At 48.0% G+C, this 143,596-nt stretch overlaps 2 protein-coding genes across 9 annotated transcripts; both read right to left on the minus strand.

The window, feature by feature from the left end:
• Window positions 1–3,214: 3,214 nt before the first annotated feature.
• Window positions 3,215–15,731, minus strand: MMP17 (matrix metallopeptidase 17). The gene is made up of 9 exons (XM_040251577.1): window positions 15,538–15,731; window positions 14,613–14,742; window positions 13,641–13,924; window positions 12,546–12,722; window positions 10,940–11,039; window positions 8,606–8,688; window positions 8,364–8,516; window positions 5,226–5,483; window positions 3,215–4,176 (listed from the first exon to the last, which is right to left on the minus strand). The coding sequence occupies exons 1-9, from the start codon at window positions 15,581–15,583 to the stop codon at window positions 3,863–3,865; spliced, it is 1,545 nt and encodes a 514-aa protein (XP_040107511.1). The 5' UTR covers window positions 15,584–15,731; the 3' UTR covers window positions 3,215–3,862.
• Window positions 15,732–40,258: 24,527 nt separating this feature from the next.
• On the minus strand, window positions 40,259–120,328 carry LOC120871550 (splicing factor SWAP). 8 transcript variants are annotated; one of them, XM_040251579.1, is made up of 19 exons: window positions 119,964–120,328; window positions 117,250–117,419; window positions 116,535–116,666; window positions 112,234–112,319; window positions 103,702–103,927; window positions 102,676–102,788; window positions 101,657–101,792; window positions 82,865–83,105; window positions 81,756–81,887; window positions 81,091–81,184; window positions 80,182–80,353; window positions 73,199–73,429; window positions 71,932–72,122; window positions 59,492–59,757; window positions 54,680–54,835; window positions 53,347–53,472; window positions 42,129–42,284; window positions 40,891–40,963; window positions 40,259–40,567 (listed from the first exon to the last, which is right to left on the minus strand). In XM_040251579.1, exons 1-19 carry the CDS (start codon window positions 120,179–120,181, stop codon window positions 40,502–40,504), a joined length of 2,985 nt encoding a protein of 994 aa, XP_040107513.1. In that variant the 5' UTR covers window positions 120,182–120,328; the 3' UTR covers window positions 40,259–40,501. The 8 variants fall into 8 exon arrangements, with proteins under 8 accessions (XP_040107513.1, XP_040107512.1, XP_040107518.1 ...); XM_040251578.1 differs by having other exon boundaries at window positions 54,680–54,901; XM_040251584.1 differs by having other exon boundaries at window positions 54,680–54,901; window positions 117,297–117,419; window positions 119,964–120,294.
• Between the last annotated feature and the right edge of the window lie 23,268 nt (window positions 120,329–143,596).

The following is a 143,596-nucleotide window of genomic DNA, read 5'->3' on the forward strand; positions in this document are numbered from 1 at the left end:
AAGACCAGAGCTCAATTTCCCCACTTGTAAAGTGGGAGCGAGAGTATAGATGTTCTGGCCCCCAGGGTCGCCCATGTAGATGTGTTTTGTAAACTTTTTTGACACTCACGCACACGGGGATATGAGTGTTTGCTCGTAAGACCCAGTCATGCCGAGGTCAGCCAGCACCTGGGACTCCACGGCTGAGGTCTCCTCAGGTCAATGCCCTCAGTGACTTCCTTCTGAGGGGTTTCCTTGGGTCTGTCACCATGGCAGCAGACTGCCCCAGGGGGGTCCACAGCTCCTTCAAGTAAGCTAGCACAGCGTGGGGTCAAAATCAAGACTTTGACTGAAAATTCATGATTTTACATGAAAGCCCCAGGTGTTTAAATAGTGACTCACCTAAAACTGAAAATTTTTTGTGAGCCTAATATCATTCGGGGCTTCTCAAGTGGCACTGGTGGTAAAAGAACTGACCTGCCAATGCAGGAGACGTAAGGAACATGGGTTCGATCCCTGGGTTGGGAAGATCCCCTGGAGAAGGAAATGGCAGCTCACTCCAGTATTCATGCCTGGAGAAGCCCATGGACAGAGGGGCCTGGCGGGCTACAGTCCACGGGGTCACCAAGAGCTGGACACGACTGAAGCAACAGCACGTATAATAGCATTCTGTGACATTCCCACCAGAGCTGCAGAGTTGGAACTGAACCATGGGGACACTTGAGGCTGCTGGCATTGGGGGCAGTCTACAGAACAGCCAACCCGTGACCTTCACAGGGGCCAAGGTCATGGAGTTCAAAGGAAAACCAAGGCTCAGAGAAAATAAAACCTCAGGACAGTGGAGTGTGATGCTGGGTTGGGTCCTGTCAGTAAAGGATGTGGAAACCAACGCAGAGACCAAGTGGGGTCAGATATGTCCTGTTATTTCCTGATTTTACAGAGACTTGAAAGTCCTGGTTGGCAGGAAATACACAGAAAAGTGTCCGAGGTTGTTGGTGTGCTCCCAAATAATTTAAGTTAAAAAAAAAAAAAGAAAAAGAAAAAGTCTGGTACTCTACCAGCATCTTCTTTGTAAACATGAGACAATTTCAAAATTTAAAAAATATGGATGTTTTATAAAAAGGTAGGATCAAGCCAAGTATTTCCATGGGTTTGTTTGATGCCCAGGCTCCCGGTTTTCAGCTCCTGGTGGAAGCAGCTGCTGCTGCTACTACTTCTCCTATGAATTTGTCCCTTAGGACTGAACACAGAGATGCACCACTTACGTGTCTGCTATATACTTCATGTGAGACAGAGTTACAGGGAAAGTTTTATAAAATGATCTTTGGCTTTAACACTAGAGTAAAACTATCACCCACCAAGAGAGAATCTGGCTTCTTGCAGACCTGGTCCACAGCTGGCTCTGGCCCATGGGCTGTGTGCCCAGGGGACCCTCTCTGGGCCATTTCCCCAACTGCACAAGGGCCTAGGACTGGCTCCCCTTACAGGCTGCTAGAGAATGCAAAGGAGTGGGACCGTGTGGGGAGAGGTGCCCTTGTTGAGCAAAGGCAGCGTCTTCCACCCACGAAGGATCTTTAGTCCATCTGGTCTGATCTGACGGGCAAAGAGCCCTTCCGGGTCCAGAGACCAGATGGCGGACAGATGGATGTGGGTTGTGGCCTGGCTTGGCTCAGCGAACACAGAGCCAGGCCTGGAGACTGCCTGCCTGCCTGTGGCGTCATGCCTGCCCATGTGTCCCGGGATGGCCCTGAGCTGACCTCTGCTACCTGGGCGGCAGGTAGGGGAGGAGCTGAGTAGCTGCAGGAGCCTGCGCTCTCTTCTGAAAATGGGAACATTTCTGCCTCTCCCTAGAGCTGGGGCTGGCAACTTCCCATGACATGGGGAGTGGATCCCAACGCCTTACAGCAGCCTGCAAGCCCCCGACAAAGACTGCCCCTGCCCTCCTGGGCTCCCACTCTCCTCTGGAAAATCTCTGGCCAAAGGATGGAGTATCTTCTGTTGGAGCATGCCCATCTTACCCCCAGATGTATGCACCTACCCCCCACTTCCCCCACACCCCGGCCGGACTCTGGACTCTTCTCTCTCATCTCAGCACAACCAACTCCTCCTCCTCCCTCCTTCCTTGGTTTCTGCTCATCCCCCTGCTCTGGGAGGCCTTTCTGGAGGCCCCTGGAAAGCAGCAGTTCACACTTAGAGAATGGGGGTAGGGTAACACATGGCTAGCCCTGCCCCCCGGCTGGAGAATCTGGGTTTCTGCTGGTTCCAGGTAATGATGATGCTTCCAGCTAGGCACCCGGCCTGGAGATCCCTGCTCTAAAGCAATCCCTGCGGGGTCTCTTCAGGCCATCTTATGTCCTGATGCTCACCCCCACCTACTTATCCTCTTCCTGACCAACCCCGTTTTTGCCAAAGGTGTTTGCCTCTCCCCAGTCCCAGGGAAGAGATGTTAGGGATTCTTCTAGGCCAGAGGTTCTCAGGCCAAGTGCCCTACCCTGGGGCATCTATGGCTGCTGCAGGGATGGGCAAAGAACATCCTGCTCCCACAGCTATGCACCCCCAGGAGAAGTCACTCCCTGCCAGTGAGAGCAGGCAGGCAGGCAGCCAGGGCTTCAGGGAAAGGTCCCCTGCAGGGCGGAGGGTACAGCTCGCACTCTCTGCCTCTGGGTGGGACTCGCGGCTGCCTTCCTGAATATGGAGCCATGGGGCAGAGGAGCAATGGGATGGAGCGGAGTCCCTGGATTGGCCAGCCAAGCCATCTACCCACACTTCCTGTTGGGCCACGCCCTGGGGTACACAGGGTGGCATATGACATCCTAGATGCCTCACCCAAGAACCTGTCTCGTTCTGCACGTCCCATACTGACAGCAGTACTTGCACGTGCAAGTAGGCACTAAATCTGTCAGGGAGGTCTGGGCCAACGTGCCAGAACCTCAGTGTCTGAGACCTGATCCAGCCTGACCTCTGCCTGCTGGCAGGAGGTGCGTTTCCCTGAACCGGGCCTCAACTTGTCCATCTGTGAAATGGATGTAACCACCTGGGATGGTCATGGAGGAGTCAAGGAGGAACTGGGCAGGAAGGTGTTGGTGACCACTACACAGGCATTCCTGGAGCCTCCCCCCCACCACCTCCAGAGTGCTGGCGGTCTGGGGTCAGGGCTGCAAGAGTCCTTCCAGGCCCAGAGGCTGCCCACTCTCCACCCGCCTGGGCGCACCAGGGAGCTGAGTCTGAGCCGTTACCAAGCAGGAAGAGGTCGTGTTTGTGTGAAATGCGTCACAAGACCACCACGGCCCCAGCTTGGGGACGCGCCTGTATGTGGGGAGGCTGCCCTCATCAAGGCAACCAGCAGGCCCACAGGGACCAGGAGAGGAAGCCCCACGGGTGGGCGGAAGCACCAGGGGCGGCAGTGCGGTCGGTGATGGGGAGGGGGTGGCCGTGGACCCCCGGGCTGCCCTTCCCAGGGCCTGCGGAGCTGGGGGCCCAGAGGCCTGATGTAACGCCCCCCCCCCCCCGCCCATTCCTGTCAATCTCCGTCAGATATTAATTTTCAGTTAATTTCCATGAGACGCCGTCACTCACAGGCTGAAAAAGACAGCTCCGGCCCCCAAAGGGCCGTGAAGAAGTCTTCCCAGCTCACAGCCGGCAGTCAAGGCCAGGCGGGCGCTACCCCAGCATCCACGGCCCGAGGAGCAGCGCCCTCTGCTGGCCTCTGCCAGAGCTAGGGAGGTTGCAGCTGGTGGCCTCAGCCTGGGAATAGGGGGCGCCCGTCCCCAACCTCAAGGCGGGGTCTGCTCTGCTGCCACGCTTGCCTAGGGTGCTGGAGGGGCGGGCACCAGTCCTTGCACTTCGTAGCTCCGGGCCCTGGCCAGAAGGCCAGCACCGAATGTCACAGCGTCAGGGCCTGGGCCGCTGTCCACAGGAAGCTTAGCAGCACGGCGAGCGGTGGGCCCGCGACCCGCGGGGCGGGGGCGGCGAGGGAGGTGCAGGAGCAGACCTCGTAGGCGTCCTCTGAGCGGCTATGGTCGCGCTGTCCCGGCCGCGCGTGGGCCCCGGCCTCTCCATCCATGCCCTCGGGGTCGGCGGGTAGGTCTCGGCAGACCAGCCAGTCCCGGGCGGTGGACTGTGGGTACCCGGGCGCCACCTCCAGCTCGCCGTCCAGCACCTTCCAGTACTCCTTGCCGCGGAAGAAATAGGCGGCACCTAGGGAGAAGAGAGCGGGCACCTGAGCTCCGGCTGCTGCAGCACGCGGGATTCAGGCTAGACAGCCGGAGGACCGGGAGCGGAGAGCTGCGGGGCCAGTAGAGAAGATGCAAAATGTCTTAGGTGAGAGTCAGAGTCTTGCTCTCAGCCCCCGGCTAGCTCATCGGTGGGCATTCAGAACTTTAAGGGGCCTGGGAAAGCTCACGGAGCCGCCTGCAGCCAGGGTCATGAATGAAGTAACCCTGTTTTGTTTTTTTTCCTTCCCCTACTGGATATTTACTGAGAGCCTAGTATGTGCCAGACTCTTCTAGATGCTGGGGACATGCTTTGAAAATAGAACACAAGCTGCCCTTGTAGGGCTGATGCTGAAGCTGAAACTCCAATACTTTGGCCACCTGATTTGAAAAGACCCTGATGCTGGGAAAAGATTAAAGGCAGGAGGAAAAGGGTATGACAGAGGATGATATGGTTGGATGGCATCACCGGCTCAATGGACATGAGTTTGAGTAAACTCCGGGAGTTGGCAATGAACAGGGAGGTCTGGCGTGCTGCAGTCCATGGGGTTGCAGAGTCCGACACAACTAAGCGACTGAACTGAACTACCCTTGTAGGAAGGTGGTGTACTTCTCACTGCCGGCAGGGGGCGCTGCAAGGACGTTTGAGAGAAGGACTGAGGTGGGTAGGGGAGGAGCCGCGTGGGTATGCAGGGGTGGGGTGGGGTGGGGTGGGGTGGGGTGGGGTGGGGGGGTGGGGGGGGAGTGTTCCAGGAGGAAGTGCCGCAGGTGCAAAGGCCTTGGGGTGTGTGCCTGTGCTCATGTGCGCACGCGTGTCTGTGTGGCAGCAAGAGGTGAGGATGCTACAGCTGGAAGGGTGACGGGGGCAAGAAAGGGGTGAGGGGAGAGGTGAACAAGCGCCAGAGGAGTAGGCCAGGGGGGTCCCGGGGAGGTCTGGGCCAAGGAGGCGGGGCAGGCGCACCCCTGTGCCCCTGAATCCCCACTCCCCAAGTGGGGAGGCTGAGGCTGCCAGGGATTCACCCTTGCCCGGCTCACCATCGGACCAGCGCATGGCGTCGTCGAGCGTGCTGGGGACACCCCTCCACGGGGGGCTCTGGGCCGGGTGGCCGGGGTCCATACGGCGTGTGTGCTCATCGTAGCGCCAGTACAGCTGGTCCTTAAAGAAATAAGTCTTGTCATTGTGGGCCCAGGAGAAGGCGGCATCGACGCCGCCCGACGGGAGGCCGAAGTCCGAGACAGGCCGCGGGTATCCTTCCTCTACGTTATTGTCCTTAAACACCCAGTATCTGTCTCCTGGGGGGGCGAGAGAAAGAGCCGTGGGCTGGGGCTCACCCAGCCCGCCAGGTGGGGGGCCCCAGCCCTTGCTCCTCCCGCGGGCAGACACCCCGATGTGCGCACGCCCCTGGGATTCACCGAGCACCTGCTGTGAGCTGGGATGGGGTCCCACACCGCAGCAGCCAGCGGACGTGGGGTCTGATAAGGCGGCCACATCACAGATGGGGGTCCCCATCCCCACCCGGAGAAGCCATGTGGGTCCGCGGGGCCTAGTTCAGTCAGATCTGCGGTGAGGTGGGTGAATTTGTTCATGGGCAGGAGGGCCCTGGGTCAAGGCCCAACTGGACCTGGTTGGGTGCAGCCTTGTCTGACTACACAGAAGCAGAGAAATCACCAAGAACTTCAAATCTGTTTGTACAACTTTCCAAAAATAGTGTGATTAAGATGCTTGTTGGGTATGTCTTGGGCTTTGAGCTCTAGAAATATCCTTAGCTATTCTGCCACAGAAGGGTAGGAATGTGAGAAATAAGTTTGAGTAGGTGTTGTCAGGCCCCCTACCCCAACTCAGGTTTAGCAAAAATTAGCCCAGTTATTTAGAAAACAGTTGGGAAAAAAAAAGCGAAACATAAAAAAATCCTTGGCCGGATAAAGGCCTAGAATAGACAGTTCTCTAAAGAAGATAATCAGATGGTCAGTAAGCAGCACAGGAAAAGATGTGCTTCTGACATCACTAATCACCAGGGACATGCATGTCAAAACATGATGAGATACCGCCTCACACTCACTAGCATGGCCATTATCAACCTCCCCCCCTCCACACCTAGAAAATAAGTGTAGCTGAGGATGTGGGGAAATTGGGCACTGCTGGTGGGAATGTAAAATGGTGCAGCTGCTGTGGAAAAGTCTGGCAGTTCCTCAAAGAATTAAACATGGAATTAGTACAGGATCCAGTAACCCCACCCCTGGGAATATACACAAAAGAACTGAAAGCGGGTTCTCCAAGAGCTGTCTGTACACTCATGGTTATTCACAATAGCTAAGAGGTGAGAGCAACCGAAGTGTCCATCAACAGATGATAAACAAAACGTGGTCCATCCATACAACGGAACATTCATTCAGTCCTGTCCAATCTGCGACCCCATGGACTGGAGCCCATCAGGCCCCTCTGTCCATGGGATTTCCCAGGCAAGCATACAGGAGTGGGTTGCCATTTCCTCCTCCAGGACAATGTAATTTTACTCAGCCTTAAAAAAAAAGAAGGGCGTTTCTGACACATGCTACAACGTGGATGAACCTTGGAGCTTTATGCTCAGTGAAATGAGCCGATCACAGAAGGACAAGGCCTGTATGGTTCCACTGTGTGAAGTCCCTAGAGTGATCAAATCCATGGAGACAGAAAGTCAGGTGGTGGGTGCCAGGGGCTGGGAGAGGGGGATGGGGGGTAGTGTTTATGGGGGACAGAGTTTCAGCTAGCTTTGCAAGATGATGAAGCTGTAGAGACGGATGGTGGTGACGGCTGGACACAGGATGAATGTATTTAATGCTCCTGAACTGTACATTTAAAAGTGGTTAAGATAGTAAATTTTACATTATGTGTTTTTTTTTTTTAACCACAATTAAAAATAATTTCTAAAAAGTCCTCTGTCAGAGACTGAAAGCCACTTAAGGAAAGGATGGCACAGCTGCAGAAAGGGACCCATACAAACAATGAAAAGGGCTGTGAGGTTTTCCTCCAAGTGGGCACCTGGCGTGGGTGACCCGGACAGGGCAGCCCGACCTGCTGCAGCTGACTCTGCCAGGCAAATGCACAGGCCCCAAGTGCCCACACTGTCTTACATTTCAGGACAGAGCTATGGTTTCTCACGGGGATCTCCTGAGTTTTAAATGCTGAGAAATAATCCAAACTATGTAGAAGATGCCAGGCAGGTCCCACCACCATGACTGTAGCTCGCCTTAGGCATCCAGGTTGGGAGACAGTGATTCCACTATCGGGGGTGGTGGTGGCGCCAGGGTGGGTGTGAAGCAGGTGAACTCGGGCCCCGTTCAAGGGAGGCCAGGCTGAAGAGGCTTGATACGGGCAGCAGGATAGCTTCACTCTGGGGAGCTACAGATCCCCAAAACACATCTGTATGTGTGCACATCCGTGCATATGAGAGCCCCGAGTGCCCACAGAATTGGCAGGGTTTGGTCTCCTGCTGCAGGCGGGCACCCTGCCTTTGCCCCCCAAAGACAGCCTGCTCCCCAGGAACAGAAACTGCCTCCCCAGCCCAGCCCAGGAGAGGGGGTGTTAAAGGGTGAAGTGACGCCCCTCCTCCAGTGGACCTGTCACCCTGGACTGAGACTGGGGAGCTGGGCCTGGGCCAGGGAGGTCCTCAGTTTCCTCTCTGCACTTAGAATAAATCCAGCCTGACACCCACGGCTCCTCGAGTGTCACCCTGACCTGCATCGCCTCCCCTGAACTTTCATCCTTCACTCTGCTCCAGCCTCACCACTCTTTTAAGGTCTTTCAATCAGCAAGACTGTTCCTGCCTCAGGGCTTGTGCACTGGCAGTTCCCTCTGCCTGGAATGCTGTTCCCTCAGGTCTATCGGAAATTAACTTCCTTGTTACTTGTGGGTGCTTACTGTGTCCCCCTCCTCCCCAGAATGAGGGCAGGGATATATCTGTGTTTTGCCCACTGCATGCCTGCAGTGCCTACCTAGGTGCAGGATACACAGCAGGTGCTCAATAAATACAAACTGGCTGAGTGCACAAAAGAATGAGCTGCTCTCTGCGCCGAGCTCTAGATCCACAGGACCAGTGCTCCTGGGCGGAGGCAAGCTTGGGGGTCCTGGAGAGTGAGGGCTTCGGTCCCCCGGTCAGCGATGCCCGGCAGGCACCTGGGGAGGGGCCCGCCCACCTTTGAAGAAGACGATCTTGTGGTCACTGGTGCGCTCGTACACGGCGTCCACGCTGTCCAGGTGCAGCGGCAGGCCCCGCCAGAAACGGTGCACCTGTGCCGGCTGCAGCGACACCAGGTGGCGGTCCCGGGTCAGCCGCCAGAAGTACTTGCCTGGGGGACATGGGGTGGGGCTGCAGGTGGCCGGTCTGGGGTGGGACCCGCTCTTCCGTCCACCGGCTGCTGGACCCCGCGGGGGTTACCTTTGAAGAAGAAGGCCTCGCCGCGGATCTGGGCCACCGCGTCAAAGTGGGCGCTGCATCTGTGGGGCACGTCCTTCCTGGGCCTGGGGGCAGAGAGAGAGGGCAGGGCAGGGAGGCAGCCCCACTCTGAGCTGAGCCGCCCTGGGGAACTGGGCTGCACAAGGCCACCAGGACGAGCCTCCTCTGAGGACCCCCTCATCCCACATCACTGCCTGCAGGCTCACCGACCGCAGCAGTTTAGTCAAGGGAGAAAAGTGGGTGAAAACAAGACTTATTCTGGCCCTTCAGGTTGGTGAAGATGGATCACTGGGTGAGCGAGCGTCAGGGAGCACAAGCAGGCACCTTCAGTGCTGCCAGAGAAGCATCGAGAAGCCAGCTGGGCGCTTTCTATGGAAACACTGAGCATACTTGCTGGGTCCCCTCGTTCTGAGTCTGCAGCTCTGCCCACTGACAGCACTCACAGCAACATCATTTGTGAGGGCAAAAGATCAGGAACTTAAATGCCCACAGATCCAGAACTTAAAAAACAGGGCAGGGCAGGGGACTTCCCTGGCAGTCCAGTGGTTAGGAATCCGTGCTTCCTAACTGCAAGGGCTCTGGGTTCAATCCATGGTTGGGGAACTAAGATCCCACATGCCGTGCGGTGTGGCCAAGAAAATAAATAAATAATAAAACAGGCACAGGAGCACCGTCAAGCAGCTCAAGCTCAGAGAATCAGGTGTCTTCACAGACACAGAGGCCTCCACGGGCCCTGGGGCCAGAAGCATGGTGCAGACCAGCACTCGAGCATCCCACTGGGTTCGCATGTGTATATCTACATGCTTAACGTTCTTATACGCGTGTAGAATCTCTCTGGAAGGACACTCACATCAACAATTCCCTGCCCTGGGCAGTGGGCTGGTCCATCAGCGGTGAGGGTTAACTTTTCACCGCGGGTACTTTTTTGTGCCTCTGGAGCTGTGTACACTAAGTGTTACTTATTCAATAAGTAAGTGCAATGAAGAACAATAACAACACAAGATAAAGCAACAGCTGTTGACCTCAGTGGAAATTCACCACGGACAGCTGAGTGAGAAAAGCATAAAAACATTCCACTCTTGGAAAACCAAACTGAACTGTGGAAGCCTAAATACATAGATTTCTGTTTGTGTGTTTCATGTGAGTTGTGAAGCGGGCAGGGAGGCTGTGAGGGTGGAGGTGGGGGCGGATGAGGATGGCCCCTGCAGATTCGGTGGCACTTGTTCCATCGGGGTGGGGGTGGGGTGGGGGGGGTGAGTGGAGGTGGGCTCTGGCTGCTGCTTTTGCTACTGAGCGAGATGAATCCGAGGCTGGGCCTTAAAAGACAGGCAGCTGTTGCCTGGCCTCTGGCACTGCCAACCCTCCAGACGCTCCCTTGGGACACCCACTCTAGGAGTCCAGCCTCCAGCACAGGCCACAGAGGAGTGCCCAGCTGAGTCAGCCCGGCCCAGGCACCAGACCCGAGTCAAGATGCCCCCAGAGGATTCTAGTCCCCAGTAGGTGTTCCCAACACTGTGGAGCTAACTAGCCCCCTGTTCCCTGTCCAACTTCCTGACCCACAGAATCCATGAGCCTACCGACATGGTGGTTTGATGTCACAAGTCAGGGCTGTTTGTTATACAGTGACAGATGACTGAGACAAAGGGGGAGAGGAAATCGTGGGTTTGAAAGTAATGCCTCTGCACAGTTCTGGGCTGGGGGTTAGTTGTCCCTTCTGTTAGGGGGAGCACACTGACCAGGCACCACAGTAACCATCTTTGTGAGTTAGTTTATGATAGGAGGTCCCTGTAAGGAACACGGAACTAATGAGCCACCACCAACAGGAAGAGTTCGGAAAAGGTCAAAAGGTGATCCCATGTGTCCTACCACCTCCCAAGACCCTTCTCACTGGCATCCATTATGGCTGAGCAATGCATGCGCCACCAGAAAGGACTCTGAGTCAGAATGATTGACCAAAGACAAGCTGGAAACTAACCCCAGGACCATAAAACCCGAGACTGGGAGCCACGTGGCAGAGGAGTCCTCCTGGGTTCCCTGGCCCTCCTGCTCTCTGCCCAGGCTCCCCTTCCCAATACAGTCTCTTGCTCTGCCAGCATGTGTGTCTCCTCAGACAGTTCATTTCCAGGTGTTAGACACGAGCCCACTCTTGGGCCCTGGAAGGGGTCCCCCTTCCTGCAACACCTCCAGTTCTGTCCATAAGAAAAGAAACCGTTTCTCAGGGTTCAGCAGACCCAGATGACCCTGGAGCTCAGGACTCTAAGCCACTGCTGAGAGTGGTGCTGGCTGCAGAGTGGAGAACAGGGGCCCACGGCTTACGGGGTGCTGGGCCGATTGTCAGGGGGCTCTGGCAGGAGGGGTGGCTCCTCAGGCTCTGGGGTGCCCGGCTGAGCCGTGGGGGACACCGACTCCCGCACGCCTGTGGAGACAAGGAGGCTGCATTGAGCCTGGCATGCCCGCCTCCCTGTAGACCCCACCACCCTTTCTGGAGATGCCAGGATGGAAGCAAGGCCACCGGGTGGGCAGGCGCTGTGCCTGCACTGAGTCAGGAGCTGGACTGTGGTGGTGAGCAGGACAGGGGAGATGCCCCCCCCCCAAGCCTGAGCATTGAGATGCATGAGCAGAAGGCATGGGTGCCTTGATGACTTAAACAAGTGTTTCAGAAAACAAGTATTTAAACAAAAACTTGCATATGAATGTGCATAGCAACATTATTCATCATGGCCAAAAGGTGGAAACAACCCCAATGTCCATCACCGGAAGAATGGATAAATAAAATTATTCAGCCGTAAAAAGGAGGGAATTACTGATGCATGCTATGACGGGGATGACCCTTGAAAACACACGCTAAGTGAAAGCAGCCAGACACAAAAGGCCACACTTTGAAGGATTCCATTTATATGAACTGTCCAGAGAGGCAAATCCATGGAGACAGAAAGGAGCTGAGTATTTGCCAGGGGCTGGGCAGAGACTGCTAATGGGGAAAGCAGGAGCGGGAGGTGGGGTGGGGGGATGAAAAAGTTCTAGAAGTGGATAGAAATGATGCTTGAACAACACTGTTCATGTGCCGAATGTCACTGAATGGTTTGCTCTGAAGTGGTAAAAATGGTAAATTTTACTACAGTTAGGGAGGGAGGTTCAAGAGGGAGGGGACAGAGGTGCACCCATGGCTAATCCATGTTGATCTATGGCAGAAATGAAACCAATATCGCAAAGCAATTATCCTGCAATTAAAAAATAAATGAATTCAAGGGAAAAAAGTCCACAGATGTCAAAGGCAACAGTGAAGCAGGGCAGGGGCTGCAATGGGCATAAAGTGAGGCTGACCTCCCCCCACTCAGGTGAGAGGCTCTGCCCCAGGCTTTAAGGGAATTGCTTTGGCTGCTGTGGGTGGGGGTGAGGGGGCCCAGTGTGAAGATGGGGAGGTATATGGGGGAGGGTCCATCACTGCCCCACCCCCAGGCTCCTGTCAGCTCCCAGGACCGGCTTCCTTCTGCCACATTTCCTGAGGTGACCCCTGGCTCTGGGCCGGTCTTGGCTTAGCTCTCCCATCCCTAAGTAGGGGTGCAGTATGGACTTCACAGCTTGTAAAGACTGGATGACTTTGTACATGTAAGTGCTTTGCGGGGGCCCTGGGTCACCATCAATATTAGCTGTCACAACCTGAAATCCCTTGGGGGTTGAACGTGGGATCTTGCCCAGGGGCTCTGAGACAAGCTCTGTGAAAAGCCCCCAGTGACAGAAATCACCTGTTTATTCATTCCACACATACTGAGGGGCAGCCAGCATGTGCAGGTCCTGGATGCTGGGCTCACAGGGAAGATAGAACCAGCCCTCCTCCATGGGGTTCCAGGCTCTGGGGGTCCCCAGCATTGCTGTCCCCATCCCTGGGTGACCAGTGCTGGCTCTCGGGGGGAGGGCTCACCGTACAGCTGCCAGACGCGCACCCTGTCCTCGTAGGGGAGCCCATAGCGCAGCGGGTCACCCACCGGGCCCTGGTAGTATGGCTGCATGATGGAGCGTGTGGCTGCCACGTGGCTCAGCCCGATGGCGTGGCCAAACTCGTGGACAGCCACCGCAAACAGGTCCATGCCGTGGGCATCTGGGGACACAGGAGCCGGTGAGTCAGGGGAGGGGCTGCCAGCTCCTGCTGGGCCACCGGGACGGGACCTGTGGGGTGGGATGTGATAGGCCCACCAGGATGGTTGTGGAGGAGGCCCCAGTCCTGGACAGAGGGGTTCTGTGGAGTCACTCAGGTTCTTAAGAGGCCCAATGGGATCTTCAGGGGCGTCTTAGGCCCTGAGGTCTCTTGGTCTCTCCACCCAACGTGTGCCACTCACAGTAAGGCTGGCAAACTGTAAAGGCTACATGTTAAATACTTCAGGCTTTGCAGGCCACCAGGAGACAAGTTATAGGGGTCACTATAAGCTCCTTGAACCCCACAGAGCTGAACAGATTCCCTAGGTCCCATCATGGCATAGAACCTGCAGCTTCCATGGGGTCCCTGCTGGTTCCTCCAACTAGGATGGGCTCCTCAGCCTGATATAGAGACCACCCTCTCAAAGGTCCCTACCTCCCCTGTCTGTAGTCATGCCCTGTGCCAGTTGGCTCTGATCCTCCTCCCACCTCGAACCTGGGGGCCTGCAACTTCTTTGGCCAGTGGGACTCAGCAGAAGTGATGACGTGCCCAGGCCTGCCAAGGCCTTGCAAGTTCCCATTCCATCTTGGAAGTGGAGACCAGGATGAGGACAAGCTGGGCTCACATAGTCACATCCCAGCCAGGGTTGGCCAGGCGGGCTGCCTGTGCCAGAGACAGCTGGTGAGATCAGCCTGGATGAGGACCACAGCGCAGTCCTGAGTTGGACAGGTGCCCACGGCTTTAGGCTGGGGGCGGGGCCGGGCTCAGGGGGAGGTCATGGCGGCTTCCAGTGCTAGGGCACTGGTGTGACTCCCTACACCATCATGGGTTAATCGGGGGTCGGGGAGTGATGCAGGGTCCCCGGGGCTGCCCTGGACACACCTGAGGAGCGGAACGTCCAAGCCTCATCGTCGTCAAAGTGGGCGTCCCCTGCGGTGTGGTGGTCGCCCGGGAAGAAGGCATGGGCCACCGTGCCGCCTGGGCCGTCAAAGGGGTAGCGGTCGTTATGGTCGGCCGTGGAGAAGTCGATCTGGATGTCGGCGGCGCTGCCGGCCACCTCGTGGAAATTCAGGGGTGTGATGTCGCTCCAGACTTTGAGTGCGTAATGCATGAGCGCCCGCACTGTGTCGCGGCCCAGGGGCGAATCCCGCGGGAACGTTCGGACCCTGAGGTGGGCGGAGTCAGAGACCGGGGTCAGGCTGCAGGGACAGGCCCAGCGCCCCTGCCCAGGCTGCAGTGCACTCCTGGGAACATTCTGCCTCAAGTAGGGCACTGGGGACCTGATTTGGAAATGGGATTTGCAGATGTCATCGGGGCAAGGAAGAAGATGAGGTCATCCAGGATTAGGGTGGCCGGGTGGCTCAGACGGTAAAGAATCTGCCTGCAATATGGGAGACCCAGGTTTGATCCCTGGATTAGGAAGAACTCCTGGAGAAGGGCATGGCAACCCACTCCAGTATTCTTGCCTGGAGAATCCCATGGACAGAGGAGCCTGGTGGGCTACAGTCCGTGAGGTTGCAAGGAGTCGGACATGACTGAGCGACTAATACCTTCGCTTTCTGTATCCAGTGAGTGTCCTTATAAGGGACAGAAGAGGACACAGACATCAAAGGAGGCCGTGTGGAGTCGAAAGCAGGGATTGGAGCCAGGGACCCAGAGCTGCCCGCAGCATCTGGATAGAGGCCAGGCCAGACTCTCTCTCACAGCCTCCAAGGGACCACCCTGCCACCCCTGGATCTCGGGTTTCTGATCTCCAGAAGCAAGAGGACAAAATCCTGTCTCTTCAGCCTTGGTTTGCAAGTGTTCATTTTGGCTGCCCTTGTGATACCCAGACCCCAGGAGAGTCCTGCCCACCTCCATGACAGGTTCCTCTTGTTCCACTTGGTCAGGGCTGGAGCCTGGCGTCTCTTTCTAGCCGGGGCTGCGGCCGGGAGGTCAGGGAGGGAACATCGAGGGGTTTTCATCAGTGCCAGGGTGGCCTCATCTGCGGGGTGGGCGGACAGGCAGAGGTCAGGAGTCCGGCCCCAACCGGGCATTCCCAGCAGCTCCCTGAGAAAGGGCTCCAAGCCCCAGTCCGGTCCCCTTGGCTCCCCGCCCCAGGTCTTGGGGGATGAGGCCTGGGTCTCCAGCTGCATTAGGCCCCACTGCCAGGGGTGTGTCCACGAACAGGGTGGGGGCTGCCCAAGCATTTACTAATGTATGGCAGGGGCCCCGAGCAATCCGAGGGGGCACGACCCCAACTGAGACTGTTGCCAACGCTTCTTGCCTCTCACAGGACACACAGCCCAATGGCTCTGTGTGTGACACATGTGTCTGGGGACAGACATGTTTCCATCAGCCAGCCCTGCTGAGAGTCTTTACAAAATTGGAATTTGTTGTCAAAATGTAAAAAGTGGGATATTGCATAAACACCCCAGATTTTTGGTTCCCTTGGAAAGTGGGGAGTTTTGACAGCACAGGGCTGCCCCCCATCCCTGATGGGACAAGGCTTAACTGGGGCCTGGGTGGCCACAACTCACTCCCATACCTGGTCTGCCTGACCCATGGCGTGGAGTTTGAGATCCTGCTGTAAGTGTGGAAATGGGGTCTGGGTGCAGCTGGCACACTCACCCACCGGCGTGCGCACACTGGGGATGGTGATGAGGAGGAGAGGGGGATGATGGAGGGCCCCCAGGCAGTGAGAATCCTCCCCCCTGTCCCTGAACAGCAAGGTGGGCTACAGGGGTACTTGGGAGAAGCCAGGTTGGCACCCATCTCCCACTGAACCTCAAGGACTGACCTAGGACACCAGTGGCCTCCAGGCCTCCGAACCGCTGCATGGCCATGATGGCCTTGGATAGCTCCTCTGGTGTCTGCAGCTGTCCTGTTTCGGGGTCCGCTGGGGGCAGATAGCCAAACCTGCTCAGCCACTCCTATGGGCAGAGAGCAGAGTGAGGGATGCTAGAGGTGGGGATTCAGCCACCTGAAGGGCCATGGCCCGGGGCCCCATTGCTGTAAGGGGAAGGCCTTTCCCAGCTCAGCTCAACACTCCAGCCCCTGCCCACTAGCCCACAGGGTGTCTCTTGCTCCTTCCTTAAATTTCTTTACAGGAGGCTGCAGAAGTGTCTTGATAAACTTGATGCCCCTTAGATGGGATGGGCTTCAGCAGTGCACAACTTGTACAACTGTTCATGGCAGCCTGCCCCACCTCTCTCCTCCTGCAACAGCAAAATGCCCAAGGGACACTTACAAAATTGAAAATTTTAAAAGGTTATTTAACACCATGAGTGTCAAATTCAGGCCTTGAGCTGGCAGTGAGGCAGCAGTTCTGAAACCCACGCTGAGAAGGGCAGTGGGCTCAGAAACCGGTTTTAAGAATCTGGTCATGTGCTGCACACGCACAGGAGTTAAGAGCCAGGCTGCCTGGGTTCAGATCCTACATAGCCCCTCCTCACCATGCAACTGAGGCAAGTCAGTGCCCTCTCTAGGCCGTTTCCTCACCTGGGGAAGTGAGGATGAGTTGGAACGTGAAAACCCTCAGGTCAGCATCTGACACAGGCACCCTCCACGTAAAGCACGTGTGATGCTGGTTGTCAGGGGACAGGTCTCTGCAAAGCAGCCTGGGGGAGCCCCCGAGCCAAGCAGGAAGCAGGAACAGGCGCAACCCTTTACACCACGGACACACATAGAGCCCCCTTCCCTGGCCCAGTCACCTTTACCATCTGGGGGGACAGAGAGGCACCGATGCCATCCACGGGGACCCCCTGGGGGCCTGCTGTTTCTTCAAAGGCAAATGGTGCAGGCGCCCACTTCCTAAGCTGGGTGACAACCCCGTGAAAAGCATTCAGCCACGTGGACACAGTGCCAGGGGGCAGGCTCACCAGCCAGTCTGGGGAAGACCCATGGGTGGCTGGAAGGCAGGGCTCTGGCGATTCTCTGAGCTCCACTCCCTTCCAGATCAGGCTTCAAGAGAGGTACTGACTCTCAGGTCTCCTTTTTCTTTTTCTGCTCTATTCATTTATACCACTTATAGGGCCCCCAGGAAGCTGGTGAGTATATAGCTCCTGCCTATCGACTCCTTGCCCCGGGGATTTATGCCCCCTTCCTCCAGGGGCCTGGCAGGTGCTTAGTGGGAGGGGGTCCATCCTCTGGGAATGCCTAGGAGCCTCAACTGACCAGGAGTGTCCTCAACGATTTGCATATAATTTGCATACACCTGCAGAGAACCAGCTGGATTCCCCCCTCGCTCCCCACCCCTGCTTTCTAGGAAACACTGAGTCCTTGCTGGGGTTCTCCCTGTTCCTTGACTTCCTCCCTAACTTCTGGGGGCCTCCCAGAATGTGCCCAACTGGGGGACACAGGAGACCCCTCTCAGGTCTGGGAGCCCCTATTAGGCTGTCGGGCAGGACAGCGAACAGCAACCACAGAGTGCTCCCAGTGGACACAGCCAAGTGACATCCTGTGCTCAGACGAGCAGGAAGAAAGGCTCAATCTCCACTCTGGGCTCTGCCCTCTGCAGTGCTGGCGCCTCCGCACCCCTGAGCACCCTTCTTTTGGGAGGACCTCCCTTCACATCACTTCAAACACATTAAAATGCAGCCCAGGGGCTTTCCTGGTAGCTCAGTGGTAAAGAGTCCGCCTGCCAACGCAGCAGACTCGGGTTTGATCCCTGATCTGGGAGGATCCCACATGCTGTGGAGCAACGAAGCCTGTGTGCCACTACTGCTGAGCCCACATGGCACAAGTACCGAAGCCCACGCACCTCAGAGCCCCGGCTCTGCAACAAGAGGTGGCACCGCAATGAGAAGCCCGTGGATGGCAACTAGAGAGAAGCCCCCACTCAGCTCTCCTAGAGGAAAACTCGCACAGCAACGAAGACCCAGTACAGCCAAAAGTAAATAAATAAATAACAAAATTATTTTAAAAAGGCATCCCATCAGTTATCAACAAGGCCTACTGAGCAAATCTCAGGGCTAATCACTGGGCCCTGGAAACGCCCAAGAGAGCATTTCATGTTTCAGATGTGAATTTTTATTCACACAGCAATACAACCGAAACTAACACAACACTGTCAGTCAACTACGGGCATGTGTGCATGCTAAGTTGCTTCAGCTGTGTCCAACTCTGTGCGACCCTATGGACTGTAGCCCGCCAGGCTCCTCCGTCTATGGGATTCTCTAGGCAAAATACTGGAGTGGGCTGCCATGCCCTCCTCCGGGAGATCTTCCCAACCCAGGGATCGAACCTGCCTCTCTCATATCTCCTGTGTTGGCAGGCAGGTTCTTTACCACTAGTACCATCTGGGAAGCCCAAATCAACTATACTCCAATAAAAATTATAAAAAAAGACAGGCGTGTATTTGTGGCTACACATTTTTGGGGACAATTTTTAAAGATACTTAAAAATCTTGATTCTGCCATTTTCCTTCTGAAAGTCAGAAAACACACATACATTTTGCAGCTCTTTGTTAACACTGCAGGCCTGAGCTAAAGAGCTGGGGGCTGTTCAGCACCATGAGGCTGCCTCCTCCAGGAAGTCCTCCAGAGTTTCCTTAGATAGTACATGATGCTAGGTGAGGATGCTGGCCCCATTTCCCCTATCAGGTAATGATCTACTCAAGTGAGAGCCTTTCCCCACCCAGGCCAGTTGCTTTGGGTAGGCTGGGGCTGAGACACCCTGGGAGGACCACCCTCCTCCCAACTGTCACACTATAGGTTGGGATAACAGCTGGGTGTCTGACCCAAGCAGCCCCCTGCTCCCAGCCCTCCCAGGGCTCCACGGGGGTTACAAAGGAGTGGCTTCCTCTGGTCTTGCCAGCCTTGCTGGGAGGCCATGCACATTTTTAGACTTCAGGCCTCAAGAGTTCTTCAAGTGGTTTGGAATTGTTTGCGAACGTTGCAGAGCAGGAGATTTTAGCTGCAGGTCCAAGTGGCTGGTCTCTGTGCCCACTTGCAGATCAAGGGCAGGACTGGGGCATGTGCTGCCCTGGGCCAGGATCAGCAGCTGCTGGTACCTGCCCAGGCTCCGGAGCACTGCCGTTTGCGGCCCCTGCTGGCTGCGCAAGAGCATGAGAGCATGCTGATGGGATCTGGGGGGCCCCACCCTCCCCCTCCCCACAGGCTTGGGCTCAGCTGTCCCACCTGCCCCCAGTGCAGCCACTCCCCCATCACAAAGCCTGTCCCCTCTCTTCACACCCTCACCTCACCTCCTCCCCTTGGCCCCCACAGAGCTGGTGGGCTTCTGCATTAATTCCTGGACTAGCTGGAATGGGGGCTGGGAACAACCCTCAGCTCAAGGGGGTTGGCGGGTTGGTGGGGGCCATTGGAGGGGGTGGAGGGCACTGGGGGTGAAATCCTCAGGAGATGTGTGACAACAGGACAAATCTCTGGTGGGTTTAGGGGGAGGCTGCTGGTCCTGAAGAGCCCATGGGAACCCCAGCTCAGCCCTGAGCCATCCTGTTCTCCCCTGTTCGGTGGAAACATGTGTCCACACAAGAAGCCCCCATCGCTGATGGAAAGGAACAGCTCTGGAGCCCAGGGAGGGAGGGGATGTCTAAAAACTCCTTTCTCTGTCTCTCTCCCTCTCAACTTGCCAGCTCATCCTGATCTTCTGGGGAGACAAAAATTCCCGAATGGCCAGGGTTTAATTTTTTTCCTGGTAGTTAGTACAGGCTGGAACATCAGAGGGGAACCAGGCTGAGAACTCAACCTCAGAGCTGAGGTCCCTGCACAGGGCAAAGGCTGCCAAACGCCTTGCCTAGGCCTCCCCTGGAGCCACTGCAGCCCCTCTTCCTGCCCCCTTCCACGGTAGTGCCCCTGGAACATCAGCCCCTGGGGTGGGGGCCCAGACCTCCTGTCCAGCCAGCTGTCTCCAGTCCTGCCCCTTGTCCTCTAATACCTATAGAGCCCATGGGTCGCCTGGGCCGGCCCCTTCCTGTGCTCACCCACTGGTCCTCCCTCTGTCACCACGGCGACTGTGTCTCCAGGGCAACCAGGCGGTGTGGGCAGAGGGTGAACTTTCCAGAAGGCCAAGAGGAGGGGGGGAGGGGTAGCCCCAAACTTGCAGGGGCCGCCTCATCATGGGTAATCCCTAATAGCCAAGGACGTGCTCTCTTTCTCCTCCCTGCCAGGACCCCCGTGAGTTGAGCCATTACTGCAGATGGGGAAACTGAGGCCCAGAGATGTCGGTGCTCTACTCAAGGCACTGGCAGGGGGTGGGGTGTTGGCCCCTCCCACAAACCAGACGAAGTCACCTATCTCCCTTCCCATGGCTTTCCCAACCCCCCCAGCCCCCGCCTGCTTGGTTTTATTTTTCTCTGTATTGTTTATCACTGGTTGACACAATGTGTATCTGTTCACAGTGCTAATGATGTTTCACGCACACACCACAAAACTCCCTCCTGACCTCATCAGAGTCACAGGCAAGTGGGCCACGGCCCCCACAAAGAGGCCTCGTGTTTGAGCCTCATGTCCTGAGCAGTCCCTCCACCCAGCGGGTCAGCCTTCAACCCACGGCCCTAGCGCCAGCTCCCAGGGGACTCGGTAAACCAACCTGCCACGTGGCTGGACTGGAGGGTGAGGGAAGGCCTTGCTGTAATGCATGTGGATGGTGCCAGTAAACAAGAGGCACTTACTGTGTGCAGTTCCTCCTTAGGTCCTCCCCCAGCCCTGGCCTGGCCACTGTTGCCCCATTTTCAGGTGGGAAAATGGAGGCGCAGAAGGGTTTGCCCTGCGTGACGGCAGTGGGACAGGAGTGAAGCAAGCTGACCCCAGGACACCCGTCTCATGGGCTGTGAGGGGCCTGGGGCCAGTGGGGACCGTGGGGACAGACGGCTGAACTGTCCGCCACCCACTTTATACTCCGTCACTGACGGGACTCCACTGGCCTCGTGGGGGTATGCAGAGTGGGTGTCATTGGTCCCAGGGCACCGATGAGGAAACAGGCCAGGGCAGTGCAGACACCGCTACAGCATCAGGGACAATGGATGCGGGTGGGCAGCAGCTTTAGAGCACCCGCCCCCAGACCCAAATAATAACAGACCCTTAGCACCCACTGAGGGCTGCCACCTCTGACCTTCATGCACTCATCTGCCACCCACACACCGCCTGCCTAGGTGCAGCTGCAGAAATGGCCTGTGGTCACATGGTGTGGCTCTGGCTCGAGTCTGTGTGTGGACCCCCTTGGATGTCCAGCCAATAAAGACCCAGAGAGAAAGGACCTGGGGGCCCCCCAGAAGGGTGGGAATTCTTCCGGGGGCTGCTTGTGGTTGGGATAATCCCTCATCCCAGCATCTTCCCCAGGGAGATGCTCCCAGCCCCACCCCCGGACAGTCCATCCATCCATTGGACACCCTCATTGAGGGCTCCCTGTGCCAGGTGCTGGGGGCATGGTGAAGACCTGGGGAGATCCCACCCTGCTGTCCACCCAGGAGGGACAGTCTCGTAGGAAAGACCAGCACTAACCATGTGAAAAATAGGTGTCACGGTGATAACTATGATAAGTGATCCTAATGGCCAATGATTATTGAGTTATGTTCACAGCAGCTAGAGGGGGAAACTGTGAGGACAGGGGTGTGTGGTCCGTGGGGTTCAATCCACGTTTGGCACACAGCAGGTGCTTAATAAAGAATTGCTGCAATGATTTTATAGGTAGGGGCTATTATTATTATGCCCATTTTACAGATGAGGAAACCGAGGGGGCAGAGAGGTCAGGACACTTGCTCACAGTCACACAGCACAGGACAGAGCTGGGATGGGGACCCAGGCTCTCTAGCTTCAGGGCCTATTTCCAGGAACCCTGTGCTGATAGAAGTGAGACAGCGTGGAGGGGCTCCTTAAATGGCTGATTGGTGGGGTGGCGTTGGGCAGAGCCCTGAAAGATGAGAAGGAGCTGGCTAGGTGATGAGCCAAGATAAAAACTCATGGCAGTAGGAACAGCCAGTGCAAAGGCCCCGTGGTTGGAACCAGTGTGGGAAGTTCAGGAAACAGAAAGGAGCTGGTGGAACAGGTACAGAGAGAAGAAGGTGGAGAAGTGGAGAAGTGGGCCAGGTAAGGAGGGGAAGTGGGGTTGGCATCCTGCCCAGACCACTGTCCTTCCCTCCTGAGAGCAGGATGGTGTCTGGAAGGGACCCAGAGGACTGTGAGCTAGTGTGTGACAGATGCATCTGTCACCCTTCACGTGCACAGCACAGACTCTGCACCTGGAGTGTCTCATTGGAAGCTATGAGCCACCGTTAACCAAGAAGCAAAAACCACGTGGTGTGCTCAGAGCACCCTCGGAAACCCTCAGGAAGGTACCGCATTGGTGAGCACCCCAGTGAGCCCCTAACTGCTCCCCAGCCTTCCCCATTTCCACACTCTCCCTCAGTGTGTGAAGGCAGCTTATTTTCCCTGAGCGATTCAGGGGCATCAGTCAGGTAATATCCCAACTATTCTGTTCTCATGGCCCCATTTTACAGATAAGGAGACTGAGGCACAGCACAGATTCCCCCGAGACTGGTAGGCAGCAGCCTGGGACCCTTGCCCAGAGGCTGGTTCCAGAGCTCTTGAAAGAGCAATGACATTTCCTCAGTGGCCAGGCTGGTCACCGGCCTATTTAGTGAGTCCACACTCTCAGGGCTCAGACCACAGGCGTCCAGCGTGGCTGTGCCCACACCACATGGGCCCCTACGAAAGTGCCACAAAGACTTCTCAGTCATTCAGATGCCCAGGGCAATGAGTGTCTGGAAATGAACTCAGTTGTTGACAACATGCCTGCAGGGTGGGAATGGGGAGGGGCGTTGGGGAGGGGACCAGCTGGGTCCCAAGACCTTCACATTTAAATTCAAGCTCTGAAGGGGTGGGTGGGAGACCTGGGAGCTGAGGCTCTCCCCCTGCAGCTCAGGGAGACTGCTCCTGTTCCCTTGGGTTGGGTTCCCTGACTGCACCAAGAGGAATATTCCTGGCTCCAAACCAGATCTGACGCGGATTTTGAGCACGCCAAGCGCCCACAGGCTTGCCTGGGTGCTGGTACTGAGACGCAGGGACCCAGAGGCCACTGGCTGAGGCCAGGGTGATGGCCACCCCTGTCACCCCTCCCCACCCCTGCAGGGGTACAGGTGCTCACAGGTGTTCCAGCCCCTGCCCAGCCCCCTGGGCCACCGAGGGAGGGCCCTGGTGATTCTCGGCCACCCTCACACGTTCTCAGCCACAAACCATAGAGAACCAAAAGAGCTGCTAACACTCATGGTATGAGGCACAAGAGCTCAAAGACTTTGTTGCTGGGATAGAAACCTGAGAACAAACTTTAGAGGTGTGTGCTCAGTTGCTAAGTCATGTCTGACTCTGCAACCCCGTGGACTGTAGCCTGCCAGCCTCCTCCTTTGTCCATGAGATTTTCCAGGCAAGGATACTGGAGTGGATTGTCATTTCCTTCTCTGGGGGATCTTCCCAACCCAGGGATCAAAACTGCGTTGGCTGCATTGGCAGCCAGATTCTTTACCACTGAAAGAAGCCACCAGGGAAGCCCAAACTTTAGAGGACTGGTCGGCAAATCTGTCAGCTCGCGACATGTTCCGTGCATGCCTGTTACCAGGCTCCCGCAGGGCTGAGCCCCTCACATACTCACGCTGCAGTGACTGGGCGTTCTGGCCGCTCCTGACTACGGTGAAATATTAGGAACAGCCTGCACGTCCGGGCCGGGGTCTGGCTAACGGATGTCAGTCACATCCTTGCAGTGAAATGCGATGGGTGGACAGAAAGAACCAGGCAGATAAAGATGTTCCAATACCGACCGTTCCCCAAGACAGACTGGGAAGTGAAAACAGCAGGGCACACAGCAGTGGACAGCAGGTTGTCATCCATAGAAATAAGGGGCTGAGGCCCCATGCCCTTTTATGCGCCCAGACAACCTCTGGAAGAATCCTTAGGAAACGAGGGAGACGATCGCCCCTGCAGACCCTTCTGTATGGCCTGAACATTTTGCCATGGATATTACTTACTCAGAAACAAAATAATGAAAACGGGCCCAGAAGGACTTGCGGCTCAGCCGACAACCCCAGGAAGGCATGGGGCTCTTTTGTCCTGCTCCACCAAGGCCTGAAAGCCTGCTGTTGGGCCGGCGCAGCGGGCCTCAATCCGGTGCTTTGTTTTCCTCTGATGCTCCAGCGGCGGCTGGGCCAAGGAGCCCCTCCCGGGGGCAGCCAGCGTTTGAGAGACCCGCTGGGCACGGCTCTGTCTGGCAGAAGCTGGGTCACACTTACAAAGGGGCCCTTCTCTTCACTGGCAGCCCTAGACCTGAATATCCAGAGTCAGTGGGCCCCTGGGGGCAGTCTGCAGAGGGTGGGTAGAAAGGAGTTCCCCCCTCCTCCTTGCAAATCCCTGCTGGTCTTCCTGCACCTCTGGGTCTGATGCACTGAGGTGTCATTCCCCGGAAGACCACCAGAGACCGCCCTCTGCCCGCAAATTGGGGGCAGGATGCAGGTTTCTCCCACACCAGTCTAGAAGAGATCTGGCCTTCCCCTGGTGGGGGTCTCTCCTGGCAGGGGCAGCAACCTCTGCTCTTTATCAGCTGGGTCATATGCCAAGGCCCTGCAGTCTCTGGGGCTCCAGACTAAGGAGCCACATCCCCTGCCTAGTGCCTCCCACAGGGTGTGGGGCCGGGGGACCCCCTGGTGTCGGGAAGGCAGAGGAGCAGACAGAGGGGGAGGCATGGAGGTGCAAACCGGGAGGAATGTACCTGACCCGCTCCCTCCGGGTGGGCATCGAGAAACTTCACAACAGCACTGGGTCTAATAAATGAACTTGACTGGGCCAGGAGCTCCATGTCCTGATGGTGGGGGCCTGAAGAGCCTGGTTCTACTGCCACCCAGTCCAGACCTAGAGATTTGATGCCCTCAGAGCCTGCACCCCAAGAGGGGATTCAGGACACCCCAAGCCCCAGAGGTGGGTAAAGGCACCCGAATTTCAGAGCAGTTTGGCTGGGAGGAAGCGGCTCTGAGGGTCCCTCGAGTGCAGCCAGCACAGACTATGGCTGTGCCCTCCCAGATGGCTGCAGGGGGGCCAGGGCAGCTGGGGCGGGGGGCGGCCAGGATCTGTGGCCAAGTCCTGCCAACCACGGGGCTGTGGATGCCCCCCAAATGCTTGCACTGGCCTGAAATCCACCTGGAGCTCGAGAATGCTAATAGCTTGGGAGCGGAGCCCTGCCAGCACCCTTCTAGGAGACTGCCGAGGGCCAGGTGCAGAGGCAGGGAGCCCAAGTGAGGGCAACTGCAGGGCGGAAGCCTCAGAAGAAATCTGCTTAATCCATCAGCCCCCATGTGCCCACACCTGGCCTCCCCGGGCCTGGGGGTGGAGACTCATAAAGTGTGATCTAAATCTTCCAAGTCCCAAGGAGGAGACTCCAAGCCTGGCGGACAGAACCGGGGAGGGGACGTGAGAAGAGGCCACTGAGCAGCCCCTCGGTATGGTTTCCAAGCCAGTGGGACACAGCTGATACTGGGCGGCGGGAAGCGCAGGATAAGGTGGTGGGGCTACATCCGAGCCTGCGAATTGTGGGGGGCACCTCATCAGGTTCAGGACAGGCACAAGGGTGGCAAGGCAAGGCTGGCCGTCTTGCGGGTGGAAGGGAACAGGAAATAGGGCCAAGGTCCATGCCTAGTGGAGGGTTGGGGGGTCGGTTCCCTTGTTCCTCAACATCCTCAACGGAGCAAACTCGAAACCACCAGCTTTCCGGGGCGCCCACACTCCGCAGCTCCGTCCTTTTCTCTGCTGTGGGTGCGCACCTCCCACCCCCGCCACTCCCACTGGGAACGCACGCGGGATGCCCAGCTCTGGGCGGCTGCGACTGCTGTCCCATCCGCCTCAGGGGCCTCTTTGGGGCTGCACGTAGTCGGGGACAGGGCTCCGGCCAGGTAAGCCGCCAACCTCCGCGGGTTCCTGCGACTGCGGCGGGCTCCCGGCGCACGCAGCCTAGGAGGGACCCAGCGGGCCTCTCCCAGATCCGGGTGGGCGCGCGTCAGACACTCAGCCTACGACCCAGCCTCAGCTTTCCCGCCCAGGAAATGGGTCCAGGGCGTCCGGGTTCATGCAGGCGCCAAGGCGCCCTGATGAGGTCTCCCCGGGCCGCGGGAGCCCGCCTCCCGGCCGCACACTCACCACTCCCAGGCTGAGGTCCTCCGCGTGGGGCGCGGGCGCCGCGCAGCCCCCACGGGTGGCCAGCGCGAGCAGCAGCAGCGGCAGCGGCGGGACCCCGGCCCGGGGGAACGGCGGGCCGGGTCCCCGGGCGGCGCGGCGCCGCATCGCGCTCAAAGGGCGGGCGGCGCAGCGGTGGCAGTCCCCCCGCGCCCGTGCGCCCCGCGCCCGCGCCCGGCTCCCGGCCCGACTGAGCCCAGCGCCGCCTCCCAGCGGCGGGGCGGGACATGCTAATATATGCTAATGACCGCCGGCGGTGCTCGCCCCGCCCCTCCTTAAAGGGTCCGCGTCCCGCTCCAGCCAGAGTCCCGCGCCCCCCAGAGGATGCTCAGATTCCGCACACGCCCCCGCCCCGCGAATCCACACGGGGACCTTGGCTGTGGCGGCCCGAAGGAAGGCACTTCTCAAGTGTCCCCAGACGGCCCCGGGGGAAGCGGAGGCCTGCGGGTGGGAGCACAGAGTCCGGAGCTCGGGGCCGCCCCCCAGGGGACGGACCCGTCCTCTCCCTTCAGACCGCGCGAACGCGGACCTCGAGCTGAGCACAGATTCGCAGTCACTGGTGGGGACCCGGAGCGGCAGCCGCAGCGCGCCCGGCGGACGCTTGGGGGAGCCTTTGCACCGTGATAGAAAGGAGGTGGGGGCTGGGTGGGCGTGAGCGGTGGGGGTCGGGTGAGGGGCGAGGTGCGAGAGTGGGAGGGGTCGGCGTAGGGGTGGGCACCAAGAGGGGGTCGGGTGGTGGGCGAGGGGGAGGAGCCGGGGTGCGGTGAAGCTAGGGCTGGGGGATCTTGGGAGCGGCTGGGATGAGAGAATAAGAGACGCTGGGGCGGTGGGACCGACTCTGGTGGGGTCTGGGCGCTACTGGGGGTCAGAGAAGACCCAGGATTGCGCTTATTGAGGATGTGGGGAGGGCAATGTTAATAGCTGAAGTCTGCTGGGAGGTTAGTGTGTGCCGTGCACTAGTTAATCGCCTACCGTATATACCCGTTTACTTCTCACATCTTTCGAGATAGAAACTATTATTCCATTTTTCAAATGAGGAAACTGAGGCCTCAGAGGAATAAACTAACTTGTGGGAGGTCACAGAGCCAAAGGATCAAAGGATCCCCAGGGCATGTGGGGGCCAAGGTTCCAATGCAAATATTCCTACACCTCAGTTACAATTCCTACAACCTTTCCCCTCCCACGCCCCACCCCCACTCTCAGCTCCTGCTGTCGATTGTGGTCCAGTTCTAGAGGCCCAGGCACTTCTGAACCCACGTCCCCCAGTCTGAGGGGAGCGGTGGCCCCTCCACTGAAGTGTGGTCTGGGTTTCAGGGTAGAGCCCCTCCCTACTGGCTCCCCTCTGGGGAGGTCTTGCTTATCCTACTCCCCCTCAACCCTCACCCTTACTCTCAGAGCCTCAGTGGCCTGTTCTGGAGCATGGAGACTCTGCACCTGCTCAGAAGACCATTATATTGATCTGCTGAGATCAGGTTCAGCAAGGACCCTTCCCTGACCATTCACAGGCATACCCCGCAACTTTGCTCAAGTGCTAGTGGCAAAAACCTAGCTCACACTGCCTCTGGTCAGGGAAAGGAAATCTATAGGCTCAGTAAACTGGGGCATTTCAGAGCACACTGACGTCAGGCAGGGCTGGATCAAGTTGCACAAAGACGTGATCAGAATACGGTTTCTTTCCCCATCTCTGTGTTGGCTTCATCCTCAGGCAACGTTTCTCCAAATGGCAGCAAAGGCAGTTTAGCAAACCCAGCAGACTGACTCTCAAGCCACAGTCCTGGGGCCATCTCTCATTGGATGCTGTGGACCACGTGCCCAGCCCTGAACCAACCTTGTGGTCAGGAGATGGAAGTGAGCAGAACCGCCTGCCCTGGTGGTGGGGAGGAAGGGGAAATTGCCATCTAAAGGAGACTTGAGATGCTGACATCACAGCAGAGGAGGGTGGGTAGCAGGAAGGGCTGGATCAAGGGGCGCCAAAGAGATGCTAGAGCAATCAACCCCATGGTGTAACAGAGTTCTTCCTGCATTGGAGAACTTTGAGAGGGATGCTGACTGAAGGGCTCTAGGAGGCACTGAGAATGGTGAAGAGTGAGGGCTTGTGGCAGTGGCTTAGGGTCACAAGCATAAGCAGAGCCTGCAGGCAGACATGGTTCTCCTCACATAGGTCCAGATGGTGGCTGGGGAATGGTGCAGGACACGTGGGGGGGCGTGTCCCTTCGTGGTGGGGCTGTGTGGCTCACCATGGCTGCTGCTTTCTCTTCAAGCCTGCCAGTGAATTCTGGCATTTGAATGTGACCTATATCCAAGCAATGATGAGAGGCCACTTTCACCCATCAGATGGGCAACGTTGAGAAAGTCATCTATCATTATGTGCCAAGGAGGGAAGAGGGGACTTCGGTGCTCCTGGAAGGGGTGCCAGTTGGTGCAGCCTCGCTGGGAGCCCATCAGGGAGCAGCTATTAAAATTTAAAAAGTACATTTTCTATGGCCCAGCATTCTTGGTTTCTGCCCTAGAAAAACATCTTTGCACAAGAAGGCTGATGCAAGATGTAATATAAAAAAAGAAAAAAATCAGAAATCACCTAAATGTGTGTGCTGATGCTGGCTGGCTATGGTCAAGGATGAAGATGAGGGCAGGAGTGGGGCTATGTCTCACTGCAGAAAGGGGCGCCTTTTGTAAGACCCACAGGTGCTGTATAAGGTTGTGGCTTCCCTGGGATGACCACACTGGAACGTACCCCAGAGATGGAGCACTGCGCCGAGTGAGAAAGAATGGACTAGATCCAGGTGTACCAACTTGATAAGTTGTTGAGTAAAAAAAAAAAAAAATTATGATAATGGTTTTTCCAGTAGTCATGTATGGATGTGAGAGTGGGACCATAAAGAAAGCTGAGCTCCAAAGAATTGATGCTTTCGAACTGTGGTGTTGGAGAAGACTCGTGTGAGTCCCTTGGACTGCAAGATCAAGCAATCAATCCTAAAGGAAATTAACCCTGAAATTCATTGGAAGGACTGCTGCTGAAGCTGAAGCTCCAATACTTTGGCCACCTGATTCAAAGAGCTGACTCATTGTAAAACACCCTGATGGCTGGGAAAGGTTGAGGACAGGAGGAGAAGGGGATGACAGAGGATGAGATGTTGGATGGCATCACTGACTCAATGGACATGAGTTTGAGCAAACTCCTGGAGCTAGTGAAGGACAGGAAAGCCTGGTGTGCTGCAATCCACAGGTCACAAATTGTTGTATCTGACTTAGCTACTGAATAACAACAGCAATGATTTTTTAAAAAAACAGCAGGGAGTGGTAAACCTTCCCAAAACAACTGTATATTTACATTTACCAGTTGTACCATATGCAAACACACATTATTTCTTCTGAGCTCCTTGATCCAGCCTTCCCTGCCGACCATGCTTCTTTTCTCTGACTTCAGCATCTCCCTTAGAAAAATCCCCCTCTGAATCTGTCAGCCCAGGGGGTTTAGTGATGTTGACCCCACCCCAGCCCAGGTTGGGTCAGTTGCTGACTTCCATTCCCCTGGCCATCTGCTTGTTTCAGGGATGGACTCACGACCTACATCCTCCACTGAGAGACAGCACTGGGGCTGTGGTTTTAGCTATTAGTTTCTCTGTAGGCCAGGCTGGCTAAGCTGGAAGGATGTGGGCTACAGCTTTCCTGGCCCTGTGTGTGCACATGTGTAAAAGCAGAGGAAAAAATCTGGAGGAAGTGTGTGAAAGGAAAGGGTGATGACCTCAGGCGAGGGGACGACCCAAGCTCCACCTGCATCCCTGAGAGCTCAGACAAAGTCCAGGTGTGATGCTACCTCCTGCCGCCTGCACTGCGGCTCTTGGTTCTAAGGGCCTCAGGCTTCAGTCCATCCCCGGTAACTCTGAGCTCATGACTAACTGTGGGGAGATGCCTCTGGCCCTTGGACATGACCTACACTGTCCACAGACACTGGTCCTCATGCCTCCTGCCCTTCCTAATCCCTCTGCCCGGCCAGGTTCTTGGGGGGATCTTCCTCCAAGTTACTGGGTCTGCTCAGGGGACGGGGCATGGACCAACGGGTACCAGGACACAGAGGGGACCAAGGCCTTCAGCGTCTCAGCACAGATTTACATTCTTTCCAGGAACAGCTGTTCCTAGTTTGCTTGTGTAACTGAAGGTCAGTGGGAAGAGCTGGGTAAATGTGTGTGTTGGATATGAAGTGTCGACCTGCTCAAGGACATCCCTTCTCTGAGCTGGGCCCCGAGGGGAGGTGGGGGCCCTTAGACCAGGCCTGAGACCTTCACTCTAGCAGAGCGATGGGGCCCGGGCCACATGCCTGACCTCCTGCCTTGTGGAGATGACACTCGAGGGGCCCTGGGGGCACGGTGTGGATGAATCAAGGGTGCAGAGTGGAACAGTGGTTCCCAGAGACACCCAGGCCCCATCCCTGGAACCCATGGATGTTCCCTTATGTGGCAAAGGGGGCCTCGTAGATGTGATTAGGTTACAGATCTTGAGATGGGGGTGCTCACAGTGGGTCCTTATTAGAGGGAGGCTGGGGACTGGTGGTCCAGTGGCTAAGACTCCAGTCTCTCAATGCAGGAGGCCCTGGTTCCATCCCTAGTCAGGAAACTAGATCCTGTGTGCTACATCTAAGATCCGGTGCAGCTGAATAAATAAATGTTCAAAAGGAAAAAGAGGGAGGTGGGAGGCTCAGAGTCAGGGGACAAGTCCACGTGGTGATGAAAGCGGTGGTTGGAATGATGCAGCCTGGAGCCAAGGGGACACAGGTGCCTTTAGAGGCTGGACACGGTGAGGGCAGAGCCTCCCCGGGAGACCTCGAAGGAGCCAGCCCTGCTTACACCTTGCTTTCACCCCCACAAAACTGTCTCCAGACCCTCCAGCCTCCAGACTGTGAGAGAGTAAATGCTTCTTGCTTTGCACCACTGGGTTTCATGGTCACAGATACTGCAGCCACAGGAAACACAGGAAACCTCTGTGCAGCTTATAGCAGGTGGTGAGATGGGCGGAGTTGGGGAATCAGGAGGGAAGGCAACATTAAATGGGGTGTCAGCTTCTCAGAGGCCTGAGGAAAGAGCAGTCTGGTGGGGGGGCAGCCTGTGCAAAGGCCCTGGGGCAGCCGCTGTGCATCAGAGGTCCAGGCGTGGGGCTGAAGTGCCGAGAGAGGAGGGGTAGTTTAAAACTTGTCCTTGCACTCTGAGCTGTGTTCCTAAGGGGACCACACCCCTCCCTCTCGAACCTGGGTAAGCCTCGTGTCTTCCTGCATCAACAGGTGAGCCTGAAGGATTCATGTGGTGACTTCCAAGGCTGCCTTAGAAAAGGCCATGGGCTTCCTTGGGCCCCCATGCACTCACTGCAAGACACAATCTCAGTGGGGTGGAGAGAGGGAGAGGGAGGTGAGAAGGACAGAGAGACACATGGAAAGTCCCAGATGTTACAGTTGGGTCTCTGTGTCTTCCTAGCTCAGGGGCCAGCCTGTGGGTGGAGAAGCCTTTGCGTGGTCTGCGGTGGCTGTGGGAAGACTCTGAGGCGCACCCCTGGGAGACAGTCAGGATGGGTGGGAGGTGTGCAGTGTTGCCACATTTGGGATCTTTTGCTGGCATGTAGATGCTGTCTTGGTTCGTTAGAGACGCTGTAACAAGCATCACAGACATTTATTTTCCCATGTAGGCTGGAAATCCAAGGTCGAGGTGCTACAGGGCTGGTTCTCTCTGAGGCCTCGCTCCTTCGTGTGTAGCTGGCCGTGTCCCCACATGGCCCTCCCTGTGTGTGTCTGAGTCCTCATCTCCTCTTCCTATAAGAGTACCAGTCCTATGGGATGAGCCCCAGTCAATGGCCTCACTTTACCTTAATTACCTCTAAGACCCTGACTCAATACAGTCACATATTGAGGTGCTGGGGTTAGGACCGCAGTGTCCGTGTTGGAGGAACACAATTCTGCCTGCGGTTGGCTCCAGATGGAGGGTGAGGGGACAATAGTCAAAGGTGAGAGGTCGTCGGGGCGGGGACCGAACGTGCAGGGTGTTGGGTAGGCAGAGTGTCTGTGGGGGTCGGGCTGCAGCGCTGCTGGTGTCTCTGGGCCCCACCCTGATCAACCTCCCAAGGGCAACTCTTGGACCTAGAGCTGGACCCTCCGCCCAGCTTGTCCAGGCTGTGCCCCCAGGAGCACCCCAGCCCCTCCCTCGCCCGAGAGGAGCTGACGTCCCTGAACCACAGTCTCCAGAGAAGGAATTACAAGAGAGATCAGTTCTGGTTCAGAAGACTTGTGTTCACCTCTTGGTATTTGAAGAGAAGACATTCTGGCTGCTGGGATTGTCTGTCGGACGTGCTTGGAGGCACTCGGGCTGAGCCTTGTCTCACCCTCCTCTTCCATCAGAGCAAGTTTAGCCCCTCGGCCCTGTTGGTCTGTGTGAGAGAGGAACAGTTTCAGGCTCCTCAGAGAGGCCTAGCTGAAGCCCAGGGAAAATTAGAGAGCTGGTTTCAGGCATGGCTGGTCCCAGTGGCTCTGGACACAGACTCTCACAAGGCTGACCTCTCATGCTTCCCCACCCTTGCCCAGAAGAGGAGGCCTTTCCTAAGGTTTCAGGGAAGGTCCTGGATTGTCTCACTTGGGTCTTGTCGTCTCCTTTGGGAGCTGGGCCAAGCAGATGTGAGTGCTGATTGGCTGGCCTGGGTCTTGGGCGGAGGGTCAACCTGTCAGCCCCACCCCCACCACGTGGGCCCGGTGGAGAAGCAAGTGTTGGCAGGAAACAGGCCAGAGGATGCAAATTCCTGCACCCCTGCCAGGCTTGCCATCCAGTCACTGTGCTCCTGGTGCTAATTTAAGGGCGTACAGACCCAACTCAGTGAATTCTTCTGGCCTCCCTACCCAGGGGCGCCATAGCTACTCCCAATGTAAAAAGAACCTAAGCTGAAAACCAGTGTCCACACAAAAACTTGCACAAGAGTGTCCATTCCAGCATTATTCATAATGGCCCCAAGTGGAAGCTGCCTAAATATCCATCGAATGATGATGGACGGATAAACAAATGTGGCGGTTCCACAATGGAATGTTATTCACCGTCCCTCCCAAAAGCTATGAAGTTGTGATGCATGCTGCAGCACGGAGGAGCCTGGAAAACACTATGTAAGCAGGAAAAACAAAGAAAAGGCCACGGAGTGTATGATTATAGGAAATGTCCAGAACCATGAAATCTAGAGAGGCAGGAACCAGAGACAGCCAGGGCTGGGGGAAGGGAAGGGTGCAGTTGGTAATGAGTAGGTGGTTTATTCTGGGTTGATGGGGATTTTCTGGAATCGGATGGTGGTTGATGGTTGCATAGCGCTACGGATGTACTTAAAAGTCACTCAGCTTTAAAGGGGTAAATGGTGTGCTGTGAGTCACCACTTAAGAGAAGGAAATGCGGGGATGAAGGGTCAGGGGCTCTGTTCCAGGCCCCCCAAGTGAAGGGCTGGCAGGTTTGACCCGCCTCCCCATCTGTGCTGTGTGGCCGCCACTCTTCTTGCTCCCAGCCCCACACAGTGAATAGCTGATCAAAGCAGCCGGCACTTTGTAAAGCTGACAAAAAGCCAAGTTACTGTGCCTCACTGAATCTGAGTTGTGCCATGATTTCAGAGAGCGCTCAGAAGGGAAACTGCCGCCAAGCACACGACGACGATGGACTGCTTTGTCACATGCAGTAGGTTTCCAACTTATTGAATGAGCTTTCTAGACTTAGCAAAACACAGCTCTTCACCATGCATCTCTATTAAACATGCATTAAAGGAATAAGTTAGGAACCTCCCTGGTGGTCCTGTGGTTAAGCCTCTGCCCTTCCACTGCAGGGGGTGCGGGTTTGATCCCTGGATGGGAAACTAAGATCCTGCGTGGCACAGCCAGAAAAAAAAAATTTTTTTTTTTAAAAGGAGCAACATAAGTAAAGCAGGCTGTGCTCTGTCTGGTGGGCTTTGTCCTTTTCGGGGGAGGGGAAGGGGGAGGAAGGATGCGCCTTCTGAAATAGTCCACGGAGGAGCCTAGCCATCTTGGAATGCAGCTGAGAGGCGGAGGGTCTGATGCTTCCACGGCTCTTGACCCAGCCCTGCGTTCCTCAGAGCTAAAGCCTGCTCTTCCACAGCATTTGGGGTTTCCTTCCAAGGCCGTGCGTCGGGGTGAGTGGTGTCCCCCCAGATGCATATCCACCCAGAACCTGCGAATGTGAGCTTATTTGAAAAGTGGTTGTTACAGATGGAATCAAAGTTAAGGCTCTGGAGATGACCATCCTGGATTATTCATCGTGCTGCTTGCGCGCGCGCTCAGTCATGTCTGACTCTTTGTGACCCTGTGGACTGTAGCCCGCCAGGCTCCTCTGTCCGTGGGATTCTCCAGGCAAGAACACTGGAGTGGATTGCCATTCCCGACCCAGGGATCGAATCCATGCCTCCTGTGTCTCCTGGGTTGGCAGGCAGATTCTTTACCGCTGAGCTACCTGGTGCCCAAATCCAGTGATGGGAATCCTCAGAGGAGGTGAGAAGGGGGCAAACGCACAAAGGGGAGGAGGCAGAGATGGGAGTGATGATGCAGCCACAAGCCAAGGACTTGAGGATGCCAGCAGCGCCGGGAGCGTGAGGAGCCCCTGGAGGAACCAGCCCCGAGACACCCGGGACTCAGACTTCTGGCCTCCAGAGCCGAGAAGCAGCCCCTTGTTAGTGGTAGCCCAGGGGTAAGGAATCCGCCTGCCAAGGAGGAGGTGTGGGTTCAGTCCCTGGGTTGGGAAGATCCCCTGAAGAAGGGCATGGCAACCCACTGCAGTAATCTTGCCTAAAGAATCCCATGGACAGAGGGGTCTGGTGGGCTACCGTCCACGGGGTCTCAGAGAGTCGGACACGCCTGAGTCACTAAACACCAACAACAGCAAAACGGTGGTTTGGGCAGCTGCCCAGGACCCTGACATGGCTGCTGACTGTCCTCTGTGCCCACCCTGCCTGCCTGCTGTTCCCTAAACTGGAGCCAGGGCCACCTTCCCGCTCAGGGAGGGCTGGTGCTGCCTGTCTCACCGTCAGGGGCTTCCTTGTCCCACCCTGGCCTGCCGGTCCTGTCCGCTCTGCCCTGCCCAGTCCCCTCTCCCCTCACACTCTCCTAATTCAGCCGACCCATCGCCTGTCCCTCCAGGCGCATTTCTGCCACAGGACCTTTGCACCCGCTCTTTGCAGCACCCCCAGCCCCCGTGTCCCTCCTGCACCTCATTACTTCCCGTAGGTCTCTGTCCTGTGGCACCTCCTTAGAGGTGCCTCCGTGCTGCAGCCTCTGCGAAGCAGCCCTTGCCCTTGCCCCTCTCCCTGTTTGGTTTTTCCTCCATGCAGTTTTTACCACCTGCCCTCTGGCCCATTCTCATCTCTTTACTCTGGGCTCCCCCAAGGCCAGGCACTGCCGTCCTGCCCTCACGGTCTCCCAGCAGCACCACGATGGCCTCAGAAAGGGTCCTCCACTTGGAGGGGGGCTGCCCCAGCCCACCGTCAGGAGGCTGAGGGGACCAACCACTGTCGGGGTTCCGGATGTCCAGCGTCTCCTGGTCTCCTGGTCCCTCAGTGTGGGGTCCCCAGTGACTGATCCTGGGTCCCTCTCTCCTGTTCAGCTGACCCTGGAGACTTCCGTGACCGGCCACGCCCTGTGCGCACGAGGGTGTGGCCTGTTTGACTCCTGAGGCTCTTGTTTGACAGCCTCCTTGGACATTCCTATGGGTGAGCCATGGCAGGCACCCCCGTGTGTCCCCAAACTCGGCGCCTCACCTTCCCCCACCCTGCACCCCCGACTCTGTGGAGGGTGCAGCCATGAACCTGGGCATGGTTTTTATTTCTATAGACGACCTTACTGTCTCTTTATGTATTCACTTTGGCTGTGCTGGGTCTTTGTTGCTGCTCAGGCTTTCCCTAGTTGCAGTGAGCAGGGGTTCTCTGTCAAGGATCATGGGCTCTAGGTGTTTGGGCTTCAAGACTTGCAGCTCACTGGCTCAGTGGCTGCAACACGAAGGCTCAGTACTTGTGGCCTGTGGGCTTCATTGCTCTGTGGCCTGTGGAATCTTCCCAGACCAGGGATCAAACCCAGGTCCTCTGTATTGGCGGGCGGATTCTTTCCCACTGTACCACCAGGGAAGTCCTTACTTTATCTTTAACCGAAAGTGCCCATTCTGAAGGCTTCCCCAGTGGCTCAGCAGTAAAGAATCTGCCTGCAATGCAGGAGCTGCAGGAGAGGTGGGTTCGATCCCTGGGTCAGGAAGGTCCCCTGGAGGAGGGCGTGGCAACCCACTCCAGTATTCTTGCCTGGAGAATCCCATGGACAGAGGAGCCTGGCAGGCTACAGTCCATGGGGTTGCAGAGTCAGACACGACTGAACTGACTTAGCACACGCACGCATGCTCATTCTGAACAAGTCTGTGACAGATAATGCCTGAGAACAGGCAATGCGTCTCTAAGCCTTGACTTTATTGAAGTCAACAAATATTCCTTTGTTAGTGTTCAGTCCCCTGGTTCCAGTGCTCTGTGGTGGAGGGAATAATCTCCTATCAGTTTCCACGATGGTGTGGAAGATTAGCTCTGGAGCCCAGTCGTGGGGCACCTGTGTTTGGTGGCAGCCTCGGCAGTGGGAGACGGTCCCGCCTGTGACTGAGGTCACTCCTCCTGAGTGATGCCCTGTCTTCTCCCTGCTGGACTTCAGGGCCCAGGGTTCCCCATGAGCCCCGTGAGTAGGTTCCACAGCTCATGTGCACTCATCCTTAAAGCTGACACGCTTTCGAAACGCAGGCATTCCTACTCCCAGCTTTAGAAGGCAGAGTTTTTGTGTTTGAGTTTCTCTTTTCTTCTTGTCTTTTAAATAAACCTTGGGAATTCCCTGGTGGTTCAGTGGTTAGGATCTGTGCTTCATTGCAGGGGGCATGGGTTCGATCCCTGGTTGGGGAACTAAGATGTTTCAATGCTCAAAACAAACAAACAAACAAACAAAACACCCAAACAAATGATACTTTAAAATTTGGAACAGTTTACATGTATAGAAAAACTGTGAAGATCATACAGGAGTGCCGACGACCCTCGTACCCGCTTCCCTCTGTTAACACCGCATGTGCTGTGGTGTCTTGTCACCACCTGTTGCTGCTAAGTCGCTCGGTCGTGTCTGACTCTGTATGACCCCATAGACGGCAGCCCACCAGGCTCCCCTGTCCCTGGGATTCTCCAGGCAAGAACACTGGAGTGGGTTGCCATTTCCTTCTCCAATGGGTGAAAGTGAAAAGTGAAAGTGAAGTCGCTCAGTCGTGTCCGACTCTTTGCGACCTCATGGACTGCAGCCCACCAGGCTCCTCCGTCCATGGGATTCTCCAGGCAAGAATACTGGAGTGGGTAGCCATTACCTTCTCCAGGGGGTCTTCCTGACCCAGGGATGTCCATTGCAGGCGGATTCTTTATAGCTGAGCCACCAGGGAGGCCCATTTAACCATATGAATGATCACTTAATTCAACACAAATGAAACCGCAAACTCTGCTGAAAACCACCTGCTGGATTGAGATGTTTGGCCGTTGGGTTGAGTTTCCACCTCTTCTCGGCAGCAGCCTGGCTTCCTTGCCCCACCCCCCGCCCCTGCTGCCCCCTTGGCCCCCTCCCCCCTCCCCCCCACCGCCTCCATGCTCTCTGCCATTGCAGTCTTGTCCTGGATGAAGCGCCTTCCCCAGCAGCCTTGTCTCTTTCTGGGAATGTGGCAGAGCGGCTGGGCCCTGAGCTCTCGCTGGGTCAGGGGAGTGGAATGGTCTGGCTGGGGCTGGGGGCTGGGGGCTGGAGGGCAGGGCTTTCGGACCTGAGCCACACCCACCTCTGGGCTGTAGGGATGTTGAGATAAAGCATTACTGACAACAGGTGGGAGTGTGTTTTGTGCAATGTTACTGCATATTAAGAGCCTTAGAGATGATCCGGATCCATCCTGCACATGCATGATGAGGAGAGAAAGGGTTTTTTGGCTTGATATCCTGGCATTTTCAGTTGTAGGATGTGGGAGCGTGCTGTTCACCGAGCGGGTGGGGTGGGGGGCTACCGCAGCTGCCTGGTCATCCCCCCCGGGGAGGTGAGCCGGTGAGGGAGACCAAAGCCGGGGTTCCCGCCCAGACCCATGCTGGACCGGGGGCTCTCCTCCTGTTCCCGCTGTGGTGATGGTGGTTGCCAGTCTCGTGGAGCCCAGACACAGAGTCCACGACAGGTGTCGTCTGGGGGACGTCTGTGTAAAGACCGTATTTCCTCACCATACCACGATGCTCCCCTGACAGCTCGATGCCACCTGCCATGTTCCTGGAGCCTCTAGACAAGGCTGCGTGCCATCACCCAGAGCACTTGGTTGTAAACAGAAATGTCCAGCGTGTTAGATGGGGCCTGACAGATGCCTGGACGAAGCCCCCAGCCCCAGCCCCGACATCCTCTGCCAGTGCTTTCCTGCAGCTGCCCTCACGGATGACTCGGGACATCAGAGGACGCGGGCCCATGACGGACACCCCACCCCACATTGCTCGGTCAGTGGGTGTCCTGCTGGCGTTGGTCCAAGTCATCCTTTTCCTGCCAAGAATCTTTGCCTGGCTCATGCTCCCAGTTACTTCACAGTGGAACAGCTCAACAGTGGCCCTGCACCAAGCAACAAGAGGTGTAAAAATAGCAGAGAGAATGGAAGTCACGGTTGGTGCCCACAGGTCTAAGGACACAGAACCCAGACCTCGTGAGGAAAATGAAGGACCATGTAAAAAAAACAATTTTTGCAGGCTCAAAAAAACCTATAAAGTTAAGAGAGAGGTGACAAATTGGGAGAAAATTACTTACAAAGTAAATAATACAGAATGGGATGCTTACTGTGCAATAAGCAACTCAATAGTAATAAAGAGCCGAAGCACAGGGCTGGTTTGCAGAGGAGAAATACAAAGGGATTTATTTATAAATACAAGAGAAGTTGCTCAATCTTGCTCATAATTAAACGAAATGAAAATGTGAGAACTTTTCATCTCTCTGATTCAGCCAAGGTGACATGTGAGTCACACTGCTTTGATGAGGATGCTGAAAAGACACTCATGTTTGATTGGCAAAGAGCCCTTTCTGGAGGACAATTATTTGCATCAAAATCAAAGGGATACGTACCCTGGGACTTCCACTGCAGACTCCGTGGTACCTGTGTGCTTAGGTGACGTCTGTTCCAGGATGTCCGGTGTGGCTGTCACGCGGGGACAGCAGGAAAAAAAGGATGCCCCTGACAGGCAAGCTCTGGGTCTGTGCGCCAGGCTTGTGTCTGTTGGATGGTGGTGGCCAGGGTGGGGCCTTAGCTGCTGACAGGGCACCATCTCAAGGCAAGCCTGCAGGATAAAAAGCACAGAACTCCACAAAGCACAGCAGCCACCGCTGTGTGAAGGGACAGGTGTGCGAGACACTGGCGTGCGTACGCGCCCACCGGGCAGCAGGACCACAGCCGCAGCAAGAAGTGGCTCTGCGCCCTCAGCTCTGCACGCACCCGGGCACGGCGCCCTGGCCCTGTCCTCCTCCAGCTCGGCCTTGGACAGTCGGTTCCCAGGGGTGTGTGGTTTTCTTCCTGACTGTCCTCAGCAAGAGCTCTGGGAAGGTGTCTGCTTTCTGAGAAGGAACATCTCAAGGATCCATTTTCTGGTTCTGGAAAATTGGCAGAACCAGGATGAATTCTGACTTTGGCACAAGGGGAGGGTGTGTGAGTGAGCAGTGCAGAAACTTCTTACTGGGAGGATGAACTTCAAACCATGGACAAGAGATGGCAGGCCCTCACTGCTGGTGCTTTACATAAGGCACAGGTGTCTGTGCACTTCCGGGGGCCTCAGGTACTCTCCAAAGGCCCCGTGACACAAGCAAGCTGCCCTCTCATGGCTGTGGCCGAAGCCTACAGTAGGGTGAAAATCGGTGCAAATACAAGGTATGGGGGCCAAGCGAGCAGGGTTCAGTGAAAGGACAGCTGTGTTCAGCACCAACCATCCGAGTGAACGGGGAGGACACAGGTGCTAAAGGTAGGAACCCACCCATGTAGTGATGCCCTGCCCGGCGGAGGGGGGCTCCAGGCCGCCTGCCTCTCCTGCTCTGGGGGGAGCGGAGACGGCAGTGGCCCTGCACCCTGGTGCGGGGAGTGCTGAGCTCTGACCACAGTTGGGGGCGCAGGAGCCAGGGATGGGGGGTAGTGGTGGTTGTATGCCTGGGTTGGGGTACTGTCAGACTGGCAAAACCAACAGCCATCCCCACGTCCCCAAATGCCCACATAACAAGTGTGAGAGGCCACTGATAGATGACAAACAGTAAAAAAAAACTCACAAGCCAGACAAGGAAGAAACTGCCCACAGTTACTAGCTAAAAAAGGTGTTTTCCTCCCATTTTATTTGATAATACATTTTCACAGAAACATGATATTATTTACAAATATACAGGTAAGAGACTGCTGGTCAAAAATCTTAAACTGAAAATGTCATCAAAAAGTAATTTACAAAACCCGCCAACTGTCCAGGAGCCCCGGAGGGGATGGTCTGTGCAGGTCGGGGCTCCCTGCTCTGCCGGCTTTGGGAGCCTGGTCACCCGAGGCCCGTGTCTCAGGAGGCGCTGGTCTGCATGTTTTTGGAAGCTGCTAGCATTGCTCTTACTTTGGCCATGAGGTCCTGTGTGAGGAGAGATGAGATGAGGTGAAGACAGAGGAGACTGGGGGCAATGTGCTGGGGGCCATGGGTGTGCTCAGGGCAGGGTTCCGTCCCAGCCCTGCTGCTGGGACCCGAGGTGGGGCTCACGGCCCAGGAGTCGACCACACAGGTCACCAGGGAAGGAGGACACGGCTGCCCGGAGAGGGAAGCTCAGGGCTCAGCCACCCCGGGACCTCCAGGCAAGCAGCCCAGGACCCCCGTCAGCACCCATGAGAGGAGAAGGAAGTGAAGGCTAGCCCCGTCACAAAATGACAGGAGGGAAGACAGACCCACTCCCACCTTACCTGAGTGATTTTGCTCTGCACAGAAGAAACGATGGCTGAGGAGATCTGACCGTCCTTTTCCTGAGAAACTCCCCTAATGCAAAGAGAAAGAGAAATCGGGGGCTTAAAAATACTTAAAATATTTAAAAATAGCCATTTTGTTTCTAGTATCTTTCGAAAATAAAGCAACCTTATAAAGGCATGTATTTTGTCTATTTTATGTAACAGAAATTTGAAAGATTTCATAAAATGTAATCTAACTCAAAAGGTATTTTCATATAAACATCATGTAAGGCACATTTACAGAACGATGAAGAAAAGGAGGGCAGCACAGAGAGCTGGCATGCGTTCAGAACCTGACCATAACCTGAGTGGGCCCCTATGGCCCGTGTTTTGGACTTCTGGGGGCAGGGATGTGACACACAAGCGATGATGGAGCCTGTGCTCAGTTTCGCTGTTGAAGAAGCCACAGCCTAGTTTTTGATTCACCCCAAGTGAGCTACGGTCTCTATGGTCTCTGCCACTCACCCGCCAGGTCTGGGGGAGATGGGCCAACATTCACACTCATGAAACCAGTGGGTGTACAAGCAGGAGGGGACACGATCCCAGCGCCCCTCTGGGTGGATGGGTGGGGGCGGCTTTATGAAATGGTATTGTCTGGCAGATACCTCCCAACAACCAGGGCAGCCAGTCCTTGGGGAGCCACCTCGTGGGCATGGGGAGACTGTGATGGTCAGTGTGGACTCCCACGGCCCTGCAGCCGGTGTGCTCGGGAAGTTTCACCCCCGTCTACTCCGGCTTAGAGTAAGCAGTGGGTTGACAGGGGTTCTGGGGCTCAGTCACCGTGCACTCCTGTGCCTGCTCCCTTCCCATGGTCACATGGGGCTCCGCAGAGGGGGCGACTCCCACCCAACATGGCCCGTGTGAGGACAGAGGCACCATCATCAGGGAACAGCTGCTGCCACGTTACATCTGAGGCAGGCGCTTCCCCAGGACTCGCGCCCAGGTCTGGGAAGGGAGGCCCCCCACCTGCTCCCAGGTTCCCTCCACCTCACGGCAGGGGTGGGGGCAGCCCAGGGCGCGGGTGCAGGAGGTGGCCTAGGTTCTCTGACCTCTGTGTCCGCCTTCAGCTCACTCTGAGCCTGAGTGACACACAGAGGAGGGTGCAGGAGGAGGGGTCTGAGGGTTTGCCAGCACGCCCGCCCCCTCTTAGCTCCCCTGCGTGGCCCAGAGGTCGGGGTGGGTCAGGGAGGGGCTACCTGGAGCGCTCCTGGCTGGAGCCCCGGCTCTCCACAGGAGAGATGCTGGCCGAGTGGCGGCGCGTGGGCTGCTTGCTCGGGGAGGCTGGCTGAGATCCGGCCTTGGACTTGGTCCGTGACCGTGAGCGTCTCTTCTTCTTCTTCTCGTGGGGGCTCCTGGAAGGAAAGCAGTGTTAGACAAAGGCACCGCGCTGGCTCTGAAGGAGTGCTGGGTGTGTTCCAGGAGAATTCGGCAACTTCCCCCTTCTATACACATAAACTCTTTTTAAGAACTATGTACATTTAACTTGAAACAGGGATGGGTGTAACAATATAAAAGCCATGCAAGAAGTGAAATGTAGACCACCTTTGAGACAGAAGTCCTGAAGTCAGACGCCTGTGGGTTTACAACATGCTCAGCACTTTATCTGCATTTAAACACCCAAGATAAGCAACTGAGTGCTGTTTATGCTTCCTGTTCATTTATGCTGACTTAACGGGAATTTCCAGCCAGAAATGGAAAATTATTAAAACCAAGCACTGCGAACACAAAAGCTCAGTGTGTCCTTGTGGCCTAAGGCGGACATTCCCCGGGGCTGCCTGCGCTCCCGCTGGTCCCCACAGCCATGTCTCGCTGACTGTAGCCCACATGCTCCGAGTCACCAAGGCCTGCAATTCCACGTCAGAAATGTGCCCCCAGCTCTGTCTCCCCTTTCCAGACCCTTCCCCTGCCCAGAGAAGATGATCCCTGAGCTTCCTGAGGTCTCATGCTACGTCCTGCCCTGTGACCCTCCTTCCCATGCCCCGAAAACACCTTAAGAAAGAGGGAACGTGTGTAGATGGTGAAAGCGTGGAAGTGCAGATGGGCACTGAGCCCCTCCTCCGGGCTTCTTCTGAAAGACTACCTGTTGCCAGTCCTTGAGAAGCCCACCCCAGCACACAGCACAGGGGCCTCTGCAGCCTGCCCTCTTGCTGTGACTGAGCATTTCTGGGAGATTCTTTGAAGACATAGGTCACCGTGAATTTTATGAGCCTGATGCCCAAACTGTGCAGGGTGCCAGCTGGTGGGTGGATGACAGGCTCCCAATGCTATAGTGACCCCTGCAAATATTTATTGCTCTAAATACGGATACCCCAGGTTACTGCCTGCACAGCTCAGACTCCTCTTGGCTCCTCAGGACTCAGGCAGCTTGCAGGCCCTCCCTAATCTGCAGACACCTCAGGGTCTGTCCTCATGTCCTCTCACCATTTCACCTGCCACCTGACCTGTCACTCACCAGGGCATTTCCAGGCACCTGAGGGGGCTCATACTTGAGTCTCATGGTTCAGCTCCTGTGGGCCCCTGGCGTAGCAGACTGCTGAGCCAGAGAAGCAAGCTGATCCTCCCGTCTGGTAGGGCACAGCTTTCTGGCTCTGCCTCAACCACAGCACCAGAGCCTGGCCCCGGGTGGTGATAGCCTGACGACTTCAGCTGCAGGCAGTGTCCCCCAGTGAGCTGGGCTGTGGGCAGGTGGCCTCTGTGCAGGCCTGGATGAACAGAAGTGGTCGAGAAAGAAGAGGCTGTTCCTGGGGCTGGACATACAGAGGTGGAGTGCATAACACCACAGGCCTACTTCCTATACTGCAGAGGTTTTGTGAATTTTTGTCTGTAAACACATGCCTAGGATTTCAAAGGAAGCAGGGTAAAAAAAAAAAAGTGACTTAACCCCAAATCTAGCTAAGCTCCTGTGGCTGCCGATATGAAATAAAGGTAGGTTAGCAATCCTGACCTGTAAATCACTACAACTTGATATCATAACAAAACTAAGTGTTTGCTTAAGGAATTAAGGAATCTAATTATTAATGGACCCATTGCTCTGATTTCTAGCACGGATTAGGTTGGTGCAAAAGTAAGTGCGGTTTCGCACTGCTGAACTTTGCTGTTTGACACTGGAATACATTCTTAAAAACATGCGGTTTTGTTACATACATTTTAACACACATTTCTTGCTTTATGGTTTTTTTTTTGCTAGTGACTTATTACTTGCTGTTTATATTTATTTTAGAAATGATGTGAGATAAAAGAGCAAATTTGAGCGATTTTCTTATTAGAGTTCAAAATGGGTCATAAAGCATCAGAGACAGCTCACAACATCAACAATGCATTTAGCCCAGGAGCTGCTAACCAAAGCACAGTGCAGCTGAAGAAGTTTTGCAAAGGAGATGAGAGCCTTGAAGATGAGGAGTGCCAGCGGGTGGCCACTGGACGCTGGCAACGACCAACTGAGAGGATCACTGAAGCTGATCCTCTTACAACTACCCGAGAAGCTGCCAAGGAATTCAGTGTCGACCATTCTACAGTCTTCTGGCATTTGAAGCAGATTGGAAAGGTGAAAAAGCTTGTTAAATGGGTGTCTCATGAACTGACTGCAAGTCAAAAAATTGTCCTTATGAAGTGCCATCTTCCCTTACTGTACACAACAACAATGAACCGTTTCTCGATCGCACTGTGACATGCCACAAAATGTGGCTTTTATACAACAAGTGGCGACAACCAGCTCAGTGGCTGGACGAAGAAGCTCCAAAGCACTTCTCAAAGCCAAACTTGCACCAAAAAAAAGGTCATAGTCACTGTTTGGTGGTCTGCTGCTAGTCTGATCCACTACAGCTTTTCAAATCCTGGTGAAAACCATTACCTCTGAGACGTATGCTCAGCAAATGGGTGAGATGCACTGAAAACCGCGACGCCTGCAGCCGGCAATGGTCAACAGAACGGGCCCAGTTCGTCTGCACTATGCCCGCCCACACACTGCACAACCAGCGCTTCTAAAGCTGAACAACTGGGCTCTGAGTTTTGCCTCATCCGCCACATCCCCTGACCTCTTGCCAAGTGGTTATCACTTCTTCAAGCATCTCGACAACTTTTTGCAGGAAAATGCTCCTGCAACCAGCAGGATGCAGAAAATGCTTTCCAAGAGTTGGCTGAATCCTGGAGCACAGATGTTTATGCCATAGGAAGAGACAAACTTATTTCTCATTGGCAAAAAAATGTGTTGATTGTAATGGTTCCTATTTTGATTATATGCTGTAGGAATCTGCCTTCATACAGTTTAGGCTTTCTCCTGTTAACTGATACCTGAGTTGTTTCCAATTACGAATCAAGTGGGCATTTGCGGGCAAATGTTTATGGGGAGTGGACACCTGGGACTAGCGGAGTTGGGCCATGGGGGCAGTGTACGTGGGACTCTGTGAGAAACTGCCAAATGCTTCCCAAGTGCTGTGCCACCCTGCCCCTGCCCTGCAGCTACGTCTCAGGATTATGGCTGCTCACACGCTGGTCGACACTCATTACGTAATACCGGGCTTGCTTATTTCCGGCTATTCCTGTCAGTGTAAAGGGCACCGCATTGTGGTTTTAATCTGCATTTCCCTAACAGATGACTAATGAAGCTAAGCATCTTTTCACACCCTATCTTCACTGGCTATTTAAATATATTCTTTTTCTCATGCACAGTATTTATTAGTTGTTTATTTATCAAGAGAAACTATTCCGTAGCCCAGATATTCATAGTTCATACTTTAGGAACACAGGTTAAGTGACAAACTACCACGGAACTCAACCCAAAGAAATCCTTTACATTTCAAAATCACTCTGCACTACAGCCTTCCTCATCTCCTCCAGATCTTTTACGGACTCACAATTTGTGTAGGAAACTGCATATGCCTTCTTTCCTGATTCACCCACAGCAAACTTAAGAGAAAAACTGAACTCCCAGGCACACAGTAAATGCTCCAGCAATATGAAGTTGCAGATGCTTGACCAGAAGGCTGTGCATCCAAGCGCTCATCAGAGAACTGGAAGCCATGGTAGTTTTTCTCCTTGACAGCTCAACAACAACGTCCTTCCAGGCTGATGCAGATGAGGACCTTAAATACATTCTGTCATGAAACGTCTTTCCAAGCAGTCTGCCCCTTTTCTATGGGGTTGTCTTTTTGGCATTGACACAGGCCTTTGTCAAAGATACACACTGCAAATATTTCTCCCTGTCTGGGCCAGTCAATGCGGTTTCTTAACTGTGCCTTTTGAATGAAATTTTTAATTTCAATGAAGTCAAATTTATAATCTTTTCCTCTTATGGTGGAATTTTCTATATTCTCAAGATTCTCTGTCACTTCATTAAATGTATTCTCCTTATTTTCTTAAAAAAAAAAAAAAAAAAAAAAACACTCAACCACAACAGAATGGTTTCAGTTTTCACATTTAGGTCTGTGATACATCTTAAATTAAACTTGGTATATGCGGTACAGGTCACTGTTCTTCCATTTTGATATCCAGTTATTCAAGCAAATTTTGTCAAAAAGGTTTTCCTCACTGCACTGTTTTGGCTCTTTACCTCTTAAAGGTGTATAGTACATACTGTTTGATTGATGAAGCTTTCTAGTTAAGTCTTGGATTAGTAGTAAAAGTCTTCCAATTTAGCTTTCAAAGTGTTTTTTTCTTTTCTTTTTAAATTTTCTTTTTGTTTTTGGCTGCACCAGGTCTCTGTTGCTACATGTGGGCTTTTCTCTATTTGTGGTGAGCAGGGGCTACTCTCCAGTTGTGGAGCAAGCTTGTGGCTTCTCTTGTTGCAGAGCACGGGCTCTAGAGCGTGAGCTTTGGCAGTTGTGGCTCGTGGGGTTAGTGGCTCTGTGGCATGTGGGATCTTCCTGGACCAGGGATTGAACCCGTGACTCTGGCAATGGCAGTAGGACTCTCAACCACTGGACTACCAGGGAAGTCCTCAAGGTTGTTCTGACTGCTAGTCAGTCTGCCAGTACCTACAAGAAGCCCATGAGAGTTCTGATGGGGACTGTATTGGGTCTACAGATCAATTTGTGGAGAAGAGCATCTGACTAATACTGAGCCTTCCAATCCATGAATGTGGACTTTATCTCCATTTCTTTAAGTTTCCCTAAACATTTTCTCTGAAATGTTTTATGGTTTTCATTGTAGAAAGATCTTACATGTCTCCTTACATGAATCCATATGTAGTTTGCTTTTCTGATATTGTTATGGATGGTATTGCTTTTAACTTCATTTTTTTGTTTTATGCCAGTATACAGAAATAAGAGGTTCCTTAAGGTTTTACATAATTATGTAAAAAGACAGTTTTACATTTTCCTTTGCAATCTTTATGCCTCCTATTTCTTTCTCTTGCCTTACTGTCATGGCTATGACTTCTATTACACAGCAGACACCCTGGCCTTTTCTCTAATCTCAGAGGAAGGCACTAGGAAGTGTGACGTTAGTTGCAGGTTTTCAAAGATGCCCTTCAGGAATTCCCTGGTGGTCCAGTGGTTAGGACACCACCTTTTCACTGCCGAGGGCCAGGGTTCAATCCCTGGTTAGGGAACTAAATTCCCAAAAGCTGCTGGGTGCAGCAAAAAATAAAATCGGATGGAAAAGATTTCCTTCTATTCCTGCTTTTGCCAAAAACATCCACTCCCCGCCCCATTTTTCTTTTTAATGAATGGGTGATCAACTGTATCAAATACTTTTTTCTGCATCCATTGAGATGTCATATGATTTTCCTCATTTATTTTGTCAACACTGAATTACAATGACTGGTTTTTGAATGTTAAAGAACTCTGCACTTCTGAGACATATCCCATTTGGTCTGGATGTGTTAGTATTATCCTTTTAGTAAACTGCTACACTCAAATCAGCTAACATTTTGTTAAGAATTATTGCACTTATTTTCCTGAGAATATTAGTTCATGACTACATCTACACCCCTTGACAAAACACACTCCCCACCACACAGATGTGCACACGCCTGCCCATCTGCTTCAGGTGGCCTCATGAAGTGTTCTCTCTTCTGTTTCCTTTGAAGTGTCTATAAAACTGGTGTTCTCCTTTTTCTTGAATGTTTGTTAGACTCTACTGACAAAAGTCATCTGGGCCTGAGTTTTGTGGAAAGTTTTTAAATTATAAATTAAATCCCTTTAGCAGATATGGAACTATTTAGACCTTCCATTTCTTCTGTTGTCTGCCTGCAGTTTGTTTCTTTCAAGGAAATTTGTCCATTTCACCTAAATTGTTGTTTATTGGCATGGTATTTATTTCCTTATTATTCTTTTAATATCTATTGGGTCTTTCATTCTTGATCAATCTAAAAACAGATTAATCAATTAAAAAATCATTTTCAAAGAACAATCATTTAGTTTTACTATTTTCCTCTGTAAGTCTGTTTTCTGTTTTGTTGATTTCTGATCTTACTTTTATTATTTCCTTGCTTCTACTTACTTTTGGTTTCATTTGTTCTTCTTTTTTCTAGCTTAAGACAGAAGACTAGATCACAGTTTTTTGACTTTGCTCTTTTTTTTAATATAAACATTTAAAGCTAGTAACTTCTTTCTGAGCACAACAGCACCCTGTAGACTTGAGTGTTACATTTCCATTATTATTCATTTCAAACTATTTTCTACTTTCTCTTGTGATTTCTTCTTTGACCTACGGGTAATTTTCAAATATGTTATTTTTCAAATATTTGGATCTTTCCAGACATCCTTTTACAGATTTTCATACTTAAAGTCGGCCTTCCTAGGTGGTGCTAGTAGTAAAGAACCCGCCTGCCAATGCAGGGACATAAGAGACTCAAGTTCAATCCCTGGGTTGGGAAGATCCCTTGAAGGAGGACATGGAAACCCAAACCAGTATTCTTGGCTGGAGAATCCCATGGACAGAGGAGCCTGGCGGGCTGCAGTCCATGGGGTTGCACAGAGTCGGACATGACTGAGCAACTTAGCACGCACACACACTTAGTCATGTGGTAGGAAGACACATTCTGTGTTCAGCGGCACAGCGAATGGTCTAGCTTGGTGACTGACCCACGCACATCATGAGGCACACGTCATGAGAGTGTACACGCTTCACTGCAGGGCGTAGTGTTGGTGCTGTTTACGTTTGCTGCATCTGTACTGTTATACTGCCTGCCTTTTTTCCCTTTAATTCTTTCAGTTTCTGTTTCAAGTATTTTAAAGCTTTTATTCAACGCTCACATTTAAAACATTATGTGCTCATGAAGAACTGATCCCTTCATCATTATGAAAAGGCCTTCTTAATTTCTAGCACCATTGCTTCAAGTCTATGTGGTTTCCTATTAAAACAGCCATATCGCCTTTCTTCCTATTAGCCCTGCATGGTGTATCTTTTTTCAGTCTTTTAGATCTCGAAGTATTTGTGTATTTCAAGTGTCTCTTTTAAGCAGCTTAGTATTAGGTTTTACATTTTAATGTAGTCTAAATTTCTGCCTTTTAACTAGCGCTTTTGGTCTACTTACATTTAATGTAATTATTTGTACAGACGGTGTTAACAATCCCTTTTGCCTTCCAGTTGTCTATTTGTTCTTTTTCCTTCCCCTCTGCACTTTTCTGCTTTCTTTTGCATTAATAAAGCATTTTTAATGTTCTCTTTAACAGTCTCTATTAGATTTTAGCCTTTCTTAATTGGTTGCTCTAGGGAATTATGATATGCAACCTTTGACAGTCATAGTCTACAATGAATTAATAACACTTTATGTATGATGTAAGAACCGTAGAACAGCAGTATATTCCCACTCACTCAATAAACATTTACTGATGTGCTCAGTGCAGTGCTGAGCTGAAGGAATTCAATGCTAACCACCCCTTCCCCAATCAATCACTAACTATTTACTGTTATAAAGTAACGGGGACTTCCTGCTGGAGTATATGGCAATATGATTTGGCTAAACATTTTCATGAATTTTACTTTAAAAAATATTCACTCTGCCCAGATTTAGATTTCTAAATACTCACTAAAAGGAACCATGATTCCTAGGAGAAATGACTGACCCCAGGTCCGAGGTAGGGGAAGCACCAGCTAAATCTAGAGTATCTTGGGTCAAAAGTGATAAAGTGCTCAAGGAACAATGGGGTCAAATGTGAGACAATGTCACCATCAAATGGAATATAATGGCAATGGATTATTATACAACCAATATAAAACAAATACCCCAAACCCCAAATCCACAGTGACACTAAACAAAGGGTGGGGTGTCTTTAGAGAAAAAATGAGGAGAAAGCTGATGGCAACAGACATCCACACTGTGCAGCGCCACCCACAGGTCACCTGCCAGTTCAATGAGAAAGAGGCGCAGAGCAAGTGCAACCTCAACCAAGTCATCAAACTCAGAGCCACTGGTAACGGGACAAAGGGGCACTTGTGCATCTGTGTGATACCACAAGCAGTTACCCAGCATCATTTATACAGTATACAGTGCTCTTGCCCCGGATACTTAACAGCAGCACAGTCAAGAGGACAAAGTCACACACAGAAAGGTAGGAGGGAGAGAGAGGAAAGCAAATGTGGGAAAAATATTAACAGTGAATTGAGCTACAAGCTTCATGCAGATGGCTCTTCACTGTACTATTTCTAAGTAAATTCAAAACTTTCTAGTAAGTTAAAATTTTTCAAAAAAAAAAAAAAAAAAAGTCAGCGAAAGAAGCATTCAATGATCAGCTTGCAGGAATAATCTTTCAAATCTGGGAGGAGGAGGCACCTTCCCCTCAGTTGGGGGACCTGATGGGATTAGTCACCCTGACTTGGTGCATAATTAGCTACCTGCTGCTGTGCTGAAGCAGAGACCCCCCTTCCCCGCCCCAGCAGCTACTCTGAGTAGAAGGACAGAGGGAACAGCCTGACTGTTGGGTTTATATAACTTGCCTGCTAAAAAAACATATTCTGGACCTAGAGACAACTCTACGTTTGTCATAGCTTTTCTTCTACGGAGCAAGCATCTTTTAATTTCATGGCTGCAGTCACCATCTGCAGTGATTCTGAAGCCCAAGAAAAGAAAGTCTGTCTCCATTTGTTTCCATTCTTTCCATTGTTTCCCCATCTATCTGCCATGAGGTGATGACAAACCTAGACAGCGTATTAAAAAGCAGAGACATTACTTTGCTGACAAAGGTCTGTCTAGTCAAGGCTATGGTTTTTCCAGTGGCCATGTATGGATGTGAGAGTTGGACTGTGAAGAGAGCTGAGTGCCGAAGAATTGATGCTTTTGAACTGTGCTGTTGGAGAAGACTCTTGAGAGTCCCTTGGACTGCAAGGAGATCCAACCAGTCCATCCTAAAGGAGATCAGTCCTGGGTGTTCATTGGAAGGACTGATGCTGAAGCTGAAGCTCCAATACTTTGGCCACCTGATGCGAAGAACCCATTCATTGGAAAAGACCCTGATGCTGGGAAAGATTGAAGGCAGGAGGAGAAGCGGACAACAGAGAATGGAGATGGTTGGATAGCATCACCGACTCGATGGACGTGAGTTTTAGCAAGGTCCAGGAGTTGGTGATGGACAAGGAAGCCTGGTGTGCTACAGTTCATGTGGTTACAAAGAGTCAGATGTGACCGAGTGACTGAAATGAGAGACAACTCTGTGAGTTTATAATCACCGCCATGAAATCAACCAGTAATCATGCACATGTCAGCTCTTCTGGGTTCCCCCTGAATCCACCACCGCCCACAGCCCCTCAGAGTCAGGCCACAGGTTAATCCCATCCACCAGGGCAGGGCAGCTGGGCCCTGCAGTGGGATCAATCTTGACTTCTTTTGTCTGACTTAAAGTTCTGATGATAACACAAGCTCTGCTGAATCCTAATATAATTACCATAGTCTCAAGTGATAGCTCTTTTAATGCAAGGGCTAATTTGAGGGTAAAGCAAGAACTCTTCTGTTAGAGATTTTCGGCTACAAGGAATTAATTTTAGACTATGCCCTTTACATATACCAAGGGTGATGATAAATTTCAAATGTCAATTACTTGCATAAGGAATAAAATTTAAAATGGACTTCACTTTTCATCATGTTATCCTGGAACAGTCACGTATGCTTAGTGAGGGATTTCTAAGGCACAAAATGAAATTTATAAACAGACGGAATGAGTCTGTACATGAAGCCTTTGCTGAAACATATTAGCTTCACAGCTCCTTTCTGATTTTTCTGTTTTAAGAAAATGAGTTGACATTTTATCATTTAATGGAACAATCACATAACTAGCCAGACTGCAGGAACATTATTTGGCTAGCAATGCCTTTTAGAACTCTCCCTGTTAAGGGCAGTGCTGATGGAGGCGGGTCTCTGAGGCAGGTTTGGGTGATGGTTGGGTTCATTTGCCCAAGAATTCAGATCTGTCCTCTGGAAGGCTCCAGAAGGTTCTGGAACTCCGGATGTCCTGATACACACACACACACACACTGAGCAGCATACCTGATACACACACACACACACACACACACACACACAGAGCAGCATACCTGATACACACACACACACTGAGCAGCATACCTGATACACACACACACACACACACACAGAGCAGCATAGCCTCATGCAATCTGAGACTATGATGGGCAACAATGGCATCCTGCCTGTTTCTGGATGCCTCAGTTGCTGGGACAGCAATATTCCTGTCTACCTACAACAGCTGGGGCCTGCTTAACTCCAGAGCCAGGGCACAAAAAGCAACAAGCCTCACTTCTGGGGCAAATGGAAATACAGAAGCCAAGTGACTTTAAAGTATTCAGGCGGCATCACCTACACTGGACGGGATGGTCTCCAGATGACAATGCTTAGCTGAGAGGGAAATGTCCACTGGTCCACCAGCCACCAGTCCTGCTCCTTGCTTGGATTCTGTGTCTTCTCAAGTCAGTGGTGGTACTGGGGCCTCTGGTGGCAGAGGTCAGCCCTAGAGGCCCAGACTAGGGCGGTGGTGATGTGGGAACCTGGCTCCCTCACCTCCTCAACAGACAGGTCTCTTCCAGTGGTCACGGGGTCAGACGACGGACCTTGTCCCTTCTCTCTGGCCCACTCCTGGGAGCCAAAGCTGGGGCCTGGCCACCCGAGCAGGAGGGACCTACTTGAGACTTGAAATTCTGATTTTCCTTGTCACTCATCCCTACCATCCTTTTCCTTCTCGACAGGTAGAGGATAAGGTGCTGTGTGTGGGGGGTCCAGAGGAGCAGCTAGACATGGGGAAAATGGAGGCCCCACGACCCACTGCAAAGACAGACGGCCCCTGGCTCTAGCATGGCAAGTTCCCCTCTGCCCGTGAGAGTTCCAGAGCAGTGGAAACGCTGCCAGGACTACTCAGGATCTGTCAAAGCAGCTGCTCCCCTGGTTCCCAACAGCTCTGTGCTGCGGACGCAGAAGCCCCACCTTCCCAGTTCAGGTCCCACGTCTGTGAAAGCTCGGTTGCCTACCTGGACCGGGTCCGCTTCCTGCTGACTCCAGGGCTGTTACTCATCCGGTAGGCGGTGGGGACGCTCCTGTCCTCCCGTCGTCTCTCGGGGGAGTGTGCTCGTCTCCGAGGGGACCGGGACCGGGACCTGGGCAGAGGAAGGCAGGCATTTCAGTCCCCTGTGTGTGGGGGCAGGGGAGCACCTCCACCACTGAGGTGGCGGCCAGCCCTGGCCTGTCCTCTGAGAACCGCCCCCAGCCTCCCTACTCTGCTGACCCAGAACGGGATCCAGGCTCAGGGGTAGAGCACTTGTCACGCCAATGCTAAGCTTCTAACCGGGGCACAACTCGCTGAGGCTGGAGCCATGCGCTTTGGGCCGGCTCCCCGACTGGGCATGTCCCTGCGGGTCTTGGTGGATGTGGGCCTGCTGCTGCTCTTCCTCCCTCTTGCCTTTGCCCTAAAAATGTTCAGCTCACTGATATTTCTATCAAAATTAGGGACGGAAAGGCACTGAGACTCTAGTGAGGTTTTTCTACTTGTTCTGAATACTGGCAAGAGGAAGGAACTAAACAGAATAAAGTTAGAAGGTGACTTGGAAATTTCCCCTGTATGCACTCATCTTATGGGCTCTCAGCATGAAGAACAAGCTGCAGGCCCACTTGCAGGAAGCCTAAACCTTCAGTCCAATTCAGACCACGCCATTCCCGTGAAAATTTTGGCTAAATTATTTGTTTCTGAGATTTCTAATGTTTTATGCTTCCCTTTCCTGTGCCTGGAAAAGGACTATTCTATTCATGCAGTGTCCCACAGACACCAGCACACAGAGCTCTAACTCCAGACCCTCACCTGTGGGGTCAGGTCCTTAAGAAGAGACCTTTAATAATGGGTTTAGGGCTCTTATTTAAGTTTTTTGTCCATTCAGTGAAAATACTATTTTGGGGAAATCTGAAATAAGCAGATATCTGAGCTAAAAAAAAAACAAACCCAAAACCAAAACAATTTATTTCTGTTCTGTTTCTATGACAACACACTCAAAACCAATGTAAAGAAGAGATGTTTTGATTTTTGTCATCCAAAAAAATTCTACACTGAACCATTCCAGTTACAACCAAATCTCCCAAACAACACACATGGTTGTTGCAAAGATCAGCCTGTAATCACATTCCACCCTCTGTGTCATGGAGAAAACCCTGAGTCATTCCTGAAAAAACACCACAACCACAGAGTGAACCTGTTCCCCTCAACTCTGGGGCTCCTCCCACACAACTGCTTCTCAGCTTATACAGCGGTTTTGGTTTTCCAGACCTTTCCTAAGATTTAAGTAACAGATTACAAAGGTGAGGTCAGTCAGACACCTTGACATTTTACCAGGTTTCCCCTCAAAAGAGCTCCAGGAGGCAAATCTGCTCGTGGTCGAAGCTGCCTGATAACTGTCCCGCTCTGCTGCTGCTGCCACTGCCGAGCTGCTCTGACAAGGCTCCGTGCTCAGCGTCCCTGGGGAGGCTGTGGGTCTGTGATATGGAGGTACACACTTCACATTCAGAATAAAATGTGCTGAGCTGGGCAGCGCTAGAACCCTGAAAAAAGGGCTCTGCTTAATCAAAACTATAGTACCTATGGAACGCTCAGACGCAGAATTCTACAATAAACTCAGTAATCAGGAAAATGGATTAGTTTTTAATGTTTGCAAATTCTTAACTTTGAAATACAATACCATTTAGCGGTGACTATGAGTATTAGATTTCTTTAAAGTAAAGTGGCTGTTACCAGTAGATTTCAAGTTATCTGGGAAAAAAGCCCATCTCAGAATTAAGGGCCATGAGCTATGCCAGATAATACTTGGGTTTTATTTTGATTAAAGAAGCTCTAATGTTTTTATTCTATTAAGTAGGTTCTTAATATTGCTACCACGACACAGTGCAGGAAACAGGAATTCCATTCTTTACGTAAATCATCTGTATAATGTGACCAGAGGCCTTCTTATAGAGATGCAATAGTCTGAATTCAAAATTCTTCAAGCATAATGCAACTCGGATATTTTTTTCTTAAATAATCGTAACGGTTTGCTGTCAAATAAAAGCATAAGGAAACCTTTTGTCTGAATGATGAGGTATTTATAAATAGCTGCTTCTACCAGCATTTAACCACGTCTGCGGCCCACTTCTTCACTCCTGTTACTTTCCTGCTCACAGGTCCTCATGGAACCGAACGGGTGTCGCTGGTGCCCTGGCAGCAAGGATCTGGCACCAACTGGCATGAATAACCAAGAAGATCCCAGGTTCTACTGCTTTTCACTCTGAGCTATGGACCCAGCTTCTCTCACAAATCCTCCCTCCTCTCCTGAGGGGCCAGTGTCTCCCATAGCTTTCCTCCCCAGCACTGCTATCAATGGCTGTGGCCCTGTCTGGGGATACGACTCACTTCCTGGAAACCAGCATGGGAACTGTCTCCTCGTGGGAGCATCAGTGCCCCATGTTCCTTCAAAGATCAGGATCGGGAGATAAACCACTCACTCACTGACTAGATACGCAGTTTATCAGGGGGGAGAAGTGAGGAATTACAATTTCAAACTAAAATATGACCCCGATTTTGCCTACCTGAGTTCTTTTTGAAGATTAAGTGTAACTGTTATAAAAGCCACGTTAACCTCCAGCCTCTCCTTGAGTGAAAGCCCTGAGGGAACTTTACTTCAGGAAGTGACACAGGGCCCATTATCCTCCATAGAGAACATCCCAAAATGTGGGGGTGCAGAGTTCTACCTAGAAACCTCCCCTTAGACACAAACTAACCAATGAAATGACACCACAGGTGATCTTATTAAAAGCTTTACAAATAAACTGAATTTCAAGCTTTAGTCTCATTGAGTTTAGTTTTAAAATACCTAAACTGTTAAAACTGGATTTTAATTTTAGGCAGTAAATTGCATGAGTACATCTTTATCCCATTAAGATATAAAACCTAATGTGATATAAAAGCAGAAAACAAAAGAGAAGGAAGTCTTATACTTTAATCAATGTTGATTTAAAAGACACTAAATACTGCCTTGCGGTAATCACTGTGCTTTCTGAGAAGCAACAAACTGATTTCCAAAACTAAAGATTTTTCTATGACTAATTCACCTTTGGAGAGCCAGAGTCATCAATAATTTAGACATATTTGATAAATGGGACTTCAACCACACAAGCATTAATATATTAACATAAAAATTACTTATGATAGTAAAGCTTTTAATCTTAACTTTCTACATTTTACATAGGACTTTAGTAATTTAATATACAAAAAATATATATATATTTCAACTGTAGCATCCTACCCCAAGCAGAAATATTAACAAAAGTCATTTTACTTGAAGCTGGCAGTAGTCTTTTTAAAACAATCGATTAAATTGTGTCAGGCCCAAGAAACAAGTCTGATATATCCTATGTAGACATTATGTCTGTAATGGGTTATTCTATCTGAAAAGACAGTTAAAGAAATAATTATGATAGTTATCATTAGCAACTTCAATATTTTGGTTAAAATTTAATTTCTTTTCTTTTACATTTCAAACAATTCCTATTACCAAGAACACCAACCTCTCTCATTTCATAACTGCTGCATTCAAAATTCAGTTGGGTCCCTAGAAATTATTAATGCGAGCTTGGATTAAGAAAGCAGGTCTATAACCAGCTTAGAAAAAGATATAGTTTTATCAAATAAAACTCACTCTTCTCAGAAATAAGAGCTGAGGCAGGATCCTACCTGGTGAAGGTAACTTCCTGCCTTATGTCCCTGGGACCCAGAGACCAACCACAGGACAAGCTAGGCTCCTCCATACATCCAACCAGACCTATAACCCACTTCAGCGCCCTGAGCTCAGAGGTGGTCTGATTTCAAGCAGCAACACTGTCACATACAAGCTTTCAAGGCAAAACTTCCTGGACAAATACTTTGAAGGTTTTGTTTTATAATATTATTTTAAAAAAATAATTTATAATAAAGTTACACTTTGCCTTGTTACTTTATCTAAGTTGTAAAATCAAACACCAAAGATCTGACTTATTTAGTGAACTTAAGTCAGCTGATTTAACTAAAATTAACTAAAAGTATCACATAGATACTACTGTGTGTGTGTGTGTGTGTGTCTTAGTTGCTTAGTTATGTTCAACTCTTTGGGACCCCATGGACTGTAGCCTGCTAGGCTCTTTTGTCAATGGAATTCTCCAGGCAAGAATACTGGAGTGGTTCGCCATTTCCTTCTCCTTGGATACTATTGAGATTTTTTTTATGAAAATACTCAGCTCTCTTTACACATAAAATACTTTGTTGGTTAAATTAAGTTAAAATTGTCACCCTGCCATCAGAGAACTCATATTAACAATTTTTTAATCCTAATTTTTTCTTTAACTGAAAATTATACACTAAGGATTAGGATTTTGCTTCTTGTACTTGTCAGCACTGAATATATGAAAACAATATAAAATACACTTGCATATAAAATATGGAAGTCTATTCTAAAATAAAAGCTATTTTAAAAATACTAACATAATATACATAATGACTTACTCTACTAGAGATAGTCAATAAAAACCATAGAAATCCTAGAGAGCTGAAATTCCAAGTGTTTCATAAACACTTCTAGTTCTGAAGAGACCAACCTGGGGAAAAGTCTGTGGCCATTATGTCTGACCAGATGGGTTCACATAAGAACTAGACACCTGCACCTACTATTTGTGCTAAGCATGCACCATGAAAACCAACTCATTTCTTACATAAGAAGTGATCTAAGGAGCACTGAGCATTATCAGGCCCCCAGAAGGGGATTTAGGAGTAGATTATACTTTCTTCTCTTTGAGCCCTGAAATAAATGAAATCTAGGAAGGATTTTACTGGGTATGGTTATTATTCATAGGGCTTGTACAGGCCTGTTTATTTACTTCCACTATATCATAAGAAATTTTTTCAAGTAAGAAACCCTAGTTTTGATATATACATACAAGTTCCTGGGGACTTTCAAATATTGGAAATATGTCAGCAAAGTTGTTCATTTAATTAAACAACAAGGTGTGTGTGTGTGTGTGTGTGTATGTGTGTGTGAGAGAGAGAGAGAAAGGGAGAGAGAGGGAGAGCAAGGGATAGAACTTCTAAAGAACTAACCAAAATGCAGAGCCAAAGATCAAATTTATTTATCGTGGAGGTAAACCTAATTTCATTGTAGAGAAGGGTAAATACTTGTCAAGCCTTGAAGGTCTGGTCTAGGTAAAAATTAGGGAGCATGTTGTTTTAGGGTATATTCAAGAAAGGCTAATGTGTATACAAGTACAGTTTTTTAAAACAAAAAATAAAAAGTATAGGGCCATCTGCATTTTTCCCATGGAAAGGAAAGAACATCAGTTGTAGAAGTAGATTAGTACAAGTGCTGTGCTAGAGAAACTAAGTCCAATTGACATTCAGTAAGAAATCAGAAGGCGTGAGGTAAGTTTTAATACTAGAAACTTGCTTTTCTGAACCTCCTGCAAGTCAGATGCTTTAAAAATTAGAAAAGTACCTGCTTCACTAAGCACTAAATTCTGTGATCCTTACAGGTTTTCGTGTTTATTATTTCTGTTGCATAAAACCTTAAGCTGCTTCCTCAAAAGCTGGCTCCTCAGAAGGTGGCTTTTGGTTGAACAGTGACTATTAGTGGGAGGCTGGGGAAGCAGATTAATTGAGAAAACAGATCTGTGCCGCTGTGTTTCCTCCTTTACGGGCACTTGCAGGTGCTGTGCCAGTGAAGCTGAACACAGACACAGTGCACATGTCTCTCGTTTCGGCAGATACACATTGAAAAGGAATTAGCCTGGGAAAGTCGACTCATTCACCAAACAGAACGCCCCCAACCCTGTGAATTTTCCACACATTTTCAGCAAATAGTCCAGGCTTGCTCCCAAGACCTGTTAAAAATTCAAATACCTCTCTTTTAAGAAAAACCTGGCAGTAGTTGATGAATTTTGGAAAGTCAGGTTAAAAAATATTTTGAAAAGATGAGACACTGCAGGGTGCATCTCTGCGTAAAGATACGCAGGTGTGTGGGTCTGTGCTTGCGGCAAGCTGGGGGAGGGGAGCCGCGCGCCCCCTGCTTGCGAGCAGGAGCAGCGGGATCCGCCCCGCACCAGACGCCCGGCCCAGGGGGCGCCCTGCACACTCACCTCGAGCGCCGCGCTGTCCGATAGGCACTGGGAAGACAATGCTTTGCTTTTGAGTGAGACCTAGACCTGGACTTGGACGACGAATGATACTTGGGAGACCGCGATCTTGTTCGAGACCGTTTTTTGTGCTTTTTCTTTTTCCTCTCTCTTTCTTCTTCTCTCGGCGGGTCTTTGCTTCGGCTTGAGCGCCCTTCTGGAGGCTTCACGTCTAAAGTTGGCAGAGGTCTGCCTCCAGCCAGTAGAGGACAGGGCACGGTACCAGCCTCCTGAAAACAGAAGCACAGGTCCGGATTTCAGCAAGGAAGATATGCTGTTTTAAAATGTATGTTTATAAGATTCCAACTTTGGCGCTCTCTCATCTGTCAGAGCAGCCCATGCCTCCGTCTGTGGCTCTAAATATACCCCCGGCATCTCTGGGAGAATGATGGCTCCTCAGAGGCCAAGAGCACGAATGCCTACCTCTCACGGCCGAGCCTTCCTGTGCAGGGTCCCGTCCCCAGCCTGCCAGGCTCTGGAGGCTGGATCTGAGAAAAGAAACGCGGCACATGGAGGGCTGTGTTAGGAAAAGAGCCCCGCCTGCTCTTTCCTAAATAATTGTGACTTTCCACTAAAAAGGAGATTCTTCAAGTTGCTAGCATCAGGTTTTTATGGATCTCTGCTCTGCCTGAACCAAAAGAGGTTCCTCTTTGATTAAAAAAATAAAAATAAAAAATTATTTGTCACTAGGACCATTCATTTCTTTGTATGAGGTAGTGGGTATTAACTTACTGTGTCAATTACTGCGTGTTTTATGTAAGTCAGATCATGCCATGCACCTTGAATACACAGTGCTACATGCCAACTGCTAACTGGAAAATGGTCCCTCACCATCTGGTGCTACAAGGATGAAGTCACTGGTCACTGGCGTTGCTGACCTTTGACATACCCTGAAAGAAGTTCAGTGCAGAGATCAGGAAAGAGGCCCTTTAAGTATGCCCAGAGAACAGGGCTCTGCCTTCCTGTGCTCTGGGAAAAATTGGCAGAATGTGCCTTCAGATAGTTAGACCTTTACAGGAGAAGATTCTAAGAGCCATTCTTGTATATCCTCATGTCTGGAAAGCACTAACATTACTAATGGAGACATCTGCTCCTCATGATAAGCAGCCATCTTCCGCCAAAACCGTGTGCTTCACTGCACATTCCGCTTTCACCAAACTCACGTACATACGGACCCTGACCCCCACCTCTCAGGAGCAGTTCCTCAGAGGTCTGAGAGGCTCTCCCCCTGGGCTATCATCCTCATTTTTGTCCCAAATAAAACTTGATGTGCACCTTTTTTCAGGTGACACAATTATACCTCAGTAAAACTGAAAGTAAAAAAAATAAAGCCACTAATGGGAACCACAGACAAGACAATCCCATCAACACAAGCCAGCCTTACTCCACATGTATCAATACAGCAAAGAATTTCACTTAATGGGCTATCAGTCTTCAGATTGCTCTATCCAAGTATGACAGATACACAGAGTGTGCACAGATCTTAGGGCTGCTGCCTACTGAACTTTCATGTCAAGACACCAGCACGTACATCAAGGAGCCACCACTCTCAGCAGTGTGCATCCAGGGCAGTCCCGTTTCTAGGACTTGTTCACTACGGTCCAACCAGGAAGGGAATTACTACTCAACTTTAAAAATGATGTGGTAGTCCTATTTTATTGACATTAACATTGTTCATGTCACACTGTAAGATTAAAAAAAAATGAATTTACAAAAAACAAAACCAAAAAAGCCACACACAAGAAAACCACAAAAAACACCCCCCAAACCACATTTTATATTTGCAATTGCAGCCACCCACCTTCAGCCCCTTTCCCTTCTGAGAAAGGTCATTTCCTTGAATCAGTTTATGTGAATTTTAACTATAGCCAGTAAACACCACACACAGAGATATACTGAAAAATCTGGAATTTATCATTTTGTGCCTCAGAACTTTCAAGCTATTAAGGTTCATGAAAATAAAAAAATCCCAGGCAGGGGCTGCAGCCCCGAGTGGGTGCTGGCTGTTGGCGGGTGGTGGGCTCCAGCAGGCCTGGCTTCCCTTCTCCTCGGGTCCATTTGGATAAGGCCAACTGGATGAGACAAAACAACACTGTGCAAATGATTCTTCTGAAGTTATGCTTCTTCCCCTCATTTGAGAGGAACTGTGATGGTGGTCTTGTGGGGCAGCCACCAGACAAAGATGTCGCCCCTCCGTTAGGGGTACGCCCAGAGAACAGGGCTCTGCCTTCCTGTCAGCCTCCTGTTGTTTACACTCACAACAGACTGTCTTCACATCTTTCATTTACTGTGAGCTGAGAGGCAGTGGGGCTGAGAATTGCTCAAGAACAACATGCCCTGCTCGCAAAGCAGTTTATTCCCACCGAAATACTCTTAGTAACCAGGCCCCCTGTGGAAGGGCACACGGCCGCCTGGTGTTCCTGTCGGGCCTTCACTCTTCTCCATCGTGGCAATGCTGCCCAGGGCATTTTTAAGGTTTTGCTTAAACTGTCTCCAGGGAAACCATTTCATTATGAGACAGTTCTTCTTATCAAAAATGTCTTTCTTACTTCAAATTATTTTAGTGCAGTAATCTTTTTCTTCCTTTTTTTTTTTTTTTTTGGTGTCACTTGGCATGGCTTGAAGGATCTTAGTTCCTCAATTGGGGATCGAACCTGTGCCCCCTGCAGTGGAATCGAGGATTCTTAACCACTGGACCGCCAGGGAAGTCCTGCAATAATATTTTTTCAGGTTAAATTTTAAAATAATTGGTTGTTGTTAAACAAGTCTAACATGTATATACAAAACTTTACATCTAAGAACACCTAATTCCCATTCTGGCACTCTCTAAACACACAACAAAATGATACAATAAATTAGGACTAATAAAATGTAGTGTTTTCTAACTTTAGAGGTTGGAGGAAGGGAAATGCTGCCCCCTTCACCCCTGCATCCACTGGCTTGTAGAGAACTCTGCTGTTGCCAGGGTGGAAAACCAGCTTTTAGTGCATTAAAACACCCCAATAACCACAGACTCTAAATTAGGAATATATGTAGGTCTTCTCAGGTGGCACTAGTGATAAAGAATTCACCAGTGCAGCAGATGCAAGAGATGCAGGTTGGATCCCTGGGTCGGGAAGATACCTGGAGGAGGAAATGGCAACCTACTCCAGTATTCTTGCCTGGAGAATCCCATGGGCAGAGGAGCCTGGTGGGCTATAGTCAATGGGACCGCAGAGAGTCAGACACAACTGAGCACACACACACACACACACACACACACACACACACCCTGCATGAAAAAGTGAGATGGAATTGGGGGTAAAAGTCACCACTAAGAATTTCCAGGCCAGCACACTCGAGGCCTTGAGGAACGCTGAAGGTCAGGGCCCTGGGACCACAGGGCAGTCGGGGCAGCTGTGGGGAATTCCCCTGGGAACCAGAGAGCCCGTTTTAGAACTGAGACTCCATCTTTTATCTAAGTGGATGGTTGAATGAAGAGAAACACGGGATGGCTTTCTCCTTCTGCTGCACAGGGGACAGAAGACGGCACTGCTGAGTGATAATGTGCACTGCACTAAGAGGGGGAGAAGGGGAAAATATGTCCCCCCAAGGATGTCTGCAAAGGACAGGAACCAGGGGGACGAGGCACTGCAGGCAGCCACACCAGGCCAGCAGGAGGGGGGAGTGGCAGCTCATTAGATGAATTCCCATTTATACGTTACTGCCAGCCTGATGATTTGTATCTCTGAACTTCATTACTGCTTCTGTTGCCTTTGTCCTAATGCCCATCGTTAGTAACACTTATTTTACCACTGTGGTTATAGTTTATTTCATTTTGAGGCGAGGGAATAAGTAAATCAATATATTAAAAATATAACTTGCAATTAAGTCATAGGATCTATTTATTCTAATAAAATGATCGATTACCCTTCACCATTAAAGTAAAAATTAGCAACTTGGGGGTGGGGGTGGGGGCGGCGCTTGGCTGGGCAGAATTAAGATGATGCATTGTGATGACCTCACTGTTTTTTCAGCTTAAAAATACAAAGAGGACGTTAAAAACCCAGCAGTTAGACTTGAGAATAATAACAAAACAGGCTAACCAATCCTACACACCCAGTGGTAGCCCCCAAAGTGGTGGCTCCAGGGGCAGGCTGTGTGCGCCAGCATGTCTCAACAGTCTGGAGATGTACGTTCTCTGCAACATGCCAGTGCTTCTGAAACCCAGAAACTTCATGACGCATCCTACAGCTCAGGGCAGCGGCTCTTGTGACCGCACCTGAAGAAACAGACAGGTCACGCCTCTCATGCAGGATCACCAGCAGTCAAGGGAGGAGCCCAGTTGAGCCCACAGTGGTACCTATGCCCAGAATGTAAGTAAAAATGCAGAGTTTAAGAGACTTGCAGAGACGCAGGTGCTCTACCCAAACATAAGCAGGAGGAAGGACCTGGTTTCCCAGGGCCCCCACGACTGCTCGGGAGGTGGGCTTCTTGGCCTCCAGTGTCGGGGAGCATCCCAGCACGTGGCACACGACAGGACGGGTGCGTTCTGGCCTCTCCAACTACCCCAAAGGCGTTCCTGTGTGCACAGCTGGGGGTGGGGTACACACTCCAGCAACACAGAGGAAGTAGTTCATGGATATTTAGACACAAGCCATGGAACTACTGGGTTGACCAAAAAGCTCCTTTGGTTTTTAAGTAAAAACAAAAGATACATTTTTCATTTTCCCCAAGACCTGCACTGAACAACATACTCATCATTCTGTTCTACTACCTTCTGCTGTTTTCCAGGCAGTTTTGTAATTCCAGGGATTCCCTGGTGGCTCAGAGGGTAAAGAGTCTGCCTGCAATGTGGGAGGCCTGAGTTCGATCCCTGGGTCAGGACGATCCCCTGGAGAAAAAAATGGCAACCCACTCCAGTATTCTTGCCTGGAAAATCCCATGGACGGAGGAGGAGCCGGGTGGGCTACAGTCCATAGTGTTGCAAAGAGTCAGACATGACTAAGCGACTTCTCTCACTTTTGTAATTCCATCTTTCCAACACTTTTTATCTTTTTGAGCCAGGTGTCTTTTACGGTCTTTCAGGAAACTGAAATTTCTTCCACTAAGAGAACTCTGTAAAGACTGAAATACATGGACATCTGAAGGTGCAATGTCTGGTGAATACAGCAGATGGATCAGAACTTCCAGCGAGGCAAACAGCTGCCTCCTTAGCCAGGTGGCTTTTGCCTGATCATTAAAGAAATGCGCAGCCTTGTGTTACCCCAGTGGAAGATTATTTGTGTTCTGTCGACTATTTCCAGACGCTTTTTGTGGAGTGCTGCTTTAAGTTTGGTCTATTTTGAAGCAGTACTTGTTGGAATTAATCTGTCTGGTTTTCCGGAAGGAGCTCATAATAGAGGACTCCCTTCCAATACTACCATAGACTGAAGACTGGCCTTTGGTGCATTAGGCCTGCCTCATGATCTCTTCTGCTCCACATTAATGTATCTACTTTCATCGCCTGTCACAATTTGTTTTAAAAATGGACTGTTTCATTACATTTCAGTAAAGAATTGCATGCTGAAGTATGGTCAGGAAGGTTTTCTTGCTTAACTTACATGGAGCCCAGACATCAAAGTGATTAACCCAACCAAGCTGGTGCAAATGATCCTCAGTTCCTGATTTGAATATTTTGAGTGTGTTGGCTATCTCCCAGGTGGTATAACACTGACTGTTCTTAATGTCTCGATTTGAAAGCTATCAACTGGTCTACCCAACTATGGAGCCTTGTCTAGTGAGAAATCTCCAGCACTAAACTTCAAAAACCACTTCTAACACACCTGATCTGCTGCAGCACTTTCTCTATACACTGCACACATTTTTTTTTTTTTGCATTTCAGTTGTATTTTTTATCTTTCTTGAAATAATAAAAGAATAATATGCCGAAAATGTTTTTCTTCCATCTTCAGTATTAAAATGGCTACACAGAAATTTATCAATTTTTGTTTATTCTTTTTAATGCACATTGATATGACAGCTGTCACAATGCAGAGCTGGAGAGCGTGGCCAGCCAGGGGAGGCTGGGCCTGCAGATGCACCCTTGAGATGCCTCGTGACGTCTCGTGAGACGTGCTACCCTCACAACTCAGAAAGCAAACCCGACTAGTTAGTGGTTTTGCTTAAGTCGTTTGGGGGCAGTAGGGTAGGTTTCTAGCATGTGTAATATAGAGCCCTGACTGATGCAGCAATCTGGATTTTTAAACTACTGGCAAAAAAGAATGAATACCCAGCTAGCTCTGTAATGTAGACCGTGCTGTGGTGGTGGAAATGGTCTGTTTCGGCACCACCTGCTACATTTAGTTACCAGCCATGTGTGGCTATGGAGTACCTGAAATATGGCTAGTGTGGTCAAGGACCTGAAGCCCAAATTTTAATTAAGTTTAACTGAAATTGCCAGGGAGTCCCCTGGTGGTCCAGTGGTTAAGACTTTGCCTTCCAATGCAGGGGGTGCAGGCTTGATCCCTGGTCTCTCCCACATGCCTCCTGGTCAAAAAAATCAAAACATTAAGCAGAAGCAATATTGTAAGAAATTCAATAAAGACTTTAAAAATGGTCTACATTAAAAAAAAAAAACTTAAACAAAACTGAAATTGCCATGTGTGGTTAGCAGCTACCATACTGTATAGTATATATCCTGAAGGAGTCAAATGACCTGTTAATTTATACTCTGAATTATATGAATAACCTGAGAGACTAAGCCACTGCTGAGTCAAGACCTTCCTTGCAGCCCCACATGTCCTGTGTCTGGTTTCTGAAGGTGTCTGGTTAAGGCCTGGTACACAGTGACCCATGAGAAGCTGCCTGCGATGCCCACAGGAGAGACAGCAACAGAACCACATGGCAACCAGTGCCAAACAAGCAAAGCAGCCTCTCAGGGACAGAATGTTAACATTCCAGCAAGGATGACCAAGGCACAAATCATCATGGGCGGCGGGGAGAGCACAGACTGGTCTGAATTGTGAGCGGGCAAAACCAAAAGGAACTTTCGAAAGATCAGTTACTCATACAGGTATTTAAAAACTGACATCCCTTTTGTTGGTAACACTGAAAAATATTAATCTGTCTTTGATCACAATGAAGTATTTGCCAACAAGTTAGCACACAAACTACCAACTACTATTTCCTGCTGTGGGAAAACAAATTGCTCAAAAGCAGACTAACAAGACATTTTAAAATAAAATCTTATTTCTGAAGTAACACTACATTAACTAGGAAATGCGATAATTATGCAAAAGACTCAAGATAACGTTTGAAATCAGACTTTGAAATGCATCCTCTAGAACTGTATTTGCAAATTTCTACCCGTGCTGGACACGCCCCTGCAACCCTCCCAGGCAGGGCAATGGCCCAGGTGTGACTGCTGAGGCCTCTGTCCAGATGACCCTGCGTTTTCCACTGTTGGCACCCTGTCCTCCCCTCATCAGTTGTGTTCGCTTGGGCGTGCTGCTGCCAGCCTTGCCAATGCTGCTCCATACATATTCTTCCCGTGGAAACACTGCTTTAGCTCGTCAGTGTCCCACTCGTACTGCAGCCAGTGGTTCAGCCTCTCCCACACCTGCCTGTGTCACTGACTTGTTCTGCGCCTCCTCCACAGACTCTCTGATGCAGGATTGCAGGCATTATCACTGCCTGCACGGGCTTCATTGGCCTCCCCCACAGGCGAGTCTCTGGGCCTCCTCGCTACTGTCACCTCTCCAAATGACCCAGTTTCCTCACAGTCCTGCTGCCACCTCTGCTGTCCTGGGGGCCCGGGGCCCTCATCCACACACTCAGAGCTGCTCTGCCCCTTACAAGGCCGGCGTGGTAGAAATGTTCATGTGTAGATGCCAACCACTCAAAAGCGACTGGTCATGAGAAACAGTTTCTAATTCATACCCCAAAGCTCCCTGAATTATCACAGAGGCTCAGCGAACATGGGTTGATTGTTGTTCCCCTTTTCTTTTCAAACTCTTGAAAAGTGAAAGTGAAAATGAAGTTGCTCAGTCGTGTCCGACTCTTTGTGACCCCATGGACTGTAGGCTCCTCCGTCCATGGCATTTTCCAGGCAAGAGTACTGGAGTGGGTTGCCATTGCCTCTTCCAGGAGATCCTCCCGACCCAGGGATTGAACCCAGGTCTCCAGCACTACAGGCAGATGCTTTACCATCTGAGCCACCAGGGAAGTCTTGCTGGACCTTAAACCTGGCAGGATCATTAGCCTGAAAAAAGTCACTGCATCTAAACAAAGTACTGAAGTCTGTTGTTACCACGTAAATGATGCCATGGTTCAACAGAGACTTGATTCAAAACTTCTGATTTCTCTTCATTTTGAATTAACAGTACACGTGTGCACGGACACACACACACACACAATGGGATGATATATACACAGATTTCTAAATACTACTTATGAATAGGTTTTTATATATTTTATATACTGCTTAAACATTTAACATACTAGTATCTGTCCACGTCAATAAATACACTTCAAGATATCCTTAAAAGTTATACCTAAGCATAAAATCATCTCTCCTAACAAACAGACCAAAGGAATTGAAAAGACAAGAATGTAAAAAAGAGCAAACACAGGTGGGAATTTAGTATACAATAAAGGGAGTTCTTTACACTAGTGGGAAAAGATATGTGATTTAGTCGTTTGTGTTGTGCCTAGCTATATGCTCCTCAAAGTGAAATAAACTCCCAGTGGGGCAGATTAAAAGACAAAAAAGAAACTGTTGGTAATGCTGATGACACAGAGCTAACACAAAAACAGCAGAGACCACACAATGAGCCAGGAGAAAAGCAAAGGCCACAGAGGGTGTTCTCAGGAGGAGAACGGAAAGGCCGTGAAGCCTGTAAAAAGTTACTCAGTGTCCCCTATAATTAAATATGTAGTCAAACCAAAGAGATAACATATTTTCCCACCTATCAGACTGAGAATTAAGGTGGATGATAACCAATGCTGGCAGGGAGGCAACAAAGTTATATTCATACACAATGGAGACACACAAAACAAAAACATCCCCACCCCACCCCAGAACTGCAATAACCGTTGTAAGGCCTAATTTAACGGCAAACTAAATTTAAAAATCGGAAATGTAATAATTCCACGGTCAGGAATTTACTCTGTGGGTACACTCACCTCAGTGAGTGCACAAGTCACAGGAGCTGATACACAGTAAAACCCCGAGTAGGGCCCGTGCTTCTGAGAGCAGGGAGGGGTGAACAGTGCACAGCACATGCAGAGTAGCTTGATATAAGGGCTGATGCGTGAAAGGACTGACAGTCATGCATCCAGAGAACAGTTACCAAGTGTTTATTACACACCAAGCATCACTCTGACACTGGTATGGCAAGATCTCTGGAGCCAGTGAAAAAAATCAAGACACCAAAAAAATGGATAGGGCATGGTCCTATGGTAATACTCTATACACACAGAACTTACTTCCCTGGTGGCCCAGTGGCTAAGGCTCCATGCTCCCAATGCAGGGGACCTGGGCTCGATTCCTGGTTGGGGAACTAGATCCCACATGCCACAACTAAGAGTTTGCATGCCACAACTAAAGATCCTATGGGTCGCAACTAAGACTGAAGATCCTGAATGCTGTAGCTAAGACCTGCTACAGCCAAATAAGTAACTAATATTAAAAAAAAATCTGTATGTAGATAAGTACGATGGTGGGTGCCAGAGGCTGGGGAAGGGGAATGGGGAGTTGGTGTTTAACAGGGACAGTTTTCATCTGGGGAGATGAAAAAGTTTTCAAGAGAGATGGTGGTGATGGTTGCCTAACAACATAAATGTACTTGGTGCCACTGAACTGTATCCTTAAAAAGGGTTAAAATAGTAAAAGACTTTTACTCTTTACTTTACACCTCTCTTGAGCATTTGAACTTATAAACCACATGTATGTACTGCTTTTATACAAAGCAAAGTAAAAACAGAAAGTGCCTCTCAGGCAGATAAGCTGCAAGGTGCCAGGTTTTGAATGACCCTATTCAGCCCTATGTGTGTCTGCTCAGAATAGAGCTGGGGTGCCGTCTGCACTCCAAGTCCCCTGGACACTAAAATGATACACCTGAGCAGTGGGGTCGGACACGTCAGCATGTGAGTCCAGTGCACAGGAAATGGTCAACAGAGTCAGGGTCACCTGTCTCCAGAAGCTTGCTTTAGACTGAAAATATTTTCAAGTGTGAATCTCATTTATGATAGCTGCCAATTTAATTCAGGTATTTTGTTTCAAAGTCATTAAAGATATCTATCACCACCTGCTAGTACCGTTAACATTTTTGTTGAAATAGTTTAGTAGCTGTAATCTTTCCCACTAGACGTCCAGGAAGATCAACCCAATGATTTAAACATGAAGCATAAGCACTCATTTCTAAGGTATTACAGATTTAAAATACGTGCTTGAAAAGAACACAGTGGGGAGATGCCACAAAAAAGACAAACAAGATAAGAACCTAAGTCTCAGGCTATTTCGTGTTTATAAAGAAGCGATTCTGGTACCTGTGACAATACCGGCAGTACAGCAGACAGAAAAACTGGATTAACGATGAATGACTCTGGCTGAGACTGAGTTTGCATTTAGATACAATTTTATTAGAAAATATAGATGCACCCATGTAGAATAATTGGTGAAAGTATCTATGTATGTGGATAACTTTTAATTAAGTCCTTTATTCACTGCCTAAGTGACATCCAAACAATAAGGAAAATGAAAATAGCCACTCACACCCCTCCCATGGAGGCAGTTCCCTGTCTTCCTAAGAACCTGCCCTGGTGCTATATGCATAATTTTTACAGCTGCAACCATAAAAGTGGAGCTGCTCCATATCCTGCCTCTTCTTCCTTTTACATCTAATGCAGTCTTAGTGGCTGCCGGTTTCACCTCTGCACTGGTCCAGAGGTCCTCCCAAAGCTGGGCGATGACCGAGGGTGCCTTCCTGGGCATGCCTATTTTTGGCCCAGCTGGTGGCAGCGAGGCCCTCCCCAACTGGGGACGGACGCATCTGAAGGTGCCATGTAAGCCAGTGCTCGCTGCTCCCCAGTCTGATCCAGCTACTATTTTTGAGGCCTCCTGCCAGATTTGAATTTCAGACTGATTCCTGAGGTGAGAAAGCTGATTTGACCTTCAACACAATGCTGAAAAATGCTGCTTTCCAAGGAGAAACAAATAAACCTGTGGCTACATGCAGCAAAAATCAGTTGTGAATAATGGCTCTAGACTCTTAGAAATGTCAACGTATTTAAAGTAAAAGACGCACAGGGCCCGTCTACATTACAGGGGAAAGAGCTGCAAAAGACATTTCGGGGACACTTGGCTAAGTGGCGTGAGCCCTGCTCTGAGCAGTCCAAGGCCCCCTCCACAGCCTTCTGAAGGGAAGAAATGGGCGGGGGGTTAAGCTCTGGTCCTACAGCTTAGGAAACTTGTCTTAAGAGAAGATGACAGTGACCACATCTTATCTCACTTTTCTTTTAATTGAAGCGCTGACAGTAACCTAGATCCCTGAGTAAGACTATAACCCTAAGTGTGAGCTCAAGGGCTGCTGCGATGGCAGGAACATGAGTGTTCTAGCGGGTCTGTCCAGGCCTGAGGTAAGTGCCTCAGAGGCGAAGTTCTGTTGCTCCTGTGAGGTTGCCACAAAGCACAGGCTCCCAACCTGGGCCCAGAGGCCTGGACTGTGACACTGCACCCAGAATGTGGTGTGTGTATGTACATTCTGGGAATTTTCATCAGACTCTTGCTGACCCCAGCTATACAGTACAGGCAGACCTCATTTTCACAGATACTATGGTTTGTTTTTTCCCAAATTGTTGGAATTCACAGATACTGCGTTTTTTTTTTTTTTCCTTTTTTACAAATTGCAGGTTTGTGGCACCTCTGTGTCGAGCAAGTCTGTTAAGGCCATCCTCCCAACAGCATATGCTTACTTCACATCTGTGTCACAGTCTGGTAATTCTTGCATTATTTCAAACCTTTTTCATTATTTGATCTGTGATCAGTGAAGTTACTAATGCAAAAGGTTATGACTTGCTAAAGGCTCAGATGATGGCTGGCATTTTGGGGCATCAAAGGATTTTTAAATTAAGGTATGTATTTATCTTTCAGGCATATGTGCTTGCACACTTCAGTGACTACGGTATAATGTAACGTAACTGTTACACACATGGGGAAACCAAGAAATGTGCATGCCTCACTTTGTTGCCAGGTCTGGAACTGAACTCCATGGTGCCTCCATGGTCTGCCTGGACAGGCGCTCCATCCCACAGGGGAGAGACGCAGGGGCTGCCCATAGCCTTCACGCAGCTCGAGAGCTGAGAGGCTACAGGATTCACACACAGGTACTTCTACCAATGGTGCTTGGTTCAGAGCACTGATGGCAGACCCTTTTTAAACTCACCTCTACGCTGAAAGGACTCTCTTCAACTTTCCCGACTTCTGCTTCTGGCAGAGGATTTTTTAAGGTCTGTAAAAATAAAGCGGCTTTTCTTTTACGTTCTGCTTGGAGCTGTTTCTCCTTTGATTCCTTAGACGCTTGGGCCAGCTTTTCCCTGGCAGCAGCTGCCAGTCGATCCTCCAACTTTTGCTTTGCTTAAGGAATAAACAAAGAAAAAAGATGTTTAGAGCAAGCAGTATTTTATAAATACCCTGCTGTCTTAATTTTCATGGGCAGTAACACGGTCATAAGATACAATGCAGTTACTTTAAAACATGAACATGATACCGATTTCAGGAAAGGTCAACAAATCAGGCAAACAGATTTCTGAAAGAATTAGTTTATGATGCTTATTATTAGTACTTTTCATAAATTTACTTTCAAACTGAAAGTCAGAAAGCTGATGGGGTTCCATAGCAGTGAAACCTGGAATGATGAGACTCTTGGAATGGTTCTCATATACAAGTGCCCAAACAGCCATACCAGGCAATGAACACTCTGTGAAGTGTTTTATGCCAAATGAACCGACACACAGTTGAGTTCACACGCAGTAAATGCAGATTTAGCGACACAGGCATGAACACACGTGTGCTGGGGAGAGGAACTACAGCATATCGCAAGTTCCAGGACCTCCTGTGGTTTAAGAGTTACCTTTTACCAATGCTGTGTGATCTGTCTATGTATACACAGAAAAAGCAATTCACAAAACCAGTTAAGGACTGTTAATGACTTCAGTTAGAGAAGAATAGTGCTTATTTTGAAAGAAGGGTAGAACACTGCTGGTCATGTGTCAGAGGCGAGTGGCAGCCACACTGTGACCCATGAAGACGAGCCGCAGTCTGAAAACCAGCAGGGGCCCCGGCCCCTTCAAGGGTCCGATGGTTCTGTAGGGAGAGGCCTCACAGAAGGTCACCTGCTGGCTCAGAACATTAACCCGAGCTGGGAACACGGGCTGAGCATTTGCCCCAGGGCTGCCATTAAAGCACTCTTGGCCACTCTCAGCTCCTCCTCGGAAAACAAATCGCCAATGGCACTGCATCTGAGCTTAATGAACAGCAGTGCTCCTCACTTGACTGAGAGCTTCTCAGCTGAACAGAAACATCACACAGCTCCCCAGTGATCTGATTCCAAAGGCTGGAGACTCTAGTCTGCAGTCCTGTATTTTTGGCTTAGTAGGTTAATCTTGTATGTACATACTGTTCTTTTAAGAAGTTTAAAACATTTGACAAACCTTGCTTTGCTTCTAGCTCCTCCTGGGTAAGTTGAGGCCGCTTCTCCTCAACAACTACACAGGGTGGGGCAACTGCCGGGTTAGTGTTTGTAGCACTACTAGAACTTTCTTGGCCTTCTTTGCTTTCTTCATCATCATCACTGTCATCATCTAGCTTAACACGATTTTTTTCCAGGGGAAGTAGATCATTTTCTTTGGCCTTGATTGCAAAGCTTATTGGAGCAAATGAAGCTATTGAGAAAAGGTGAAAACGGTAATACATTTTTAAGTAACTGGAAGCACAGAGCGAAAATCTCGGTCCCACCATCCACACGAGCATCAGCTGGCGGGAGCAACGTCTGGAGTGGAGCCACATCTTACGCAGAGGGGGGTTTAGGGGCAGCAGGCAGCGCCCACGATGCCAGAGGGCCTCTAGAAGGTGCCACACCCCAGGCTAGATGCAGGGCACTGCAAAGCACCGGCTCCAACTTGGGCCACGGCAGGACGCACACACCGAGTGCCAGCTGGGGTCACTGAAGGGCCAAATGGTCAACCTTTGTTGACGTTTTCCTTCTTTTCTCTGGGCTCAGCACATAGCTGAGTTTCCGTAAGTAAGCATATGATGCGACTCCACTATTAAAAGTTACTTCTAAAAAAAAATCCCAACTGTATAAAATAAACTGTTTTTTTAATAAACAAAAGCAAGATGATCTATTCCTTTATTCAGCAAACATTTGACTGGGTGCCTACTTTGTGCCAGGCATTATGTTAAACTATTCTCTGAACCTGTAAGACAATTTTAAACCTAAGATAACAAAAATTTAGGTGGTTCAATTTTTTCTCTACTAGAATATTTGGAATTTTTAATTTAAGAGAAATACAAAGGCCCAAAAGGAAACAATCTTCTTCCCCTTCCCACCCATCCACTCAACACTCACTCACTGGGTCCCTTCTTCCTCAGACACTATGGTAAACGGCTCCTAACAATACCTAATTGGTTGTAATAAGACACTTTATTTAAAAAACCATGTGTTATTACTGATGAAAGCTATTCAAGTAAACCTCAATGAAGGGTTATTTTAAGTGCAGCACAAATGAGCTAACTCTGAGAAAGAAGTGGATCTGGGTTAACCAAGGCAGGTTCTGAAGTGGCTGGGGTTGTGAGGGTGAGCTCACTCAGCTGACCGCAGAGGCACCCCCACTTTCAGCATTTCATGGTTCCAAATCCATGTGTGACTAGAAGCTGGCAAATAACCCGATCACCGAAATATAGTCATCTCTGGTCAATAATCACCTCAAGCTACAAAGCACACCCTAAGATGTTCAATGTTGGTAAAGTGGGCTTCCCTAATGGCTCAGATGACAAAGAATCTGCCTGCAATGCAGGACACCCGGGTTTGATCCCTGGGTCAGGAAGATCCCCTGGAGGAGGAAATGGCAACCCACTCCAGTATTCTTGCCTGGAGAATCCCATCGACAGAGGAGCCTTGTGGGCTACAGTCCACGGGGTGGCAAAGAGACACGACCGAGCGACTAATGCACACACAAAGCGCTATTTTATAAGTCAGAATCAAAGGGGCAAAATCAGTCTCTGTGTTGATTATGCAACGCTACACACCTGGACTGTGCACGGTGGTGCACGTTCCTAATAAACCCCAGACAAAGAACACGCGAGGAAAAATACACTTTGTTGGGAGAGCCAATATTAATCATTTTACTGTGGTTTATGTTAAGAACAGCCCTTATCTTTTGGAGATACATGCACTCACACTGATGGATAAAATGCCAAGACGTTGGGATCTGCTTCAGAATATCCTAGGGGGTGGGCTGGACCGAGTCTATGGATAAAATTAGTCAGTGCTGGCCACGGGGGCTGGACGCTCAGTGCTGCATGTGTGTGTGGGGACTATTTCGCCAGGCTCTGTTTTTGTGCTTGTTTGAAATTTTTCATAAGAAAAAAGTATCATAACATTAACCCTGTATTGCCTCTAGGTCTCTTTAATAAATCAGAGTCAAAACCTCAGTTAACTGTTAATCAAAATTAAAGTTACTCCCCTTCAAACTAAAATAAATTCAACCAACAAATACATTAAAAGGAAAACTTCTGGAACACAGCTTAATGCACGCCAACACCATGCATATACTTTAAAGTGACTTAAAATAAGAGAACTAATACGCAGTCTACACACCTCACCTCACTTCACATTTGCGACCCCAGGAAGAGACAGAAATGAGCAGGCCTCCCCATTTACAGATAAGGAAACTGAGGTTAAAAAGGTGAAGTAACTTTCCCAATGTAGCTCAGCCTGAAAGCAGGTGATTAAGAATTACTTCCTTTGTAGAATTATTCAATTATACAACTATTGCTTCCACATGGGAGCTTATTTGCAAGTCACATCACAACATGTGAAGAGCACTTCTTACAGCCTTCAGTTTCCTGTTATGTTAGGATGCAGCCCAGGCTCCTGGCCACCTCTCCCACTAGGTTCCGGGCTGGCCCTGTCCTCCGCCTGGAGCTGTCGCCCTCTCCCATGCCTGGCTTTCTTCCTCGGCTCTTCTCAAATGAAGCCTCTCCCTGGACAGGGCCTGCTGGCCTCTCCTCCTTCAGCCGTTCTTCAGTTTGTCCTGTATGTGTGGTCTGCTCACCTGGAGCCTGGGACAGGTGAGGACTGCAGCACTAATGTGGCCCAGGTCTGCACCGACTCTCAGGAAACACTTGTGAGTGAACCCACAGTGTCTGGCCCTCCGCCTTCCACATCAGATATGCTTCCTTTCTTAAGGTCATTAATAGCTTTTAACTTCTACGGTAAAATATATTCTCGGTGGGAAATTGTGGAAACACAGGTGAACAGAATGAAAGACCAACTGCAATTTGGATATGGGAAAAAAAGGATCTCAATATTATCAGTGGATGGTTCTGAGGCAGCAACATGTGCACAGATACAGGAAAATGGACCATGCTTTACAGTTTTTAGCCTGCTAATTATTTCCACTTAACAAGTGTAGACATCTTTCCATGTCAACATACAACATTTTAATAAATGGCAGTCATATTCTTAGTATGGACATACCAGTTTATTTCAATCTCCCACAGCTGTTCCCAATTTCTTATTTTTGAAAGCTCATGAGCCTTGTGATGAACACCTGGCTGAGACAGCCTGGGGAACCAGCCGTTTCCAGGAGCAGGAGGGCGTCTGTGTTTAGAAGTGGGTCTCCACCGTCAGGCTCCCTCCTCTAGAGAGGCCTTATCAACAACACTCCACAGACGGTGTGTGAGGGCCCAGCCGCCCACACCCTCTCTTTTACTTTCTAACTTAGCAAAGTGGAGGCAAAGAACAGTATCTTGTCAGTGGAGATATATTTTAAAAATCTGCTCATGTACCACCTATTTTTCTTTTGTCAACTAGCTTTTCATGCCCTTTGTTTTTCTACTGCAGTGACTTTTCTTATTGATTCACAAGAGCTCTTCCTATAGCAAGGATTTTGACCTTTATCTTCTGTTATTATTAGCAATCGCTGCTGTTCTGACATTTGTCTTTCAACTCTATACGGGCCCAGCTCCCGCCAGACCTATTAATCTTTCTTTATTATTTATGGCTTAAATTCTTAGGCAGTCCTTTCCAACTCTAAAGACTAGGAAAGAACTATCTAATTTTCCTCTCCTTTCATGGTTTTAGTTTCTGCATTTAAACACTTTGTCTGGAATCATTATTTATTGTCAGGTGGGGTGTAACAGTCTAATTTTTTTCAAACAGAGAGCCTGTTTTTCCAACATCAATTACTGTCATACTAGGGAAGCTGTCTCATAAGCATCTCGGGAACTGTGGGTGTTGTTCCGGCACCTGTCTGGTGGTAAGACTGGCTGTACTGGGAGATCTTCTGGTGGGGTGCCAAACTGGGACTTCTGCAAGGAACCCCACCTGCCCACACTTGCTCTTACTGCCCTTCCGAACCTGCTTCCATCTGAGAAGCTAACACCTGGGCTTCCCAAGGCTCCTGGCTTGTACATTGCTAGGCTTTGTGAGGTTAAGGTACTGGGGCTCAAGAGCTTTTGAACTTTCGATCTTTGGGCTCTGCTGCTAAGCTGCTAAGTCACTTCAGTCATGTCCGACTCTGTGCGACCCCATAGACGGCAGCCCACCAGGCTCCCCCTGGGATTCTCCAGGCAAGAACACTGGAGTGGGTTGCCATTTCCTTCTCCAATGCATGAAAGTGAAAAGTGAAAGTGAAGTCGTATCTGACTTGTAGCGACCCCATGGACTGCAGCCTACCAGGCTCCTCCGTCCATGGGATTCTCCAGGCAAGAGTACTGGAGTGGGGTGCCATTGCCTTCTCCGCTTTGGGCTCTGGAGGAGCTTAAATCACAAATTACCTTGACCTTGACTTTGTCCTGGCCTGCCTGATTTTAGAGGTAGTTCATTGACCAATGTTTTCTAAATTCTTTTAGGCCTATAGATCTATTTTACTGCCTCTCTGGAGATCATTTTACCAATTCATACTTTCTTAGACAATTTCATCATTTATTTTCAAAATTTTCAAATTTAGTTATATATACTGTTTCTGTGTACTTAAAAATAAGTTTTTTTTCTTTTTTTCCATTATGTTGTGCATTTGCTTTCTTTTCTACACTGTATTAAACTTGCACAATGATGAAAAGTTTTACTGGTCTTTTAGTATTTCCTCACTGATTTCTGCTTTCCTTACATGCATTTTATAGTTTCTTCCTAGGTTCTTGAGTTGAATGCTTGGTTTGTTTTCATTTTTTCTTTACCAACACAAGCATAAGAAGTTATAGGTTTTTCTTTTAAGTTTTCACTGCATTTGATAATTTTTTGGTAATAGTCTTGTTTTCACTTTCTTTGACTATTTCAGGGCATTGCCACATCTGTAAACTCTGCTCCAGCGTTTAGAATACTTTGCATTCAGAATCTAATATACCTTAATTCCCTGGCATTTAATGCTATAGATACATGTCTAATGTGCCAGCCTGCTTTTTTTCCCCTGTGGAGGACAACCTATTTTTCTTTCTAGATGGCTTTTCTTCCATCTTAATCCTTTTCCTTGGAAATCTGAGGAAAATTCTGAACTTGTTTTCTCATCCAATCTGATTTTGAGTGCTTTATTATGTTTTAAAAATTAGCAATCTTTTTCTAAATCTTTTCCAGATGCTGGATTATCCGTTAACACTGATTTTACAGTATCTTTTAATTCTGTGAGAATAGAAATCAGAGAGTAAAAGAATTTTCCTATAACTTAGTACTGCTTCCAAGGGCTCAGATACGTGTCCTTCTGAACTCCTGCCTCTCTGCAGGTGCAGTGACCTGTCTTGGGCAGGGCGGGTTGTCAGACACCTGCAGCTCTCAGGCATCTCAGGCTCAGAGAGTGCAGGGAGGCGAGCATGGTTTCATCTGCTGAATTACTGGGCACTCACAGGAGAGGGGAGAGTGCCCATGGCGGGCAGTAACTTGGCTGAGGGGCTGACCCACTGCACTGGATCACACTGACAGGGCCCAGCTGCCCTCAGATGCTCCTGGCTGTTCTGGTCTTTGGCCTGCTCCCTTCTTTGGTTGACAGTGGGTTCTTCTGGGGGTCACTGCCACTGGCTCCCCAAATGTCCGGCTTGTTCCTATGAACTGAAGTCCAGACGGGCTGGCTTGTCTTTCTTAAGCATGTTCCCCCAGCTTTTGGAGCAGTAACCAACCCCACCCTCCTTTTATAATTTTTAACTGAAGAATAATTGCTTTACTAGTAACGGTTTTTACTCTCTACTTACTACATTCCTTTGGTTATTTCAATGAGAGTCTGAAGACAGCTGGGAGGGGTGAGAGATGAAACACGCATGCCCAGGGAACCTGCTATACTGAGAGGCTTACAGACGCTTCCCTGCTCTCCTAAATCACTGGTTCCCCAGTTCTTCGTTTTCCTTTTGGTCACTCTTGAGAACCTTGTCTTTGGTTGCTGGGAAAGCCCCTCCTGTGGTCCTGGCCCATCTGGCACCTCCTGCCTCTCCTCTCGCCCCAACACTAGCTCCAGTGCCCCTCCCCTCCCCGGGGCCATCAGCTCCACTCCAAACCTCCCACGTGGTCTCTCTGCTTCACACACTCACCACACAGGGCAAAGAGACTCCTCTCATCTAAGCGGTAAGGTGTTTTGCCCCTGTCGGGAGCCCCAGGACCCACCGGGAGGGCAGAGCCCCATGAGCTGGCTGAGGCTACCTTGGTGGGTATGCCTCACTTGACACCTGAGTCGCTCGGACCGCTTCTTATCTCTGAACCAGCCACGCATTTCAGACGGGACTGCCCCTGCCTGGGTGTGAGCCTCTATTTCTGGGAGTTCCTTTCCCTCTGCACGCCCTTTCTTGTTCCCACTTGGTGGAATTCACTGCTTCTTCGCATGCTCTACCACACAGGGTTCTGCTAATGTGCCTGTGTCAGCCTTTTTCTTTCTGTATGTCTGTCCTGGTAGATGAAAAACTCCTCCCAAGAACATAAAGGGAAACGGGAATGGAGTGAATGGAATACCGCCTGGTAGAGACCCTCAAGGGAACTGCCTTAACAAATAAAGAAAACTAATTCCATTGGCACAATAGTCTGAATGTAGTTTCCGAAGTCCAAGGGGGTACAAAACATTATTTGAAAAATTCTAAACGCTTCCATTAACCCTAACACGAGAATAGTCTGTTAAAACAAATGTATACCTAAGATGAGTTTGTATCCAAATGACCCCAAATTCAAAATCAAGAAAGTATTGGGTTGGCCAAAAAGCTTGTTCAGGTTTTTCCATAAGACAGTACAGAAAAACTTGAACAAACTTGTTGGCTAACCCATATGCTATGAAGTAAGCAAGTTTCATTACAGCAGCTTAAAAGGGGCAGCCATTCCCTCCTGTCCTATGGTTGAAGGCAGCTGACCGTAAGTGGTCTAGCGCTCTTCCTTGCTAATTTAAAGTGACACCTACGAGGTACAAGATCAAGATTGGAACTCTCGGTACCAGGGGCAGCGTACCTTTCACAAGCTTCCCGTCTGGGACAGCTCTGCTGGATGACGCCTCCTTCTTCCCCGAGGAGACACCTCTTCCCCCTGCGTCGGCTGCGTCTTCAGACGCACTATCTTCCCCAACATCACTCGGCTTTTCAGGAGCAGACTCTGCAGGAGTCTCTTCCGGCGCTGACACAGCCTGCAGAGGTTAAACATGACTATGAACTGCTCACCGGAAATGATGCAGGATTTGTCAGGAAACAGACACAGTGTATGTATATCTCATGGGACAACAGCACTGCTATGTTACTGCCTAAGTAACACTAAGGAGCATACTTTCTAACTCAGACTTACTATTTTCTGATAGAACAGACTGAAAAGAGGAGCAGAAGGAGGTATTTCCCCTCTAACACCGTTTTGGGAACAAATGCCCACAACTTCTGTGGAAATGGATCACTGAGAACACATTTAGAACACCAAATTATGCCCGGCACCTGCAGATAAGTCCATTTTCTTCAGTTTGAGCAGTCAGAGATAAAAACCTGAGGAAATCCACTGATATGTTTTCTACCAATACAGGTTTTAAAAAACATCAGGAGGAGAGGAGAGGCAGAAGAAAGGATTATAAGGACAGGAAGAAATGCTTCCAACAGGTACCTAAGAATCAAGTGTGGGGCCGTTTGCAGGGAGGGATGCTGTGAAGGGAGCTGCTAGCAGGCGGCCCTCAAGGACAAAGGTGGGCAGCACCCTTGACTGGACAAATGATCATCAATGAACTGTGAATGTGGTCAAAGGTTTTAACAGGTGTAAAACAGAGAGAGGGGAGAAAGGTAAGTCAGCAAAAACAAGACATCCATTACACCTAAAAGCAAGTGTAAAATGTACAAGCCCTATTAGTACACATCTTGAGAATCAGACCGCTCTTCCCACACATACCTGTGCGTTCTCGCCCCCTTCTTTCTGGAGGAAGAACTGCTTCTTAAACTCGTAATAGGCATTATACTGGTGCCACGGCTGCAGGAACTCAAACCTAGCAACAGAGAAGGGTTGAGCCATTCAATAAGACACGCTCACTGCAACACCTCAGCTCCGATCAACCACACTTGCTCTGACTTCACAGTGACTGACTCCCAGGATCTCAGCGACCCCTGGGGGAGCCACAACACCCCCCCCCCACACTTTACAGACCCAGGAGACTGGGGAAGAGCGCTCATCCACGGTCACAAAGATCGCGCAGCAACCACAGCCTCCTGTTTTTACGTTACAATCTGAGCATGGAACATTATTTGATTAAAAACACAAGGTCAAGTGTGGGTCTAAACCTCTACAGCAGATTCTTGAAAAGCATGAATTCCAGCCTTTTATTTTAGGCAGGTCCAATATTTTTTAAAAATGAAGCAAAACAAACTGAATGAATAAAACACTGTAACAATAAAACAGACCACCACCCTAACTCAAAGTAACTGAACAAGATGTATTTATCTAAACATAGGATTAAATATATATGTATATATATAAAGAATTACGTAGCTAGGTAAAAAAAGAAGCTAAACTAAACCTCAAATACCATCTACCTATCCCATATAAACTCTTTCACTCACCGTTGATCATTCTTGGCCCGAACGCTGGTCTCAAACTTAAGGCCGTTCCTGGCCACGTACTCTGCCAACTTGTCAATCACAGGCTGGATGTCGGGGGGCGGGGGGATGATGGTGGCCACGGGAGCAAGTGCACTGCAAAGAAGAACAGAGTCACACCCACAGCACTAGGTCCTCCCCCAGATCACTGGTCGGGGCGGCCGGCACAGTGGCTGGAGGAGGACTTGCACTGTCTCAGTTGCCACCAATAGGTAAGTTACACAGAGACAGGGACGCTCTTATCTGAGATGACTGGGACTCCAGAAAACAAATCAAAGTCAATCCACTTGAAACAGGGACTGAAATATCATTGCTGATTATGAAAATAGGGGTTTTACTCAAAGTGACACTTAAGGTCATGAAAATAGGATCATCTCCTCCCGTTTCCCTCCAATTGCTAATTCTCAGAAGTAACCAAGAATAAACCAAGTGTGGATTTTTTTTATCTTAAAAATGCTGGCTAGCATAATTCATCACCCATAGTTTCATCTTTGACTTTCTTAGCACGTTCAGAAAGTGGGTCATTTCTACAAAAACACCCAAGTGTTCTGCCAAGTTTCCTGAGCACATTTTCAGCACGTTCCAGTGCCTCTTACAAAGTGCCTGCTCAGCTGAGACACTCAGAGTCCCTTCCACTCCACCCCTGACAAGGGCTGGGGGTTTAGTCCCTGCCATGCTAGCTCTGGAGTCAGTGGTTTGCTGGGCTGATGGCCAGGTCCCTGTTTCCCAACAGTTTGGGAGAGATTCACTTGCACCAACTTTATAAAATCCGGGCTTTTGGCAAATAACTGGACTCCATACTGACTATGCCCGGTACTGTCCACCTGAGATGGTGACATATAGGAAAGAACAGATACTGGGGCTCAGGGGAGGGGAGTGGGATGCTAAAAGGGAGGGAATTTTCTCAGTTGGTTAAATCTCCCTGCTCTAAGTGCCTGTGTCATGATCACCCCTGTAACGTGGGGACTTGGATAATAAATACTCAGATAACAGAGACCCTCTGTGTGACCCATATTATAAAGAAGCCCAAACCAAGAGCATGCGTGCTCCAGGCAGCCAGCAGAAGGGCATACCTTGTGGTGATGGTGGTGGAGGTCGCCCCACTGCTCGTCTCCGCCGTGGCTGGTGGGGGAGGGGGCGTGGTCCCTGGAGGGGGTGGGGCAGTGGCAGTCACTCCGGTGGAGCTGGACACGGCCACCCCGGCAGGCAGGGTGCTGTAGTAAGTGGCAACATCGACCCCTGGAGGGGGAGGTGCCAGGCAGTAGGTGCCGTCTGGCAGCATGTAGTAGCTGTAGTACATGGCTGCCACCGTTGCTGTGAAGAGACACATTTTGAGGGCATGAGAGTGGCAAATGATGGGCCAGTTGGCTAGAATACACAATGCAGGGAGAAAGGGACACTTGCTCAAGAGCGGTGTCCCTCCTGTCCAATGTCAACCATGTATTTTCTTTATTTTTCTGATATAAGAAAGGGTGCCCAGGGGGCAACACAATTTGGAAGAACTGGACAATGTCCAGACACACGCCCAGGAACAATGGAATGTGAGCATGCACAGGGGCATTCAGAGAAGGCCACTGCCTACACAAACTGCAGAACGGCAGATTAGGACAAACTCCCCCATCCGGCACACCAGCTCCCCTCCCTGTGTGTCCTGTGAGATAACCGTCTGAGGACTAAACCCCTCCACTGGCTTCCCTGTTTGACACCAACTCTCCACTCTTTACACTTGTTACTTTCCTCTTTTAAAAATCTGTCTTGGCATAAATCGTTTTCTTAGGTCTCCTAAGGCGACAGACACAAAAGCAAAAACAAACAAATGCGACCCAAAAAAACTTAATAAGCTTTTACACAACAACGGAAACTATAAATGAAATGAAAAGACAACTCACAGTACAGGAGAAAGTATGATGATGTGACCAACAAGGGCTTAATTTCCACAATATACAAACAGTTAATATACCTCAATAACAAGAAAACAAACCACCCAATCAAAAAATGGGTAGAAGACCCAAACAGACATTTCTCCAAGGAAAACACACAATGGCCAATAAGCACACAAAAAAGATGGTCCACACTGCTAATTATTAGGGCAATGCATTAGAAATACAAGGTATCACCTCTCACTAGTCAGAATGGCCATCATGAAAAAGTCTACAAATAACACATGAGGAAGAGGGTATGAGAACAGGGAATCCTCCTACACTGTTGGTGGGACTGTAAATTGGTCCTGCCACTATGGAGAATAGTATGGAGATTCCTTATTCCTTAAAAAACTAGCGCCACCCTATGATCCAGCAATTTCGCTCCCAGGCCTACATCCAGAGAAAACCCTAATTCTAAAAGACACATACCCCAATGTTCAAAGCAGCACTATTTACAATAGCCAAGATATGGAAGCAGCCTAAATGTCTATCAATAGATGAATGGATAAAGATGTGATATATATGTACAATGGAATACTATTGTTGTTAAGTCGTGCCTGACTCTTTTTGTGACCCCATGGACTGTAGCCTGCCAAGACTCCTCTCTCCATGATATTTCCCAGGCAAGAATACTGGAGCAGTTGCCATTTCCTACTCCAGGGGATCTTTCTGATCTAGGGATCAAACCTGTGTCTCCTGCATTGTGGGTGAATTCTTAAAACCCAGCAGAATATTACTCATCCACAAAAAAGAACAAAATAATGCCATCTGTACCAACATGAACGGAACTGAGATTATTACTTAGTGAACTAAGTCAGAAAGAGAGACAAATACATTTGATATCATTTACATGCAGAATGTAAATGGGCTTCCCTCATAGCTCAGTTGTTAAAGAATCCACGTGCAATGCAGGAGACCCCGGTTCGATTCCTGGGTCAGGAAGATCCATTGGAGAAGGGATAGGCTACCCACTCCAGTATTCCTGGGCTTCCCTTGTGGCTCAGCTGGTAAAGAATCCACTTGCAATGAGGGAGACATGGGTTCGATCCCTGGGTTGGGAAGATCCCCTGGAGAAGGGAAAGGCTACCCACTCCAGTATTCTGGCCTGGAGAATGCCATGGATACAGTCCATGGGGTCGCAAAGAGTCGGACATGACTGAGCAACTTTCACATACAGAATCCAAAATATGATACAAATGAACTTATTTACAATAGAGAAACAGTCTCATAGTCATATAAAACAATACCAAAGAGGGAAGGAGGAGACATAAATTAGGTGTTTGAGATTATCAGATACATACTGCTATATATAAAATAGATAAAACAACAAGGTCCTACTCTATAGCACAGAGAACTATCCAGTATCTTTCAATAAACTATAATTGAACTGAATCTGAAAAAGAACATATATATAACAGATGTAATAAATGAATCTGATACAAATCTCATATACATACATGTATATACATGTATGTGTGTGTTTAGTTGTTCAGTTGTGTACGACTCTTTGCAATCCCATGGACTGTAGCCCACAGGCTCCTTTGTCCCTGGGGGTACTCCAGGCAAGAATACTGGAGTGGGTTGCCATGCCCTCCTCCAGGAGATCTTCTCAACCCAGGGATCAAACCGAAGTCTCCCACATTACAGAAAGATTCTTTACTATCTGAGCCGCCCATATACATCTGTGTGTCTATGTGTAGATATAAATAACTGAATCACTTTGATGTACAGCAGAAACTAACACAACATTGTAAATTAACTACACTTCAAAAATAAACAAACATACATTCGTCTTGGAAGTAAGTTTATCTCGTCTACAAAGCTGTGCTGCTCTGTAACCACTGCATGTCCCCACCTCAGCACAGAGATGCACTGCAATTTACTTAAGAAGTCCTAATGGACACTGAGATCACTTTGGGGCTTTATTATTATAAACAGTGACGTACAATGACTTCTTACATATTTTGTCCACACAGGCTAGTATCTGTAAGACAGAGCCTATTTAAAAACAAAAAGCAAAAAAACAAAAACAATAAAAATTCCTGTAAGTTTTTTCTTTTTTTTTTGGTGAGGGAAAAAAAATTCAAAACCAGCAAAACCACAGAAGACCCAATGATCTAATTAAGCATTTAAATTTCTAATCCTGTTGTAGATAAGCAACTGGTTCTGACTACAGAGATTTAATTTACTATTCATTAGAGGATGGTGAAAGATTTTCCAAAGTAAGGAATTATATTTTGATTTTCAATTAACTTACTTTAAGACAAAAACACTTACAAATAGCGAAAGCTATTCACTGCCCGTGCAGGGAAGATGTGGGAGGTGCAGCAGCTCCCTACGTCTCCTAACAGCTGGACCAGAGCCCTGCTGCCCTCGGCGTCCAGCACTGGAGGCCACGCAGGGAAGATGCGGGAGGTGCAGCAGCTCCCTACGTCTCCTAACAGCTGGACCAGAGCCCTGCCGCCCTCAGCGGAAACAACTGCATAGTTCACACGCGCTGCAGGTGTATCCGCAGATGCTAATGGCTTACTCTCTGTTAATTACACACGTCTCAATTCCTAGGTTGTGACTCTCTGGCTTGATGCTGTGCACCAACCACCGTTCACGTTCACGACAATATTCCACATTTTCAGAGTAATGTGTGTGGCCTCGACATCCTCTCTACGTGATCTTCAGCAAGGAGACATTCAGACCACACCTCTGAAGGTAGGTGCGGGCAGAGATGAGACCACAAAGGGCTGGGCGTTGAGGGAAGAAAGGGAGGTTAACAGAGTCTGATGGGTGGATAGACTGTAGGACATTCATATACAGGCTTTTCCTAACCAAAGGAGGTATCTGAATGTGAAGAGAAGCCTCTGTGAGATAAACCATAACCTTGAAAAAATGGAATTACGTTTCCCTTTATCCCCTTCAGATAATCAAGCTACCAGGGTCCTTCTTCTCACCCCTTGGGCAGAGCCACCACCACAGAGGAGGAGGTGAGGCAGCACCAGCAAGATCAGGGAGCGCCCTGGCCCCCACCCCCCGACAGAGCACAGCCTTGTGTATACTGGGGAGAGAGGACAGCAAGTGCTGTCCAAAATGCCACACCTCAAGGAAAGGACCCTCCACATCCTGTTCCAGACAGTTAGCCTCTTGCCTGAAAACAAGTCAAAATACATTTTAAAAATGTAGCCATAAACCAATGAAACAAATATGAAATAAAAAAAGTCTGTAATTGAGTTTTGACTATATATTATACAATTATAATTTAATGCATCCTTTATGTAATACAAGTGAATAAATTATTTTTAAAACTGAGTAACATCCCTTTGAAAGTTTTGATATGAATATGCAGATTAACCATCAGTCTATACCTGAGGTACCCATCATATTAAATTAAAACAAAGACTAAAAATAGGCCTGCCAGAGAAATGGCAGATGAACCCAAGAACTCATCCATTACAAACATCTAAAAACGTGTGCTAAAATAAAGGAGAAATTTTAAAATGCATAGCTGAGCTCACTAAGAAGAAAAGAATCCATCTCCTGGTGTGAAAATCAAACAAAGCTTCCAAACCCGAAGGCAGCTCTTAAGCCTTGGGCTTACTCAGGATGTAGGGATTCCCAAGCTGGAAATGGGGCTCAGGCTGCAAACCCTAGGGCCACCCCAGGATCCACTCTGGGGTCTTGTAGAGGACAGACTGGAATCAGAAACCTAGGGACAACACATTCGGGACGCCCTCTCACTTCTTACACAAGAACTCTGTGAGTCCCTTCCAATAAATTCTAATTATACCTTGCAAAGGTGAACAGGAATTTGAAAATCTCTGTACATCCAAAAATAACCTTGATGGCAATGAAACATCTGAGGTGTGGTGAGCTGAGAATGCAGACTTGCTTGCTGCAAGGTGCCTGCTGGGGCAACGTCACAGCTGAAGACTCAACACTGTGGCCAATTATGAGGCCGTTTCTCCAAGATTCTCTGTGCATGGAATGTCACAGATGAAAAGATTTTAGGGAGAAAGTTGTTTCTGTTCTTTTCACCACAGACACTGAGGTCTGGACGGATGTGACGGCCAATTTCAGCAAAGACCCTGTCCTGTCTTGCCCCCCAGTTTATGAATAGCACTGTGCCCCTCATTTCTGACCCTGGCACCTCTAAAGCGTGTGTTCTGCCTGCTATGAAGTCCTTCCTAGGTTTTTTTTTTACGTCCAACAAATAATACACCCCGGTGAGGATGTAAAGAAAAGGGACCCTTATACACTGTTGGTAGGAATGTAGATTAGTGCAGCCACTGTAGCGAACAGCATGGAGGTTTCTCAAAAATCTGAAAATCAAATAAACATATTTTGGGAAAAAAGAAAATACTAACCTGAAAAGATACATGCACCCTAATTTTCACAGCATTGTTTACAATAGTCAAGATATGGAAAGAACCTAAGTGTCCATCAGCAGATGAACGAAAAAGAAAATGTAGTATATATACACAGTGGACTATGACTCAGTCACAAAAATGAATGAAGTCCTGCCACCTGCAGCAACATGGCTGGAACTGGAGGGCATTATGTTGTAAGTGAAATAAGTCAGACAGAGAAAGACAAATACTATTTGACATCACTTACATGTGGAATTTTAAAAACTACAACAGATTAGTGAATATAACAAAAAAGAAGTAGACTCACAGAGAGAACAAACTAGTGGTTACCAGTGGGGAGAGGGAAGGGGGGAAGGGGCAAGACAAGGATAGGAGATTAATAAGAGGTACAAACTATAATGTATAAAACAAGTAAGTGCGACTTCCCTGGTGGTCCTGTGGTTAAGACTCCACCTGCCAATGCAGGGGACACGGGTTTGATCCCTGGTCTAGGAAGATCGCACAAACCGTGGGGCAATTAAGCCCATGTGCCAGAGAGCCTGTGCTCTATAACAAGAGAAGCCACTACAATGAGAAGCCTGAGCACCACAACTAGAGAGTAGTCTCTGCTCGCTGCAACTTGAGAAAGTCCACAAGCAGCAATAAAGACCCAGCGCAGCCATAAATAAACAAATACAAATTTAAAAAATTATTTTAAAAATTTACTAAAAAAATAAGCCTCAAGGACATATTGCACAGCACAGGGAACACAGCTAATATTTTATAGTAACTATTAATGGAATATAGCCTTTAAAAATTGTAATCACTATGTTGAACACCTGCAACTTACCACCTCTGCCCCAGGAGGCTCTGCTCTGCCTTCCTGAACACACATTGCTGGGGCTGTTCTCTGCAATCTGGGCTGTTGGCACAGAGGGCAGTGCCAGAAAACCTGCATAGCTCCCAGGACAGAGCAAGCACCAGAGACGTGTTTAGAGTGAAGCCTGCTGACTGCAGGGCGCAGGCACCTCCTAATAACCCTTGGGCTGAGACATCCTGCAAGAGCGAGAAGCTGGGTACCTGACACCATTCCATAACACTTGCTGAAGATATGCACTTGCCCAGTGGGGCCTCACAGCTCTTTAAGTCCTTGAAACCCTTTAAAATGACCACCAACTAGAGCACGTGTGTTTTTGTACATAGTTTCCAAGTCAGAAATTCTTCTAAGTTTTGACAATGCCTGGACTAGATGGAGGAAAGGACAGTCAGAGGTCTGGTTCCTGGGAACTCACCACTGTGTCCCAGACTGAACTGGGGTCAGGGGAGAGGGAAGGTGCAGGGTTCCAAAGGGCCCCTGTGGTTCCGTTTCCCCCTGAGCTTCCATGACAGACTGTTCCTTACTAGGTCTGCTGTTGATCTCAGGATTTTGTGTGAATTTTCCAAGAGGGGATTGGGTTTCACCCCAAGTTAAATGTTGATGTGATTTCAATAAAAATCACTGAGTACCACAAACACCTACTCCAAATAAACCCAAGAGAGACATTTCAGTGGGGGTCTACACTTTCCAAAGGCAGGTATAGTTGTATGGAAAAAATCAAGTTGCTTAAAAGCACCAGGCACATCCTTAAGCACTTCCTCCTTGATACTGTGTGTGCTTAGACAGCTGTGGAACCCAGGGTCACACAGACCTGCCTAATTCCTTCAAAGCCCTTCTATTCAGTTGGCTTCTTGCAAAAATCAGAGCTAATTTACTGATATCTGTATGCAATCTTAAATCTCATATAAATAAACTAATTCTCAGGAGAGAATGTCAGCACTGGAAGGGTTCTTGGAGCTTAGAGACCTGGTGAGCAATACTTGCTGTCAATTCTGGAAGATAAACATGTGTTTGTATTAAAAATGAAAATAGCTTTCCCGAGTTCTGTGGAGAAATGAGTGTATTCTTAAAAAATCAATCTACTCTATTCACACAAGAATGTGAGAAGCAGCACTGTGTTACCACCTGAGCAGGTCTGGGCAGCAGCAGCTGCGCCCCCTCAAGGTCAGCGCCTGGCCTTCCAGCCTACATCCCAGGACTTTTCTAATAAGTTTAATGACTTTAAATCCTGTTTATACTTGCTGATTCCAGAACTGCCATCTCCAGCCCTGAGCTTAACTAGTACATTAAGTGCCTACTCAGCACTTGCACTGGGACATCTCATAAACCTCATAGATGGACTGTGTCCAGAACAGCGTTGTCACCATGCATGGGCACCTCCTGCTTCCTGCAGCTGCGTCAAGCCTCCTCCCACAGGGTCAGCCTGGCTTCCATGGTCTCTCAGACCCACATCTGACTCCCCAGAATCAGATCTCCTCTGACTGCTGCCCCGGAAGCTCCAGGGTTCCCTTCTTCGACTAGACAGAGCCCTCCCCGCCCACCCAGCCACATCACTCCTCTGCTGGGAACCTTCCCATCAGGTCCCCAGCCACGCTCCCCTTCTGTGAGGCTCCTGCCTTCAGGCCTTGGGGCCCTGAAAGCTTTGGCTCGAGGGCTTCCCTGGCTCTGTCCGCCAGCACTGTGTACTCACTCCCCCAGGGCTCTTGCTGATTCTGTGATGCTCCGCGATGGAGGAAACGATGTTATGGCTAGCCTCAGCATCGTTTGCCCACGATGCCAGCTTGTTCAGTGACCGTATAAATCACTGGAACTGGAATGACACGGGGCAAAGGCTTCTAGGAGACAGAAGTCTGGAACCTTCTGAACTCTGAGGGGCACTATTCAACCCACAATTCTGGGTCCATCCAAATGACCTATCATGTTTGAGTCAGTATCCAGACTTTTCAGACATTCAAGGATTAAAAAAATAAAAAAATCGGTCTTCCTGTGTACCCTTTCTTTCTTGGCAAACTACTGGAGGACGTGCTGTAGTAAAATACAGGAGTAAACAAGCTCTAACACAGGAAAGCAATGCCTGAAAGTCACCAGAACACCCTGGGCTGCAGGCTGGGAACAGGGCCTGTCTAGACTGGTACCAAGGCATACAGCTCAGAAACACAGCTGTCAGTCGCCACAATGCGGACCGTGAATGCAAAAAACAATGTCACAGAGAAGTTGCCGCAGCAGCAAACACGAAGCATCCAGCATCAAGACTCGCTTAAAAAGATGGCACCATTAGCAAGAGCCCACAGCACTCAATGTCTCTGCAAACTGGAGGCGAGTAAGTCAAAGCAGTGACCTGGCTGACTGTCCTGGCACCTGATAGCTGGGGCTCCTCTGACAGAAGTCAGGACCGAGAGACAGGTCCGAAACTTTGCAGAGGAATCCAATTGGTGCACAGGATTTGTGAATCAACTATTTCTGTATTGTTCCCTTTTGAATTTTGATTAGGAAACAGAGGTTGAAATATATTAACGTTACAAAGTAGCCAAAACCAAAACTAAACGAGTAATATGAGCAAAATTTATGGTATTAGCGCAGACTTCATAGGGACACAAGTGAGCTGAATCATCATTTGTCATAGCAAGAAAGACGTCAGAGAAAATCTAGAGCTGGTAAATCCAGAAACAGTGCTATAAACGCATTATTCAGAGATATGAAGGAATCCTCAAAAACTCGCAACAGTTAAAGCATTTATTATTTGCCTTGAAAATATATGTATTACTTTGGGACACTTCCACGACAGACAAACCCCACCTTCTGGGAACTGCTGTATGGCAAGTTAAGAGTACAAACAAAGTAAGCTCCAGTTCTGACAAGGGTTATGGAAACACAGAACAGAGTATGTGAGAAAAGGATTAACTAGAGGGAAGGACACCGTGCAAGGCCAGGGAAGACCTGACCTGAGCAGCGACAGCTCCGAGGAGGAGCATTTCAGGCCGACGAGGAGCCAGCGCAGGAGCCCTGGGGTCAGAACCCACCTAGCACAGGAAGAACAGTGTGACAGAGCAGGGCAAGGTGGAGGGTGGAGGCAAGTTTCTGGAATTTAAATGGCATGGGAAATCAAGAGAACGGATGGGTAGGGAGGTGGCAGGGCAGTTTCCACTGACCGCCAGAGGAAGCACAGGCTACAGGAAGGCTCACCAGGACTGACGGGGGCTGCAACAGATGACAAGGTCGAGTAGCGTTACGCGGTGAGGAGTGTCAGATTTGAAAGAGGCCCTGAACGTGATCCCCAAGGATGCGCAGCAAGATGAGGGAATCGGGCAGAGAAAACTGAGGTGACGCCTGATGCTCTAGCCTGAATGCCAAAGTGAAGGCTTGGTGCTGTGCCCTCAAACAGGGATACTGGGGGGAAGGGGGCCAAGACGAGAGTCCTGCTCTGGATGCACTCAAGTTAGGGGGTGATGGTGAGAAGGCAGGTGTGGCGGGGGCTGGAAACACACAGACACTTCCTACCACAACAATACACTGTAAATGCTGGAGTCTTAATGAAACAGGTCTTTGCTATAACGTTAAAGTTTGTAGGGCTATCATACTAATAAAAAAGGAGTAAATAAAATAAGAATACTCATATTCAGGTAAGTCTCTTAAGTAATTTTGGGATAGACCAAGGGTTGGTAAATTTTTCCTACAGAAACCCAGGTAGTAATTATGTTAGGGTCATGGATCAAGCAGCAATACCAAGGATATTATACAGGCACTTAATAGTGAGTAAAAACAAATTCCCACATATTTTTAAATTGCTGAAGTTCAAAATACAGTAAAAAATAATTGAGTGCAGGGTTTTTTTTTTGGGGGGGGAGGGGCACAGGTCCATTAGTGGGAAGAATACAATTCCTTTTACACAGTAAAACTTCCATTGAATTGGGGTTCATAGTGTCCCCATCACCAAGACGACTGTAAAGCTCATGGTCGCACACACAGGTGGTGGGCTGGATTCTGTCTGCAGGCTGTGGTATGTCACCTGGGAGAGTGTCATACACCTAGCATTTTCTACTTACTCTGAAGCTAAAACACGTTCCCCTCCACAAGTGGAATTTTTGTTTTAAAAAAGTCAACTGCAGATCTTACTTCCCTGACCAGGGATGGAACCCTCGGCCCCTGCAGTGGGAGCAGGGAGTCTTAACCACTGGACCACCAGGAAATTTCCCAGCCCAGTGCTCAAGGGAAAAAACCCCGAACAAAAGGAGATCTGTTCTGCTGTCATCAAACTGGAAGAGGAAAATCTGAAGACTTCTGTAGTGACGCTGAGAATATCTCACTTGTAAAGCCGGGAAACCACTCAAGGGAATCAGTTTTAGACATGTGAACATGAGACTCTGGAACTTTAAGGCCAGTGTTGAAAAGTAATCGCTCTATTTTTTGCAAATACAAGTTATTTCTCAGGATGCCCTGTCTCCAACCATTACTTAGAGTCTTCATCAGTGACCCTCAAGCAAAATGATCTGAATATTTTATACTGTGCTTCGGTTCTGGAGACAAGTTACATAAGAATGGATTCTGGAGAGTCTGGGTGGAGAAGGCAGGAGGCTCAAGTGTGTGACCAGGAGCCCAGGGTGAGGTGAGGCTGGGGGGGGGGAGTGGGGGGTGACTTGGGGAAGGACATCTGCTCCAGGGCATTGTTAGGATCCCACGAGAGCGGAGAACAGAGTCTCCAGAAGGGCTGCACTTGGGAGGGCAGACAAAGCATCTCAGAGCAGGTGTGAATGGTGTGGAGAAGGGGCGCCCGGTGCTGGGACTAGAGGTCTGGACAGAGCTGCCAAAGTAAGCAGGGTGAGGGGTGAAGGGGAAGGTGAAAAGAAAGAGGCTCAGCAAAAGGAATCCAGCAAGGAACATGCCACGTAGACAGCAAGGAAATGAGTCCAGCAAGGAACATGCCACGTAGACAGCAAGGAACTGAGTCTGGAAGGAAACAGAACCCAAGCAACCTTTTGAGTTTTTGGGCCACAGACGAATCTGGAGAGACAGGAATTCAATCGAGCACAAAGAAAGGAAGTAAAGCAAGCAATGAGATGGAAGGGATAATGCTGAGCAGGGTCAGGAACCAGGCCTGTGTGTCTGCTTCAGCACAGCCTGGGAGAGCTCAGGATGGCTTCGCAGTTTCAAATGGTTCAAAAATAAAACCAAAACCCATCCAATAAAACAATTTCATGATGCAAATATTCTATGAAATTCAAATTCCGGTGTCCATAAATCAAGCTCTATGAGGCCCCGTTACACGCCTCTGTTCCCAACAGTCAGTGCAGCTTTCACACTCCACCAGAAGCAGCCGCAGAGAGCACTCAGTCACCACGCTAGAAGCGCTTACATCTGGACCTTTACAGGAGAGGTCTGCAAACCTTGCTGAAGAGCTTAGAAAACAAACTGAGGACCCAAACACCACTCCTATCAAGCTGGTACATTTTAAACTGTAAGGAACGGAACAGTCATAGTTGAAAAAAATCAAAGTAAGGAGAAGATGGGACAGGAGGTGGACGTGATCATGCTGAATGCCAAAGAGAAACCTAGATTAAAACAAAACAGAGAAAATGACAGACATGGAAGAAAAAGATGATCCAAAATAAGGAAGCTGGCATCTTTTAAAAGACAGTTAGAGGTACAAAATAATTTCTCTGAAATGAGAACAGAATCTTTGACTGAAAAGGATATGCAATAAATTCCAGGAAAACTGAGGACTTCATTGTAAGTTATTAAAATTTAAGAACAAAGAAAGAATTCTTAAGGCATCCAATCAGAAAGAGTAGGCTCTTAAGGAGGGAGATGGATCTGGCCACTCTCTCCCTTTTCACAGCAACACTAAGCAATGCTCCCAAGTTCCAAGCAAGTGTGAGTAAGTGTACTATTCTCAGCCAAATTGCTATTTATGTCAAAGGGCAACACAGACATTTTCGAACATGAGATCTCAGAGAACAGCACCCAGGAGCAACTAATGAAAAACAAACGACTAACCCACACAACTAGTCAGTGGCAAAAGTCAGGCAACCTAGGTTTCTCTGAGAGGAAGGACCATGTGAAATTCCAGTTTACAAAGATATATCAGAGAAAGAATAAGCAACCCAAGAATTTTATACCCAGACAATTTTTCCTTTCTACACCAGGGTCAAAGGCAGGCACTTTTAAAGTACATATGAAATAGAAACCTTACAAAAAACCTACTTGTTTATGAAATTCTAATGACCAAGAAATAAATCAGATAAAGAACCCAAACAGAGATGCTCTGACAAAAAACTTAACCCAAAGAACTCAGAATAATCAACCAGGGAATTATGGTTACAGAACTGAACATAAATACTACTTGTAACTCTCACAATCTAAGCGTATTTCTTTAAAAAAACAAAAACAAAAAACAAGTTAGGGAAGGGGTGAAGGGAAGGTATTTTAATGACGACTTAATTTTCTCTAGTTTCTTAGTTGATTAATAATGTCTAAGATAAAAAATAAAAAGCTTAAGAAAAAAAAAAAAACCACACCCTACAATTCCAACCTCTCTAATGTTCTCCTAACCTTTAGAACTGAATTCTTGGAAGAAACTTTTATCTGAAGTTCAGGAATTACTTCACTTTGATTTTGATTATAGGTTCTTCAGCCAAATTCAAGTAAAATTATAAAGCTTATTTCCACTTTAACACAAATATTTCTATCTACACATCAATTTTTAAGAACATTTTTTCATCAAAATTATCTTTGTATCCTAAAGATATGAGCTTCTTTTTTCCCCCTTTGTCCCCACGATTACCTCAGTCTTTTCCACTGTCAATGATGTTCACCTAATGTTAAAAATGGCTATTTCTGGATGGTAGCATCTTGGATAATATTTTTACTTTCCCCCTTCTACTTCTCTTGAATTACAATAAAGCCATTTCTAAAGGAGAGTATGGAAGGTAAGTAAACCATTTCAAGGCCATGACTTTGCAGGGAAAAAAATGCTAAAACCAACAGCAAAACCACATTTTAAAAACTGGGAAGAAGCAAGAAAATATCTACTGCACCCATGTGATATGGTTTAATTTCACTTAGGCTATTTATAGAACATTAAAAGAACTGAGTTGGCATTTTAAAAAAACCACATCCTATAATAGTGGGTAGTATTTCAACATTACTGCTTCCTGCATAATTAATTTTATTTATTATGCTCTTTGGTAAGGATTTATAGCTAAATAGCATAAGACAGCCAAATAAGAACAGCTAACAGCATGAATGACAGTTCACTGTCAGACTAATAAGTGAGAGAGATTAAGTTTCATATATCTATATTTAAGGAATTTGGAGAAAAAATTCTTTTAAAATAAAAACAGATACTTTTCTTCCTAGACTGCCAAATCTAGGAAAATCTCTGATAAGCAGAAAGTAAATAACAAAGGACAACTGAGTACATTCTAATGTGATTATTAAACACCAAGTCATATAAAAAGACAGAAAATCTTAGAGATTCCAGCTACCTAAATGGGCCCAGCAGGTGGGCACCACAGCCTTTGTTTTTTGGGATAAAAGCTGCTACAGGGACTGCTTCAGCCTCAACAGAATACACAGAGAGCTGACAAAACAGTCCTGTCATTAAATCACAGAACTGCAAAGAATTAACTCAGGATACCAGTGTTTCAAAATAAGCATCACCCAAATCTGTATTTTTTCTGAGAAGGTTTAAAGGAGTACAAATGGCCCAGGAAGGAGTCACTCTCCTTTCCCTGTACTTTCTTCTTCCAGGTCCTCTTCTGAGGGCACCGTGAGTACCAGTTTCTAACCTGTCTTTCCACTTCTGAATTGCATGCTGATGGTCTTCACACCAAAACCTATTCCTGGGCCTTCTGCCCTCACCCACACCAGGCGCCCCAGGCAGGGCTCCCGCTCCTCTCTTGACTCCAGCAGCTCACCACACACGTGCATGCCCTGATGCTTATTCCATTAGCCTTCCCTGAAGGGCACAGAGGGCAGCTCGGCCTTGTGCTACTAATAAAAATCGTTTTTACAATGAACATTATTTTTCTTTTTAACTATTTATTTGGTTGCTCTGGGTCTTAGCTGCAGCATGTGGGATCTAGCTCCCTGACCAGGGATCAAACCCAGGCCCCCTGCATTGGGAGCACTGAGTCCTAGCCACTGGACCACCAGGTGGTGGTGACGGTTTAGCTGCTCAGTCATGTCCGACTCTTGCGACCCCATGGACAACAGCTTGCCAGGCGCCTCTGTCCATGGGATTCTCCAGGCAAGAGTACTGGAGTGGGTTGCCATTTCCTTCTCCAGGAGATCTTCCTGACACAGGAATCAAACCCAGATCTCCAGAATTGCAGGCAGATTCTTTACCAACTGAGCTATAAGGGAAGTCCCACAGTGAACATTCTTCTAGCTCAATCTTTACACATATATTTGTAGAAATATAGGGGAAATAAAGGAGAAATTCTGGGTCAAAGGCAGGTGCATTTTAGTTCTGGTCTACACTGTCCACTTGCCCCCCACTCTGCTGGATACAAGTCTACCCTCTCACCAGCAACAAGTGAGTGCTGTCAACCTTGTCCTTTGCTTATGTGACAGCTGAAAAATGGCATGTCACTGTAGGGTCATTTGCATCTTTTTATTTAATCTGTGATTACTAAGAAATTAAAAAAGGTATACACAAAAGAACATTTTCTATAGCCCAGAAACTTCTATTTTATCTTAAGATATATAATTTAAAAGTATTCTCATGTTCCTGAAAATGGATATTTTTTTATCATAATGAAGTCTCAGATTCTTCATATATTTGCTACAGCCTGATTTTAAAAAAATGTTGGATTTTATATTCCGTGGAGGTTAGGTTCTAAAGTCAGCAGATACAATGCCATTTGAGTGAGCAGCAAGGGTAAACCTTTAAAAAAAAATTGTATGGTCATTTTTACCTTTGTGAATTATTCATACTATAGTTCATTTTTTCTACTGGACTGTAAGTTTTTTTTCCTACTTGACTATAAAAGCTGTTTGTGTATTATCAGTTTTTTCTGCTTTCTTGATGGTTTTATTTTTTTCTGTTAGTTAAATATCATGTCTGTTGGTTTAAATAGATGATTTTTTATCTGTTAAAGTATACTTACTTTCCTGAGACTCTCACATCTGGCACTTAAACCTGGAAGTGATCCTGCTGTTAGATAAAAGGCGAGGTTTTAATGGGATCTTTTCTGAATAGCTTTTTCCTGACACCATGCTTTTCATAAGCCAGCTCTTCCTTGTCTGAACCTGTCTCTGGGGGGCTCGTTCATTCTCTCCCTCTGAAGAGTCTCCTGGGGTTTGTGCTGGGGAGGCCCCAGGAAGCACTAACACACCAGGCCAGAACATTCCTCCTTAGATGGCTGAGCCTTCTGCTTTTACCAGCAGAGTTTTTAACTTTTAAACATTTTCCAGTTAAATGTACCGGAATGTAGGTATTTAATTAAAATGTATGCACACAGATGAAATCTGGGTGGGAAAAGAGAATGGCTGCTTCTGTGAAAATGAAACTGAATCCTTTAAAAGATGGGTTAAAACACCAATTGCTTAAAATACAAAAACAATAAACTGCTGTGGAACCCAAGGAGGGAGAAAGAACTGTGAAAATGCAGAAGGAAGATACCACAAGCCTGGGGTTCTGCTCTTGATGTACACCTCACCTCACTGAACCCAGGCTGGCCGTGGTGAGTACGCCTGTCAGAGGCAAGAGTGTGGCCCAGGCCAAAAGTGAGTCAACAGGGGCACACGTTCAGGTACGTAAGGACGGAGCATTTTCAGACCTGTTTTAATCACACGCTTTCCTTAAATCACCAAATAATTCAGACCTCCCAAGGACTCCTATTATAACACACCACGTGATTATCTTATGGGCCACATCAGATGTGGCCCTTTATTGTGCCTCTCTTTCAAATTTTTCATATTCTTGCTTGCTAATTTTTAAGAATCTAACCACAAATAAAAACAAACTTCTTTGAGAACCCAAGTATAGCTATCTGTATTTACTTCTTCTAAGCATTTTTCTGATCCAGAGCCAAATTCTAGCCCAGGGCTCTTCCTGGGAATACCCAGGGCACCTCTCCCATCCTAAGACTCTTGGATGCTAGATGGGTTGTTGTCATGGCAAACCAAGGGGCTGATCCTCGAGGGAGGGCTCTCAGGGAACGTTTCCTTCACTACGTGCTGTCCCCGCATCCCTCTTCACAGGCAAGTTCCAGGAAGGCGCCAAGGGGTCGTGCACACTACCCATTCACGTCCTACCAGGAAGGAATCTGGTTTTTGTCCTCCTCATTTCAATAAAACTGGTCTCGCTCCTGGAACATTGCATTTAAATCTGTGTGAAATCTGAAGGATGTTTCAGAGCCTGCTCCCCAGCCTCTAGGCAGAGCTGATTACTGCTGAGTACAGTCTCTACAGAGGAGCTCTGTGACCTACCTCTGACCCAGAGCCTGTGATTCCTCCTGCACCCTCAGCAGAGGTCTGATGCAGGCACCTGTGAGTAGCATCTGGCTTGCTGCGTGTTTTGCTGGACTGCCTTATATTTTTACAAAATACAAATCTGTGAGTTGAGATGTTTCACCCAAACATGCTAGATTCCTTGCTTCTCTGGAATACCTAGAAGTTGGTCCCTATCCTTGCCATGTCTAATCAGCCACACATTTTGTCAGCACCACCTCCTTCATCTCTGCGGACTCGGGCAGATGTGAGGCTGCCCTCAGTGCAGGGTGTGTCCAGGCAAGACCCCCCCAGAGGCCCTCTCCTACTCATGTCTGTCACTGTTGCACGTGTGAAGGCGATGAAGTGAAGTCAAAGTCACTTAGTCGTGTCTGACTCTTTGCGACCCAATGGACTATACAGTCCATGGAATTCTCCAGGCCAGAATACTGGAATGGGTAGCCTCTCCCTTCTCCAGGGGATTTTCCCAACCCAGGGGTCGAACCCAGGTCTCCTGCATACAGGTGGATTCTTTACCAGCTGGGCCACCAGAGAATGATGATCATCAAAACAAGTATTTTGTTGAGGGGAAGAGCCAGTTACTAACGGTGCCCCCTGACTGGAGTATCTCCATCTGGGGTCATGGGTCAGGCAGGGAACCAAGACTTCTCACCTATGAACTGGTTCACAGCAGTTGCAAAGAGCAAGGGTGAGATTATACTGGGGTCGGGGAAGAGGCTGCCATGAGTCACCCTGGCCTCAGGGGCCCCCTGGTGGGGGCCCCTTTCACCCTGTCATTACTTGGCCCAGACCACGGGACCTTGCAGTGAAATCCCGAGTCACTGAGCAGCTTCTCTTGCTAGGCTACTCCCCTGCCCAGTCCTACAGGGTCTCTATACACACTGAGCCATTACCAATATCACAGTTAACTGCATGTACACTAGTGATAAGCAGCGAGAATAACCAGGTAACTGCCACTCAATCCCGAATTTCTATTCCTTCCCAATTTAAGACAGTTTGATAGCTCTAGGAATCTAGTGGAGGTGCAGGGACAGTGCACTGAACTTATGGAAATTCAAGGATGGGTCTGAAAAGAGACAGCAAGGAAGACGGAAACTGGAGATGTCTCACTCAGCGGCTTGCACCTTGGGCTGAGGCAGCAGCAGATTCACCTGTGCGGGCTGTCTACACAGAAAGCCCCTGGGGAGTGATTTACAAAATGCTGCAGGCATTTCTGCTTATTATGACAGGTCCACCACACCCCAAGCCCAAACCCTAACCAGCAGGTGAGATGAAACAGGGCCAGATCTGCTCTTTGATTTGAACATTTAGAGAAATTTCATTTGACTTGATTTAAGCATTAAACATGTTACCCGAGTTCTCTAAGAGGTTTTTTTATAAGGACATATGCATTAAGTTCACTAAAGCAACTTATTTCTGAAGTCTAAAAATGTTAATTTAGGACATCAAAATTACATATTATTGCATGCCAGTGCCAGACAGGAAGTACATAAGGACACAGTTATCATTTTTAACAAAAGCTTCATTCCCCCAAAGCAAGCACTTTATACATTTTAAAACGGAATTAACCTCAGGCTGACCCTCTAATCGCTGAGAGTGACAAGCTTTATAGATGGATTCATTGTATCAGATACCAGATGTAGGCTGAACAGAATTCCTGTGGCTTTGCTAAAGGTTCTTCTCTCATTCAATATTTAACCTCTGAATAAAATAATTTTAAAAAGACCTGGTAGTAAGACCAAGGTTAAATACTTTCAAATAATTTCTTGAATAAAACTTCAAGATTTGCATTCTATTAGTAATCTTAAGATTAAGAAGAGTAGCAATCAGAGAGAATACGTAGGAACCGAAAACAATTCCAAGGTGCATATTAGACACTGTTTTAAGCCCTGTCGTCTTTTTCAGCAAAGTGACCATGGCAGACAACACTACACGTCCACCAATGTCTGTTCTCCCTGCTCTTCGTAACAGAACTGATTTTATTTAGGGCAGCAATGTGTCCAAATGAAAGTCCATTCCCCAGCCTATGCTGTAGGATGGGAAGACCATATGACACTGCTTTCTGCTCTTGCCCTTCCTCTTCATCCATCCTGGAATGCAGGGCTGATGCTGGTGATAGGGCAGCCACTTGCCAATATGAAGCAACAAGCAAGAGGATGAGGCCACACGCTAAGGATGCACAACATAAAGGTTCCTCATGGCACCTCTACCAGACCTGCCCGCCAGCTTTCATATTTTTTTGACACCCTGCTGGGAAGCGCACAACAAAATACTCACAGTCAGTGGTGTACTCCACCTGGGAGGGCTGCACGGCTGCACCATCCGCCGTGGGTGGGGTGGGGGCAGGACTGTCGGCCTGGGCTTTACGGACCAGGGCTGCAAGGGGGTGATCAGGGTCTACCACCTTCAAAGGCTGCAGAGAGAGAAGATGCCAGGTCACACCATTTCCTGCATTCTGAGTCACGCAAAACCCTTCTGTGGCAAGGTTCATCTCAACTTTAGAACAGTATCTATGCTTCAGAAAAACCTCAGCACATGCATGTAAATGTGCGTGCACACAAGGAGGTCCTGACTAATTGTGGCTGAGATCTCTAGCTGGTCGTGAGATCCAGGGGAAGTGAATAAATGAATCACTTCACTCTTCCTAATGACATGAGGCAAAGTAAGGATGGGAGACAGGACTAGACTGCTGCTGAGAAAAGTGTCAGCCTCCAAATTCACTCAAAATCTCAAACTGTGTGACTCCTCAAAACAATTTCTCATTTTTAATCACCAACAGCTTTGAAGGTCCAATCGATGAGCTGCACTGTGTGACTGCTGAAAAGATAAGCTTAGGTCTGAGGGACCCGTTTTCTCACATCACAAATGGCAGCATGAGGGGTCTGGATTAACTCCTAATGATAAGGATGAAAAAAAATATATAGGTTTTTAGGTAACATTATGTTTCCTGTGACAGATGGTTTCAAGCAGCACATACTCTGTGCACCTATGAAATCCTCTCATAATAAAATCTGTATGAAAAACCCATTTTCTAAGTCTTAACCAACATTTTACTCATTCTAAATATCCCAAATAGTAAAAAAATTCCAAATATAATAAAATGAAAACAATATGCATGTGATTATATAAAACAGGACATATAAGAAATAAAGGGACCAAATCCTTTGCTGCCAAGTCAAACAAAACAGCAAAATATACCTCAATGATCGTAAAACGAAATAGAGCTATTACACAAAAACATGCTTAACAACTTCCAAGGTTAAATTAGCAGTTTTGTTCTGTAAGGAGACCAGCACCTTCATGAGCTCCTCCAGGCGGTTGCACTTCTTTGAGGCGAAGAGGGACGGGTGCAGGTAACTGCCGTCCTCCTCATCGTCGTCATCTTCATTGTCAGAGCTGACGCCGGACTCTGAAAGCAAAGCACATTTCAAGACTTTAAGGTACAAATATACTGTGTGGGAACGTAGGGACAGAGGCAGAACTATGTGCTGCCATTCCTCGGTTATCTGTCCAAATAATCTCTCTGGGAAAAACTCCCCATCTTACTGCCCCCGAAGTCACTCAACAGCAAGGCAGGTGGTGAGAAAGGCGTGGCCAAGTGGCACCTCCCCTCTGGCATTTATTGGTCAGGGGCCACTGAATATTCACATTTTTTACAAAAGAGGCAAAAATCTTACTGATTTATGAAGGTAAAATAACAGCAATAGGTATTTTAGAAACCTACAGGAGACCAACATGGAGAAGGTAAGGTCTGCAGTAAGTAATATGCAGTAAGACTGTTACAACTGATTTTGAAAATCATGTTTCAGCTGAAAAAAAATTCAATGGCAGACAGATATACTGCTGTCTCAGGATGTTATTCGAAATACTTAATTAGCCTTTGCCGTAAGAACTCCGAATTTAGACACTCAACCTTACGCCCTAACCGGGTGTGTACCATAGAACCATCCACGAAGCATGAGCCTGCTGCTTTCTCTGTGACACGTTCAACAGCCCAAAGGAAGGAATTATTTCCAGCCTACATGGATATGTTCTGATGGCATCAATATTTAATTCTACATCACCAATCTAAAAAATATTAATAAAGAATCTAACATATTTTCAGACTTATCAGGAAGAGTGTCACACTAGACTACGGAGCACCAGCAGGTTTAATCCTCGGGCCTTGGCAGCAGGACTTCATAAACGTTCTGGAAGTTCTGCAGTGCAGACTTCAAGCTTATATCTATGAGGATGACTCTCCCTACACTTCTCCAGGGTCCCCCCCTTACCCCTGCCCCACTCCACCCCATCCAAGGCAGGACAGAAACAGTCTCACATACTCTTCTTCTCTTCACTTTTGTTTTCTGCCAGTACCGTATACCGTCCTTCTTTCATCGCTTTCTGGATGAATTTGTAGTAGGGGTTGAGGTAGTGATCGAAGCGTAGAAAGTCAAACTGAGAGTTTCGGGCCTGCTTGGCTTTCAGCATTATCTCGAACTGTGCACCTTGTTTGCACACGAAGTTGGCCGTGCGCTCAATGATGGCGTGCATTTTGGCTGTTGGTGGCTATGAGAAAACACACACATTCGTGTCACCAGTTTGTTCTCTTGTCCACTGACTATGTGACTCAAAACATAGAAGTGACCCTGGTTTTTATTGCTAACTCTAAGAAATTACAGACATTTCAAGGGGAAGAGCCCAGTCTGAATAGTGTGACACTGGCCCCTGTCACAAGACACCCAGTTTCTGAATCTGGTGAGGAGAAAACTCCCATGCGGAGGCAGGACATTCTAGCTTTGTGCTGAACTGACAGGCGAAGACTGTAAAAAAATCAACAGGTTTCCGTATATTGGGCACCCTTGAACACGGTTCCAAGACAGGCTTCAGAGGGTTATGAATCTTCTGGGAAGTTGTACGTAAACGTGGCACACACACATGCATATTTCTAGGAGAGGGTGCATGTTTCAACAAGCTTTTCAAGGATCTAAGAATCACTTCTCTTTGGGCTCTAGAATCACTGCAGATGGTGACTGCAGCCATGAAATTATAAGACACCTGCTCCTTGGAAGAAAAGCTATGACAAACCTAGACAGTGTATTAAAAAACAGAGACATCACTTTGCCAACAAAGGTTCATATGGTCGAAACTACAGCTTTTCCAGCAGTCATGTACAGATGTGAGAGCTGGACCATCAAGAAGGCTGAGCACTGAAGAATTGATGCCTTCGAACTGTGGTACTAGAGAAGATTCCTGAGAGTCCCCTGGACAGCAAGGAGATCCAACTAATCAATCCTAAAGGAAATCAACCCTGAATATTCACTGAAGGACTAATGCTGAAGCTGAAGCTCCAATACGTTGGTCACGTAATGGGAAGAGTCAACTTCCCAATGGAAAAGACCCTGATACTGGGAAAGACTGAGGACAGGAGGAGAAGAGGGTGACAGAGGATGAGATAGTTGGATGGTATCACTGACTCAATGGACATGGGTTTGAGCAAACTCAGGGAGATAGTGAAGGACATGGAAGCCTGGCATGCTGCAGGTCATGGGGCTGTAAAGAATTGGACACAACTTAGCAACTGAACAGCAAGGTATGGTCTGGCCAGAACAGGGAGGGTTTCACCCACGTTTACTGGGTGAATCATCTTGTTGCCTTAGAGTGAGTTTACTACTAGGAATCAGACCCCACCTCTCTCCTGCACCTGCTGCTAAGTTACCTCTACCACATCCCAAGCTGAGCAATTCCTACTCACACATGGAGCCCCTCAGACCAGAGGCTGGAAGCCACACATCTGAAATACTTTTATTAATATCAATGAAAAGATTAATACTAGAAAATTACATGCAAATAAAGTGGGAAATGGCCTCTCATTAATGACGCACAGTCAAGATGCTATTGTCACTTGAGGCCTGAATCCTTCACGAAATACCAATGCCTTAATTCTCAAATGTGATTCCTGAACTAATGACGTCCTTCACTCTTGAACAGCGTAAATGCCTACAATTAAAGCTATTTACTGATCTTGAAATAAACCAGAGACCATGGTAAAGGCCCACTGGTACTTAAGTCTGGATGCTGATGCATGTTTTCAGTGGCTTTGTCTCAACAGGAAGATTAATTTTTGAGTCAGTGCATATATGATAATCATTTATGATTACTTCAGAATAATGACCCTTATGGGAAAATATAACCCCATCTGCCCCTACATGTGGAGATATCCTCTCATGACTTAGCCACGTGCTGGGCAGTATTATGGCTACAGTGGTTACAGAGAAACAGACAGGTAATTTCACAAAGCGATGACGAGTACAGAGAAACAAAGTACTTTTTGAACATCCTTTCAAGATCTGCTACTGAAGCAAGTGTATATAAGACAAATGCCTGGTCTGGAGAAAGACATTCTTTGCTCTATCATGTAAGTTTTAGAAAAATTCTTTTCTATTTAAGAATATAATCATTCCCACCCAAAGATGAGATTTAAAGGATATGCCCAATGTTTAACTCGCATATGTTACAAAGACTGATACGGGGAGAAATGATTTTCTAATTCAAGAAAGTGCTTTAAGAGAGTGACTGAGCCCCAAGAAGGGGGGCTAACACCTCCCAGATCCCCCCAAATTAATGTGGCTCAAAGAACTCCAGAGTAGGAATCAAAAATGTGAGTTCAGAAAACCTGCACAAGTATGAGCTTTCTGAAAAGGTCTGAAAAGACTGGAGCTCAGATCCAGGAGCCAGGAGAGAATGAGGGGCCAGACTGGGTGGCACATGGGGTGAATAAGTGAGGAACCCCAGGAGCAGCTGGGCTGGCCCTTTCCTCCTCTGTGATCATGAAAGTGAAAGTCATTTAGTTGTGTCCAACTGTTTGCCACCCTGTGGACTATACAGTCCATCACATTCTCCAGGCCGGAATACTGGAGTAGGTAGCCATTGCCTTCTCCAGGGGGATCTTCCCAACCCAGGGATCGAACCCAGGTCTCCCGCACTGTAGGTGAATTCTTTACCAGCTGAGCCAAAAGGGAAGCCCAAGAATACTGGAGTGGGTAGCCTATCTCTTCTCCAGCAGACCTTCCTGACCCAGGAATCGAACTGGGGTCTCCTGCATTGCAGGTGGATTCTTTACCAACTGAACTATCAGGGAAGCCCTCTGTGATCACAGCCCCAAATAAATATCAGATTGAGTCATGAACTGCATTGTAAAAACAAAACTATGGATGTAACAGCAGAGAATATAGGGCTGTCAGGGGTGGAAAGGTCTACTGAAACCAGATTCAAAATCCTGAAGCCAGAAAGGAACATGGTGACATATGTGTTTTTAAAAATACATTTAAGTTCTGCATGGAAAGAGGGACAGACAGTTGAGAGACAAAGTACCAGAAGAACAAACATGCACAGCACGTGCTGGACCAGGGGTTAGTTAGCGCTCATCATACACGAACAGTCCTCCAATCTCCTGAGAAAACACGCGAACTCCACAGGGACATGGGTAAATAAAACTTTTCCTCGTTTCCCATGGCAACACACCAGCTGAACACATGGTGAGCATTAACGCTCTAATCAGAGCAACCTTCAACGAAGCGTAACCATGTGGCCCCAAGTTCTGCGATGGCTCTGGGCTGCAAGTGCAGGCCTGACCCACAGGCTGACCTGGGGCGGCTACTCTTGACACCTCTAGCCTGTGTCCCCGTCACAGAAATACTGGTGTCAGGGGGACTGAGGAGCCGAGCAGCACAGTGCCTGGCTCCCAGCACCTGCTTAATGAACACTCCTTAGCTGCTGTTGCTATTAACCTACTGGACGGAAACCCAGCCCATGATGGGAACTGCACACTGAATCCTTCCCCCTTTTCCTTCTGTCCATAAAGTAAGTTAAACAAGCACATTTCATTGGAAGGACTGATACTGAAGCTGAAGCTCCAATACTTTGGCCACCTGATGCAAAGAGCCGACTCACTGGAAAAGACCCTCATACTGGGAAAGATTAAAGGCAAGAGGAGAAAGGGATGACAGAAGATGAGATGGTTGGATGGCATCACCGATTCAATGGACATGAGTCTGAGCAAACTCTGGGAGATTGTGTAGGACAAGGAAGCCTGGCATGCTGTAGTCCATGGGGTCGCAAAGAAGTCAGACATGACTGAGTGACTGAACAACAAAGTGCATTTCCCATGTAAATACACTCAAATGGGTGTGGTGAGCAGCAGCATTTCTGGTCCCCACGGCTTGAGGGAAACAAAAGAAGGTACAGAACAGACAGGCCCAGAAGGTCCATGGCATCTCAGGTGGGTGAGAGACCAGGTTGAGACATGCCCTCTACCTTCCCTGCAGTGCAAGACAAGACGACCACAAACGGGCCTGGACGTGTGCAGAACTCAGGATGTGACAAAGCCTGGGAAAAGAACAGGTAACTGAAAACACTGTTAGGACAGGCATTGGGCTATGTATTCTGGCAAAAACTAGGTCCTTATTTCCCAAGAAACATACAAGTAGCCACACAGAGTCAGTATAAAAAGCTAAGATAGAGCTGTGAGGCCACCTGAGGGGCTTGCGTCTAGTCTAGGGGCTGGACCTGAAACAAGTGGCCAGCTTCGAGCCTGCACCAGCACGCATCCCCAGGGTGCCGTGACCTCTTAACTGCTCCCAGTGCTTCACACGAAACCCCAGAGCCCCTGCAGCCATTGGGTTCTAAACCAAAAACTTAATTTAGAAACCAAGAACCCCTAAAGCACCTGCTCTCTTTACCATCCTCAGCCCCACATGGCCAGGAGCTAGAGAAGCCCCTGCCCACCCAGGCAGCATGTGTCCACATAAACACATGCCAGCAGTTTCAACATTAGTAACTGAGATGGAATGTATGACATAGAGCTCCTCCACTAACGTGGACACGACAGTGTATAATGCACACAGGGGATCACTGCTCTAATTCACAGTAATTATGAAAAGTCCACTACTGACATCACCATAAAGGAAAAGCAAGCTGTCCACTGGAGACCCAGTGAGCACTCACAACTGGCTCCTACACAGAGCAGTTTCCTACTCAAGAGACCATTTTATAATCACATCAGAAGAGAGCAGAGTTTCAGTTCAAGACGGTGGAGTAGAAGGACATGTGTTCATCTCCTGCGAGAGCACCAAAATCACAACTAGCTGTTAAACAACCACTGACAGGAGGACACTGGAACCCCCCAAAAAAGATACCCCACATGTAAAGATAAAGAAGAAGCTGCAGCAAGACTGTAGGAGAGGCACAATCACGATAAAATCAAATTCTATACCCACTGAGTGGGTGGCCCACAAACTGGAGAATAATAATACCAAAGAAGTTCTCCCACTGTTGGAAAGGTTCTGAACCCCACGTCAGGCTTCCCAGGCTGGGGATCCAACAAAAGGACTGGGAATCCCCAGGGAATCTGACCTTGAAGGCCAGTGGGATTTGATTATAGGAGTTCCACAGGACTGGGGGAAACAGAGACTTCAGTCTTGGAGGACACAAAATCTTGTGCACACCAAGACCCAGAGGAAAGGAGCAGTGACCCCACAGGAGACCGAACCAAAACTACCTGCTAGGGTTGGGGGCCTCCGTGGAGGTGTGGGTTGGTAGGGGCTCACTGCGGGGCCCAGGGCACTGGCAGCATCAGGTTGGGAGGGTCCCTGTTGGTGTAAGCCCTCTTGGAGGTCACCACTACCCCTACCATAGAGCTAGCAGAGTTGCCTCAGGCCAAACAGCTAGCAGGGAGGGAGTGCAACCCCACCCATCAGCAGATAATTGGAGTAAAGCTTTACTAAGCAAGGCCCTTTCACTTTTCACTTTCATGTATCGGAGAAGGAACTGGCAACCCACTCTGTGTTCTTGCCTGGAGAATCCAGGGACGGCTAAAGCTTTACTAAGCAAGGCCCTTTCACTTTTCACTTTTATGTATTGGAGAAGGAACTGGCAACCCACTCTGGTGTTCTTGCCTGGAGAATCCAGGGACGGCAGAGCCTGGTGGGCTGCCGTCTATGGGGTCGCACAGAGTTGGACACGACTGACACAACTTAGCAGCAGCAGCAGCAAGCAAGGGCCTGGCCACCAGACCAAGACCCAGTTTTTCCCATGCCAGTCCCTCCCATCAGGAAGCTTACACAAGCCTCTTAGCCTCCCCCATCAGAGGGCAGACAGAATAAGCAAGAGGCACAGTCCCAAAGCAGCTAAAACAAAAACCATATTACAGAAAGTTAATCGAAATGAAAAAGCAGAAAGTTATATCCTAGATGAAGGGACATCATAAAACCCCAGAAAAACAACTAAATGAAGTGGAGAAGGAACCTGCCAGAAAAAGAATTCAGAATAATGATAGTGAAGATGATCCAGGATCTTGGGAAAACAATGGAGAAAATACAAGAAATTTTTACCAAAGACCTGCAAGAACAAACTAACAGATGAATAATACACTAGAAGGAATCAACAGGAGAATAACTGAGGCAACTGAGGCAGAAGAACAGATAAATGACCTGGAGGACAGAATGGTGGAAATCACTGCCTCAGAACAGAATACATGAAAAAAGAATGGGGAAAAAAAAAAAGAAGACAGCCTAAGAGATCTCTGGGACAACATTAAACACACCAACATTCACATTATAGGGGTCCCAGAAGGAGGAGAGAGAGAGAAAAGACCTGAGAAAATATCTGAAGAGAAAATAGCTGAAAACTTTCCTAACAAGGGAAAAGAAACAATCAACCAAGTCCAGGAAGCAGAGAGTCCCAGACAGGATATACCCAAGGAGGAACACAGAGACACACAGTAATCAAACTGACCAAAATTAAAGAGAAAGATAAAATATTAAAAGCAGCAAGGGAAAAACAACAAATAACATATAAGGAAACTCCAATCAGGTTTATCAGCTGATTTCTCAACAGAAACTCTACAAGCCAGAAGGGAGTGGCAAGATATATTTAAAGCAACGAAAGGGAAGAACCTACAACCAAGATTTCCCTACCCAGCAAGACTCTCATACAGATTTGATGCAAAAATCAAAAGCTTTCCAGGCAAGCAAAAGTTAAAAGAATTCAGCAACACCAAACCAGCTTTGCAACAAATACTAAAGGAACTTCTTTAGGCAGGAAACACAAGAGAAGCAAAAGACCTACAGAAGATAAACCCCAAATAATTAAGACTACCTAACAGGATCATAGTATCTATAATTACCTTAAATGTAAATGGATTAAATGCACCAACCAGAAGATAGAGACTGACTGGGCAGATGAAAACATGTGCATGTATGCACTTCCATTTACCACATCACTCTGCTTGACCCTCCAAACTGTAATTTTTTTATACTGTGAGGTTAATCATGTTCCCATTACGGCTTGTGACTGTAATCATCTTTTACTTTTTGTCTGGTCATTGATTGATAAACATCTTTCTCTACTGTGATTATGTAACTATTACTCACTTGATACCATTGTATCATGACTGGTCAACAGAAAAATAATAAAACTCTACATTACCAAAACCAAAGAGGAAGAACCATCAAATCCATGCTGCACTAAATATGGGAGGTGTCATGCACACGTGAGGAGAATGCAAAAGACTTCTGTGAGTTTTCAGTGTCCACTGTTTATCAGTGTTACTATAGCAGGACACACAGAACGACCTGGAATACCCACATCCATGGTAGGAAGATGCCAAAGAAAAAACTTTACAATGAGCACCAGTAGCCCTTTTCTGGGTATGTACATGCAACAAAAATGTTTTAAACATCCCTAATAAACATGTAGGGATCCTACAAAGCATAGCAATTTATGACAGCCTGACAGTTAAAAGACTGTTAGTCAGAGTTCCTGCCTGCTGTGTGTGACCCAACTTCTTCACTTCTCTTCATCTGTGAAAGAGAGACAGTAACAGGGAGCTACTTCATAGGATCACTAGCATTAAATGAGGTAATAGGTGGAAAACCCTTGATGAGGCCTGTTACAATGTAACCTTAACCAACTGTAGCTGAAATAGCCAGGTGAGGTGAGATTAATCCAACTCTGCCAGTAACCAGCTGCAGGGCACTAAGGTGGAGAGGAGGCCACCAGGTGTTCCTCCTGAGTGCAGGGGCTGCCTGGAGATACCACAGGATCTTGACATACTAGAGAGGAAAACCAGGCAGAAGTGTGCCAAGGGAATGTGTCAAGGTGAAGACACTTATCTTGCTGCTGCTAAGTGGCTTCAGTCATGTCCGACTCTGTGTGACCCCATAGACGGCAGCCCACCAGGCTCCCCCATCCCTGGGATTCTCCAGGCAAGAACACTGGAGTGGTTTGCCATTTCCTTCTCCAATGCATGAAAAGTGAAAAGTGAAAGTGAAGTCGCTCAGTTGTGACCGATCCTCAGCGACCCCATGGACTGCAGCCCACCAGGCTCCTCCGTCCATGGGATTTTTCAGGCAAGAGTACTGGAGTGGGGTGCCATCACCTTCTCCGGACACTTATCTTAAGTGCCCACAAAAACCACATTGAGAAAGACAGGCCAGAGCAACTTTACTGAAGCCAAGCTGCTTTGAGCAAGAGGGTTTGTACACCTAAACATAGCTAACAGTCTCCTCACCAGGAATTCAGACTAAGTTTTTCTGCGCTGGTAAAACCTGGGGATTCAACCACATGGTCTCCGAGAGTGAGCCAGCTCCCCCAGCCCCCGATGCTCTGGTCTAGTGATTCTATTGTAGTGTTTCTCTTTTTCTTTAGAGAAAAGTAGGCGGTGTGTGATGAGTTTTCCTCTATTAACTCAAAAATAATTGTAAAGCATCACACAAACTTTAAGGCGGCGGGGACTGTGGTGAGGCTCTCTCATGAGTACTTCCCGGTAAGTGCTAACAGCAGTGAATAGCATCGTGAAGGACAAAGACACTTACCAGCTCCACATCAGGCGGCACGTTCAGTCCTAACGGGGCAATGAAAGGCTCCTCGTTTTCCTCCAAATTTTCAGCCTCATTTTTTTCTGTATAAAAAGAAAACATAAAACTTCAGATCCATAACCTGAAAAGAGGGCACCACCATCAGTAAGCAACAGAGGAGGGGAGAGCGGCAGGAGCATCACCTGGCCCCTCCTGGTCTTGTGGTACATCAGCTCCCAGAAACACTTCCACTCTCCACTCTGTGTTCACCGTACTACCTGTGGGCAAAAGCACCTCACCAGATCCCAGGGGGGCTGGGCTGGTGCAGCATGGGGCCATGCCTCCCTCGTTCTTGTCTGTTTCCTCCTAGCACTGACACAGTGGCAGCGTGGACTCCAGGGCCATGGTGCAGGTGCAGTGAGACAACGCATGAGAGCGTTTCCACCCCAAGGCTCTGCACGCAGCAGGCAGACACACTTTCAGCTCTCCTCCTTCCCAGCCCCTCTGATCTGCTAAGCCCACCCCCCAAACTATCTGGGTGGGTTCCCCAGAGGGCCAAACACAGCACAGGGTGCTCAACTGCAAGACGGCTGTTTTCATCACTGAACCATAAAATCCCTGCATGTAACTGCCAAGACCTCTCCACCCAAGCAAACCACCTCACTCTTCACAAATAATCAGATGTATGTCTATTTTCATTTCTTGTTTAACGGTTCACTTAACAAACATCTGTCTACTGGAAGTCAGACAAGACACCACACACTGCAACTTTCTGAATTCTAAGGTACCTATATACATCTCAATTTAATGAACAGTTTAAGAGGATATACTGAAATATATGAAAACATACTACTAGAAAACCAAGCTAACATTTTTAAGAATTTCACATCTACTTATTTCTTCAAAAAAGATGATGTGAAATAAACATTAAGTCTTCATTAAAACAAATATCTCCTTTGTACATAATGGATTCTCTTGAAGAGACAACCATTTCAAACTTAATTCTCTGTGAAGCCAAGAAGGAATTTTATACAGGCTTCACAGTACAAAAGACCTGCTGACTGCAGTCTGATGAGACACAGATCGATAAGAGTATTCACCACTGTTCACAAGCTCACATACCCTTGCTCTCTCCCAAGAACTGAAAACTTATTATGGCCTGAAAGCTCCCTGTAATCAGCAACCCATCTCTTCAGCTCCAGTAACCAAATGACACAGCAGAACTGGTAAGTATTAGAAACACTGGTTTGCAACATGCCAAGTAACAGCTTAAAATCCCCAAATTTCTTTGGGAATGAGGCCAAAGGTGTGAATATATAAAAGTATAACTTTACCATATCTCCCTAAAATGACAAAGTGGTATAAACTTTGTTCAAATAGCCTTTCCTTAGTGCTAAGCTGTTCTCAAAAATAAAGGAACTCAGAGCAAAAGAGCTATTTGGAACAGGTAGGTTACAGATTTGCTCTGTTCTTACACATACTTTTCTTCACAGAAAAATGGTTTTAGTAGCACAAAATAAAAGCCAACTTTTATAATGCCAACTAAGATTCAAATAAATTTAAATCTTTTCTTGTTAAAAAAAGGGATAGATGATGATGAAAACCTGTGAAAATAAAGGATGGAACTGGGCTGGAAACAGTAAGCTGCAGAAAGGGAAGAGAGAAGTTACAGAGAACTAAAGGCGCTGTCAAAGGCTTCTGGTTAGAATCACAAGGATTTATAGCAGTCGAACACCAGGACAGTGCAGTCACCCCTCAGTGTCTGCAGGGGCACCAAAATCCAGGGACGCTCAAGTCCCAGAGCTGGTCCTCTGTATCTGTGGCTCCACTTCTGTGGATTTGACCAACAGCACAATACTGCTTTTTATTGAAAAAAGAAAAAAATCTGAGGATAAGCAGACCTCCCCAGTTCACACCTGGGTTGCTCATGGTCAACTGTATGGCATTTTTGTAAATCAAAGAATATTGAGACATGTTGGTGACTCAGAAAAACAAACAAAAATTAAAATTTTAGACTGTAAGATAATGCAGCAGTAAAGTACAATCTGGTTGTTAGTGGTACTGGGTACCAAACTGTGTTCTATTTAAAAAGTGTGTGTATGCATAGGTACACACACAAGTATGTATGTGTGTGCATGCATGCATACATGTTACTTGTGTATGTGGCATTTTATTTATACTAGTGTAAATTAAAAGTTGAGCTGTAAGTTTTACAGGGGCCCAACTTCCATTAAAAAGATTAATCAGCACACAAAGCAAAGTTCTGAGAATGTGGTTACAGAAATAAGATTTTAAATATGGAGAATTTACATTAAAGAGAAAACACACTAAAACTTGGAAGGGAAACTAAGCCACATTGAAGTTCTTAAAATTCAATGTTGTTGTTATTTAGTTGTTAAGCTCTGTCCAAATCTTTTGCAACCCCATGGACTGTAGCTCACCAGGCTCCTCTGTCCATGGGATTTCCCAGGCAAGAACACTGAAGTGTTTTCAATAATCTAACCATATTTGACATCAGGTAGCCCAACAATTAAACTGAGACAGGTGCCCAACACCTAGAACAGGCGTTTGCGACATCTTTCTGCAAAAAGCCAGACAGTAAATATTCCTGGCTTTTTGGCCAGGTGGCCTCTGTCTCAGCAACTCCACTTTGTCAATGAAGTACAAAAGCCACACAGACAAAAACAGGGACAAATGAGCATGGCTGTTCCAATATAACTTCACAGAAATGCGCCAACTGGGTCTTCAGTCACAGTTTGCTGATCCCCAATCTAAAATGTTAAGAAAACATCACTGTCGATTTTCCCAAAATAGTTGATTGACCTTGCAAAAGACATCTGGGTTCTATGAATCTCAGTTCTTCCATTGTGAAATGGAGATAGTGTATATTCCTTCCTTCTGATTGAACACTGCATATTTAAATCACACGGAATGTACAAGGCTCAGAGACAACAACAAAGTTGGAACTGTCCGGAATCCTAAGATGGATGACTTATTCCAGATTAAGGAATGAGTGTATGCTTCTCAAACCTGCAAGAACACGTCCACTGCACCCTAGCTTCTGAGGTCTGCTCAGATTCAAAAGTCAATGCTAGAAGGTGTTTAATACCTTAACTAGGCTTTAACTCAATACGATTAAAATTACATCTGGGAAAACTCTTGAGAGGCTTGCAGAACAGAGCTGTGCAACAGTGATTCTTATGGCCATAAAGTAATGAGCAGAATGAAAGCAAGGGCAATGAGGCAAGTGTCTGTATAAGCTGGCCCCCACATCTTGCTGTCATGCCCCGTAGTGAAGAAGCTGGGAGAACCCTAGTGTGGCTGCAGGGCACAGGCATTTTAATGTGCAGGGCAGATGGCATTTTAATACTAACTGCCACAGTTACTTCATACTTGCCAGAAGATTTCTTACTTGAGGAGAAAACAATAAGTAAGTCCATATCACAGATTCAGCTAGCTCCAGAATTCCATCTCTCTATGATGTGATTCCAGTTCATTACTCCGAACATTTGAATAGGTTTCTGAAGCTCTTCTTCTCTTTAAACAGAATATCCTGAATAAAGTGATCCACTCAATGTTTCAATTGTGTGTTATCATTATTGATAATTCATGACTGATCAGTATGCAGGGCTGTTATAAAGGTGCTCTCAGGGCTTACCAAAGTGAATATGGAGTTTATTTTTGAATTGCACAGCTCCAGTTTTTTTTAGTAGCACTATCGTTTATTTAAAAAAAATATTCAGCGTTAATCCAAAAAGGCATAAATTTAGAATCTTTATTTCTAGGTAAATGTTACTTACTTTAAAATACTGTGGTAAGTCTATGTCCTAGGGCCTATCGAGCCTAACCAGGACACCCTGTGCTATCTTCTGTTTGATAATAACTGACTCCACAGGTGTCCTTCCACTGGACACTTGTCGTTATTTCACTCATGGAGTGGCTATGAGGAAGCAGGTTAGCAGGAGAGTGGTTAATGCCTGTCCCTTCAAGACCTGAGAACTGTGGATTTCAACACATACACTGTCCATACATTCCGTACACAGAGTCCAGAGTAACTTCCTGCTCCATGAATCCAAAAGCAAGAAAGGAAAAGGCAACCAGATCCTTGGAAGATAACTGAACTCTGAATTCATTCCCCACTTCCAACAACAATTCCTTTCCTACTTCTTAGCTTTGTTTTACCCTAACATCAATCACGTTTCCTCTCTGTCCCACGGTGACACTGCGGCTGTTTAGTGCCTGTAATCGTGCTCTGAAGACTCTATGGTTACACGCAGCGCCTGCCCAACATCATCACCCGGGCAGCCCCCTCACCTCACCTCTCTGTTTGGAAGGTTCCTCTTCCTCCGTGGGTTCGGATGGGTCATAGTAATCACTGCCGTACGTGAATCCCACTGCATTATAGCTCCCGTCCTCCGCGAGTGCTTCACTCAACCGCTTGTATTCTTCCTCTTGAACAAAAATGAGAATTATGTTAACAGAAGCAGAAATTTACTGAGAAACATTTTATATATTTCTAAAGTTGTGGCTATCAGTAAAGCATACAACACACTTTTTCCAACCTCTCTTCGAGGCAATAATGATTTTTAAAATTCCACACTTCACATCTATCAATATGTACTTTTGCCAGTACATGTTTACCACAGACAGAGGATTACACGTCTTTTGTGGAAAATTTCTTCCTGCTGAGAAACTTGGGGATTAAGAACTGTATGAAAGATTGTTACGGCAAAGACAAGAACATCAATTTTAATTTATACGATACTGTTAAAGAAGAACAGTTAAAGAGTTTGGTTTTTGTTTTTTCAAATCCCAGTCTGCCCTCAAAAGCTGGGAAAATTCTCTGTGGCTCTATATATAAACTATCCTGAGGTCCTCTCAGAACGCAAAGACTGCTGTTTTTCCAATCCACTGGGTACTGTCAAGATAATATCAGAAAGAGTGAGTATAAAAAAATGAATGGGAGTAAACTTTTAAATACTTAAAAATTTTTTAAAAAGTTTGTTGCTTAAGTAAGTTTTTCTTGAGCAGTACCTTGCCTTGCCTCCTCCTCAAGCAAGTCCGTATGCAAGGCTAAATACCTCTCTTCATCACACAGGGCCTCTATTCGTGCCTCCTCTTCGGAGAGCTGGTAATCTCTGTTCCATGTGGAATACTCAGCATCGTACTCAGAAAGGTCATGCAGGTGACCGCGCCCATCATATCTGTAATATGAACATGCTGGTCAAGGGGAAGAAATTAACGTTTGGGTTGGTTCGTGTGTGACGTTTTCTATGTATACTTACCGATTAAAATAAAGAAATAAAAATATTAAAGCAAACATAAAAATGCTTCTCATTATATTTAATTTGGCTAGTCATATCTCACCTACTTTAAAACTCAAGTTATCTTAACAAAGTCTAAATTCCTTTCTAACATATGATAAAACTTATAATTAAAGGTAAACAATCCTTTAATAGCTTAAATGGTATCCACTTCAGTGGCAGTTCTTACCCTTTATGGTTTGGTTAACCATTCAATGCCATTTGTAAGAAAAAAAAAAAAAGAAAAAGAAAAAACTTTTTTTTTTTCTGAAAAGTCAAATATCATAGCTTACATTCACACAAACCGAATACATAAATACCTATCCGTAAGAACCAAACGGTCGAAATTTCCTCGCTTCTTTCTGCTAGTCCCGAACTCTCAGGAGAGATCTTCACCAAAGAAACTTGCGTCCATTGGAGGTAAAATCTTGGCTAGGCTCGCCCCCTAGCCACTTGGCTGAGGAAATAAGTGCTGGGTTATGTGATAGAGAGACACACATACATAGGAACAGTGACATATACGTGCAGTTTAAGGAGGTTCACTAGAAACAGAGCAAAACTATTAGAAGATGCAGTATAAAATATGTGCTTCTAAACTTTATGCCCCCAGGATATAACATACATGAACACACATCCATGTGCACTTGCGTGGACCCATAGGTATGTTAGCCAGATGAAGACTAAGGAAGCACTTTCTGCTATGCTTAAAATACAAAAAGTTCAATGAAGATGCTGTCAAAGTGCAACTCTCAGATAATGAGTGAATTAGGGAATTTCACTTAAAACACTCAGATTTAGGGTTGCAGAAACAGACGTTAGAGAGACAAAAGTCTGCTTAATTTTTTAATGCTGACTTTTGTAATGAGGACTAGAAAATATAGGGGGGAAAAAGACATTTACAGGAAAAAAGGCCAAATATTTCAGGGTAGCCAAGTTATTGCATATTATTAAATTTAAAAATTATTTTTACTATGCTGTAAACCTCCTTAACTTACAAATGTAGATCATTATCTTAAAATATTACACATCTCCATGTGTAGCGTTTGCTCCCCACTGGTTTTGGAAGACCTAACTCACATCATGTACAGAATGATATGGAAAACTGTATAAAAAGCTCAGACTTCCTCGCTTATCAAATTTTAACAATACCACAAGTAACACTTTTCAAAAGGAAGCCGCCTGACAACTCAGACAGCATCATTCAATAGAAACCATGGTTTAAAGGTACAGCATGCTTGAGCAGAGCGCCGGGGCCCTCAGGTCCAGACCTGAGCTGGCGACCCTCCCTCCATGAGTTCTTCTTGTCTAGATCTAACTCCAAGTGGAAACGTCGGGGATGGAAAAGGCGTTTGGTCACTAATGTGTCCATTCTGGCCAGCTCAGAGGTCATCCCTATAGTCAGGTTCCAGGGCTTTGTAGAATCCAGTTTTAATTGTCTCAAACGATGGGTTTCCTTCACTCGGAGAGACTATTCCACAGTTTAATGGTTGGTCACGGTTACTTTTCAGTCTGGGCCCCAGAAGCAGAGTTGCCAAATTGGCAAAAACCAAACCCACAAACAAAAATCCCAAGGAGAAAGAGGGACTGAAAACATGGGAGGGGAGGGGAGCAAAAACCTACATCATGTAAGGTCATCCTTTTCAAATCAAACATCTTCAGAAATTCCAGTCCCGTGACCCCTCTGTCCAAAGTGGCCAAACACCCTCCAGAGTGACTACCTAAAAGCATGTTTGATTTGAAAAGAACACACCTCTGTCTCAGCTCCACCCTTCAGTTTTAAGAGACAGTGAAACCGGCCCTAAGAACAGTACGTCTAAGAGCAAGGCCAGTGTCTGCAAAAAGTCAACTGGCCTTCAGTGATTGGCAACTTCAGCCTCAATCTGTGAAACTCATCGGATTAACACAGGAAGGGGGAGGAATGGGGGGTGGTGGTGGTGGAATCAAATGTCATGACGGCAAAATACGGGCGCTCCACAGAGAGCCTTGGGGATAAGAGAGGTTCAAAGCCAACTCTTGGGGTCCAAGAGGTCTCTAATCGCGACATCAGCTTGCGGCGTTTCGGGCTGCCCTCCCACCACACGGAGCTGTGGGAGCACCGAGGGCCCCAGAGCGCCGGTCAGGAGAGGCCCAGGGCCCGGGCAGCTTCCACTGCCCGGAGTGGCAACTGCAACCCAGCGACAAGAGTGAGGGGTCGTGAGGGGCTGCGGGAGCAGAGACGATCCCTCCGGCGACAGACGCGGCACGCAGCTCCAGCCAGTGCCTTAGGGCAGGTTTCACCATCCCCTCCCCCCCCAAACCAGGGGGATGTGAGGACAGGGGAGGGGTGTCCCCCAGATCCCCGATGACTCCAGAAAACCCCTTTCAGTCCCGGCCATCAAGTCAACATCAGACGAAATCAAGCGGGCGAGGGAAGGGGAGGACCGGCGGGTGGGGGGAGGAACCGACCTGTCGATGAGGATCTTGTGGTCCCCCATCCAGGGGATGAGGTGTTGTCCCTGTTCCTGGGCCAGGGCCCTCTCATCGTCTCGGAACAGCTTGCAGGCATAGCCGAAGACCAGCAGCTCCACTCGGTTCCCCCCACCGCCGGCACCGCCGGGCCCGGTCTCCTCCTTCGCGCCGCTTTTCCTCTCGGTTTTGGTGCGGCCTCCGCTCGCGCCGTACATGACAGCGTCCTCAGCGTCCAGGCTGGTTTTCTTCTGCGCCGCGGCCGATGTCCCTGAAGCCTCCGCTTGGCCTACCCGCTCAGTCAAGAGCTCCGCATCCCGGCCCCAAACTAGACACTGCCGCCATTGCGGGCAATAAAATGGAGGAGCGCAATTTCCGGCGAGGTGCAGCCCTACTTCCGGCGAGCAGATTCCACCGATTAGTTAATCCACTCGCGTCGTTTGAGCCTCTAGAAAATATTTGACTCCAGCTTTTCGCATTCGGAGGTGCCGCCACGTTAGGAACTTCCGTTATCAGAGGAAAGCGCGTTTTTGGTGTGGGTTTTCTGCAGCGGCAGTCCAGAGAAGTGGCGAAAGCGCGGCTCCGGATCGTGCGTTACCTACACCCGGGCGCGTCCCGGCCCTGGGCGGAAGGAGGGCGGGTGCTTCGTGGGCTGCGTACGCGGCTTGGGGCGGGTGCTCTTGGTTCCTGGGAGAGGCTTTTCTGTCAGCCGGACCCTGGACCATGCCCTCTGGGGCCAGGGACCGTCGGGTCGGGTGTTTGGGGGCCGTGGGGCCATGAGGTCGTGGGGTTGAGTGTTCTGGGGTCGGGAGCTCTGGGACCGAGGCACCGTGGGGTCGGCTACTCGGGGGCGTGGGTTGTGGAGTCGGGTGTTTGGGGGCCGTGGGGTCGGGTGCTCTGGGCTCGGGGACCGTGGAGTCGAGTGCTTGGGGGCCGTGGGGTCGTGAGGCAGGGGGATCGTGGGTCGTTGCATCGAGTGCTTTGGGCCGGGGATTCTGGGGCCCGGGAGGTTGACAAGGGTGTGCCTCGGGAGCCGGTCGCATGGCTTTTCTGAAGCCCTGGTTTCTTCTCGGTCCTGGGGGTCATGACCCTGGTCTCGCCTACCTCATAAGGTTTCCTCAGCGATTGTCAGAGATCCTAGTAAGATGCGAAGCCTCTTGCCTTGACGGATTTTGTGGTCCTGGGGACCCGAGTGGGAGGAGAGTGGTGGGAACTCCGTTTGTGGAGACCTGTCAATTGACCGCGGGGTGGTTTTGCTTTGGTTTGTTTCGTCTCTTACTCTTTTTGTTTAGTTTACTGGTTCAGCTACTTTTGGAGACTGTCACTCCGATGAAGTTCAACGTATTTACCTGTACCGCGCAGTTCCATTTGTCCGTGGATACCCTAATGGGTACCCTCATGTGATACCCGGAATGCTGTAGGAGGCCTGGACACAAGTGTTTATAGCATCCTTCTTGAATGGCCCCAGACTGGAAGCAGACCAAGTGTCCATCAACAACAGAGTGCTCAAATAAATTGTAGTGTAGTTATATACACAGTGGAATATACAGTGAAGCTGAATGAGCTGCAGTTACAAGCAAGAGACTGGATGAATTGGAAACAATTTTGAGCAAAGGAAGCAAGACAGAAAAGTGCAAATTGTACCTTTGTGATTCCAATCCTAACATTCAGTCAAAATTAGGCTAAAATGGAGCACCCTGGTGGTCCAGTGGTTAAGAATCCGGGTTCAGTTAAGAAAATAAAGGTGGTTCTACAGAGGGAAATTAATACCCTGAGCTGGTAATAAAGGTCCACTGCTGTTGCTGCTAAGTTGCTTCAGTCGTGTCTGACTTTGTGCAACCCCATAGACGGTAGCCCACCAGGCTCCTCTGTCCCTGGGATTCTCCGGGCAGGAATGCTGGAGTGGGTTGCCATTTCCTTCTCCAATGCATGCATGCATGTAAGTCGCTTCAGTTGTGTCCGACTTTGTGCGACCCCATAGACAGCAGCCCACCAGGCTCCTCCGTCCACAGGATTCCCTAGGCAAGAATACTGGAGTGGATTGCCATTTCCTTCTCCAGTAAAGGTCTAGAAAGAGATGAAAACAGGTAGATGGGGTAACCCTGAGCCCAACAAGCCAGCACCCCCATACAATGGAGGCTGGAGTTGGTTGCTTCCTCAGAGCTGGGGTGGGGTACCTGCCTTGGTTGTGAAGGAAGGTCTGTGTGGAGACCTAGAATCAAGAAGAAGATATAGATAAAACAGGAGATGCCATTCAAAACAGAGAAGCAGACAAATAAAACAGGAGATGCCATTCAAAACAGAGAAGCAGACAAATTCACTGGCCTCTGCCCTCTAGCACCCAAACAGCACTTGTTGTCTGGAGGTGAAGCCAGTGGGCTAGGAAGCCTGTATGCTCAGCCTGCAGGCCAAGCCTCTTGTGACACTGGATAGAAGGGCATCAGTGGTCATGAGGGCAGATAGATGCCTTCCCGAGCACATGTAGGACCCATTTGGTCCTCATGAGGCCTGATGAGAAATAAGAGAACAGTCCCCAAATGGGGTTGATGATGCTAAGCCTCATGTCATCAAACTAAGACCTGATTTAATTATGGTTTGGCTCTCCTAGAAATGGAATCTTAAATCAGCAAATCAGGAATCACCTGATAAGCACTAGTTAGCACTAGTTAGGTCACTTGCTTTTTAGACCCCTGCCACCTCTTCCAGGAGAGTAATCTTGCAATAACCAACCTGTTTTGGGGCTACTATGACTTCTTGTTCTTGCTCCCTTCTACCTATGAAAGGTTTTATATATATTTGGCTGTGCTGGGTCTTAAGTTGTGGCATGCAGGGATCTAGTTCGTTGACAAGGGATTGAACCTAGGTCCCCTGCATTGGGAGCATGGAGTCTTAACCAGTGGACCACCAAAGAAGTCCCCTATAAAAGTTGTTTTGTACAGCTTCTTGGTGCTTCTTTCTGTATGTTAATTTGTATGCTGCCTGATTTATGAATCATTGAATAAACCAGTAAGATCTTTTAAGGTTTGCTCAGTTGAATTCTATTCTTTGATCGAAGTTGTCCTGTGATCTCAGTCTTAGCTAGAGATGTTCGGTAACTTGTCCAAGGTCACACATCCCTGGCTGAATGCCCCCAGGGCCTGTGCTCCTACCCATCAAGGCAACTGTCTTGCCAGGCCAAATGTGCTCAGCACTGGAAATAAGAGAGTTGATGTTCCCTGTCTTTGAAAGGGTCATGTTCAAGGTGGGGAGACAGACATGTGAAGATAAATCTGTTCTGTTGGAATATTTTGTAAGTGGGTATTTCTTACAGGGATGCTTTCTCATGCTATACACTGAATGTCGGAATGCCCTTCCAGCCCACCTCTGCTATTAAGTTCTCAACATGAAAGCATCTTGTCTGCAGTGTTAACTGGGCTTGTCTCCTTCAACTGGATATCTTAATAACCTAGTTTGAAGATGGAAAAAAAAAATAGTGTTGTGCCAGTACAGTAGTGTGTGTGTTGGTGACAGAATCTTGCTTTTATTTAAAGACTAAGGATACCATATATTTAACCATTCACAAGTGAATTTCTTCCCCGTCCCTTCCATTTTGTTATTTTCAGAAGCTTTGGAATCTCAGGAAGAGAAGCATTTCTTAGCAAAAAATAATAACAACAAAAACTTGGACTACAAACAAACATCTCTTATTTTTTTTTTAATCTCTTCACCAGTACTATTAAAATCTTTTTTAATGTAAAGAGTTCTCTATTTTTTAGTTAGGCAAAAATTCAAAAGTTTTCTAAGATATATATGTTATACATACTATTTATATATATGTATTCAAAAGCTTTTCTACTACAATTGATAAAAACTTGAGAAAGAACATGGAAGAGAGAGAGATATTGGAAAACAAACTAAATGAAGTGGGAGCCCTGAATATGAAGTAGAAAAAGTTAAGCTAGGTAAAAGTAAAAGATTCTCATATAGTCCAGTTGTTTTCAAACACGGCTGCTCATTAGAAACATCTGGAGCTTTAGAGAAAAAAAGCAATACCTGGGCATTTGTATTTTTCAAAAAATTCCAAGATAATTCTGATAATGCATCTGGATTTTAAAAAGTGATTACAAATTAAACTATGATAGTTTGGTGATATAGAATTGTATTGTTTTTCTGTTGACCAATCATGATATGATTAGGTAATAGTTAACATCACAGTAGCAAAAGATGGTTATCAAATTTCACAATCAATAGACAAAAAATAAAGATGATTACAGTTGTGAGCCATAATGGGAATATGATTAATCTAACAATATAAAATAACTACATACAATTTGGGGGCTTAAGCAGAGTGATGTGGTAAGTGGAAGTTCATACATGCTATTGATTCCTTCTAGTGTATTTATTTCTGTTAGTTTGTTCTTTAGTTCTTGTAGGTTTTTGGTAAACATTTCTTGCATCTTCTCCATTGTTTTCCCAAGATCCTGGATCATCACTGTCATTATTCTGAATTCTTTTTCTGAAAGATTGCTTCTCTCCATTTAGGTCCCCCCCTCCCCCCCCCCGGGGATTTATCTTGTCCCTTTATCTGGGACATAACTTTCTACTTTTTCCTCGTGATTAACTTTCCGTAATGTTCAGCCACTGTGAGATTATGATCCTTCTTGCTTCTGTCTGCTCTCTGATGGAGGAGGCTAAGAGGCTGGTATAGGCTTTCTGATGGAAGGGACTGGTGATGGGAAAAATTGGATTTTGCTCACTAAAGCTTTAATCCAATTATCTGCTGATTGGTGGTAGAGTGCCCCATCCCTGGTAGTTTGGCCTGAGGTGACCCATCCCTGGGTTTAAGGGCTCTCAGTTCAGTTCAGTTGTTTAGGCGACCCCGTGAACTGCAGCACGCCAGGCCTCTCTGTCACCAACTCATAGAGTTGGTGATGCCATCCAGCCATCTCATCCTCTGTCGTCCCCTTCTCCTACTGCCCCCAATCTCTGCCAGTATCAGAGTCTTTTCCAATAAGTCAGCTCTTCTCATGAGGTGGCCAAAGTACTGCAGTTTCAGCTTCAAAATCAGTTCTTTGAAAGAACACCCAGGACTGATCTTCAGAATGGACTGGTTGGATCTCCTTGCAGTCCAAGGGACTCTCAGGAGTCTTCTCCAACACCACAGTTCAAAAGCATCAATTCTTCGGCACTCAGCTTTCTTCACAGTCCAACTCTCACATCCATACATGACCACTGGAAAAACCATAGCCTTGACTAGATGGACCTTTGTTGGCAAAGTAATGTCTCTGCTTTTGAATATACTATCTAGGTTGGTCATAACTTTCCTTCCAAGGAGTAAGTGCTTTTAATTTTATGGCTGCAGTCACCATCTGCAGTGATTTTGGAGCCCCCCAAAATAAAGTCTGACACTGTTTCCACTGTTTCCCCATCTGTTTCCCATGAAATGATGGGAACAGATGCCATGATCTTCGTTTTCTGAATGTTGAGCTTTAAGCCAACTTTTTCACTCTTCACTTTCACTTTGATCAAGAGGCTTTTTAGTTCATCTTCACTTTCTGCCATAAGGGTGGTATCATTTGCATATCTGAGGTTATTGATATTTCTCCCAGCAATCTTGATTCCAGCTTGTGCTTCTTCCAGTCCAGCGTTTCTCATGATGTACTCTGCATAGAAGTTAAATAAGCAAGGTGACAATATACAGCCTTGATATACTCCTTTTCCTGTTTAGAACCAGTCTGTTGTTCCATGTCCAGTTCTAACTGTTGCTTCCTGACCTGCGTATAGGTTTCTCAAGAGGCAAGTCAGGTGGTCTGGTATTCCCATCTCTTTCAGAATTTTCCACAGTTTATTGTGATCCACACAGTCAAAGGCTTTGGCATAGTCAATAAAGCAGAAATAGATGTTTTTCTGGAACTCTCTTACACCTTCCATGATCCAGCGGATGTTGGCAGTTTGATCTCTGGTTCCTCTGCCTTTTCTAAAACCAGCTTGAACATCAGGGAGTTCACGGTTCACGTATTGCTGAAGCCTGGCTTGGAGAATTTTGAGCATTACTTTACTAGCTTGTGAGATGAGTGCAATTGTGCAGTAGTTTGAGTATTCTTTGGCATTGTCTTTCTTTGGGATTGGAATGAAAACTGACCTTTTCCAGTCCTGTGGCCACTGCTGAGTTTTCCAAATGTGCTGGCATATTGAGTGCAGCACTTTCACAGCATCATCTTTCAGGATTTGAGATAGCTCAACTGGAATTCCATCACCTCCACTAGCTTTGTTTGTAGTGATGCTTTCTAAGGCCCACTTGACTTCACATTCCAGGATATCTGGCTCTAGGTGAGTGATCACACCATTGTGATTATCTTGGTCGTGAAGATCTTTTTTGTACAGTTCTTCTGTGTATTCTTGCCACCTCTTCTTAATATCTTCTGCTTCTGTTAGGTCCATACCACTTCTGTCCTTTATTGGGCCCATCTTTGCATGAAATGTTCCCTTGGTATCACTAATTTTCTTGAAGAGATATCTAGTCTTTCCCATTCTGTTGTTTTCTTTTATTTCTTTGCATTGATCGCTGAGGAAGGCTTTCTTATCTCTCCTTGCTGTTTTGTGGAACTCTGCATTCAGATGCTTATATCTTTCCTTTTCTCCTTTGCTTTTCACTTCTCTTCTTTTCTCAGCTATTTGTAAGGCCTCCCCAGACAGCCATTTTGCTTTTTTGCATTTCTTTTCCATGGGGATGGTCTTGATCCCTGTCCCTTGTATAATGTCACGAACCTCCGTCCATAGTTTATCAGGCACTCTTATCTATCAGATCTAGGCCCTTAAATCTATTTCTCACTTCCACTGTATAATCATGAGGGATTTGATTTAGGTCATACCTGAATGGTCTAGTGGTTTTCCCTACTTTCTTCAATTTAAGTCTGAATTTGGCAATAAGGAGTTCATGTTCTGAGCCACAGCCAGATCCTGGTCTTGTTTTTGCTGACTGTATAGAGCATCTCCATCTTTGGCTGCAAAGAATATAATCAATCTGATTTCGGTGTTGACCATCTGGTGCTTTCCATGTGTAGAATCTTCTCTTGTGTTGTTGGAAGAGGGTGTTTGCTATGACCAGTGTGTTCTCTTGGCAAAACTCTTATTAGCCTTTGCCCTGCTTCATTCTGTACTTCAAGGCCAAATTTGCCTGTTACTCCAGGTGTTTCTTGACTTCCTACTTTGGCATTCCAGTCCCCTATAATGTAAAGGACATCTTTTTTTGGTGTTAGTTCTAAAAGGTCTTGTAGGTCTTCATAGAACCGTTTAACTTCAACTTCTTCAGCATTACTGGTTGAGGCATAGACTTGGATTACTGTGATATTGAATGCTTTGCCTTGGAAACAAACAGAGATCATTCTGTCATTTTTGAGATTGCATCCAAGTACTGCATTTTGGACTCTTTTGTTGACCATGATGGCTACTCCATTTCTTCTGAGGGATTCCTGCCCTCAGTAGTAGATATAATGGTCATCTGAGTTAAATTCACCCATTCCAGTCCATTTTAGTTTGCGATTCAGGGCTCTATGATAGGGTTAATGGTGACCTCCAAGAGGGCTTAAGCCAATGGGGACTTTCCAGGACAGCTGCTCCCAGTGCCGCCAGCCCTGTGGTGAGCCCCTGCTGACCCACGCCTCCACGGGAGCCCTCCTGTAGTAGCAGGTAGATTTGGTTCAGTCTCCTGTCGAGTGGCTGCTCCTTTTCAGTCTTGATGGGCACGAGATTTTGTTTGTGTCCTCCAAGGCTGGAATCTGTTTTCCCCAGTCCTATGGAAGTCCTGTAATCAAATCCCACTGGCTTTCAAGGTCAGATTCCCTGGGGATGCCCAGTCCTTTTGTCGGATCCCCAGCCTGGGAGGCCTGACATAGGGTTCAGAACCTTCACAACAGTGGGAGAACTTCTTTGGTATTATTATTCTCCAGTTTGTGGGCCACCCACCCACCAGGTATGTGATTTGATTTTATCATGATTGTTCCCCTCCTGCTGTCTCTCTGCAGCTTCTTTTTTGTCTTTAAAGGTGTGGTATCTCTTTTTTGTGTGTGTGGTCCCAGTGTCTTCCTGTTGATGGTTGTTCAACAGCTAGTTGTGATTTGGTGCTCTCGCAGGAGATGAGCTCATGTGCTTCTACTCCACCATCTTGAACTGGAACTCCCTAGAATATTTCTTGATTTAGCCTTTCTCCTAAATTTCTTTGAAATCTAGTTTTCAGAGTGAAAGCCTCTACACAGTTACAGTGAAGCACTTTTGTAAACAGCTTCATATTTCTTTCCTACTTGGGCCACTGCTTGGCTCAGATGTGTAAGGGGAGATCTGTATTCCTGCTTTCAATACTCTGGACGGATAGGTCTTTGATCCTTGCTGTGTAGCTTGACCATGTCACACCTGAGGCTGTGGTCACCTTCATTTATGAATGGCACAGATCCACCACTTACTGGAAATGGAATTGTTAAACCTCTTGTCTGAACAGTATACTCTGTTCTTTTTCATTGGGTTGAGGGAGGTGGGAGGGAAGGTTGCAAAAGATGTGTACTAGAACATTTCAGTTTAACATTTATGTTAATGTATTTCGTTTAACTGGACAAATGGGTCCCAATTTTATAATATCTAGTTTATAGATATTAAAGAAATTTCCAGTGAATAACAAAAATAGGGTTAGTAAACTAACACATTTTGTACACTTTGTGTTAAAATTCATTGAAAGGCTGTCCTCTGAAAAGGACCTTTGGAAGTGAAATTGCAAATCACATCTAAGTGACATATGTGCATGTACTTACCGCCCACTGTTGGCTGGATGGTGGAAAGGAGGAATTGGGAGAAATGAAAGATTCTAGACTAGAATATTCCTTTGTAGCGGACACTTTTGAATATAGCCATTGTTACCTCTGTCTAGTTTATTCAACACTACTGTGTGTATAGTGGATAAACTTAAGTCCTTATTTCAAACATCTAGTCTTTCTAGATGTTTAGAAGTACACAAGGTATATTAAAAATAGAGGTCATGAAATAATATATTTTGTAGATGTATCCTTTTTAAAAATTCATATGAATTACTGTCCTTTTAGAAATGGAATAATTTATCCACCTCTCTGAGCAGTACACATTATTTTATTTGTGCTTGTTCAGGGGAAAGTGAAAGTGGAGAGTGAAAAAGTTGGCTTAAAGCTCAACATTCAGAAAATGAAGATCATGGCATCCGGTCCCATCACTTCATGGGAAATAGATGCGGAAACTGGAAACAGTGGCTGACTTTATTTTTTTGGGCTCCAAAATCACTGCAGATGGTGATTGCAGCCATGAAATTAAAAGATGCTTACTCCTTGGAAGGAAAGTTATGGCCAACCTACACCAGCATATTCAAAAGCAGAGACATTACTTTGCCAACAAAGGTCCATCTAGTCAAGGCTATGGTTTTTCCAGTGGTCATGTATGGATGTGAGAGTTGGACTATGAAGAAAGCTGAGTGCCAAAGAATTGATGCTTTTGAACTGTGGTGTTGGAGAAGACTCTTGAGAGTCCCTTGGACTGCAAGGATATCCAACCAGTCCATTCTGAAGGCGACCAGTCCTGGGATTTCTTTGGAAGGAATGATGCTAAAGCTGAAACTCCAGTCCTTTGGCCACCTCATGCGAAGAGTTGACTCATTGGAAAAGACTCTGATGCTGGGAGGGATTGGGGGCAGGAGAAGGGGACAACAGAGGATGAGATGGCTGGATGGCATTACTGACTCGATGGACGTGAGTCTGAGTGAACTCATGTCTGAGTTGGTGATGGACAGGGAGGCCTGGCGTGCTGTAATTCATGTGGTTGCAAAGAGTTGGACACGACTGAGCGACTGAACTGATGAACTGAGGGAAAAAGAAAGTACCAGGGCATTTATACTAGTGTGTTTATAGTGAAGCAAGATTAACCATTGTCCCTTATGTGTCTCTGCATTTTGTTTTACATACCTGTGTATATAGTATACATAAGAATTGTTGTTCAGTCGCTCAGTCATGTCCAGCTCTTTGCAACCCCATCGACTGCAGCACACCAGGCTTCCCTGTCCTTCACCATCTTATGGAGCTTGCTCGAACTCATGTCCATTGAGTCGGTGCCATCCAACCATCTCATCCTCTGTCATCCCCTTCTCCTGTCTTCAGTCTTTCCTAACATCAGGGTGTTTTCCAGTGAGTCAGCTTTTCGCATCAGGTAGCCAAAGTACTGGAGCTTCAGCTTCCTCATCAGTCCTTCCAAGGGTTGATTTCCTTTAGGATTGACTAGGTTGATCTCATTGCTGTACATAAGGCATAAATGTCCAAGTTTACAACATCTAGTCTTCCTAGATGTTAAAGAGGTTGCCAGTGTGTGACAAAAATAACAAATAAATACATTGGGTACATTTCATATTAAAATTCATAGGAAAGATTCTGAAAACAACTGGTGGAACTGAAATTGTTAAAATCCCCTCTAAGCGTTCAGTTCAGTTCAGTTCAGTCGCTCAGTCGTGTCTGACTCTTTGCAACCCCATGAATTGCAGCATGCCAGGCTTCCCTGTCCATCACTAACTCCCAAAGTTCACAAACTCATGTCCATCAAGTCGGTGATGCCATCCAGCCATCTCATCCTCTGTTGTCCCCTTCTCCTCCTGCCCCCAATCCCTCCCAGCATCAGAGTCTTTTCCAATGAGTCAACTCTTCGCATAAGGTGGCCAAAGTACTGGAGTTTCAGCTTTACATCATTCTTTCCAAAGAACACCTGGGGCTGATCTCCTTTAGAATGGACTGGTTGGATCTCCTTGCAGTCCAAGGGACTCTCAAGAGTCTTTTCCAACACCACAGTTCAAATGCATAAATTCTTTGGTGCTCAGCTTTCTTCACAGTCCAACTCTCACATCCATACATGACCACTGGAAAAACCATAGCCTTGACTAGATGGACCTTTGATTAGTTTTGTCCACTGGGTTGCTAGAGATGAGCAGGGGTGTGGTTCTTGGCTAGAGTGGTTCTATTTAGATGACACTTTGCACTAGATAGCCTTTGTGTGTAGTGTACTCATTGCTGCTACGTGTATGTATACTGGACAAACTTAAATCTTTATTTGAAACATCTAGCCTTTCTAGTCGGAGAAGGCAATGGCACCCCACTCCAGTACTCTTGCCTGGAAAATCCCATGGACGGAGGAGCCTGGTAGGCTGCAGTCCATGGGGTTGCTAAGAGTCAGACATGACTGAGCAACTTTAATTTCACTTTTCACTTTCATGCATTGGAGAAGGAAATGGCAACCCACTCCAGTGTTCTTGCCTGGAGAATCCCAGGGACGGAGGAGCCTGGTGGGCTGCCATCTGTGGGGTCACATAGAGTCGGACACGACTGAAGTGACTTAGCAGCAGCAGGAGCAGCAGCCTTTCTAGATGTGTAAAAGTACACAGCCTATTTTGAAAGTAGAGAGTTAAAGTAGCATCTTTTAAGTATGTATTCTGTTAATTCTTAGGAATGGTTGTGTTTGGGGAGGGGACTTGTTAAGTGAGTCTTGGAGAGTAAGCTGGCTGTTCACTGGGGGTGAGGGTGGGAGTAGGGGACAGGGAAGGAAGTGCAGAGAGAAGCTCTCAGTGCCCATCAGCCTTTAGACAAGTTCAGAGTGTCTAGCCATTGTTCTGTTTGTGCATTTTAGTTGATATTGCTGTGTATTAAGGAATAAGCAAGTCCTAATGCCCAAAGTTGAACATTAAGGAAATGTATTTTAATCATAACTCTTGCCAGTATCTTTATCTAGAGGCCTGTTGCTGATTCTTTGCAACCCCATGGACTGTAGCCTGCCGGGCTCCTCTCAGTGGAATTCTCCAGGCAAGAACACTGGAGTGGGTTCCATTCCCTTTTCCAGGGGATCTTCCCAACCTAGGGTTCAAACTTTGGTCTCCTGTATTGCAGGCAGATTCTTTACCGTCTGAGCCACCAGAGAAGCCCTTTCCCACTTTTCTTTTCAATGCCCAAAGTGCATTAAAAGTAGAGGTAGTAAAATAACCCCTTAAGAGATGTCCTTTTGTTGTTAGGAAGGGCTGTGTCTCCTGGGAGTGTCTTGGAGCTGGATGTAGTCTGGTACATCGCTGAAATGCTGGAGAAGGGGTAAGAGGAATGCTGAGGGAAAGGGCTCTTGGCTAATATCTCCATGTCTAGAAGACAGTTTTAGGTCGTACGTGCATTTTTGTAAAGTACCTAGTTTATTGTGGACAAGGCTCATTCTTTATTTTGCAACATCTTGGGTTTTTAGAAGTCCTGAGGTGACAATGTATGATAAGTTGAGCTAGTAAATTAACCAGTTTGTAAATGTCTTTGTTGTGCACGAGTGCTACGTTGCCTCAGATGTGTCCGACCACTTGTGACCCTATGGACTATAACCCACCAGGCTCCTCTGACCATGGGATACTCCAGGCAGGAATACTAGAGTGGGTTGCCATGCCCTCCTCCAGGGGATCTTCCTGGCCCAGGGATTGAACTTGCATCTCGTGTCCCTCTTATGGCAGGCAGGTTCTTTACCACTAGAGCCACCTGGAAGCCCAACTATTTTTGTTGTAATTAATTAAAAAAAAAAAAAAAACAACATCTTGGACATGGAATTCTTAAACCGTCTCTGAGAAATGTATGTCAGGACTTGTTCATTAGGTTAGCGGCAGAGGGCAGAAGAAAGTATAAGGGAGGGGTGTGTGTGGATGTGTTCATGTTTATATTTTGATGATGACCAAATGGCAACCCACTCCAGTACTCTTGCCTGGAAAATCCCATGGATGGAAGAACCTGGTAGGCTACAGTCCATGGGGTAGCAAAGAGTTGGACACGACTGAGCGACTTCACTTTATGGATGTGTGCACATCTCTTGGCTGTGCTATGGAGTTCATTGTTCAGTAATTCATTGGAAACATACCTCTTTGCTAACATTTTAATAATTTAGATCAGATAATGAATCCTCTTGGAGGCATTATTCTTTTTGTACTCTGTTGCTTTATGTCTCATTTTTAATTGAACGTTAAGGGGATGTAGTATTTTAGTCATAACTCTGCTAGTATCTTTTTCTAGAGACCTATTGCCATTTTTGTGTTTTCTGAAATTTTTGTCACCAAGAAAGGCAGGATTACTTTTTTTTTTTTCTTTCCAGATTGAGTTGATATAGTATATTCTTGGTTATCAGAATATTCATAGCTTTGGGACTTTGAAATGGTAAATATTCATGATGTGTGGAACAGCATGATACATAACTGTGTGATCTTAATTGCATAAAAATGGATGCTTAGTTTTGAAAATACACAAATGACACCTAGAAGGATACATCAGACGGTCAACTGCCTGTGATATGAATGACTTTGTTTTTTGGTTTCCTGTTATGCACATATTAGCTTTTAAGAAAGAAATGTTTAAGGTTAAAAACCTTAAAGAAAATGAGGATATCCATTTTCCCCTCGACCAAATTGTTACCTGTCATCATTTCATCCACTGAAGTTGTATTCCAGTTTCACTGTTTGGTATCATTCATGGACTGTTTCATCTGATTTGAGCCATTGAGATAAATTTGGGGTCAGAGCTTGAGATGCTCTGTGAGAGTCAGGAAGAAGGGAAGTTGTTTCCCGTGTAAAATCTGTTGGCAGTTGACCCTGAGCTGTCTTGTGCCTCCCAGCCCCCACCCCCGTCATCTGGAACACCCGTCTCACCTTTCCTGTTAGATGCGTCTCAGCGTCAGTACCCACACATTCACTGTGAATGTGGCCTAGTATGGCCAGAGAGGCTTTGCAGATGGGCTTAAGTTAAGGATCTTGAGAAAGGAGATTATCCCAGATCATCCGCTTGGGCTCAGTGTGGTCACAAGTGTCCTCATAAGAGGGAGTTGGGAGTCGGGGGGCCAGCCTTTAACATGGAAGCAGATTGGAAGTGATGTGGTGCCTCTAGAAGAGAAGAAGGCAAGAAACAGAGTCTCCCCTGGAGACTTCAGGTGGAACCAGCCCTGCTGGCACCTGGGCTTCAGCCTCTTTAAGACTCCTGACCTCCAGAGGTGTAAGACAATACATGTGTGTTGTTTCAAGCCACTGAATTTGTGGTCTTTTGTCACAGCAGCAGTGGGAAATGACACGTGTAGCTCTGTATTTAACTTTTGGGGAACTGCCAAACTGTTTTCCAAATGGCTGCATCATTTTCCATAGTCCATTGTTTTGATTTCACAGCCATTCTAGGGGTGTGTACCTCATTATGGCTTTAGTTTGCTTTTCCCTAATGATGAATAATATCAAGTGTCTTTTCATGTACTTAGCCATTCAGATATATTCTTTGGTGAAGTGCCTATTAAAATCTTTTCCTCATAGAAAAATCATGGTCTTTTCCATATATTGTGATATACTGACATGTTTCCTTTTTTAAAAAATTTTTTATTTATGTATTTATTTTTGACTGTGCTGGATCTCCCTGGCTGCTCAGGCTTCTGTCTGGTTGCAGAGATTGGGGGCTACTCTCTAGATGTGGTGCTCAGGCTTCTCATTGCGGAAGCTTGTTTTGTTGCGGAGCATGGGCTCTAGAGCGCAGGCTCAGTAGTTGTAGCCCTTGGGCTTAGTTGCTCCATGGCACTCTGAGCCCAGGACCACTGCAGGAAGCATTCAGCCCCTCACTCTGGTGGTGGTGGTGGGGTTAATTTTGGGGCATGAATAATGTACAACCTGGCTTCCCCTGTGGCTCACTGGTAAAGTATTCGCCTACAGTGTGGGAGCTGCAGGAGATGGGGTTTGATCCCTGGGTCGGGAAGATCCCCTGGAGGAGGGCATGGCAATTCACTCCAGTATTCTTGCCATGTATTCTCCAGTATTCTATTCATGGACAGAGGAGCCTGGTGGGCTACAGGGCATAGGGTCGCAGAGTGACATGAAGCAACTTAGCACAGCAGAGCATGGCATGACATAATGTATAAAGTGTGTGCAGGTTCCCTGGTGATTTGTGAAACAGGTGTGAGAACATTCAGTATGCTGTTGTCAAGTTGCATTCTTTGCCATCTGTCAAATGAGCCCCGAAAGAATGAAAATGGTGGCGCCAAACTGTGTTTCACCTAAGACTCTGCTTCAGATCAGTGGCAGAAGCAATGTGGGAAAATGTTTTTTCCCTTGAGACACTGAGACCAATTCTTGGTGGATTTCCTTCCATAAGGAGCAGGTGGTCTTGGCAAATCAGCTATCCACTCACTGATCTATCCCATATTAAATCTTTTCTAAGCCTCAAAATTCTTACAACCCCCCAAACAACCTGGTTCTTTAAGAGTCCCCCAAGTGTCCATTGACAGATGAAGTGATAAAGAAGATTAGGTATATATATATATACAACAGAATATTACTCAGCCATAACAAGGGACAAAATTGGGTCATTTGTAATGATGTAGATAGACCTACAGTCTATGATTCAGAGCGAAGTAAGTCAGAAACAGAAAGACAAATAATCATATATTAACAGATATATGTGAAATCTAGAAAAAAGGTACAGATGAGCCTATTTGCAAAACAGAAATAGAGACGCAGGCAGAGAATGGACACGTGGACATGGGAAGAATGGGAGGATGGGACGAGCTGGAGGTTAGGATTGACATATACACTGCCATGTGTGAGAGACAGCTGGGGGAAGCTGCTCTAGAGCACGGGGAGCTCGGCTCAGTGCTCTGCGATGACCCAGAGGGGTGGGATGGCAGGGTGGGAGGGAGGTCCAAGAGGGAGGGGATTTGTGTATACATAGAGCTGATTCACACTGTTATACAGCAGAAACGTTGGAAAGCAATTATACTCCAATAAAAATTTTATTTAAAAAAGCAATCTCCAAGTAGTCTTGGCCTCTGCATCTGGAATATGAAACGTGTCAGGCATGTGACGCCAATGAGGATGCCACAGTGCTGAAGAGGACCTCAGCCCAGGGCTGCTGAGGAGCTGGTGAAAAGTCTGGGGTGTTATGGGAACCTCTTCTGCTGCTTTTTAAAGTCAGAAGAAGCTGGCCAAACAAAACATCGCTCCTTCAGGTCACCACTTTGCAATCTCTGATTTACATGCTTTTAAATGTGATTTGAGCCAGCCAAATCATGCATTAATGAAGGGGCTCTGGCAGGGGGACCCTGAGGGGGTCAGTGCTTCTCAGACCCCTGGAACAGCCCAAGCGTCTGCCCCAAAACTGTCCCCTTGGATGTGCCCTGTAAGGATGTGCTTCCTCAGGGAGTGGGACTGTTTCACCCCCACCATGGCTGCCTCCTCTGGGGGCTCCAGGAAGAGAAATGTCCTCCCATGTGGGCCTCCTTGCTGGATGATGCATCTGATCTCAGAGAGACAGCAGTGGGCGTGATTTGAAGTGAGATCTTAGTTCCCTGCCTAGGATTCAAACCTGCGTCTCCTGCATTGGCAGGTGGATTTCTTGCCACCACACTACCAGGGCTGTGTAGTTTTGCCATTAGGAGGATCTGTTAGGGAGGTATTCACCCAGTAAAGGCCAGTGAGGCCAGCACGTGCACGGATAGTCTCCGTAATCTGAGCCCAATCCACAGAGAGCTGGCCTCTGCCTTCTGATTCCCAGGACCTGGGGTCAAGGGGTTTCAGTGGGAACCATCTACCTCCTGCCTAAGAGGCTGGCAGCCGGGGCACCCAGCCTGGCAGACTCTGAGGTGGTAAAGAGCAGTGGGGTGTGGGCTAAACCCGGAAGTTTGATTTAAGAAGCCCAGAGGCGTGACTTCAGTGCTGGGACCAGACACAGAAGTGGAGGCAAGCAATACCTGGTGCCCAACATGCTGGAGAGGCTGATTAGCATATAAATGATGGCTGGTGAGTGAATAGCATAGAAATGATGGTGACAAACAGTGTTTCCTGTATCTGGGGCATTGTGTTCCCAGAGTTAAATCTCAGGGATCACATTCACTCTGTCCAGGTGCTGAGTAAACCTGTCTGGGCTTTTCACAGCCCTGCCCATGGCCCTGGGAGCCCAATCAGAGTCTTCTGAATGAGTGGGGGAGGGGATTGTCAAAGGGAGAAAACCCACCTGAGCACCCCCTGGGCAATGTCCCCAAAAGTCCTGGCTCCACTGGGTTTCCAAGTCTGAATCCCCATGTAAATGAATATTGGTGGGTTTAGGGGACCTGAAGCTCTGCAGAATTTAGGGGGTGTAGACGGCTCAACCCCTTGCCTGGAAAACCCCATGGATGGAGGAGCCTGGTGGGCTGCAGTCCATGGGGTCGCTAAGAGTCCAACACAACTGAGCGACTTCACTTTCACTTTTCACTTTCATGCATTGGAGAAGGAAATGCAACCCACTCCAGTGTTCTTGCCTGGAGAATCCCAGGGACGGGGGAGCCTGGTAGGCTGCTGTCTATGGGGTCACACAGAGTTGGACACAACTGAAGCGACTTAGCAGCAGCAGCAGCAGCAGCAGCAGACAGCTCAACATTCAGAAAACTAAGATCATGGCATCTGGTCCCATCACTTCATGGGAAATAGATGCGGAAACAGTGACTGACTTTGTTTTTTGGGGCTCCAAAATCACTGCAGATGGTGATTGCAGCCATGAAATTAAAAGACACTTACTCCTTGGAAGGAAAGTTGTGGCCAACCTACACCAAGCATATTCAAAAGCAGAGACATTACTTTGCCAACAAAGGTCCGTCTAGTCAAGGCTATGGTTTTTCCAGTGGTCATGTATGGATGTGAGAGTTGGACTATGAAGAAAGCTGAGCGCAGAAGAATTGATGCTTTTAAACTGTGGTATTGAGAAGACTCTTGAGAGTCTCTTGGACTGCAAGGAGATCTAACCAGTCCATCCTAAAGGAGATCAGTCCTGGATGTTCATTGGAAGGACAGGTTCTTTGCCCACCTGATGCGAATAGTTGACTCATTGGAAAAGACCCTGATGCTGGGAAAGATTAAGGGCAGGAGGAGAAGGGGACAACAAAGGATGAGACAGTTGGATGGCATCACCAACTCAATGGACATGGGTTTGGGTGGACTCCGGGAGTTGGTGATGGATAAGGAGGCCTGGTGTGTTGAGGTTCATGGGCTCGCAAAGAGTCAGACACGACTGAGCAACTGAACTGAGCTGAACTGAAGACATATGTGGGTTTTGGACCAAAAACCTCTCCCTGCTGCCTATGGTCTGCGTTCAGTCTGGAATGGGTCAAGTTTGATCCATGGAGGTTTTGTTTTTTTTTCTTTTTAAATCTGGGGATTTCCTGATGGTCCAGTGGTTACAACTCTGCCTTCCACTGCTGGGGGCCGGCAGATGGGGTGGGGCGTGGGTTTCACCCCGGTTGGGGAGCTAAGATTCTGCATGCCTTATAGTTTGGCCAAAAAAAAAAAAAAAGTATATAAAAATCTGAAGCAATATTTACATATTTGGAAACTACTCTCAAAGAACTGGAATGTTTGGCCACGTTCTGGTGATTCTGGTGTGGAAACACTGTTCCAGGGCTGGGGAGTAGCTTTCCCTGGGGACTCAGTGTATCCCCTCCCCCATCCCTCCCTGACTCAGTCTTGCCAGGCATTAACCCATTAGTCACCAGGTCCTGAGGGATCTGTGGGGGAGCCTGGCAGAAGGCTGGGCACTTAGGGGACTTGGGGCAGTACCTGTTCACCACATTTAGAGACTCATTCATGTTATTTCAATACTAACAATTGTCAGGGGCCGGGTGAGCTCAAAGCCACAGGGCGGGGAGGGTTGGGAGGTGGTGGCAGCTGACTGTGTCATGAGCACCACCCTTCCAGCTGCCCGGCTGCCCTGCTCTTTCCCTGATCGGGTCTGACACCATCACGGGTACCCGTGGACGTGCCCATTGGGATCAGTGCTTCCCGACCCCGGAGCAGACATAAGATGCTTCTCTTCCTCTCTCTGCCCCCATCCTCCGGCTCTGGTTCCTCCTCTCTTTGCCAAGGGAGGAAAAAGGAGAATGCCAAATTTCCCCCCTGCCCAGACCCCACCTCACAGGACTGGAGACTAGGGTCCTAGCAGGGCTGCCCTGCACCTCCCAGAAGACAGTCCTGATGCCATTTCTTCTCTCTCCCTCTCTCTGTCCCTGTCTCTGTTTCTCTCTCTCTCCTAGATTTAGTCACAGGGCTGACAAGGTCAAGGGTGATCATTAAAAGCCCATCGTCTCAGAAGAGCCGCTTTTGCACCAAGCAGGGGTTTGAAATCGAACAAGGTCAGTGCATTAACTGCAATCAAAGGTGGCTGGAAGCTCCCGGACTCTTGCTGCTGCCTCTACGGTGAAGATGGTCCTGACTCTCCTATCACAGGGTCGCCTGAAGGGGCTGCTTCCATTCAGACCCTGCACACCTGTCTGGAACATCGTCATAGAAGAGGTTACTCTAAGTGTATTTTCATCCACTTAGATCCACTCTATTGCTCCTAGGTGACTGCTGTTATTTGCTGTGGATGGAGGCTGCCTCTCTGCCAGGATTTTACCAGAAAGTGTAATTGTGACAACCTTGGGAGAATTCAGCTGAGACACCCACCCTCATGGCAGAGGTGCTGGGTGACCCCCGGCAGGCCCCTGGAGACAGAGGTGGCTCCCCAGCCCGGGGACTGGGTTTTCACAAGGACAGTGTCTGTCTGCATCTCCCTCACTACCCTGATTTCCCTTCTATAGCTTGCTGTCTGGACCCTAACACCTCACCCTGTGTTGGGCATGATCAGGGGCCCCACAGCTCAGTGGCACCCCTAGCCCCATTCATCCAAACCCCTTGTCAGGGGGCAGGGACTTCCCCACTGCCCCCAGCACCATCCCTCTGCTGCCCAGGTCCTGCCCTCCATTCTGGGGTCCACAGGACATGGACAGTGCACGTGGGGTGATTTATGGGGACTGGGCAAGCCTCAGCACCTAGAGAAGCATCACTCAGCTGGGGACCAGTGGGGGACTCGATGCCTGCTGCTGGTAACAGGCCCAGGGCTGTTGATAGAAGGGAGATCGCACTGCCCCTCACCCCGGGTGATGCGCAGGGCCACCTGAATGAGACCAGCTTCTGGCACCGACCCCACTCCCTGGGGCTCTGGCGACCAGGCGGGTGCTTCCAATCAGAGGGCTCCTCTGACCTCAGACTCTGCCTCTGACAATTCAGCTAGACCCTGCTAGCATCTGCAGTGGCTTTGTGCAGATGAGAAAAAGCTCTCTTTTCCAGAGGACACCTGGATGCCTGAGGAGTGGACCAGGGGCTCCTTCCTGCTCCTTCTGAGACCTCCTAGCAGTGTGCAGCCTCCACCACCAGACAAAGCAGGCCTGACTCAGCTCTTGTGAAATGAACTTGAAGCAGCTTTAAGGTTAAAACCTATTTACTCAGCACCTCCTTCTAGAAATTCATCCCAGGGAAATATTCCGGCGTGTGTATGAAGATTTATGATCATAGCAATGCTATTTATAATGGTGGAAAAATTGGAGGCAATCTAAATGTTTAAAAACAGGGATCCATTATATAAATGATCATGCAATATTCTCGCAGCTCTCTGAGCAGGCATTAAAAATAGTGCTGTGATGCGCACAAGGACGTCCGTGCCAGGATGTTCACTGCAGGCTTGTCTGTTGTAACAAAAGACAGATAAACGTCTGCAGAGAAGAAACCACTTCAGTGAATCGTGGGCATCTGAACCATGGATGCCCTGCAGGCTTGGACCACAGTGATGGCAGGTAGTTCTAATGCAGAAGAATCTTTGAGATTTTTGTTCACTGAGGAAAGGAAGGTCGTATAGTATACAAATATGTATGTGTTACCATTTGTGGACAAACCATATGTGTAGATACACGTGTATGTGTGTTAACTGCTCAAATCATGTCTGAATCTTTGCGACCCCATGGAATGTAGCCCATCAGGCTTTTCTGTCCTTGGGATCCTCCTGGCAAGGATACTGGAGTGAGTTGCCATTCTCTTCTCCAGGGGATCTTCATGGCTCAGGGATTGAACCTGGGTCTCCTGCATTGCAAGTGGATTTTTTACCATCTGAGCCAGCAGGAAAGCCCTATAGATGTCCATCCATATATATGTATAAACTTGTTTACATCCTGACTGTCTCCAGTGAGGCCATCAGGAGGCTTTGTGGCCAAAATAACAGAAGAAAGTCCCCCTACTGAATCCCTTTTTATACTCCATGCTTTCAAGCATCACATACTTGATTTGGGGTGGAAGTAAACAAAGCATAACCACACAAACAGGTATAAAGGGCTGAGAGCACTTTGGTTGCCTTGGGGAGATGAGCAGATCTTTCAGGACTGGGGTTCTCATGGCAACATCCAACTTCACGCTGGAAATGAACTTCAAGGGTCATGGATCTGCACCCTTTTTTCCTCAACCCCAGTGCCCACTGTATGTATTCATATAATTTTAATACACTTTACATTTTAGAATACTTTTGGATTTACAGAATTATTGCAAAGATGGTACAGATGGTTTCCATCTACTGCAAGCCAGCTTCTGCAATGACTGGCATTGTACATTTGTCACTATCAATGAATGAACATTGATGCATTTTTTGATGCAACTTATATTATTAATTTCTAAAATAGTTTTTTATTGGAGTATAATTGACTTCACATGGATACATTTTTAACTGAATCCCACACTTCATCAGATTTCCTCACTTGCCCTGAATGTCCCTTTTCTGTTCCCAGATCCCTTCCAGGGACCACACTACATTTAAATGTCGTGTCTCCTAGGTTTATTTTGGCTCAGAGTTTCTCCCTTTCCTTGTTTTGATTACCTGGACAGTTTTGATGACCTGGATAGTTTCGAGGAGCACTGGTCAGGTGCTTTGTGGGACTTCTCACGCTGGGATTTGTCTGGTGTTTTTCTCATGATTACCCTGGGGTGATGGGTGTACAGAGGTGAAGTGCCCTCCCATCCCATCAGCCAGAACACCTCCCATCAGCATGACTCATCACTTGATGTTGACCTTGATTGCCTGGCCAGGCAGCATCTGAGGGTTTCTCCTGTACAGTTACCATTCCCCCCTTTCCACACTGTCCTCCTTGGAAGGAAGTCACTGACTCAGCCCACACTTAAAAGTCTACCTGCTTGAGCAGGGAGATCTACTTTATTGGGGATTTTTCTGCACTGGAGATTTGAATATCCTTCACCATTTATTTATTCAATATCAGTATAAATTCATGGGTGTTTATTTCAAACTTTGAGTTGCAAGGCAATACAAGTTTACATTCCTTGTTCAAATTCTGCCAGTTAGGCCATGGGAGCTCTCTCCAGTGGACCATCTGTGCTGTCCTGTGGTTATGTACATGGGCCTATGTGTGTGTGCATGTATCTTGCACTTCCTTCATCTCTGACATCACCAGGGACTCCCTGCTCACCTGTGCGTTTCCTGCTCCAGCCCCAGAGTTAGCTATTTCTCCGGGAGCCCTGGCCCCTTGTCCTCATAGACCAATGGACCCACAATGTCCAGTCCCTCCTTCCCCACCTGGGGAGGGAAGTGGTGCATCAGTGACTTTAGGGTCAGAGAGACTGAAACTATGCCTGCTCCATCCCCTGTGAGCTGTGGGCTTCAGTTTGTGGCATGTGAGGTCACATGATGTAGGAGAAGCAGGACGCAGAGGACGCTGGACCAGTGAGTGTCCCTTGCTGCTTGAAGCTAAGAAAGAAATTTAATCAGTTGATAGAAAATAAAATGTGCATTAGATCTCACCCCCACCCCCGAGCTTGGAGTGGGGAGCTCGCCCTCCCAGGAGTTCCCTCCATGACTCCACTTCCTTGTCCCTGCTACCAGTCACCTCCTGGGGTCCAGGCTCACCACCTCCTCTTTCTCCTTCTGTCCTCTTGTAATAGGGAAGAATGCTTTGTATTCTATTACAGGATAATCACTAAAGGGATGTTGCCAATAAGCTTACATTTTACATAATGGCCCATCTCTGGGCACCCCACCTCCCAGGCAATGAACATTAAGCTAAAATACTTATGTTTGGCTCATAAGAAATAGCCTGATCAGGTCCACCTGTGAATGACTGCAGGGAGGATGTAATTAACACAGCCCGTCTGGAGGCTGATGGGAACCATGAAGTGTTTGACCTTACTTCCTCCACTTTTAGTATAAAAGGAGCCTGAATTCTAACTCAGGCAAGATGGTTCTTTGGGGCATGAGCCCACCATCTTCTCCGTCCGTTAGCTGGCTTTCCCAATAAAGTCACTATTCCTTGTGCCAATAACTGGTCTCTCAATTACTGGCCTGTTGTGTGGCAAGGAGTACGAGCTTAGACTTGGTAACCCTCTCTAGCCAGGTCAATCCACAGCAGCTGCCCCTGGGGTCCTGGGAGATCTGCACACAATCTTGGTCCTGCCTGCATCCCTATTGGAGGCATCTCAGGTCTCATTCACCTTTACATCTCTTCTGACTGTGGTACTGATAGGGACAGAGTAAAGGGACAAAGTAGGTGATTAAATAGTTAACCCCCCTAGGAGATTGTACATAGAAAAAATGTGGGAGACCCCTGTTAAGTTAATAATTACTCAAGAAAGCAGGTTTGCTTAAACACAAAACCAGGCAGGCTTGATTAGCAACAAAATCATGCAGTAGAAGCATGCTGCTGCTGCTGCTGCTGCTACTAAGTGGCTTCAGTCGTGTCCGACTGTGCGACCCCATAGATGGCAGCCCACCAGGCTCCCCCGTCCCTGGGAT

The sequence above is a fragment of the Oryx dammah genome, unplaced genomic scaffold (assembly GCF_014754425.2).
Source record: "Oryx dammah isolate SB20612 unplaced genomic scaffold, SCBI_Odam_1.1 HiC_scaffold_12, whole genome shotgun sequence".
Classification (NCBI taxonomy): Eukaryota; Metazoa; Chordata; class Mammalia; order Artiodactyla; family Bovidae; genus Oryx; species Oryx dammah.

Excerpts from the sequence above, each read along its gene's own strand:
- MMP17 (XM_040251577.1), bottom strand. The coding sequence starts at position 15,583 with ATGGCCATGCAGCGGTTCGGAGGCCTGGAGGCCACTGGTGTCCTAG. Across the intron at positions 12,723-13,640 it reads TTGGACGTTCCGCTCCTCAG|ATGCCCACGGCATGGACCTG; the intron begins GTGTGTCCAGGG and ends CTGTGTCCCCAG. Across the intron at positions 5,484-8,363 it reads CAAGATCGTCTTCTTCAAAG|GAGACAGATACTGGGTGTTT; the intron begins GTGGGCGGGCCC and ends TCGCCCCCCCAG.
- LOC120871550 (XM_040251578.1), bottom strand. The coding sequence starts at position 120,181 with ATGTACGGCGCGAGCGGAGGCCGCACCAAAACCGAGAGGAAAAGCGGC. Across the intron at positions 83,106-101,656 it reads GGTGGAGTACACCACTGACT|CAACGGTGGCAGCCATGTAC; the intron begins GTGAGTATTTTG and ends GTCTCTTCACAG. Across the intron at positions 81,888-82,864 it reads TCCACCACCATCACCACAAG|TGCACTTGCTCCCGTGGCCA; the intron begins GTATGCCCTTCT and ends TCTTCTTTGCAG.